Source organism: Cervus canadensis, chromosome 2 (genome assembly GCF_019320065.1).
Source record: "Cervus canadensis isolate Bull #8, Minnesota chromosome 2, ASM1932006v1, whole genome shotgun sequence".
NCBI classification, from domain to species: domain Eukaryota; kingdom Metazoa; phylum Chordata; class Mammalia; order Artiodactyla; family Cervidae; genus Cervus; species Cervus canadensis.
The window spans coordinates 27,452,689-27,595,002 of NC_057387.1; the positions used below are offsets into that span (position 1 = coordinate 27,452,689).

General features: G+C 37.2%; 5 protein-coding genes and 1 pseudogene across 13 annotated transcripts in view; 4 read left to right on the forward strand and 2 right to left on the reverse strand.

Annotated features, from left to right (window-relative positions):
• Window positions 1-1,176: 1,176 nt before the first annotated feature.
• On the reverse strand, window positions 1,177-7,166 carry LOC122428620 (annotated as a pseudogene).
• A 20,163-nt stretch (window positions 7,167-27,329) lies between these two features.
• Window positions 27,330-29,590, reverse strand: LOC122428626 (centromere protein U-like). Its single transcript, XM_043448653.1, is given in 2 exon segments — window positions 27,330-29,293; window positions 29,296-29,590. Coding segments are annotated over 2 exon segments (1,173 nt in total). The 3' UTR covers window positions 27,330-28,415.
• Window positions 29,591-52,047: 22,457 nt separating this feature from the next.
• Window positions 52,048-59,272, forward strand: SIKE1 (suppressor of IKBKE 1). Of its 2 annotated transcripts, none has more exons than XM_043459983.1 (5): window positions 52,048-52,316; window positions 52,539-52,644; window positions 53,608-53,750; window positions 55,100-55,213; window positions 56,794-59,272. In XM_043459983.1, the coding sequence occupies exons 1-5, from the start codon at window positions 52,146-52,148 to the stop codon at window positions 56,893-56,895; spliced, it is 636 nt and encodes a 211-aa protein (XP_043315918.1). In that variant the 5' UTR covers window positions 52,048-52,145; the 3' UTR covers window positions 56,896-59,272. The 2 variants fall into 2 exon arrangements, with proteins under 2 accessions (XP_043315918.1, XP_043315926.1); XM_043459991.1 differs by having other exon boundaries at window positions 52,051-52,304.
• Window positions 59,273-74,194: 14,922 nt separating this feature from the next.
• CSDE1 (cold shock domain containing E1) lies at window positions 74,195-109,544 on the forward strand. 4 transcript variants are annotated; one of them, XM_043459998.1, is made up of 21 exons: window positions 74,195-74,331; window positions 81,481-81,878; window positions 88,881-89,027; window positions 90,690-90,888; window positions 92,446-92,555; window positions 92,953-93,045; window positions 93,671-93,768; window positions 96,094-96,175; window positions 96,454-96,582; window positions 96,688-96,813; window positions 97,431-97,643; window positions 99,591-99,731; window positions 99,817-99,981; window positions 101,028-101,135; window positions 101,725-101,900; window positions 102,517-102,629; window positions 103,630-103,749; window positions 106,203-106,381; window positions 107,192-107,355; window positions 108,060-108,192; window positions 108,620-109,544. In XM_043459998.1, the coding sequence occupies exons 3-21, from the start codon at window positions 88,890-88,892 to the stop codon at window positions 108,665-108,667; spliced, it is 2,535 nt and encodes an 844-aa protein (XP_043315933.1). In that variant the 5' UTR covers window positions 74,195-74,331; window positions 81,481-81,878; window positions 88,881-88,889; the 3' UTR covers window positions 108,668-109,544. The 4 variants fall into 4 exon arrangements, with proteins under 4 accessions (XP_043315933.1, XP_043315941.1, XP_043315949.1 ...); XM_043460006.1 differs by lacking the exon at window positions 92,953-93,045; XM_043460014.1 differs by lacking the exon at window positions 88,881-89,027.
• Window positions 109,545-110,025: 481 nt separating this feature from the next.
• Window positions 110,026-119,936, forward strand: NRAS (NRAS proto-oncogene, GTPase). Its single transcript, XM_043460031.1, has 7 exons — window positions 110,026-110,171; window positions 110,662-110,789; window positions 112,833-113,011; window positions 115,010-115,169; window positions 115,866-115,989; window positions 116,307-116,348; window positions 116,456-119,936. Exons 2-5 carry the CDS (start codon window positions 110,679-110,681, stop codon window positions 115,983-115,985), a joined length of 570 nt encoding a protein of 189 aa, XP_043315966.1. The 5' UTR covers window positions 110,026-110,171; window positions 110,662-110,678; the 3' UTR covers window positions 115,986-115,989; window positions 116,307-116,348; window positions 116,456-119,936.
• An 11,806-nt stretch (window positions 119,937-131,742) lies between these two features.
• Window positions 131,743-142,314, forward strand: part of AMPD1 (adenosine monophosphate deaminase 1) — a 22,649-nt gene continuing 12,077 nt past the window's right edge. The window contains exons 1-6 of one of the 5 annotated variants that reach the window (XM_043460048.1): window positions 131,802-131,902; window positions 133,216-133,227; window positions 136,137-136,328; window positions 136,848-137,028; window positions 138,849-139,014; window positions 142,113-142,278. In XM_043460048.1, the coding sequence (XP_043315983.1) occupies window positions 136,298-136,328; window positions 136,848-137,028; window positions 138,849-139,014; window positions 142,113-142,278 (544 nt within the window). In that variant the 5' untranslated portion in view covers window positions 131,802-131,902; window positions 133,216-133,227; window positions 136,137-136,297. Of the gene's footprint in view, window positions 131,903-133,215; window positions 133,228-135,551; window positions 135,634-136,136; window positions 136,329-136,847; window positions 137,029-138,848; window positions 139,015-141,608; window positions 141,744-142,112; window positions 142,279-142,314 lie in introns of those variants that run through there. The other 4 variants (XM_043460058.1, XM_043460042.1, XM_043460049.1 and 1 more) reach the window with 4 other exon arrangements.

Here is a 142,314-nt window from a genome sequence, read left to right on the forward strand (position 1 = left end):
GTCTTTAATTTTGATTAAAATTGGCACATTTGGAATCAATGAATAATATAATAACCACAAACTTCATGATTTCATTGCCAAATTTAATCCAAACTTTATCACCAAATGTGTTATTACCTGAAAAAAGCACTGTTGTGGCTACAAGTAGAATTTCAGTAGTAGTAATATTAAGCTCACTCATTCTTCTATAGAAGCATTATAGTGTGATAATAAATTCTTCAACAATACCTAAAAAGATTAATATCAAATGTATTTTCGTCAAAACATAGTGCTGACTCATATTGCCATTATCACATATTCTCAAAGCTTTATAAGAAGAAAATGAAATCAACCTTCTGACCAATTTTTTGGTCTGACCAATTTTTTTCCATCCAAAACAATATTTTGTATTACATGTAATATTACCAGTCAGCATAATAGAAGAACAGTCTTCATTGCAAAATGTTTCCATAGGATAAATAGCACTTCTATTACCGCACTGATTGTGACAATTCAGTGAATGATCTAAATGATACAATAGCTTCATAGTACCTAAGTTAGTCCCTCAGTCGTGCCCGACTCTTTGTACCTAAGGAAGTAAGTAAGTGTTGGTCGCTCAGTCATGCCCAACTCTTTGCGACCCCATAGACTGCAGCCCATCAGGCTCCTGTGTCCATGAGATTTTTCCAGGCACGGATACTGGAGTGGGTTGCCATCTCCTTCTCCAGGGGATCTTCCCAACCCAGGGTTCGAACCCGGGTCTCCTGAACTGCAGGCAGATTCTTTACCGACTGAGCTGTAAGGGAAGCCCCTCATAGTACATAGTTAAGGGGAAAATATAAAGTCTGCTTTTTTTTAATATTTATGGATATAGTAATTGCAATAATTCTAGTATCTGTTATACAGGAAACATTCCCAACAAATAATAGCTTTACAATTTTTATTACTGAAACATGAATCTAGAATAATAGTTCACACTTTATATTAAAAACTATATAGAATACCCTTCAAAATGTGTTTTCTGTGATGCTATATAAAAAAATGACTTTCTTTTAAAAAAACAAAAGCTAAAACGAAGAATTGGTAACTACAAACAGCTATTATTGACATACTTGTTTGTATATTAACTAGTAAAATAAAAATATAAGAAAAATAGTTCAATGTTATATAATTTGTTGCTAAATTTAATAATAACTATTAAGATTGAGTTAGTTGGTCCTTTTTATTTTTAGAAGTTGATGAAAAACATTCTTTTTGACTGTAAATTTGGGCCACATGAAGGAATATCACTCCAGTTTTTGATCTCTTCTATAATGCAGTCTGATCCTCATTGGTCAGATTTTCAAATCCTCTATGAAAAGATCACATAATTGTTTGAAATAGATAAGGAAAAGGTAATTTTCAAGTATAGAATTTAACATTTTTATATTATTTATGAGATGGATCCTAACTGTCCCCTTAGACTAATCGTGATTCCACATTTAATATTTTAGTGCACTTTCGTCAGAACCAGATAAAAGTTCCTATGGCAAACGCAAATTAAACATAGTTGGTTTAGCCTTGAAGAATTTATTTTCAGAGAGAGTTATCTGTGTATGTAAATAAATAGCTACGTTTTGGCCAACAGTGGCTTGATTTTTTTTTTTTTTTTTGGTATGGTACAAGGAATTTTGTTTGTTTTATCTAAAAACCAAAACAATTTATTTCCAAAAATAAAATAAAACATACAACCATAGTTTGTCTTAACCCTAAGTCTTTGAAGTCACTTGAATAATATTTTTAAATATTTATATTTTCATCCACCTGATTGATTAAACCAAACAAAGTCAATATGTTTTTTAATTTAGAGGCAGTTTTGGTAGAAAACTAGAGGGTTTTGTCTTCTTAAAATGCGACCTTCCTTTAAAACAAGGAACTTTTTAAAAATTACATATTAAATTACTTTAATTTTTTCCAAAGGCAGTGTGATACCTGGAAGTCCCTTGGTGAAATCCACTAACCTTTTTTTATGTAAGACTATCCCTGAGAGTTGCAGAAAGATCAGTTCAGGATTTGCATATCCCTGCAGCTAACCAACAAAAAAATACAACTTATAATTTCTTTCTTTCAAATAACTTTAAATTTTAAACTTTTATGATTATGCTGTTATTTTCTAACATAGTTAATTACAAATTATTTCTTGTCATTAATGAACACATACAAATTTTTCTGTCACTTCTAAAGGAATTGTATATTTTTGATGAGTGGCCACAATGTTGTCAATGAGCTGATGTTCCTCTTGAGTTCGTTCCATGTGCTTCTGAATCTGTAAGAAAATATGGGGGAAAACTATAACGCATACTTATCAAACAAGATATCATCATCAAGACATTTTATGAGTCTTGCCACTTTTCCAGATATAGTGGTGGATGATACAATCTTGTTGTTTACCCCTTGGTCTTCCATTCTGATGTTAGAGCCAAAGCTATTCTGCATAAAGTTCTTTTGAAGCCTCTTTGATTTGCACTGAATTTCTGTAAGCAAACCTGTGATATTACAAAATTCACATGAAATGTTTTGGGTACATCAAATACCATTATAAGATTGATGAAAATTGTCTTACATGTACACATATGTGATCACAACCTAGTCTTTTCAAAAGAACCTTTATATTTTGGTAAGCATGTGTAACAGCAGTTAAACTTAGTGTTTAGATTACTTACTTCTTTTCTTTCCACAACAACTTGTCTGCTTAAAACTACAATCATCCTAGACATAAATTAAAATTAATTTTGTATCTCAAAATTATAAATTTAGACCTTTTTATGTTAGAGAAATTTCCTCATGATATCTTGGAAGCAACAGAATGTCAATTGGTACATTGAAGAGAAACTACTAATTTAAAATTCTGCTTTTTCTAGATCAATTATATAACTTTAGGTTAACTAAAATAAAAATTCAAGGATTTCCAATTAGGAAGAAAATATGATTACTACCAAAGTCAGATAAATACAGTATAGAACAGAGTTTATATAAATAATTACCAAGATTGATAATGGTTATTCTAATTTAGCAGTTGCTAGAGAAATAGCTTGAAAGTGAAAGTGAAAATTGCTCAGTCATGTTGGACTCTTTACAACCCCATGGACTGTAGTCCATGGAATTCTCGAGGCCAAAGTACTGGAGTAGGTAGCCTTTCCCTTCTCCAGGAGATCTTCCCAACCCAGGGATCCCCTGCTTAAATCTAGACAAATATATTATGTTCAAATATGTTTAAAATAACTTGAAGAATATAAGTTCCCAGTAGGTAATAAAAACTAAAACCCTTCTCAAAAAAAAAAAAAAGTGCACAATGGTACATACATTCTCCCTACATTCTTACTGCCTTATACTTTTTCAGTCTGCACTCTTGACATTTTGTCTCCATGTACATGTCCACTTCACAATGACCACCATTCTTGCAATTGTATACTGCATTCCTACGTCGAAAAAACCCTAGTAACAAAACAAGAGTTTTTAAAATTTTACTATAAGCTATTTTTTAGTTACTTGTTTTTAATCTTTATCATAAAGCAATTAAGCTAACTAAATTGTTTCAATAAAATGTTTTTCCCCTCAATAAAAAAGTTTGATTTAATATACATTTATCAGGATAATTGTTTTAATCATCTCCTGTTTGATATATTTTATTCCATGTTTATTCCTGAAAATAATCTATCTGGAAATTAAGCTAAATAACCCAAACACATTAAACCAACTCTCTATTTTTTATGGTTATATCATCTAAAAGAATTTCAAAAACTGTATCTTAGAGAATATCATGCTTCTGTGGCACATCACTCAAGGTTGCCTAGAAGGAATGTGTGCTCACGTAAAATAAAACTATAAGAAAAGCCTCTCTTTTTCTCTCCTCACATTGCTACCTCAACTCATAAAGGAAGAGATACTCTTCCAAACTTACCCCTCTTTACTTTTTTAGCACTTCTCCAGATGAGATAATGCTAACTTATCTAGTCCAAGATGTTGAATGAGCAGTTTTGTGTGTGTGTGTGTGTGTGTGTGTGTGTGTGTGTGCGCGCGTGCGCACGCATGCATGTGTGTCAAGGAGTGGGTGGAGATTCTACATTTTCCTAAATCATTGCATAGCAATCTCTTTCCATTCCCTCCTTTATTTCCCATTCCTATGTAATAATCCCTGCTATCTTCCTCTTATTCCATTCCAAGCAGTGAAGCTGATGAGACTAGTCAATATCCCTCGTAGTAGCCTGCCATATTCTTTCTGTAGACACACTTGAGAATAGGAGTTTCATGACTTAGATTCAGCAAAGGGACTAGAAAGCCCAGCTTAGGTTTTCAGAACTGTGCCTCATTCTTCAATTTAGTTTTAACAGCTGTTGTTGTTCAATCTTCATGGATTGTAGTCCACCACACTCCTCTGTCTTTGGGGTTTTCCAGGCAAGAACGCTGAAGTAGGTTGCCATTTCTTTCTCCAGGGGTCTTCCCTACCGAAGAGAACCTACATCTCTGCATTAGTAGGCAGATTCTTTACCACTGAGCCACCAGAGAAGCCTAGTTTTAACAGCAAGGCCCTGCATTTTAAGATGAAGGAAATACTGGCCCAGCTATTCTTCCATTCATAAAGCTGGTACCTCCTTTCCCTTCGTCTTTGACTATTCTTTGTAGGAAGTGAATGTAAGATTCCAACAATAAGACTTTACCTTGAACTAAGATGTTTACTAGTGCAGTATTGATCTAATCATTTCTAGGTTCTGCCCTAATATTGCATTTGTGAATAAAAAATATAGAAGTGCTTCAAAACTTCATCAAAGACTATCTTACTCTTTGAAAATGCCATCGTCAGTGATTATCTTCACTTGCCGATCTCCTATTTGTTTTCAAGAAAAGCATTCCTAGAAAATAGACTTGGATAGAATCTTAAAAGTCACTTAATTGAAATTTCCTCCTAATTCAAGAATTATACCAGCCACATGAGAAAACATAATAGTTAACATTCAGATCTTTTTAGAAGACATTTTTGCATTCTAACCTCAGATTCACTTAGGAACACGGAAACTTAATATTTTGAATTTTATATTTAATTATAAAAGCCTTCACAAAATTTTTTAAAAAATCAAAACTTTGTTAAATCCATTTTCATGTCTTTGATCCCACGGATCGATCACTTTAAATATATCAATGGTTCTCCTTGGTTTTATTTTTCACAATTTAAAAAGTATTCCTACATGCTTAAAATTTCATAACTCTTCAGTGAACGCTAGGATTAAAGTTTTAACTTGATCCTTACCTTTGCAACCTTCACAAGTAAGTGCATTGTAATGATATCCTGATGTTTTATCACCACAAATTACACAGTGTTCTTCTTCCTGGCCCTTAATACAAATGGAAGAATAAGTTATTCTGGACCTTTGCATTCCAGGGTAACCATCTTCAGCATCATGGACAACGACATAAGTGGATTTATTTAAGTCACATGAAAAAAGCGCATACTCTCCACCACTGAACTGTGGATTTAAGCTATAAGTGTTGAAATGACTTTGCAAAGATTGCGACTGTAGAGTTGGAGGAAACTGTGCAGCAGAATAGCAGTAAAGTGATTCTTGAAAATCAATGTTATGCTGCTAATAATTGATTTGTTCTGGCAGAAGATCTAGTTGTTGTTGTTGTTGTTTTTTAATGCGCACAGATACACAAAAAGGAGGAAAATGGTGAAAATCAAGTTCATAATTACTTCCAATTTCAAAGTTTTACACTCAAAGAACAGTTAGTTCATCATATTCACTACATCCCATTGCTATTTAGCATGAGAGCACACAGTAAACTGAATGTCTGTGCATGAAAAATGCTCCCAGCTTTTGAGTATTTTGTGTAGTGAATAAAAATTTTTCAGTGCAACCAGATCAATAAAGAGATGAATTAATAAATTATTTTGTCCTCCAAAAAAAACAAAATACAATTATACCAGCTATATGGTGTTTCAAACAAAAAAGAAATTTGTTTAAACTCACTTAATATACATTAACACTCTTCTCCATCACTTGTAGACCTGATTTAAAGTGCTACTTTCTTTTCTGTTTTGTTGTCTAGTAATTCAATCATCTGGGGATAAATTCACCTACCTCACAGGGTGACTGTAAGAATGAAATAAAATGTGGCATGCAAAAGCACATATAAAATACAAAATTACACCCAATGAATATCTTTACTATTATTATCAGAAGCTCCCAAACACCAACTTACTTTCTGTTTTCAGGAGGATTACTGAAAAAAAAAAAATCCAGAAAATTGACTCCAAAAATACCTAGGAACATTATTTGCTCTATGTATCTATCTAGTAATATTAGTACTTTTCCTTGTGCAAAATCACAAGGTGATTAGAATTACTCTTAACCTCAAAATTCTACCATCAAAATTGGTAAACAGTATAATTTCCATTAATTCACATAAATTATTTCCAATCTCATAGCAACCAACCCAATGTAAAGTGTTGAATAAATACCAATGACATCCTGATATAAGAAGAAAACTTATCAGTAGAAAGAATGTAACTTTTTTTTTAGAAAAAGAAGAGGGTCCTTCTTGACTGAGTATCAAAAGACTACACAATACTGGCTGATGTTCCATTGGCATGGAAATCAGAGTTCAAAGTATAATATAAAATTGAATTTTAAAGTTAATTAATATTATAATCTTGGTCTTTTGGGAGAAAAATCGTATTGTCTCTTGCACTCTGTTTTCTATTTCTTTCCCTTTGATAAAAATCTTATATTAAGATTAAAGTTTCAAGTACATTGAATAGCTCTGAAATACATTTCTCTGAACTACATTTTCTGAATTGCATGTGAACTAGTTTCTTTTAATCCCTAAAAATAACGTAATTTGTATGTTAGTTCTGTTTTTAAAAATTAAATACAATTTTAGACTACTGTGTTTTTTCTTCTTTACATTTGATTCTGGCTTACAACATTTTGTTATTTCTGATTTTTTAAATTAATTATATTCTCTAGGAGGGAGTAATTGAAAGTCTTTGGTTCATTTACCAATTTCTTTATAAAAACTCTGAATAACCATAATTCCCACAAAAAATGTTTTATTAACTATCATACTGTAGTTTTTCGTCACATACCATAGTGCTACACTGGTTCAGCCAAAGAATATCCATTAGATGCAACGACATAAGTACTGGCCATTCTCTGGTCAATTTTCATTTTTTCACTAGTAGATGCTAAAATAGTAAAGGGAACAAAAATTTTGTGGATTTTTTGAAAGTATGATTATCAAATCTGTATGATTTTATAGAAGTATAATACTGTTCTTAAAAATTAAAGAATTTAGCACACATTATACATAAGACATTTATATTTACACTTTAACTGGAAGAATATTGATTTTTCATATCTCCAAGTATCAAATTATTTAATTCTTACAATTTCTTATTGCTCAGCTCTTTAAAATAATTTAAATCTTGGTAATAATCATTATAGCTCTTGAAAAGGTACCAAGCTTTAGAGTTAGACTTCATACACTGACCCATACATACGGTTCATTTTTACACCTCTCTGAACCTTAATTTCCTCACTGAGAAATATTGAAATATACCTAGCAAAGTTTTTGGAGAGTTTAATTAATGTGTTTAAAATCTAGCACAGTTCTTGACTTAGTAACTAAGTCCTATTATTATTCTAATAGTTTCAATAGATCTCAGTATGTTAAATTTAGATGACTGACTTAGGAAGAAAAAGTACATTTTTTCATGAAGGAAATTAAAGAGTAGGAAAAGAATGGCTTTCATAGCACTTTATTTAATCTTCTAAGTCCTTTGTAAATATTTTTCATAGTATTATGATATGCTAAACATTAAAATATTAATTTTGGTTCTATTTGACTAATGAAAATAAGTTTTTACTATTGAAAAGAGAAGTGTTTTATTTTTAATAGTAAAGACTAAAAATCATAAGCTGTTATGAGAAAAAAATATTCAAAATTTAAGACCATCCCTTATGGAAAAAGCTATTTTTGTTATTTCCTAGGAAGGAACTCCAAAAACAATGCATCTTTGAATAGACTTACACAGGAAATCACAGTTAAAGAAACTGGAAATTACTGAAAAAAAATAAAGGTCACTCTAGAGTCCATGATATTTTATAGCTTTATCCTATCTATTAGAAGGTAAACACTGTTTTCACCTTTTAAAAGAACCAAAAAAGAAGAAAATGGGTTTTAAATCATACCAAAATACATACATGACAAACTTCTGAGATAGCTTCTGAGATTATGTTGAAATCTGTTTTACTTAGATTAAGTTCTTATGTGATGGTGTCATTGCTAAGGTTTCTACTTCCATGAAAATGCTTAAAATAGTAATATCTCTAAAATGTGTCCTCTGCATTATTTAATAGGCTCTAGGTTCCTTTAAAAGTAATTGAATCTCCCACTCTGATAGCATAGTAGCAGTCCCCTGGAGGAGGAAATGACATCCCACTCCAATATTCTTACCTGGAGAATTCCATGGACAGAGGAGCCTGGCAGGCTACAGTCCATGACTGAGTGACTGAGCACAGAAGAGGAAGTACTGAATGGGACAGGTAAAGCAAAAGTGATGTCCCCAAATAATTGCACTTTCTTTTTTTATTTTATTTATTTATTTGTTTATTTTATATATTTTGGCTGTGCTGGGTCTTCATTGCTGCATGGGCTTTTTTCTAGTTGCAGCAAGAGAGGGCTACTCTCTAGTTGCAGTGTGCAGGCTTCTCATTGGGCTTCCCTCATAGCTCAGTTGGTAAAGAATTCACCTAAAATGCAGGAGACCCCAGTTCGATTCCTAGGTCAGGAAGATCCCCTGGAGAGGGGATAGGATACCCACTCCAGTTTTCTTGGCCTTCCCTTGTGGCTCAGCTAGTAAAGAATCCACCTGCAATGTGGGATACCTGGGTTTGATCCCTGGGTTGGGAAGACCCCCTGGAGAAAGGAAAGGCTACCCACTCCAGTATTCTGGCCTGGAGAATTCCATGGACTGTATAGTCCATGGGGTCGCAAAGAGTCAGACACGACTGAGCTACTTTCACCACCATCTCTTGTTGCAGAACACAGACTCTAAGGCACACAGGCTTGAACAGTGGCAGCACATGGACTCAGGAGTTGTGGTTACCAGGCTCTATAGCACAGGCTCAATAGTTGTGGCACATGAGCCTAGTCTCTCCTCGGCATGTGGATCTTCCAAGATCAGGGATCGAACCCGTGTATCCTGCATTGGCAAACAGATTCTCTACCACTGAGCCACCAAGGAAGCCCAAGTGCACTTTCAATATGAAGTTTTCCTTGAAAAGTAAGAACTAAAATCAGTAAGATCAGTCAGTATTACAACAGGTTTATTGGCTCTCCGTATAAAAAGGATTCTAAATACCATCAGTTTAATTTGTGTCATAGTTTTCAGCAATAATCCTGTTTAGGTCTTTCCAAACTTCTCTTTGAGTCTTAATTCCATTTTAGAAAATTCCAAATGAATATGAAAACTTAAAGTTGTTAGCCTTCTTTTAAAATTATTGCTTTTAGCATTAGGCTTCAGATAATATTAAATATCTGAAAATTAAAAAGCATTTTGTACTCCTTTTCTAGCTGAGCAAAATTTCATTTAAGAAATGATACAGAACAAATCAGATAGAGCACATTAAAACAGACTGGTAATATCCTGGCAAATTCACACATGGGTATCTTACAGCAATGCCACTGTCAGATTTCAAATCACAAATAGCAATGTTCTCAAACTAAGTCCTTCCAATACTGATAAATAAATGCCCTCAAACATTTTCTAAAGCAGAAATGTTTTTATCAGTTTATGGAATACAGGTGTACCTCAGCAATATTGCAGGACTGATTCCAGACCCTTGAAATTAAGCAAATAGCACAATAACGCAAGTCACATACATTTTTTAATTTCCTAGTGCATACTAAAAGTTACTTTATCCTGCAGCCTACTAAGAATGAGGTAGCATTTTGTCTTTAAAAATACCTTATTAAAAACACTTTACTGTTAAAAAAAAAAAAAGTAATCATCTGAGCCTTTAGAGAGTCATAATCTTTTTGCTGGTGAAGAGTCTTGCCTCAGTGTTATTCGCTGCTGACTGGTCAGGGTGGAGGTTGCTGAAGATTGGAGTGAAGACTGGCAAGATCTTAAAATAAGATAACTATGAAGTTACCCACATTGATTGACTCTTCCTCTCAAGAGCAATTTCTCTGTATTATGCCCTGCTATTTCATAGCAGTTTATGCACAAACTTCTTTCAAAATTGGAATCAACCTTTCAAGCTTTGCCAGTGCTTTATCAACTAGGTTTACTTAATATTCTAAATCTTTTGTTGTCATTTCAACAACCTTCATAGCATCTTCACCAGGGGTGGCTTCCATCTCAAGAAACCATTTTCTTTGCTCTTCCATAAGAGGCAACTCCTCATCCATTCATGTTTTATCATGAAATTGCAGCAATTCAGTCATCTTCATGCTTGACTTCTAATTCTAGTTCTCTTGCTATTTCCACAACAATAGCAGTTTCTTCCTCTATTGAAGTTTTGAACCTCTTAAAGTCACCCATAGGGTGGGGATCAACTTCCTCCAAACTCCTGTTAATGTTGATATTTTGACCCATAACTCATGAATGTTCTCAATGGCACCTGAAAAGGTGAATCCCCATAAGAAGATTTTCAAGTTGCTTGGCTCAGATCCATCAGAGTAATCACCATCTGTGGCAGCTATAGACTTATAAAATGTATTTCTTAAATAAAAAGACTTGAAAGTCAAAGCCATGGGTTGCAGAATGGATGCTGTGTTAGCAGGCATAAAAAGAACATTAAACTGATTGTACATCTCCATTAGAACTCTTGAGCAACCAGGTACATTGTCAACAACCAAAAATGTTTTGATTCTTTAATTCTGAACAGTAAATTTCAATAATACATTTAAAATATACAGCAAATCATGTTGTAAACCATGTGGAAAATTCTTAAAGAGCTAGGAATACCAGACCACTTTAACTGTCTCCTGAGAAAACAATATGCAGGTCATGAAGCAACAGTTAGAACCAGACATGGAACAACAAGACTGCTTCCAAATTGGGAAAAGAGTACAACAAGGCTGTATATTGTCAGGCTGCTTATTTAACCTATATGCAGAGTACATCATGCAAAATGCAGAGCTGGATGAATCACAAGCTGGAATCAAGATTGCCAGGAGAGGCTGCTCTGGTGATCCAGTGGTTAAGAAGCCACCTGCCAGTGCAGGGACATGAGTTTGATCCCTGCTCCGGGAAGATTCCACTTGCCGCAGAGCAACTAACCCATGGGCCACAACTGCTGAGCTTGTGCTCTAGAGCCCAGGAGCCCCAACTACTGAGCCCATGTCCCGTGACTGCTGAAGCCCGTGCTCCACGAGAGAAGCCACCACAATGAGAAGCCATGCATGCAACCAGGGAGTAGCCCTTCCCTGCCACAATTAGAGAAAAGCCAGTGCATCAATGAAGCCCAAGCACAGCCATAAATACATAATAAAATATCTATTAAAAAATTAGGATATTTAAAAAAAAAAAGATTGCCGGGAGAAATATCAACAACCTCAGATAAGCAGATGATACCACAATAATGGCAGAAAGTGAAGAGGAACTAAAGAGCCTTTTGATGAAACTGAAAGAGGAGAGTGGAAAAGCTGGCTTAAAACTCTACATTCAAAAACTAAGATCATGGCATCCAGTCTCATCATTTCATGGCAAATAGAAGGTGAAAAAGTGGAAACAGTGACAGATTTTATTTTCTTGGGCTCCAAAATCACTGCAGACAGTGACTGCAGCCATGAAATTAAAAGACGCTTGCTCCTTGGAAGGAACGCTATGGCAAACCTGACAGTGTATTAAAAAGCAGACTTTAAGTCTGTGTCAGCATCACTTTGCTGACAGAGGTTCGTATAGTCAAAACTATGATCTTTGCAGTAGTCATGTTGTGAGAGTTGGACCATAAACAAGGCTGAGCGCCAAAGAATTGAGGCTTTCAAACTGGGGTGCCGGAGAAGATTCTTGAGAGTCCCTCGGACAGCAAGGAGTTCAAACCTTACTCAATCCTAAAGGAAATCAACCTTGAATATTCATTGGAAGGACTGATGCTGAAGCTGAAACTCCAATACTTTGGCCACCTGATGCAAAGAACTGAGTCATTGGAAAACATCCTGATGCTGGGAAAGATTGAGGACAAAAGGAGAAGGGGACGAAAGAGAATGAGATGGTTGGATAGCATCACTGACTCTATCATGAGTTTGAGCAAACTCTGGGAGATAGTGACGGACAGGGAAGCCTGGCATGCTGCAATCCATGGGGTCTCAAAGAATCGGACACATCTTAGTAACTAAAAAACAACAATGACGTAAACTGATGCGTTGTCATCCAGACTTTGTTTTTCCGTGTATAGAGCACAGACAGAGTAGATTTAGTTTTAATTCTTAAGGGCTATAGGATTTTTAGAATGGTAAATCAGCATTGACTTCAAGTCACAAGCAGTATTAGCCCCTAACAAGACAGTCAGTCTGTCTTTGAAGTTCTAAAGCCAGGTATTCTCCTCTCTAGCTATCAAAGTCCTAAATGGCATTTTCTTCCAATAAAGTTATTTCATCTACATTTGTCGTTTAGTGTAAACCACCTTCATTTATTATTTGGGTACAACTTCTGGATAACTTGCTACAGTGTCTTCATCAGCACTTGCTGCTTCACCTTGCACTTTTTTGTTATAGAGATGGCTTCATTCCTTAAACATCATGAGACTACCTCTGCTAGCTTCGAACTTTTCTTCTGCAGCTTCCTCATCACTCTCAGCCTCTGTAGAATTGAAGCGAGTTAAGACCTTGCTGTGAATTAGGCTTTGACTTAAAAGAATGTTGTGGCTGGTTTAATCTTCCATCCAGATCACTAAAACTTTCTCTATATCAGCAATACCACTTTGTCATTTGTGTGTTGACTAGAGAACCACCTCTAATTTCCTACAAGAACTTTTCTTTTGAATTCACAACCCTTATGTTTGGCACATGAGGCCTAGTTTTTGACTTATCTCAGCTTCCAGCATACCTTCTTCCTCACTATGTTTAATCATTTCTAACTTTTGATTTAAAGTGAGAGTCATGAGACTCTTCCTTTTACTTGAGCACTTAGAAGTCATCATAGGGTTACTCAGTGACCTAATTTCAATATAGTTGTCTGAAAGAATAGGGAGGCCCAAGGAGAGGCAGAGAGATGGGAACCAGCCAGTCAGTGGAACAGTCGGAACACATACAATATTGTGTTCACATTTTATATGAGTGTGGGTTCGTGGTACCCCAAAACAATTACAATAATAACATCAGAAATCAATGATCACAGGTCACTATAACAAATACAATAACAATGAAAAAGTTTGAAATATTACTAGAATATTACAGAGACACAAACTGAGCTAACTGCTGTTGGGAAAAAATGGTGCCAATAGATTTGCTTAATGTAGGGTTGCCACAAAACTTCAATTTGTAAAAAACTTAGTATCTACAAAGTGTAACAAAGCAAAGTGCAATGAAATGAGGTATGCTTGTAGTTATATTTCAGAGTATACATGGGACATAAATAAACCATTGATTAAAATATGCCTTTTAAAAATATGAAATATTTATCTCTTTTTTATGTTCATAGTAATAGTTGCATTATTTTCTACATAAAATGTTCACTAATTAAATTTTTATTCAGATTTTTAATGTTTAACAGAAATATTTTATTTTTTAAATTTATTTATTTTTAATAGGAGATAATTGCTTTACAATACTGTGTTGGTTTCTGCCGTACATCAACATAACTCAGTCATGTGTATACATATGTTCCCTCCCTCTTTAACTAACAGACGTATTAATATAACAATATGTATTCATGGAAAAGCAAAATTTTCAAAACAATATGTTTATAAAATTAGTTTAAAAACACTTAGGTAAATCATTAACAACACAGAGAGAGGTATGTAATTAAAAACTTCCTATCCTATTGAAACAGAAAAGTTACAATGGGCTTGGAATGATTCTGAGTGTTTCATTAGCTTTCCTAGTAAATATTTATTTTAAAAGAAAATAGTTAAGAGAGGAGATTTTATCAAGAGGATCAATTTGCCCTGGGCAAAGTCTGTTTTTTAGTTTAACAAATACAACTTTATAAAAAACTGTATTTTTCACAGATTGTGATAGCTATTTTACTAAAAACCTTAATTGAAAAAAATGAATTTGCATCAAACTAGTACAGCCGCTATGGAGAACAGTGTGGAGATTTCTTAACAAACTGGAAATAGAACTGCCATATGACCCAGCAATACCACTTCTGGGCATACACACTGAGGAAACCAGATCTGAAAGAGACGCGTGCACCCCAATGTTCATCGCAGCACTGTTTATAATAGCCAGGACATGGAAGCAACCTAGATGCCCATCAGCAGATGAATGGATAAGGAAGCTGTGGTACATATACACCATGGAATATTACTCAGCCATTAAAAAGAATTCATTTGAACCAGTTCTAATGAGATGGATGAAACTGGAGCCCATTATACAGAGTGAAGTAAGCCAGAAAGATAAGAACATACAGCATACTAACACATATATATGGAATTTAGAAAGATGGTAACGACAACCCTATATGCAAAACAGAAAAAGAGACACAGATGTACAGAACAGACTTTTGGACTCTGTGGGAGAAGGTGAGGGTGGGATGTTTCGAAAGAACAGCATGTATATTATCTACGGTGAAACGGATCACCAGCCCAGGTGGGATGCATGAAACAGTGCTCAGGCCTGGTGCACTGGGAAGACCCAGAGGAATCGGGTGGAGAGGGAGGTGGGAGGGGGGATCGGGACGGGGAATACGTGTAACTCTATGGCTGATTCATATCAATGTATGACAAAACCCACTGAAATGTTGTGAAGTAATTAGCCTCCAACTAATAAAAATAAATAAATAAAATGAATTTGCATTTTCTCTGCTTTAGCCATAAACTGTTCTTAGTAAATCTTCAAATGTCTAAAATCTTAACAGGAAGAACATTGATTCCTAAGAACTACATCTATATGTTAAAGAAGTTTTAAGTTTTCACATTTTTACATTTATAATATATGTAATTTGAATCATGAATAATGCACTGCTTAAAACTGACTTAATTGAAAAATAATAGATTGCTTCACAAGAAAAACCTTTTAGTTTTCATAATAGTATCTACTAAAAAATGAGCAATAGCCCTAGGTGATACATAATTATAAAAAGATTTTTTATGGTAGTGCTTCTTTGAGCCAAAATTCTCTGAGCTTATTGGAACCAGGAAAAATGAAAAGAATATACTTGAATAATAACACAAACTAAGGCTTCTTGATTCTTTCATAAGAATTTATCCTTTAACTTTTGAATACAGGGAGGATTTAACACTGTGAAGTCTACTCATGGATTTATATAGCTTTATCAATATGTGATTTACATATGTAGTTTAACAAATTGCATATGTAATTTACATAACATCATATTCATTCTTTTAAATCACTGTATACTTCAGTGGATTTTAAAATATTCAGAGTATGTAGCGAGTACCATCACTTAATCCCAGAGCATTTTTGTCACCCCAAAATGATCACCCCATACTTGTAAGCATAACACCTAATTCCCTCCTCCCCATCCCTGACAGCTACTAAGCAACTTCCTGTTTCTATGGATACGCCTATTCTAGACATTTCATATAAATCTAATCAGATAATCCATACAGTTTTAAGTGAAAAAAGTAATTAATACCATGTTAGGTATTTTTCACAACATAAGATAGAAAGAGAAAATAAATTAAATATTTAGAAAATTCATAAATATGAAAGTAATATTTTATATACTCTATATATATATTCTATAGAGATATAGAAATATTTTTGTGTCTATGTCCATAATCTGACATAATTTTCATAATTATAGTATTATATATATATTATATATATTATTATAGAGTTTTCAACAAAAGTATAATTCCCTGAATATATCTTTATTAGAATTTATTTCAAGTGGCCTGAATTTACATACAATCTATTGCTTCAAAAAATAAAATAGCTTATCAATAAGTTCTTTAGTTTAAAAAAGTTTAATTTTTAAAATATAACAGTAAATATCACTGTGAAATGACTTATCACATCAAATATCAAGTCCAACTACAGTTTAAAATTACTTTGTCATTCTTTAGGAATCAAATTACTGTGTAATCTACTTAATTAAATTTTTACTTTCAAGGGGAAAATGTTTTCTACAGTTTGACTCTCATAGTAATAACAATTGTCTTATTCACCTTGCAAAATTAATTTACTGTTACTGAAATCTAAGGATCTCAAAAAAGAATATCTTATTATTATTTTTAATATCTAAAACTGATATTATTTAATAGTTTGATAATAAAGTTACCAACAAAATTAACATTCATATTTAATTTAGACAGCATAAAATACATTTTTCTTATTTTACAGAGAACAAAATCACAGTTCAATGATACTACTAGAGATTGTTCTTTTCCTAACAGAATGAATACAGACAGATTTAGCAATGACTTTAACTTTCTAACTGCGGCAACTGAGCCGATTCCCTATTTATCAAGGAGTGGAAAGAGGGGGCACTCTGCATAAACAGGCTATAGACGCTCTGCAGAGCAATGCTTCATCTCTATCTTAGAGACAAACTTCCCACGCAGCCCTCGCCAGTCAAAACAAGGGCAGTTGCAAGCTCACATAAATCAAATAGTGCCCAGATCAAGGACAGAAGCCTTTGAGACCTTCCAGGTCACATTCTGCCAGAGTTTCATATTGTTTACTTAATAAAGACTTTGCTTTCTTAATTGAATTTGACATTCTATTTTGATTTCAAAACATTGAGTCTGTACAAACAACTGAGAGATACATAAAGCAAAGGGAAAAAAACCATTAAATTCAAACTCCACTAATACAGGTGCTGTAACAATTCAACTTGAAGTTTCATTACCAATTTTTAAACCAATTAGTAGTGTGTAATAATAATTTATAGACTGCTGAAATGTTCAGTTCAGTTCAGTTGCTCAGTTGTGTCCGACTCTTTGAGACCCCATGAATCGCAGCACGCCAGGCCTCCCTGTCCATCACCAACTCCCGGAGTTTACTCAAACTCATGCCCATCGAGTCGGTGATGCCATTCAACCATCTCATCCTCTGTCGTCCCCTTCTCCTCCTGCCTCCAATCCCTCCCAGCATCAGGGTCTTTTCCAATGAGTCAACTCTTCACATGAGGTGGCTAAAGTACTGGAGTTTCAGCTTCCGCATCAGTCCTTCCGATGTTAGATGTGTACAAATCATCTAATTCAACTCTCTCATGTTTATGGCTAAGAGAAATTGCAACATAAACAGATACTATTCCTTGTTCAAGTTCTCATGATAGTTAGTAGCAGAGATGAAACTCAGTGAAAATCCAAGCAGTTGAATAGGATTTATAAATAATTTCATTATGATTTCTTTAATGTCTCTTACACATATAAAGTCTGTTGGACACCAGACTCAGAGTCTCAGTCTTTTAAGACATTTGTACAGAAGCAAGTTTACAAATGTGTTCTACCACTGAACTCCATTCTCCTGGTCACACCATCTCTCATCTGATGACTCACTGTATTTTTATCTGACTCTACACGCTTGTCTCAGTCCTGCCCAGGTCTACTTTCACATAAACATGGCTCAGCTTCAGTATACATTCTCTATTTTTCCTGGCAAAAAAACTGATCTTGTCCATCTCCAGTCTGACTTCAGACTCTTAATATTGATGATGAATTCTTCAAAAGTTTTCATCTACTATGGAGTAGAATTCCTGATAAAAAATCTCCAAGTCATCTCACATAGAGTTTTGTTTACCTTTTAAAATAATAGGCCTGTATCTAAGAATTTTAATTAGCAAACCAAAAAATAAGTCATTGCATTATAATTCATTTGTGTTGATTCTAAGATATTCCAAAAATAGGCTCCAAATTACGTCTTAAAAGAAGTGATACTCTACTAGCAACCTTACATTGAAAAATAGCAAAACAACTACATGAAGCTGGAAATGATGGAGTTCCAGGTCAATTTTTACTACTTCACCCTAATATGTAAAATATTTTCCTCAAGAAATGATAGGATAAGTATAAAAAAAGGAAAGGGAAATATCAAAACAAACATATAAGTACTTGATATTTTTTAAAAGCATTGCTTAACTTCTAAGTTCTAGAACATTTGTTTCTTAAGACAACACATTCTTTTTAAAGAACTTCAATTCTTTCACTATTAACATACAACTATCAGGGATAATTTATAAAATATTTTTGCTTAGATAATTCCCAATTTTAACCTCTGCTTATAAGCAGAGTTATAAGTTTCTGTATTAAAAAAATACAATTTCAAATGCTCAGTGATTCAAACTTTTTACTTATTCATATCATCCTGACCACTCATACCCTCAATTCTACCCTGATTATATCTGAGACATTACAACTCATTGACAATCAGCTTCCTTGTTTAGTTTTACAAAAAAAAAAGATTTGGTAATTTCCTCGTGGTTCAGTGTTAGAACTCAGCACTTTCACAGTGATGGACAGGGTTTAATCCCTGGCGGAGAAAGAACTAAGATGCTGCAAGCAGTATGGCTGCAGCCAATAAAAAAAAGATTCATCTAGAACTTTACAGCTACGAAATTTTTATATGTACTTCCCTGGTTTATAATAATAATTTAGACTTACTATGACATTAGCATAATGCTCATTCCAAGGTAGTTAAAGATATATTGATATTTTTAAAATAAGGAAAGTAGAATATATTTTTCAAATTTTGCACAGGCTTCTGTCAACAGAGCATTCTATTCATGCTCATATGTTTCATTGATATCACTTAATAAGCACAAATGAGGAAATTTTTTGAAATTTACTCTTTTTATTGTGTCACTCAATGCACAGCTGGCCTCTATTTATAGATACATGCCATTTAAAAAATATTAATATTGTCATATTATCAGTTTTCAAAAAATCTAAAAAGTTACAAATCTAACCCACTTGTTTGCTGTGTAACTAGGGACATCATTAGGGAAGGTTTTTTGGGAAAGTGACATCCAAAGTAAGACCTAAAGGATGAGGAAAAGCTAGCCATAGGAAAAGCTGAGGGATGAGCGTTTTAGTGGGAACAACACACAGTTAGTAGCGTGTTGGTTAGTGCAACATCAAAAGAAGGCCAGTGTGGTGAATGGTGACAGAAGACATGAACAGAATGAAATGAGACTGCAGAGAAATTAAAACCAGATTATAACAGCCTTAAGAGGGAAGTCTGAATTTTATTCTGGGCATAATAGGAAATCACTGAAGAATTTTAGGCAGAAAATACACCATCTGAAGTATATTTTTTGTTTTCTTTTGATATTTTGTTTTTAATGGACATTTTCATTGAGATCCTTGTAGATTGACTTGCAGTTTTAAGAAATAATACAGAGAGAGCATGTGCTTAATTTAGTTTCCCCCAGTGATAACAATTTGTAAAACTGTAGTACAATGTAGCTACCAGTATATGGGCATTGACAAAAAACAGCTTATTCAGAGTTCCCCAATTTTATCTATACTTATTTACACATATGAATTAAATTCTGTACAATTTTATCACTTGTAGGTTCATGAACCCATCACACAGTCAAGATTCTGAATAGTTCCAATATTAAAATCCCTCAAGTCACCCTGTTTTAACCACACCCACCTCCCTCTTCCATCGCCCCATTCTCAACTTCTGGCAACCACTAATTTGTCCCCCATTTCTAAAAATTTGTCTTTTTAAAATGTTATATAATTGATCATACATTGTGTAACCTTTTTTATTAATTTATTTTATTTTTGGTTGTGGTGGACCTTTGTTGTTGCTCGCTCTGGCTTTCTTTAGTTGCAGTGAACGGGAGCTACTTTCTGGTTGCAGGGCATGCGCTTCTCATTGCGGTGGCTTCTCCTGTCATGGAGCTCAGGCTCTAGGTGTGAGGGCTTCAGTAGTTGCAGCTCATGGGCTCTAGAGCGCAGGCTCAGCAGTGGCACACAGGCTTCGTTGCTCTGCAGCAATGTGGGATCCTCCCAGACCAGGGATCAAACCAGGGCACCTTGCATCACAAGGCAATTCTCAACCACTGGACCACCAGGGAAGCCCTTGTGTAACCTTTTATGACTGGCTTTTTTCCTTCAACATTAGTTCCCTGGAGGTTGATCCAAGTTGTTGTGTATATTAATAGCTCGCTCGTTTTCATGGCTGAGTAGTAGTCTGTGGTTTTGGGCATGAAGAAGTAAATGTGTTTGTCCCTCAGTCATGTCCAACTCTTTGCAACCCCATGAACTGTAGCCCTCCAGGCTTCTCTGGCCATGGAGTTATCCAGGCAAGAACTGGAGTGGGTAGCCATTCCTTTCTCCAGGGGATCTTCCCAACCTAGGGATCAAACTGAGTCTCCTGCGTTGCAGGCTAATTCTTTACCATTTGAGTCACCACGGAAGCCCAGTTACGGGCATGCCACAGTATAAATATTTATCCTTGGAAGGGTATATGGGTTAATTCCATTTTCTGCTACTGCAAATAAAGTTGCTATGAACACTCATGTACAGATTTACATAAGAACATAAGTTTTCATTTCTCTGAGGTAAAAGCCCAAACATATAACTTCTAGTTTTGTGATAATTGTATATTGCATTTTATAAAAAACTATCAAACTTTTCCAGAATAACTGTATAATTTTACATTTCTACTAGCAATATAGAAATGATCCAATTTCTCTGCATTTTTGCCAGAATTTGATATTATCACTATTTTTAATTTTAGCGTTTCTGATAGATGTATAGTGGTAGCTTGCACTTTCCATTTGCATTTCTCTCATGGCTAATCATACTGAATGTCATTTCATGTGTTTTTTGCCATCTGTTTATCCTCTTTGGGGAAATGTCTGTTGATGCCTTTTCCCTATTTTCTAATTGAAGTGTTTATCTTTTAACTATTGAGTTTTCAGGGTTGTTTATATATTTTAGATAGTACTCTTGTTGCAAATGTGGTTTTGCAAATATTTTTCCTAATCTGTAGTGTGCCTTTGCATTATCTTTACAGAATCTTTTGCAGAGCAAAAGTTTTTAATTTGATGAAGCATGATTTATCAATTCATCCTTTTATGGATTATACTAATAGTATTAAGTCTAAGAACTCTTTCCTTAGCTCTAGATTCCCAAATTTTCTTCTATATATTTTTCTAAAAGTTTCATATTTTAAGTTTTACATTCAAGTCTAGAATTCATTTTTAGTTACTATTTTTATAAGATATGAAGTTTAAGGTTTTGTTTTGATTGTCTGTGTTCAGTTCCTCAGTGCAACTCTTTGTGACCCCATGGACTGTAGCCCGCCAGCTTCTCTTTCCATAGGACTTCCAGGCAAGAATACTGAGTGGGTGGTCATTTCCTGATCTACAGATGATTAGTTGCTTGAGCACTGTTTATGAAAAAGTGATCCTTCCTTTGTTGAATTGTTTTTGCACCTTGTCAAAATTCAGTTGGGCATACAAGTGTGAGTATATTTTGGGTTTCACTATTCTGTCAATTAATTTATCTATCTCTCCACCACTACTATACCCCACGTTTTTGCAGTAGCTAACTAGAAAAATGTGATTTTTAGTGGAGGGATCTTCCCACTTTACCCTTCTTTTTCAAGATTGCCTTAGTTATTCTGGGACATGCGCTGGGACAATTTTTCATATAAATTTCAAAACGTATGCTAAGTTGCCTCAGTCACGGCTGACTCTTTGCGACCCCATGGACTGTAGCCTTCCAGGCTCCACTGTCCATGGGATTCTCCAGGCAAGAATACTGTCCCAGATGGGTTGCCATGCCCTCCTCCAGGGGATCTTCCTGACCCAAGGATTGAACCCACAGCTCTTACCTCTCCTGCATTGGCAGGTGGGTTCTTTACCAGCTGAGCCCTGCATATTTCTACCAAAAAAAAAAAATTGCTAGGATTTTTATAAGAATTGTACTAAACCTACTGATCAGTTTGAGGAGAATTGACATATTTACTATTTTGAGGCTTTCAACCCATAAGTATGGTATACCTCTTCATTTAATTGGGTGGTCTTTGATTTCTTTCATCACAAATTTCAGCACACAAATCCTGTACATGTTTTGCTAAGTAAATATGTAAGTACTTCATTTTCTTTGGAATGACTGTAAATAGTATTGTTTTTAATTGTAGTTACTTCATTGTTGATTTATAGAAATATGATTGCATTTTTCTGTTGTTCTTGTATCTTACAACCTTGCTGAATTTATTAGCTCTAAAGAGATTTTTCTATTCCTTGGAATAGTCTATGTAGACAATCATATCATCTGCAAGGAGAAATAGTTTGTTTTTTTTTTTTTGAGAAATAGTTTTATATCTTCTTTTCCCACCTGTATGCCTTTTATTTCTTTTTCTTGACTTATTAAAATGGCTAGAATTTCCAGTACTGTGTTCAATAAGAGTGGTGAGAGTGGACATGCTTACCTTTCTTCCAAAATTAGGAAGAAAGCATTGTTTTTCACCGTTAAGTGTGATGTCAGCTAAGATTTTTACACACTCTCTTTGTTAAGCTGAAGTAATTCTCCTCTATTCTTAACTAAGTACTGAATGAGTGAATTTCATTCTCACATAATTCTGATGCAATATATAGGGAGGAGAGCAAAAAAAGTGAGGTAACCAGTAAGATGACTATCACAGTACTCCAGGTGAGAGATGATGGTAACCTAGACTAAGATGATGGTGGTGATATGGACTAGGAGATAAGAGGGCAGATTCAAGATATACTTTGTTGTATAACCCATAGGACTTGCTGATGGGTTGGGTGGTTAGAGTCAGAAATTGCATTTGGCTACAAATAACAGAAAACTCTGGGCTTCTGAGGTGGCTCAGTGGTAAAAGAATCTTCTTGCAATGCAAGAGAAGCAGGAAACGTGGGTTTGATCCCTGGGACAAGAATATCCCCTAGAGAAGGAAATGGCAACCCACTCCAGGATTCTTGCCTGGGAGATCCCATGGGCAGATAAGGGTGACAGGCTATAGTCCATGGGGTCACAAAAGAGTTGGACATGACTTAGCAACTAAACAACAACAAAGAGAAAACTCTACTACAATGACTTAAGTAGAGGCTTCCCCCTCGCCCCCACCCTGCACAAAAAGAAGTCTGAGAGTAAGCAGTTCTATCAATCTCATCTGTGTCTCAGATCGTTTTATTCTTTGCTGTTTCATAATAACATATGACTTTGAACCATACAGTCACAAGATGGATGTGGTACTTCTAGGTACCACAGATAAGTTCCAGTAAGAAAGATAGAGTTGCATAATTTCTCTTTTAGTGAGACTTTATTCAGAAAGTTAAGCACTTCCAGAAACATCCATCTATATCTCCTTAATCAAAACTATGTCACCGAAAAAAAAAAAAAATGTCACTGACCACTCAACTGCAAGGGAAGCTAGGAAATTAATATTTTACTTTACAGTCTCTAAATTAGAGAAAAACAAGGAATAGCTTATTGCAATGGACACTAAGTGAGCCAATCCATAGTACCTACCACACTAAGGATGATGGAAATACAGAAAAATGGATTACTGCCATATTTCTGATTGACAGATTACATTACTGTTTACTAGGATGTATAAGAGTGGAAGAGACATGGATTTTTAAGAGAAAGCAATAGTTCAACGTTGGACATGTTGAGATTAAAACGTTTATGAAGCATCTAGAATGTCAAGAAAAGAATTACATACATGAGGCTGAAATTTAGAAATGTCAGTACTGAAGGTAATAATCTTGAAGTTACCAGGACACTGATGGTATTTAAAGCTGTTGAACTATATAAGATTACCTGGGAAGAAAAAAAGTAGTTGTACACAGCTTTGAGGAACTCCAATATTTAAGTATTGCTTTGGGAAAAGTGAACTCACAAAATAGACTGAGTAGCTAAAAAGCGAATAGAGGAACCAAGAAAGAGGCATTAAAGGCATAAATGGAAATATGTGTTTCATGGAGAAGGTATTCTATAGAGTAGAATGCTACTGAGAGAAGATAAATAAGATAAAGAGAGAAACTTCCATTGAATTTAGCAGCATGAAAGTAGTTGATGATTGAATTAATTAAAACCGATTTCAGAGTCAAGAAACAAAAAATCCACTTAAACCCCAAATAGGAGTCTGTTATTTTTCCCACACAACAGAAAGTCTGGATGTAAGCAGCTAAAGGTATTAGGGAGCCAATCATCAGAGCCTGCTGCTTTGTGATTCCCTTGGACTTTCTCTCATGACTGGAAAGTGGTGTCATTGCTCTGGACTCATGTACAAAACAGCAGAAGAAAAGGAAAGGGTTGGTGCTAGCACCATAAGCCCTTTACCAAGAGTAGAAAAACTTCCCCTTCCCTCAGAATTATTTTGCATCTCATTAGTCAGATCTATGTAACACAGTCATCCTGAACTTCAGAGGAAACTCCGGGAAGGTGAGAATTTATTTAATAAGTGGTCTAGCCTCTACAGTGAAAATGGACAAAACAAAGAACAGTTGAGAATGGATGCTTTAAGCAATCAAAAGTGCCTGCCATGATGACCTTGGCAACAACAGCTTTAATGGTATGGGATAGTGAGACTGAAACCAGATTACAGGGGATTGAAGAGTGAATGGGAGGTGGTGAGGTAGCAAAATGCAATGGACAGAAACATGTTCCATTCATTTGGCCAGAAATTTACTTGTGAAGGGTTTCCCTGGTGGCTCAGACGGTAAACAATCTGCCTGCAATGCGGGAGACCTGGGTTTGATCCCTGGGTTGGGAAGATCCTTGGGTTGGAGAAGGGACCAGCTACCCACTCCAACATTCTAGCCTGGAGAATTCCATGGACTGTATAGTCCAAGGAGTCACAGTCAGACGCAACTTTCACTTTCACTTTAGTTGTGAAGAGGAGCAGAGAAGTAGGATGGTATCTAGATTGAGTTGTAAGGTCCAGGGATGCTTTTTACTTTGTATTATTGTTGTTTTTGCTGTTAACATGAAGTAATAAATTATGTTTGTAAAATGATGAGAATGATCATTGTGAGGAGGAGAGAGACAATTGATACATAAGGAAAGACAGTGAAAAGAAAGACTCCAAAACATTCATGCTGGTAGGTTCTAGCCTGCTTATGATGTTCCCTTCCTGATAACCTGCCGATGGACTTTGGACTTGCTTAGTCACCTTCACAATTGGATCAACTTATTCCCTATAATAGATCACTTAACATTCCTGGTTCTGCTTCTAGGACGAAATCCTGACTGATGCAGAATTTGATGCTCAAAAAGTCCTCGAAGAGGCAATAAAATTATGTACTAGCTTCTATGTAAGAAGACAGGAGGTGCATGGCCTGGGGAAGTGAGTGAAGATTTCTGGAGTGAGATTTCACTTAAATTGAGTTTAAAGAGTTGTTAAAAATTGGTAAGACGAGGCAGGAGTGGAAGCAATGATGAACTAGTGAACCAGCTCACTCGAGAAGAAAAAACAAGCTTGATTTGTAACATTTGATAATTTCCTTGGTGTATATATTCCTGCTGCTGCTGCTGCAGTTTAGTCACTCAGTCATGTCCCACTCTTTGCAACCCCATGGACTGTAGCCTGCCAGGCTCCTCTGTCCATGGGATTTCCCAGGCAAGAATACTGAAGTGGGTAGCCATTTCCTTTTCCAAGGGATCTTCCTGACCCAGGGATTGAACCCTGGGTCCTGCACTGCAGGCAGATTCTTTAATACTGAGCCACCTAGGAAGCATGACCAATTTTAAGCTATCGACATGATGTCACATGAACACAGAGTTAGAAAGAGATGCACACAATTGGCTTTCATAAGTTAGTATGAGTACACAACACTAAGTAGAAGGTGTTGGGGGGACAGCATGTGCAATCAAAAAATAAATACCAAATTTCTTTCTTGTACAAGACATTTTATCGTGGAGAAAAGATCCAGTGGACCCCCTCCCCCACTAGTTGCCATTGCGGTTAAAGAACAATGCTCAGAAACAATAACTGCATTTTTTTGGCAGCATACCAATGACGAGCACCACAATGATTAATTCAACTAAGGAACTTCTAGACCTTCTCCTGTAAAAGCAGATAATATTATTTGTCTGAGATCAATGACAAGTAAATGCAGAGGTGTGACTCAATCCCTACTTAGCCTAAAGAGGATGCTTTATCTGCTACAGAAATCTTTACTACCACATCCTGTTATGATACTTGGAAATCCTCACACCCCCATTAGTCTGGAATCAAATTTTTCAGAATCGTTTTTGTGAGATGGAAAAGTCCACTTGGTTTTGAAGGAATTTAAAAGCGAGTCTTTAGCCCATACACTGATGATTTTGACAGAGTGCCAATACCATTCAATGGTGACAGAATAGTTTCTTCAACATATAGTGCTGGGACATCTCAACATCCACTTGCAAAAGTATGAAGTTGGACCCCTACTTCACACCATATCAAAAAATCAACTCAAAATGGGTGATGATGGATAATAACCTAAACATCAAGATCCAAACTGTAAATCTCTTATAAGAAAATATAGCTATGTTTTCTGTCCATTCGTCTTCTTAAGACAACCACCAACATCACCTCTTTTCTGAAGATCTCACCCTTTACCCTCCCTTGCTCCAAAAGGAGAGTTCCGTGCTCATTTATCCTCCCTGAGTTTCATCCTTGCCTCTGTGTTTGCATCTGTCACATGGTAGCACAACTGCTGACTGACACGATCTTCTCCCTGTTGAAACAAGCCATCTTTGAAGGCTGAGGCCAAGTTGCCTTTGCTTCTCCCTTCTCCATACTAAGCACAGCATTTCATGTGTAACAGGTGTACTGTGAATATGCTCTGTTAAAACGCTTCTTTTTTTTAGGTATAATTGACTTTAATGATATGACAATATTAGTGTTAGGAGTACGATGTGATTCATATTTGTATATATTGTGAAATGATCACCATAATAATTATAATAACAAAAAAGTTTGTTTTTCTTTTAATGAGGAATTTTAAGCTCTTTTTTTTTTTTCATGTTGATACAATACTGTTTAATACTCAAAATCCAGTCATACTTTGACAGTTATCTCAAAACTTTTCAATCCATGTTAATTTTAAAACTATCGAGAAATTAGTGTGTTAAGATAGCAGATACCAGTTTGCCTTCAGGTAGACTATAGACTATCCACTTTTAAAGAGTATCAGTCTGCCTTTGCTGTAGCCCCATCAGTGTACTCTGGAAAGAACGTACCACAGGAGCTGCAGGCATTTCCAGTCTGGAGCTCTGTGAGCGCGCCACAGAGGCGGCAGTGATGAGCCCATGGCGGCTGCATTGGAGACAGTACCGTCCAGTGTTCATTTTAGTATCTGTTGAACTGAATCCCTTAATTCAGTATAGATCAACTATCTGGTGAAATTATCACACATTCTGTCTGATTAATTTTCTTCCTACTCTGTGCTCCCTCCTCTCTGGAACCAGGAAGAGGAGTCTGCAACAGATACAACAGCAAACGCTGAAACCAAGGGTCCTCATGAACCATCAGCTAGCGTGTCGTCAAAAGGTGCATGTCCCGATGCTGACTGGGATAACGGCCTTGATGATACTTACATTTTGGAGGCTACAGAAGATGCTGAATTAGCAGAAGCTGCAGAGAACAGTCTTCTTGCTTACAATGGGATGGATGAAATTCCTGATGAACTACTAATAGAAGTATTACAAGAGTAGCTAATTATGGACACTGATATAACTAGGCTATAATCTGCATGAAGGCAGATTTAGTACCATTAAATTATAGTAACTTATTAAATAAGCCTGTTATACCAACTGTTTTATTTATCACTTTACTTCCAAATCTTATTTACTGAAATAAACCAGTTTTACTGAAAATCAGCTCCAGTGTGCTTATTAAATTCAGTAGAATTCTCCTTATGTGATTAACTATGTTCACATCAGCTTAATTTTGGATGTTTATTTTTAGGGTAAAGCTTCTGTATGTTTAAGGGCTGATGAGGTGTCAACGTTCTAAAACATTTTAAAACTTTGTACTTGGTGTTAACTAGAAAAGTTAATTATGGCCTCTAAAACTATTATACCTAGCCATTTAATTTTAATGACAAAGCAATATTAAATTCTGGGGACAAGATCATACAGTCTGAACAGTAAGACAGTTTCCTGCTTTTAAACTTATCTGAGAATGTTGTTATAACAATAAAAAACATTCAATTCAAATTAATAGTAATAAAGTTCAGGTTTTCTTCCCATCTTTGTGCAAAAATATATACTGCCTGTTACCTTCTAAAACTGTATCACGAGACTAATCTTAAATGTGCACATCTTAGTAGACTGGTCTCATTTCTGGTCAAGGAGCTTCTCTAATTGACAGTTGATATTTTGCAGATGATTTTCAGCTCCTAAAAGGGGTCTTGCTTTGAACAGCAAAGCTGGAAGGCTGGATGAATCATATGTTTCCTTTGCACTTGGTTCTTCCTCTTGAACAGCTGCGTAATCCTGATGAAGCTGTTTGAGATTAGACAGGAAATATGCTGCCTTCCTAAGGGAAGCTTTTCTCTCCTGAAGTTCCTCATACTTTATGTGTAGTTGTTTCAGCTCAGGTTCTACCCGAAGCAATTCATCCTGGGCTTCAATCAAATGCTGCCTTTTCTTTTCGATATCAGAGATCATCTTAGCATTCTTCCTTTTCAGAGTCTTCAACATCTGGACTTCTTGAAGCATTTTGATGAGTTCTTCTTTCAAATCAGAATGAAATTTGTTGATGGCTGCCTTACAAACTCGAGAGTCTATTTTTTGTTCATACTCTAGAAGAATGTTCTCGAATGCAGACAAAAACACATCTAATTCCATGATGTCACTGGCTTTCTTTTCTTTTAAACACCAAATAGGTGCACAGTCGGAAGTATCTGAGTCTGTGGCACCACTTCTTGGCTTCTTCCTTTTGCCAGGAAGCATCTTATTCTTCTGAGTTTTCAGCTGACCTTCTGTGGCTAGTGTCGCTTTCTCAGCAGAGGACTCAGCACTCTGGGGTCCTGTCTTCTGAGGAGTGACCGCTTCAGCTGGTTTCTCCGAAAGTTCTGGAAGTACTGTAGCTGAAACAGCTTCATGCCGTGTATTTATGTTCTCTGTGGGTTTAACTTTTCTCCTTACATCACTTTCTTCAGGGCTTTCAGATTCGTCACTGATGGGCTTGAGTTTTCTTCTTGGCTTCTCTCTGCTTCTTTTTCTTGAGGAATTGAGGGGAGATGTGACCCGCAGTGCTTGGAGAATTCTTCCTCATCAGCATATATAGCCGTGCTGTGTAGAGGAGGGTCAAAGCTTTCATAGGATTCTTCATCTTTCTCATTTTCGCCCAGCCTGCTGAGGCTTGAGAACTGAGAATCATCAGGAAACTCGAACACATCCAGAGGCTTGTGCATCTGGCCAGCTTTATCTTTCACGGAATGTGTTCTTCCTGCATGGTTCTTCGAAAATCTCGCATGCGACAGCCGCGCAGGCCGCGGCCGATCCATTCCAGCCCGCCGCGCTGCTAATGAGGAATTTTAAGCTCTTTTAGCCACTTTCAAATATGCAATACAGTACTATTAACTGTAGGACTGTATTTCAAATATGCAGTACAGTACTATCGGGCTTCCCTGGTGACTCATATGGTAAAGAATCTGCTTGCAGTGCAGGAGACCTGGGTTTGATCCCTGGTTCTGGAGGATCCCTGGGTTGGGAATATCCCTGGGTTGGGAGGATCCCTTGGAGAAGGAGGTGGCAACCCACTCCGGTATTCTTGCCTGGAGAATCTCATGGAATAGGGATCCTGGTGGGCTATAGTCCATAGTGTTGCAAAGAGTCAGACACTACTGAAGTGACTTAGCGCACACACACTATTAACTGTAGTCACTGGGCTGTAGGTCACATTCCTAAGGCATTTTCATCTTGTAACTGGAATTTTGTACACGTTGGGTGAAATATGCTTTTAAAAGAATTTATTATTTTAAAATTTATTTTAAATAAAATAAATCAAAATAAAATAAAAATAAACTAAAATAAATAAAAAATTAAAATAAAAAAAAGAAAATATAGGAATAAATTGCCATGATCCTGGATTTAAAATTTGTTTCTTAAATATGACACCAAAAATATGAGTAACAAAAGAAAATATAGGTAAATTGAACTTCATCAAAATTAAAGACTTTTTTTTTTTAATTAAAGACTTTTGTACATTGAAGAACATTACCAGTAAGGTGAAAAGAAAATCTATTGAATGGTAGAAACATTTGCAATCATACATTGATAATGCTCTAGTATCCATAATATATAAAGAACTCATAAATCAACAACAAAAAGAAAAAACTCAATTTAAAAGTGGGCAAAGGACTTGATTAGTTACCACGGAAATGCAAACTAAAAGCACATCACCGTCCCTAGGGTAGCTAGTGATCAGGTACCTCATCACCACCCCTAGGGTAGCTATAATAATTAAAAAACAAACAGAAAATAAATGTTGACAAGCCTGCAGAGAAACTAGAACCTTCCTACATCGCTTATGGGAACATAAAATGATTCAGCATTTTCATGATTCCTCAAAATAGTTAAACATGGCATTGCTACCTGACCAAACAATTCTACTCCTAAGTACACACCCAGAAGAATTAAAAATAAGAACTTAAATAAATACATGTTCATAGCATCACTATTCATTTTAGCCAAAAATGTAAACAATATGAATGTCCATCAATAATTGAATGGATAAATAAATTGTGGTATGAGGACTTCCCTGATGGTCTGGTGGTTAAGACTCTGCACTTCCACTGCAGGGGGCATGGGTTTGATCCCTGGTTGGGGGAGTTCTGCGTGCTGTGTGGCGTACAAAAACAAATGAAATAAAGTAAACATGCAATGAAATATTAAGCCATAAAAATAAATTAAATACTGATATATGCTATAACATAAATGAAATATTAAGCCATAAAAATAAATTAAATACTGATATATGCTATAACATAAATGAATCTCAAAAATATTATTAAATGAATTAAAGTAAACACAAAAGTTCACATATTGTATGTTTCCATTTATATGAAATATCCAGAATAGGTAAATCCACAGAAACAGAACATACATTTGTAGCTGCCAGCAGCTGGGGGTGGGGTGAATAGGAAGTAATAGTTTAGTGGGTATGGGCTTTCCTTTTGGGGTGATGAAAATGCTTTGGAACTAGAGGTGCTAGTTGCACAACACTAAATGTATTAAATACAACTGGAATGTTCACTGGAAAATGGTTAATATTTTGTGACATGAATCTTACCTCAGTTTAAAAACAAGAAAGTCCTTAATCTATAATTGAGGTTCATGTTAAGCAAAGAAAAAGATTGTCTCAAAGATGCACTGATTTTTATTTTCTGTTGAGATCAAATGAATTTCATTTTGTGTTTTGGAATTGTTTTATTGGGTTTGAAAACTATACTACATGTGGCTTTCAAACCTAAACAAAACAGTAAGAAAGTTACAAGACTGGTGGTTTTGGGTTTTTTTCTCAAGTGTTTTAAAACATTTTTGAGATTTTTAATAGTAAAAGGAAATCATATTTAGTACAGCTGGATCATTTCTACATAATTGGCTTTTCATCCTTGATCTGGGCTTGAACTGTTTACCCCCACTTTACTATTTAACCATTATCAGCTTCATTAATTAAACTGAAACAGCCTCCTCTAATCATTTATAAAATGCATGTCAAACAAAATTTAAACCAAGAATAGGATCTGGGCAAAATAACATCTCTTTAAAAGCTATTGCAACTAATCATAGGAGTTTCCAAGTTATTTTGTTGTTTTCCATTTATTATGAAAGAATATCGAAGACCTGCAGCATTTCTCTTGGTGTAGTTATCTGAATTCTTTTAAACAAGAGTAATTCTTTTAACAATAATTTCCACTGATATGAAAAATAGAATTTTCAGCAGCTTATTTATGTCTATAAGCTATAAAAGTCAGATTCCTATTTAATCAAGCCTTTAGATACATCTATTTGAATAGAATACTTTCTATTCTATTTAACTTTTAGTTGATCGAGTAAAAAATAGCATGGGAGGCAGTTTATGATATGCTTAAGAGAGTGTACAAGCAAAATTATGTTTGTGTATCCATAAACAAAATTAGATTTAAATATTCAATTCCAAAGATTGTTCTACTGGATTTCAATGAGACTGCCACGAAGTTGTAAGTGATTTATAGGAAAATATGCTCCAATCTTGTGATTTTTTTCCCCCAAGGCTTCGTATTTTATAGAGTTGAGATTGTTAGAAAAATAAAGCAAAAAACTAGATGTTAGTTCAAAATATAAGGGATAATGATGAGATGCAAACTTTACATTTATATATAAATGATGCTAGTGGCTGGACATCAGTTGAACCTGTGCTTTGAGTTTCTTCTCTAGTTCACCATTGCACTTAACTGATTAAGGCGTCAGTCTGTAGCTATAGAGAAGGAAGGCTTCTTAGGGTGATTCGGTTAATGATCTTTTTCTGTTACTATCCCATTGGACTCTTGGTCTGTGGCTATCTTCTTCACTATTGCATTCCTATTGCCCATTACAGGGCCTAACTCACAGTAAATGCTCAATAAATATTTCTTGATTTGAATAAACAAACAAATTAAGAATGAATGGCAGCTGTGCTAAACAGCTGAGTTAACTATATAGGGAGTGAAAGTAAAGATGTAATAAAGTAATGCCTCTGGCATTTTTTTTAAAAGAAAGTCAAAATACCCAATTAAGGACTTCATTATTTTACACCTCCTGTTTTGAATTCAAGATTCATTTATTCTCATTTTGTGGGAGGAAAACTGAGCACTGGGAGTTGACAGTTTGTTTATGTATCTATTAGTGCTTTTTCTCCCTGGGCTATACTTGGTTTTACTCATATTTATATAATGAATTAATCATATATATCTTTTTTTTTTCTTGCTTGTTTTATTTTTTTTTTCATTTATTTTTATTAGTTGGAAGCTAACTACTTTACAATATTGTAGTGGTTTTTGCCATACATTGACATTAATCAGCCATGGATTTACATTTGTTCCCCATCCTGAACCCCCCTCCCACCTCCCTCCACATCCCATCCCTCTGGGTCATCCCAGTGCACCAGCCCTGAGCGCTTGTCTCATGCATCCAACCTGGACTGGCGATCTGTTTCACACTTGATAATATACATGTTTCGATGCTATTCTCTCAGATCATCCCACCCTCGCCTTCTCCCACAGAATCCCAAAGTCTGTTCTGTACATCTGTGTCTCTTTTTCTGTCTTGCATATAGGGTTGTCGTTACCATCTTTCTAAATTCCATATATATGTGTTAGTATATTGTATTGGTCTATTTCTTTCTGGCTTACTTCCCTCTGTATAATGGGCTCCACTTTCATCCATCTCATTAGAACTGAATCAAATGAATTCTTTTTAATGGCTGAGTAATATTCCATTGTGTATATGTACCACAGCTTTCTTATCCATTTGCCTGCTGATGGGCATCTAGGTTGCTTCCATGTCCTGGCTATTATAAACAGTGCTGCGATGAACATTGGGGTGCATGTGTCTCTTTCAGTTCTGGTTTCCTCGGTGTGTATGCCCAGGAGTGGGATTGCTGAGTCATATGGCAGTTCTATTTCCAGTTTGTTAAGAAATCTCCACACTGTTCTCCATAGTGGGCTGTACTAGTTTGCATTCCCACCAACAGTGTAAGAGGGTTCCCTTTTCTCCACACCCTCTCCAGCATTTATTGCTTGTAGACTTTTGGATAGCAGCCATTCTGACTGGCGTGTAATGGTACCTCATTTTGGTTTTGATTTGCATTTCTCTGATAATGAGTGATGTTGAGCATATTTTCATGTGTTTGTTAGCCATCTATATGTCTTCTTTGGAGAAATGTCTGTTTAGATCTTTGGCCCATTTTTTGATTGGGTCATTTATTTTTCTGGAATTGAACTGCAGGAGTTGCTTGTATATTTTGAGATTAATCCTTTGTCTGTTTCTTCATTTGCTATTATTTTCTCCCAATCTGAGGGCTGTCTTTTCACCTCGCTTATAGTTTCCTTTGTTTTGCAAAAGCTTTTAAGTTTAATTAGGCCCCATTTGTTTATTTTTGCTTTTATTTCCAATATTCTGGGAGGTGGGTCATAGAGGACCTTGCTGTGATTTATGTCAGAGAGTGTTTTGCCTATGTTCTCCTCTAGGAGTTTTATAGTTTCTGGTCTTACATTTAGATCTTTAATCCATTTTGAGTTTATTTTTGTGTATGGTGTTAGTGGTCTAGCTTCATTCTTTTACAAGTGGTTGACCAGTTTTCCCAGCACCACTTGTTAAAGAGGTTGTCTTTTTTCCATTGTATATCCTTGCCTCCTTTGTCAAAGATAAGGTGTCCATAGGTTCGTGGATTTATCTCTGGGCTTTCTATTCTGTTCCATTGATCTATATTTCTGTCTTTGTGCCAGAACCATACTGTCTTGATGACTGTGACTTTGTAGTAGAGTCTGAAGTCAGGCAGGTTGATTCCTCCAGTTCCATTCTTCTTTCTCAAGATTGCTTTGGCTATTCGAGGTTTTTTGTATTTCCATACAAATTGTGAAATTGTTTGTTCTAGTTCTGTGAAAAATACCGTTGGTAACTTGATAGGGATTGCATTGAATCTATAGATTACTTTGGGTAGTATAGCCATTTTGACAATATTGATTCTTCCAATCCATGAACACAGTATTTTTCTCCATCTATTTGTGTCCTCTTTGATTTCTTTCATCGGTGTTTTATAGTTTTCTATGTATAGAAAACTATACATAGTTTGTTTCTTTAGGTAGATATACTCCTAAGTATTTTATTCTTTTTGTTGCAATGGTGAATGGTATTGTTTCCTTCATTTCTCTTTCTGTTTTCTCACTGTTAGTGTATAGGAATGCAAGGGATTTCTGTGTGTTAATTTTATATCCTGCAAATTTGCTATATTCATTGATTAGCTCTAGTAATTTTCTGGTAGAGTCTTTAGGGTTTTCTATGTAGAGGATAATGTATGTCATCTGCAAACAGTGAGAGTTTTACTTCTTTTTTTCCTATCTGGATTCCTTTTATTTCTTTTTCTGCTCTGATTGCTGTGGCCAAAACTATGTTGAATAGTAGTGGTGAGAGTGAGCACCCTTGTCTTATTCCTGATTTTAGGGGAAATGCTTTCAATTTTTCACCATTGAGGATGTTTCCTGTGGGTTTGTCATATATAGCTTTTATAATCATATATATCTTACAAGCAGAGACCATGCTTATTTTTATTTCCCTGGTGCTTAATACAGTCACTTGCACATTAGACATAATCAATAAATACCTGTTGAACCCAAAGTTGATACTTTTCTAAAATATTTTCCTTTTCATTTTTATTTTGTTTCTAGTATATTAATGTATCAATAGTACAGCCCTTTCAGAATACAGAAATTGTAGATAATAGCAGGGACATTTCCATGTATTTATAACTTATACTTAATACATTAAAAAAATCTTATTGATTAGCACTGGTTTATGAAGAAACAGCTCCAAAAATGTATGGCTTATAATTAACACTAAATAATATTTCATGATATTTCTTCACTCAGCTTTTGCAGAATATTATACATTTTTAAAGATCTTATTAATAAAATAATCAATGAAAAATTAATTATTGTAACAATCTCAATTTCAAAGGTGGGAAATTTTTCCTATCTAGAGAATTTTTAAAATAATACTGCCCAGTATTTTCTCATAATACTAGTGAAAATCTTCAGAGAAAAAAGTATTATTTTTCCTCCAAAGTGGCAATGGTATAGGGCAACTTGTTAAGCGTTCTCATTTTGAGGGGGAAAAAAAATCACCTGGTTAAATCTCCTTTGTGTGAATTAAAGAGCTGGATTATATCAGAGAAAATTTGAAAGTCACTGTTTATAATACTCACAGTCTTTAACTGGAAATTTCACCTTTGGTTTTAGACTGTCAGATATTTTGTATAAATGCACTTTAAAATATAGAATTAAGTCTTATAAGACTTCTTTTCATTATACTTTCCCTTTTACTTAAACAATATCCTATTTGGCATAATGTTATAGAAATGCACATGGTTTATGCAGACCATTTAGTTTTGTTTTAGCTTTATCACCCTATTTTATTTAATGGGGTATTAATAGATCAGCTCAGGCTCTAATTGTAAGGATAAAATATTATTCACATTTTTAATGTAGTGTTTATAAAATTTTATGTAATGCTTATAAATTTTTGTGTAGTGCTTACAAATACTTGGCATTTCCTTTTTTATTAGTACCAGAGTTAGAATGGGTATATTGAAAATTATCTATGAAGGAGGATAGTTGTTCTTTCTTGTTTTTTAACTAAATCAAGTAATTCTTTGTTAGCAGCTCTTCTGAGTCCTGCCAGAATGGATTTTTATTATTTTGAAAAAATGCAGAAGTGGCACTAATAGTTATTAAAAAGCATCAAAACATTAACCTTTAGCAACCTCATTTCTCACTTGGTACCTTCGTTTAAATATTTTATCAAACTGAAGTTAAACACTAAAAATTAAAGTGGACAACTAATCTATTCTCTTCAGCCTAAAAAGAATAAATGTGACAGAAAGTAAAAGCATTAGAAGGAAGAAACAGTATAAACTGTTGTTTCAGTGTTAACTAATATAGTTCTAATTTTTTATGACTAGTGAAACTAAAGTGTCAGAGAGGGAATTGTTCAAGAAACACTTTATCATTTAATCTTCAGAATTTCAAGATTATAGATTTGATAGTATCAGGAATTGGTTTATTAAACATTTCATGAGCACTCTAGATTAAAGGATTTTCAGGGAATTCCTTGGTTGTCCAGTCATTAGGAGTCCTTGTTCTCACTGTCAAGGACGTGAGTTCATTCCCCAATCAGGGAACTAAGATCCTGCAAGCCATGAGGCCAAAATAACAATAACAAAATAAATTTCAGATCAGAATATTTTAGCCCTCTAATCACAAATTTAATTGAGTTCAATTACAGTACACTTGAATAGGGAGCTCTTAACAAATATTAACAACTGCCCTAAATTTGTTGCCACTTGACTATAAACTAAGCACTTCTCTGACTACTAAAACAGAGGATAAATAAAATATAAATCATTTCAAGGTAGGCAGTAGGACATGTATGTAGGTAACTACTATACAGGGTAGAACATAGTAAATGCTAAGCAGACCAAGAATTATGAGGACACAGCAGAGGAAGAAATAAATAACTAACATAGCCCACAATAAGCATTTCCATGGACTATACAGTCCATGGAATTCTCCAGATCAGAATGCTGGAGTGGGTAGCCTTTCCTTTCACCAGTGAATCTTCCCAACCCAGGGATTGAACCAGTCTCCCGCGTTGCAGGCAAATCCTTTACCAGCTGAGCCACAAGGGAAGCCCAAACATTTGTAGATGACATTTATCATTCTTTCTAGTCACCTGGTACCTGAAACTTTTCACCATGTTTGGAAAAGTTCCTCTCCTTCTGATTCTTCATAGGGTGGAGCCCAGATTTCACTATGTAAACTAAAAATATGGCCTTCCTTGCAGCTAGAACATGGGCCCATGACTTAGTCCCAACTGACCAGATATTTTCCCCACTGTCACTCTTCCCAATAGCAAAGATTGCACAGAACTCTCCTTGGTAGTGGCTGAAACTGCAAATAATGTTACAGGAGCAACTACAGTAGACATATTTAAAAACTCTCTGCAGAACAAACTGAAGCACCTAGTAATAAAGATGGTGGTTGTAATATTCTCACTAGACAAGTCCTGCAACATGATTTGGAGCATTGTTTCTGGTTGCACAACTATGAAGTTAATTTTCCAGTCTTCCTAGTGGATCTTTCAGCAAACCAGTATCCTTAAAACAAATGATTCTCCGTTCAAATCAACAAGAATTTTATTCTTTAGCTAGCATCTAAGAGGGCTTCCCTGTTGGCTCAGCTGGTTAAGGACCGGCCTGTGAATGCAGGAGATGCAAGAGACACTGGTTCAATCCCTAGGTCAGGAAGATCCCCTGGAGAAGGAAATGGCAACCAGAGGAGCTTGGCAGGCTACAATCCATGGGGTCGCAAAAAGTCAGACATGACCGAGTGTGTGCACACACCCACTCAACATCTAAGAATGTTGGTGGACACAGCACTTGATAAATGGTAGCATGCTTTTCTTGTGTCATATTTTCATCTGCTACCCCAGGATGTTAAAGAGGACTTTCTAGTGTATGTAATGCAATGGTCCCCCAGTTCAGCTAACCATCAGAATCAAACTGAGGAGCTTTTAAATTCAAGCTAATGGAATTTGATCAAGAGGGCCTGATGGCATCAGTCATTCATTCCACAATGTTTATTGAACACTTACTATTTTTCAGCCACTCTGAAGGTGCCAGGAATCAATGACAGCAAAAATAAACACTATCTCAGATCTAGTGGAGATTACTGTCTTATGGGGAAACAAAGTAATCTCATAATCATATTGATGAAACATCACTATAAATAAAATAAATGTGTGAAAAAGCATAGTATACCACATGTAATAAAAGAAACTAACCAAAACTGAGAGATTTAAGAAAACTTCCCAGATGAAAGATTGAGTTGAGATCTGAAGAAGTAAAGGCATTTGATTTAGGCCTTAAAGGATCTCAGGAAAATATGCAAGAGTGAAAGTGTCAGAACAGTGATCAGATCAGATAACATGTTTCATGAAACTACGAGAGAGCTAGAGACCAAGAGAGAGCAGCCACCTCTTTATTTTTTTTAATGATTCTTTTTCGTTGTTATTATTGAGATATATTGACATAAAACACTTTCAGTTTTAGGTGTACAACATAACAATTTGATACATATATGTATTTTGAAGTGATCATCAAACTAAGTCCAGTCAACACCTATTACCACACATAATTACATTTTCCCCTTGTGATAAGACCCCTCAAGAGCTACGCTCCTAGAAACCTTCAAATATACAATATAGTCCTATTAACTACAGTTACCAGACTGCAAGACTTATTTATTTTATAACTGGAAGTTTGTAATCTTTTTCCACACTTACCAATTTCATTCATATGCCATGCCCACCTCTAACAGCCACAAATCTGTTCTCTGTATCTGTGAATTTGGGGATTTTGTTTGCCCACTTGTTTGTTTGTTCATTTTTAGGTTCCACACATAAATGAGATCTTTTTTCTGCTTGACATTTCATTTGGCATAAGGCCTCAAGATCCATTCATGTTGTTGCTAAAAGCAAAATTTTACTGTTTTTATGACAAAATAATATTCATTCCATTGTATACATATACCACATTTTTTTTATCCATTCATCTGACTATGAAGATTAACACAAAGAGGAACACACCAAGACACATTGTAATCAAAGTGACAAAAATTAAAGATAGGGACTTCCCTGGTGGTCCAGTGGTTAAGAATCCACCTTGCAATGTAGGAGATATGGGTTCAATTCCTGGTCAGGGAGCTAAGATTCTGCAGGTCATGGAGCAACTAAAACCTAATGTAGCCAACTACATAAATATTTTTTAAAAATTAAAGGTAGGGAATACTAAAAGCATCAAAGGAAAAGCAATGAATCATATACAAGGGAACTCTCATAAGATTATCAGCTAATTTTTTCAGCAGAAACTCTATAGGACAAAAGGGAGTGGCACAACATATTTAAAGAGATGAAAGGGGAAAACCTACGACCAAAAATACCCAGCAAGGTTCTCATTCAGACTGGATGAAGAAATCATCTGCCAGTGAACTAAAGTCAATTCCATATCTTGGCTACTGTATGTATTGTAAATATTACAGTGAACATGGGGGTGCAGATAGTGTTTTTATTTTCTTCACATAACTACCCAGAAGTGGAATTGGTGGATCATATTATAATTCTATTTTTAATTTTTTGAGGAACCTCCATACTATTTTTCATAATTACTGTGAGTCACCTCTTAAGAGGGTTCAAGAGATTAATATTATCAAGGAAAAGTCAAACTTCTGAAAAGGAAAGGAGGTAGGAAATATGTTTGAAGAATTCAGGCAACTGAAAACTTTATTCACAAAAGAAAGGATGTTTCTGAGGATACATCATTAAATCATCAGTCTCTAAACCAGGATACTGGTACCCCTGGAAATGCATAAAACATCTTTGTATCACTGAAGGATGTTTTTGAGAAGTCAATTTCAAGAACGTCAAGAAGTCTCTTTTACAATTGATCTGTGTGAGAATGAGCCTATGTTCATAATAATAATTATCCTAGTTTTAAAAAAGGAGTATATAGTCCTCCTCCAATCCAAATGTTACCATGATACTTTCCCCTGGGTCATATTTCCAAAGCATCAAACAAAAGCATAAATGAAAATACCAGTTTGGGAGAAATATCTTTTAATAATAAAACAAAGCACACTAACCCATCAGACTGCCTATCTTTCTTAATAAGACTTAGCATTAGATATTGGATATTTTGGCCCACATAGGGATAATCTGAATTCATAATGATGAATAAGTATAAATTACTGAGAATTTTTCTTTTAAATATAAATGTAGTACTTATTTATATACATTATATATTTATGTATAATATACAGAGCTGACTGTGGCTCAAATCATGAACTCCTTATTACCAAATTCAGACTTGAATTGAAGAAACTAGGGGAAACCACTAGGCCATTCAGGTATGACCTAAATCAAATCCTTTATGATTATACAGTGGACGTGACAAATAGATTCAAAGGATTAGATTTGATAGACAGAGTGCCTGAAAAACTATGGACGGAGGTTCCTAACATTGTACAAGAGGCTGTGATCAAAACCATGCCCAAGAAAAAGAAATGCAAAAAGGCAAATGGTTTTCTGAGGAGGCTTTACAAATAGCTGAAGAAAGAAGAGAAGCTAAAGGCAAAGGAGAAAAGGAGAGATATACCCATCTGAATGCAGAGTTCCACAGAATAGCAAGGAGAGAAAAGAAAGCTTTCCTCAGTGATCAATGCAAAGAAATAGAGGAAAACAATAGAATGGTAAAGACTAGAGATTTCTTCAAGAAAATTAGATATACCAAGGGAACATTTCACACAAAGATGGGCACAATTAAGGACAAAAATGATATGGACATAACAGAAACAGAAGGTATTAAGAAGAGGTGGCAAGAATACACAGAAGAACTATACCAAAAAGATCTTCATGACCCAGATAATCACAATGATATGATCACTCACCTAGAGCCAGACATCCTGGAATGCAAAGTAAGTGGGCCGTACGAAGCATCACTACAATAAAGCTAGTGGAGGTGATAGAATTCCAGTTGAGCTATTTCATATCCTAAAAGATGATGCTGTGAAAGTGCTGCACTCAATATGCCAGTAAATTTGGAAAACTCAGCAGTGGCCACAGGACTGGAAAAAGTCAGTTTTCATTCCAATTCCAAAGAAAGTTAATGCCAAAGAATGTTCAAACTACCGCACAATTGCACTCATCTCACACGTTAGCAAAGTAATGCTCAAAATTCTCCAAGCTAGGCTTCAACAGTACGTGAACCGTGAACTTCCAGATGTTCAAGCTGGATTTAGATAAGGCAGAGGAACCAGAGATGAAATTGCCAACATCTGTTGGATCATTGAAAAAGCAAGAGAGTTCCAGAAAAACATCTGCTTCATTGACTATACCAAAGCTTTTGACTGTGTGGATCACAACAAACTGTGGAAAATTCTTCAAAAGATGGAAATACCAGACCACCTTACCTGCCTCCTGAGAAATCTGTATGCAGGTCAAGAAGCAACAGTTAGAACTGGACATAGAACAACAGACTGGTTCCAAATAGGGAAAGGAGTACATCAAGGCTGTACATTGTCACCCTGCTAATTTAACTTCTATGCAGAGTACATCATGCAAAATGCCAGGCTGGATGAAGCACAAGCTGGAATCAAGATTGCTGGGAGAAAAATTAATAACCTCACATACACAAATGACACCACCGTTATGGCAGAAAGTGAAGAAGAACTAAAGAGCCTCCTGATGAACGTGAAAGAGGAGAGTGAAAAAGTTGGCTTAAAACTCAACATTCAGAAAACTAAGATCATGGCATCTGGTCCCATCACTTCATGGCAAATAGATGGGGAAACAATGGAAACAGTGGCTGACTTTATTTTCTGGGGCTCCAAAATCACTGCAGACAGTGACTGCTGCCATGAGATTAAAAGATGCTTGAGCCTTGGAAGAAAAACTATAACAAAACTAGACAGCAATATTAAAAAGCAGAGACATTACTTTGCCAACAAAGGTCCATCTAGTCAAAGCTATGGTTTTTCCAGTAGTCATGTATGGATGTGAGAGTTGGACTATAAAGAAAGCTGAGGCCAAAGAACTGATGCTTTTGAACTGTGGTGTTAGAAAAGACTCTTGAGAGTCCCTTGGGCTGCAAGGAGATCAAACCAGTCCATCCTAAAGGAAATTAGTCCTGAATATTCATTGGAAGGACTGATGTTGAAGCTGATTCCAATACTTTGGCCACCTGATGCGAAGAACTGACTCATTGGAAAAGACCCTGATGCTGGGAAAGATTGAAGGCAGGAAAAGAGGACAACAGAGGATGAGATGGTTGGACGGCATCACTGACTCGATGGCCATAAGTTTGAGTAAGTTCCGGGAGTTGGTGATGGATAGGGAAACCTGGCGTGCTACAGTCCATGGTGCCGCAGAGTCAGACACTATTGAGCGACTGAACTGAACTGAACTGATAATATATATAAATAGAATATTTGGGAGACTCCCAAATATTTTGAAATACATTGACGAAAATCCACAGGTAAATGATGTGCTTTATTCAATTAATTATTCAAACAAAATATATCAAATCATATAATTAAATATTCCATTTAGCTAATTATCATCTTATAAATATTTACTATTTTTTATCAAATTTTATTTTAAAAATGTATTCGGATATAAAGAACAAACTAGTGGTTACCAGTAGGGGAGGTGCAAAGTAGGTAGGGGCAAGGAAATGGGTATCAGATATGCTACAAGGATGTATTGTCCCACACAGGGAAAATTGCCAATAGTTTGTAATAACTGAAAATGGAGTATAACTTTTATAAATTTTATGAAAAATTAAAAATTTTAAAAGTCACAAGAAAGTATATTTATATTTACGATGAGAAATCACAGATAACTTAAAAATAAGAAGTAGGTCAGTATTTCTTCAGAATTCTTGTAGAGAATATACAAATGTATAAGGAAAGGGTTGTCCTCATCTTTGAGTGAGCATGCATGGTGACCACAGTTGTTTTTGCCAAGCAGTATATTTAAAAAATTTTTAATCTTTAGGTAGGGTTGTCGTGGGGAGGCATACTCTCTGGAATTCTTCACCACAGAGCCTTCTACTTCCTATTATTAGCTCTTAGCTCCATTAACTAATTTGCTATTCCTGGCACGACCCCTCTTAGGCTAGAAATAGTATGTATTTTGAATACCAGGAGGTAGTTGTTGAGAGGCAGTTCTCCAAGTGTCTCTCACATTTATGCACATCTTGCAACTGATGCATTTACTTCTCTTTATTCATACTATCTTTTCAAAGGTGTTTGACTAGAAAACAACCTTTAAGTATAAGATAGCATCTCCCTCCAGACCAGAAGGAAGGCATGCTTACTACCCTTTATAAGATATTCAAGTTCTCTAAACTCCAGATTTTCCTATAGAAACCCACCACATGTGCCAGTGTCATCCTGAACCCTTTACATCACTTTGTGGGGAAGCATTCAAGTGCCGATGCTCTGGCTCTTGTTATTGCAGAGAGTAATAAACTATCCTTCATCTCTGACCCAGGAATTTCCAGCATTGTTCCCTCTAATCTTTTATATGGTTCTCTCTCCAGCCTCAGGCAGTTTCCTAATATTCTTATGTTAATCAGTTTTTGGCTAAAGAATTTAGGTGGACTCTTCCTGAAGATCCAGGGCTGGGACTAGGGTGATGCAAGAGAGGTGTCCAGGGCAAAAAAATTAAGTAGGTCTTCGCTTTGGGGCTCAAGCAAGAACCTAAGAATAAGTACCTACTTGAACTCTATGACCTGGACATCTCTCTTGTCTCACCCTAGTCCCAGCCATGTCCACATCTCCAGAGCACTCTTTCATTCTCCCCCTCCCTCTTCCTCTCTCAGGCTTTTTTCTTGCTAGTATTCTACCCCAAGAAGAGTGGGATGTTGTGAAAAATAAATGTACTAATATCTGTAAATGTTTGTGTGTGCACGTGTGTGTGTGAGTGTGTCTGTATGCTAAGTCGCTTCAGGTGAGTGCAACTCTGTGCGACCTGATGGACTGTAGCCCACCAGGCTGCTTTTTCCATGGGAGTCTCCAGGCAACAATACAGGAATGGGATGCCATGCCCTCCTCCAGTGGATCTTCCCAACTCAGTGATTTAGCCTACATCTCCTGCATTGCAGGCGGGTTTTTTTTACCACTGAGCCCCTGGGGAAGCCCCTGTAAATGTTTATTGCATGCTTAAAACATAGAAAGTGCTCAAAAAATGTTTATTTTTTTGTGATTATTATTATAGATATTTTGTGTTTTTTGATGGATATATTTGGGTTAAGTTTTGTTGCTATTTTGTTTTCCTAACAAAGATGTTCCATTAAATCAAATTCACCTAAGAATTTCGATAGCACTTTTTAAAGGAAAAAGATGACACCTAATGATATCTGGAAAATGCTCACATTGTTTAGAAATTGAACATTACAATTCTAAACCTTTATTAAAACCATATACAACCTTATAAATGGAAAAGCTGAAACTTTGACATCAGTCCAGAGAAGGAAATCAACTACATAATCATTAGTGCCCCATTTGAGAGTAACAAAGCTAAAGTTATAACCCTGCCAGTACTCCCCACACATACACACATCATTCGCAAGTGGGAAGATAAGAAAAGAAAAAGAAAACAAGCATGCTTACTTCATCCAACTTTCCAATATATCAAAAATTAAAGCCACTATCTTCTTGGAAATTGTGGTTTATATTGTGTGTGAAATTTAAAAACCTAATGTATCACCAGCTTTGCCTCCACTTGCTCTTACAGGCCCCTGTCTTCTAGCAAAATTCACATTTATATTTATGGATGTCCACTCCCTGGGCTCAGCTTCCCTTGTAGCTCAGTCGGTAAAGAATCTGCCCGCAGTGCAGGAGACTGGGGTTCGATCCCTGGGTTGGGAAGATCCTCTGGAGAAGGAAATGGCAACTCACTCCAGTATCCTTGCCTGGAAAATCGAATGGACAGAGGAGCCTGGTGGGCTGCAGTCCATGGGGTCGCAAAGAGTCAGGCACAACTGAGCAACTAACACTTACTTACTCCCTGGGCTCAGTGGTAAAGAATCTGCCTGCCAATGCAGGAGATCCAGGTTTGATCCCTGGATCAGGAAGATGCCCTGGGGAAGGAAATGGCAACCCATTCTATTATTCTTTCATGGGAATTCCACGGACAGAGGAGCCTGGTGGGCTATGGTCCATGGAGTTGCAAAGAGTCGTACACAACTTAGCAATTAAACAACAACAAAGAATGTGTTACATCTGATAACAGACAGGACCAAAGACTCTGATGCACATTGTCTGCCCCCATCCCAGGAAAAGCCATAGTCTCTGCTGGGTAATTTCTACCGGATGGTTCTGCTTTTATCAAGCACCGCTCCCACTTCAGTTACATATAAGTCCATCCACGAGATACCATCCCCCAGACCCACTGCCTTCTTCTTCAGCTGGACCTCATCACTGATTCCCAAAGACCTCACTCTCAATTTGTCTCTAGGAAGTTGAACCATACTACAGAAAATTGTAAAATCATGGAGATTATGCCACCACACAAGTATAATTTCTAATTTTAATCAGACCTCTAACACCTCTCATTTATCTTTAACCATTGGAACCTCTCCTTCTATGAGAGATTGTAAATCTTCTATGGTAGATTGAAAAATGGACTCCATCTTTTCCCTCCCAGAAAGAAGTGGGGTGTATTTCTCCACCCCGTGAATGTGGGCTGGCCACATGATTTGCTTTGGCCAGTGAGACACTGTAGAATACATGAGTAAGCAGAGGTGAGAAAACAGTTGCACATTTGGTCTTGTATTGATCTTGTTAGTCCATAGCCATGTGAACAAGCTATGGCTAGCCTACTAAAGGATGAGAGATCAATGACCAGTCACCACCATCACTCCAGTTGACAGCAGGCCTACCCATCAGACATGTGAGTATACCCAGGACCAGCGAGCCCTCTGCCAACCAACCAATCACAAACTAGAATCAGCCAAATCTGACCCATATGAGAAAGACAACTCAGAAGACTAGTGAGCAAAATAAGTGATTACTGTTTTAAGCCACTAAGCTGTGGGTTGGTTTCTTATGTCAGTCAGTCAGTTCAGTCTCTCAGTCATGTCTGACTCTTTGTGACCCCATGAATCGCAGCATGCCAGGCCTCCCTGTCCATCACCAACTCCCGGAGTCTACCCAGACTCATGTCCATCAAGTGAGTGGGTGATGCCATCCAGCCATCTCTTCCTCTGTCGTCCCCTTCTCCTCCTGCCCCCAATCCCTCCCAGCATCACAGTCTTTTCCAATGAGTCAACTCTTCACATGAGGTGGCCAAATTATTGGAGTTTCAGCTTCAGCATCAGTCCTTCCAATGAACACCCAGGACTGATCTCCTTTAGGATGGACTGGTTGGATCTCCTTGCAGTCCAAGTGACTCTCAAAAGTCTTCTCCAACACCACAGTTCAAAAGCATCAATTCTTTGGCACTCAGCTTTCTTCACAGTCCAACTCTCACCTCCATACATGACCACTGGAAAAACCATAGCCTTGACTAGATGGACCTTTGTTGGCAAAGTAATGTCTCTGCTTTTTAATATGCTAGCAGTAAATAAACGATATATACCCTCTGATTTCCTTCAGTAATTGCTTTATTCCGAACCCTTGCATCACTTAATAACCACCCCCCCACCACTGTCAGCACCTGATTTTACCTCCTTTTTTAATGAGAAATACACTTAACTCCTCACCCTACCCTGATACCCCACTACAGTGTAGTGGTAGAGAGTGTTGATTCTGAAGCCAGACTCCTAACTCTTATCTTGGCTCTAAAACGTATAAACGGTAAGACAAAATTACACATTCCTTCTCTGTTAAAGTAGAGATAATGATAATACCTACCATATATAATTGTTGTGAGAGTTATTTATGAAGAAGACTTTAGATAATTTCATTGCACATAGTGAATGTTCTAAAAATATAAGCTACTGTTATTTTATTGTGCACTAACCAGTGATCCAGAACTTGATCTTTTAACAGCTTTATTCACATGTTTATTTATAAATAACCCATAAAATTCATGCAGGTAAAGCATACATTTCAGTGATTTTTAGTATATTCAGTGTAGCGCAAACATCATCACAATCTAACTTTAGAGCAGACACTAACGCTTTGCCCCAAATACAGACTTAGGCACCTACCTGAAACCCTTAAGTACAGCTAACTTGAAACTTCAGTATTTATAAATTTAACTACTGACTCAAAGATAAAAGGGACTGTAACACTGGAAAAGATGATCATGGAAAACAAAATTTTAGTTATCATTGCCCTAGAATCTACTGGTAATACTTTATCCCAGAGTGTTTCCTACCTGTGATCTCTCTCCTTTATCCCTCTGTTGGCCACAGAGGTGTAGAATGGCAGCTATCCTCTCAAAATCAGGGGTCACTTTAGCAACATCTTTTCCTTTCCAAGCTATGAGCTCTCACTCTTTCTCAGACCCAGCCAGAGAAAAGGTTGACCTCTACCTAGGGGCCACATTTTCTCCTTAAGGATGATTGAGAGTGGGAACAAGGATTGAATTCAGGAAAGATCTTCTATTTCCCGCCATGCAAAGTATGATATGGACCCCGGCTCCAGAAAGTCAATCCATAATAGTTGACAGTATAGCTTCCAAAGTCTGACTCATTCAGTCTTAACTAGGATCATGTGTGGTTCACTGACTGTTCTACTCAAACACTGCTATGTCAGATGCAGTCCAGTTTCTTTTTACACACCTTTCCTCCAGGTAATAGTGAAAAGAATTTCAGACCTTCATGCTCCTGTTGTGGACTGTCCTCTGAAGTTCTTATAAGGAAACACTTATACCAAAAACATGCACACTCCTAAAGAAAAATAATAATTATATTATGTCATAGAGAAGCATAAGACTGGAAATAGCAAGAAAACTTTTAACTGTAGTCAGTTTTATTAAAAATGCAATATATGTGCAAAAGATACACATAATTCATTCAAACCCTAGTGTTAAGTGATACACAGTATATGGATCTTAATACCTTTCTAAAGTATTAAATTTTCTGAATCTCAGTACACATCATGTCCCAAGGTTTTGAATAAGGAATTATGAACTTGTATAATCAAAAGCAGATTTAGGGAAAGTGGTCAAATCTGAAAAGAAAAGTTTGTGCTTGCTAGATAATACTAAAGCTCTCTGATGCATACGGCATTGTTTAAAGGAAAATCTAGGCTTCCTCGGTGACTCAGAAGGTAAAAGAATCTGCCTGCAATTCAGGAGACCCAGGTTCAATCCCTGAGTCAGGAAGATCCCCTGGAGAAAGATCTTCTATCCACCCCAGTATTCTTGAGTGGAGAATTCCTTGGACAGAGTAGACTGGCAGGCTATATAGTTCATGGGGTCACAAAGAGTCAGACACAACAGAGCAACTAATACTTTCACACTTTCACAGAGGAAATCTAACACATGGTAATTGTGAGGATTATATAACTGAATCACTATAAAGTCCTTAGAATACTGAGAGGTGCAGAGTAAGCACTTAATAAACATCAGTGTTACTGTCAATACTGATAGCAATTATGATATAGTTCTTTCTACAGACCAGGTGTTAGAGATGGTTATGATGCTATGCTGTGTTGCTAAGTCACTTCAGTAATCTCCGACTCTGTGGGACCCCATGTTCCACCAAGCTCCTCTATCCACGGGATTCTCCAGGCAAGAATACTGCAATGGGTTGCCATGCCCTCCTCCAGGGCATCTTCCCGATCCAGGGATCCATACTGTGTCTCTAAAGTCTCCTGCATTGGCAGGCAGGCTCTTTACCACTAGCGCCACCTGGGAAGACCTATAGAAGCATAAAGCAAGTATATCTTCTAAACTTTGGTTTTCCAGGTCAGGAAAAAGTGGGGAAGGACAAGATCTAGGCAGAGCAGAGAACGGTAATAGGAAAAACCTTCCACGGATAGCATAATAAGAGGTAGAATTCAAAAGTGTTGATTAAGTACTTTTGTGGCTTTTGAATAGACCTAACAAGTCTTCTTCCAGATTTCACTAGGAACAGGTTGTATGAGTGTAGCAAAAAGAGAATTAGATGTGAGGCGAGCAGAAGTAACGCAGCTTAGATTAGGAGTAGACCTTCCTACTTGGTACCACTGTTTGCCAATTAGGACCAATTAGCTTTCACTTAATACTGACCGCTGTTTGCCAATTAGGAAATTAGGAACGGGGCGGAAACCCCCAGGAAAGTCCCGTGCGCGTGAAAGTATTGACCAATGAAATTGCTTTGCAAACGTGTAACCAATCCGCTTCTCACCCTATAAATTTGTGTAACAGCTTGGGATCGGGGCTCTCTGACCCGCACCACTGCGTTGGTTGCGGGCGGAGAGTCCTGGCTCGAGTCAGTAATAAACTTCCCTTCCTGCGAGTTGCATTGTCTTGGAAGCCTTCTCTCTTCCCACTCGGGGATTCGGACATCGGGCATAACATAGAGAATTCCCCTAAATTGTCTCTCCTATGGGCCCCTGACTGTTGTGTATAATTAGCACCTCACCTTTCATAAGGTAAATGTCCCGTAAGGCTGTGTTCAGATGGTGAGGGAAAGTGTAGGAGAGCACTAATTGCATGGAATTGTGGTTTTAGTAAAGGAATATATTAAAATATTGTTTGCAAATTCTGCAATGGTGGGGTAAGTGGGCCAGCCATATCTATAGGAGGTGTGGTAGGCAGATTTTCCTCCAGAATATACTGAGAATAAAAGGTAAAAAGTCAATTCTCCTCCCCAACACCCTTCTCTGACCTCTCACTACTGCCATGGCACTCTTGCCCCTTTCACTGGGTTCCTAATTCTGTTACTACCTCCAACTATATATAAGAGTTTGAACTCTTTCTCCCATTAGAATATAAACTCCCTAAGGGTCAAGACCTTGTGTCATTCTCTGCTTTATTTCCAGACACTAAACAGTGCTTGAAACTGAAGACTTTTCAAAAAATATTTACAGTAATAAAGTAATCAATGAAAAAGAACAAAGCTTGACACACAAGCTTGACAAGGTAAACATAAATCGATATAATAGCACAAGTCATTGCTGTTCTGGTTAAATTTATTTTCAATGAATAATTGAGCTAAAATAGAAAAAAATAGGTAAGCAGACAATGACTCTACCTCACACCCATTAAAATGGCTATTGAAGAAAAGAGAAAATAACATGTGTATGCAAAGATGTGAAGAAATTGAAACCCTTATGTACTGTTGGTAAAAATGTAAAATGATGCAGCCACTGTGGAAAACAATTTGGTCATTCCTCAAAAATTTAAAAATAGAATTACCACATGTCCCAGTGATTCCACTTCTGGATATACACTCAAAAGAATTTAAAGGAGGGATGCAAACAGATATTTATACATGTGTTCATAACAGCATTATTTACAACAGCAAAAAGATGAAGGCTACCCAAGGGTCCATCAGTAGTTGTCATTGTTGAGTCATGTCCAACTCTTTGTGACCCCACAGGTTGTAGCCCACCAGGCTCCTCTGTCCATGGGCTTCTCCAGGCAAGAACAGTGGAGTGGGTTGCCAGTTCCTCCTCCATGGGGTCTTCCTGACCCAGGGATAGAACATGAAGTCTCCTGCACTGGCAGGCAGATTCTTTACCACTGAGCATACATATGCACACACATATATACGAATATTAGTCAGTCTTAACAAGAAAGGAATTTCTGCTTGCATGGATGAACCTTGAGGACATTATGCCAAGTGAAATAAGCCATTCACTAAAATGACAATTATGACTTTATGATTCCACTTGTATGAGGTATCTAATGTAGCTAAATTCATAGAGACAGAAAGTAGAGGAGTGGTTGCCAAGGGCTGGGAGGAAGGCAGAATAAGGAGTTAAAGTCTAATGCTGTTGTATTTACTCGCTAAGTAGCTTTCCACTCTTTGCAGCCCCATGGACTGCAACACACCAGGCTTTCCAGTTCTTCACCATCTCCCAGAGTTTGCTCAAATTCATGTTCATTGAATCAGTGAAGCTATCCAACCATCTTATCCTGTCACCCCTTTCTCCTCCCGCCCTCAACCTTTCTGAGCATCAGAGTCTTTTTCAGTGAATCAGTTCTTAGCATCAGGTGGCCAAATTACTTGAGCTTGAGCTTCATCATCAGTCCTTCCAACTAATAGTCAGGGCTGATTTCCTTTAGGATTGACTGATTTGATCTCCTTGCACTCCAAGAGACTCTCAAGAGTCTTCAGTTCTGCAAAATTAAAAGAATTCTGCAGATGAATGGTAGTGATGACTGCACAACAACTTGAATGTACTTAATACTCTTGGTTAAGATGATAAATTTAAAGCGTATTTACCACATTAAAAGAAAAAAATTTTAAACGGTGATAAGAACAATCCACATCAATCAAAACCAGTAGGAACAGGAGAAACTCAAGACTAGCCCAGCCTTAACACAACTTGACCACCAGGCAGTGGAAACAGGAAACCAAAGGCGTGGCAAGGGCAGGCCTCCGGGGCTCTGCACAGGGCGAGGATGTGGGGAAGCCACAGGTTTAAGACGGTCACCAGCCACCCACTGGTCAGGCTGCCACTGCGCAAGCGCATATCGCGGCTCCCGCCGAGGCTCCTTTTAAACGTACCCGGAAGTGACGTCTGTAAAGCTGAGACTCGCTCAGGGACGCACTGAGTCCTTGGCACAGGTGAGCGTTGTTCTGACTGCGGTCCAGGGGCTGCTATGAGCTGCACCATCGAGAAGATTCTGACAGACGCTAAGACTCTATTGGAGAGGCTGAGGGAGCACGATGCGGCCGCCGAGTCACTAGTGGATCAGTCGGCGGCTCTGCACCGGCGGGTAGCCGCTATGCGGGAGGCGGGAACAGCGCTTCCGGACCAGGTCAGGCAGAGGGTACGGGCCCGTGCCCTCGGGTTCTGGGCACTTAACGGGTGGAGGATGAGGTAAAGTGGAAACTCGGCTTGGAGTTTTTTCCTGGTCCCAGAGGGTGGCGGTGAGACCTTTCTGCGGGATCGGGGCTGCCAGTGCTGCCCTGGAGTTCTGCCTCCTACCTCTTCAGTTGCATTTGCGGCTGTTATGTTTACGGCGCGATTAGTTTGTCTCTTGTTTGTCCAGTATCAAGAGGATGCATCCGATATAAAGGACATGTCCAAATACAAACCTCACATTCTGCTGTCCCAAGAGAATACACAGATTAGAGACTTGCAGCAGGAAAACAGAGGTTAGTCAGGCCTTTTTGTGTGTAATGATTTTCTCATATCCAGTAATATTTCAAAAGTTCTTGCAAAAATGAAAAGTCACAAAAATGCACATGCTGTGGTGGTGGTTTAGTCACCAAGTCGTGTCCGACTCTTGGGACCCCATAGACTGTAGCCTGCCAGGCTTCTCTATCCATGGGATTCTCCAGATAAGAATACTGGAGTGGGTTGCCATAGCCTCTGCTGACCCAATAGCAGTAAAGTTTGTTACATTACTCTTTTCAAGGTCATCTGACTGATTTTGTATTTAAACGCAGCTTACCCAAGAGGTACTTGGTAGAGTTGAATTATTATTGCATGGCTTGTTAGGCATCTGGAGACGGAGGTTTGCATAACGGAAGAGTTAATATCCTCAAGGGCTTAAGATTTAATGTTTAAATATTAATTGAGATAAACATTAAAGCTAAGATTGAAGGGATTTTTATGTTCTTATGCAAGGTGGAAGAGCTAAATTTAATCCTCAGGTGTATATTCTTGGGCTTGGTGAATATATTGTAATGATAGTAGTATGAATAGTTATTTATATATTTACAGAGGGCTTTCACATATATCATGCAATACATATATGTATTGTCATATGTTCATTTTGAAGTAGACAAGCCAGGTTTTTATTATTACAAGGCAGATAAGAAATAGGCTCAGAGAGGTTACATGATTTAAGAGTAGTAATCTAGTAATTCACAGAATTGTACTTAAACTCATGTCTTCTGATGCCACATCCCATGTTGTTTCTACCAGATTTTGTTGCTTCTGCCTGGAAAGATATTTTTCACATAGACCATGACTGTTGAGTTTTGTGGACTTAAACACCAATTTACATCTTTGGGTTCATAATATTTCATGGCATGTCATAAAATCCAGCTGTTTGAGTTTGGCTTTAGGAGGTATCTCAGACATCACTGCCAAGTTATTTTGTTTTTTGATAGAGCTATGGGTTTCCTTGGAGGAACACCAGGATGCTTTGGAACTCATCATGAGCAAATACCGGAAACAGATGTTACAATTAATGGTTGCTAAAAAAGCAGCGGATGCTGAGCCAGTGCTGAAAGCTCACCAGTCTCACTCTGCAGTAAGAAACTTTGATGGATAAATTCTAAATGAATTGAAATCTTGACATTGTTTTAGCTCATGTGCTTGCTTTTGAAGTAAGCTTGTTTTCCTTTCATGTTTACCACATTTGCTGTAGGTTTTAGTATAACTTTGTAAAGATATGAGTAGAAAAAAGGGGGTAAGGGGCCTTTTATCTGAGTAAGACTCAAGTTTGTCCCTCCACCAAGATCTCTCTTCAAAATGTTAATGAATACTTAGTTTTTCCACTGAACAATGTCAATTAGTGTTAAAGTGAAAATGAAAGTCGCTCAGTCATGTCTGACTCTTTGGGACCCCATGGACTATACAGTCCATGGAATTCTCCAGGCCAGAATACTGGAGTGGGTAATCTTTCCCTTTTCCAAGGGATCTTCCCAATCTAGGGATTGAACCCAGGTCTCCTGCATTGCAGGCAGATTCTTTACCAGCTGAGCCACAAGGGAAGCCTGTTAGTGTTAACGGTATTCAGTAAATACTTGAGTTGTTATTATGGTACATTTCACTAAACTGTAAGCTCCTTGCTTGTAAGGAGCATGAATTTATCTTTTATCCCTAACATAGTGCTTGGCACGTAGCAGGGGGTCGGTAAACATAGCATCATACTATGTTGTTAGGAGAGAGAAGTATGGTTTAAAAAAAAAAAAAATACGGCCTAGTTTCTATACTTGCATTGCTTATGGTTTAATTTGGGAGGTGCAGTAATTGTTCTTAAGTTTGTAGAGTGCTTTAGAGTTGTCTTTGTAGGTTTGCATGTACTATATCATTTAATCCTAAATTAATAGATTGATACCTCACTATTTGCTGCAGCGGAATTTATGGAAGATAAGTTTCATCTTAGATTCTATTGAAAGCATTTTAATGAGTTTAACTAAGGTCATAGGGAACAAGGATCTTTTAAATATGTGAATGGCTTTCATCTTTGGTCCAAAGGAGAAAAACCTGATCCTTGAAGAAGACAGAATTTAGCTTATATGAAAAGCTTGCTAAGAGATATGTCCAAAGATAGAATAAGGTACCTTGGAATGTGGCAAGCTTCCTGCCAATAAAAGTATTTAAATTTAAGTTAAACAGCCATTTAGAGATAGTGTCCAACATCTAATGGATGATTAGACTAGAATCAATCTTCTGAAAATGACTTATCTGTGAATATTACAAGATAAGTTTGTAATGGCTTTACCTCTGAGGACTTAGATTGTAGTGAAATTCCTGTAGCCTCTGTACCACAGATTAAATGAATTTTTAACATCATAATACATGTGTTCTCATGAACTTCATATCTGCTAAAAAAAAAATGACTTTTTCACTTTTTTAATCTGAATATCTTCACAGGAAATTGAGAATCAGATTGACAGAATCTGTGAAATGGGAGAAGTGATGAGGAAAGCAGTTCAAATGGATGATGACCAGTTTTGTAAGATTCAGGAAAAACTAGCGCAATTAGAGGTAAGATTATTGCTATTTTAGGTTCACAATATCTTAGGGAGTTTTCAGAGTCTGAAAGGTATGCCATCATTGTATATCACTGCAGTGTATTGATGTTTCCTTTGTGGTCTGATTTAAAATTAAAACATCCTCCATACGCTTTTGAAGAAAGGAAAGGTAATCAGAAGCAAACAATGAAAATGCTTATTGGCTAGAAATTGATATATCATATTGAGAGGGTAAAGGGAGTGGAAGGGACATGTGAGCTAAAGTCCCTCATTTGCTGTAAAAAGAACTCAGATAGATACTGTTTAAACTTGATGATCAGGAAATAGCAGTACAAGACATGTTATTTAGAATTATGGAAGTAAACACCAAAAGAAATAAACAAAAATATTAAAAGTGGTTGCCTTTGGGAAACAAAGCCAAGGGACTTCAGACTATTTTACAGGTCTTTGTAGTCTTGATTTTTTTTTAATCAATTTTTATTTTATAGTCTTGATTTTTTTTAAAGCTGTTTTCATGTAATGTTTTAATTAAATTGGGAATAATTTACAAAGAAAGGCCTGGAGTGTTAGTGTGCCCATACAGTTATTAAAGAGAAACATTACAATAGGTGTTTTGAATGTTCCTTATTACAAATTCTGCCATGGGCCCTTTGAAAATTACCAGAGAGAAAAAGACAGAATCCCTCCTTGGAGTCTAATGATAGCAATAAGAGTAGTAACTTTTTTTGGTATGAAAATGTATGTAAATGCTAGGAGATACAGGGTATGTCTTGGTGAAACCTGAAAATGCTATGGTTTACCAGAATTTCCAGCAGAGAGAATAAGGATGAAGAGTGCAAACTGCCATATCTGGAAATCAAGGGGAGTGGCAAAGACCCAATTAGGATAGGAGTTAGTTAAAATGATAGAATGACCTTATGTATGCCATCCCTAATTTACTTCAGTTATGGAAACAGCCCTAAGGAAATGTGAGACAAGTCTTTCTTAATACTTTTAAGCGGAAAAAATGTGGGCATCGGGTGGAGACCAGCAGTACCACATCCCAGTTATCTGAGTATGTGCAGGCTTTTGGACTTTTGGGAGCCAGTGTCCTCATCTCAAAGAGAACATGGATGTAGGCAATGGTCCCTACCCTACATGTTGTATGAGATAATATATGTAAGACACCCATGTGATACCTGGCTATGTGCCCAGTAATTCTTTTCCCCCTTTCCTTCCTTTCTCCAAAACTATAGGACATCTAGGAGAGAAGGTTAAGCAGAGTGGAAATATTATTAGGAATTTGAAAGACAGAAGAAACAATAGTAAAACTTGTGGGAACCATAAAGATTTTGACAAGCAGTGAATTCCTCTAGTGGAGCAGGACTCTGTTTTTTTCATGTGTAGTCTTAACACGTGACATGTGGAAATTACTCAGTAAATGTTTTTTAACTGAATAGATAAGTAGAATTTTAGGAAATTCTCAGTTCTTCTGTTTCTTTAAAACTTTAAAAAGTAAAATAATATACTTTCTGTTTCAAGCCGCAAACAGTGGGTTCTGATACAGTTTGACAGAATACCTGAAATGAACATACACTTTTTTTTATTTTCCAGCTTGAAAATAAGGAACTTCGAGAATTATTGTCCATCAGCAGTGAGTCTCTTCAGGTCAGGAAGGAAAGCTCAGTGGACACTGCTTCCCAAGCCATCAAATAATTCAACTTCTGAATAATGCCTGGAGATTGTTTATCAAGGAAGGAAGTTAATAACTCTATTCGAGTATTGTCCGTTCAGTGTCTTGCCTCAGGCTTGATTTAATGTTGATTAAATGTATCAAGTGGCAATTTAGAATTTGCAGTCAAAAGTGGCTGTCCACAAAATAGTTTTAAGGTGTGTTAGTAAAAATACACACTGAGTTTCACTATTCCTTTCTGTAAGAGACTAACTTTCATTTTTGGGAACTTGATTTATATAAACTGTGTTTTCAGTTCATTTTTGTTCTTTCATATCTCTGAAACTTGTAGCATTTTGTTATAAGCCAGCAGTTTTATTTTATATCAGATTATAATTTGCAATTCTAAAAAATTTTAAAAACAGATTATCTTTGTAGGTCTGTTTGGCATAAACCTGGATTTTTTTCCACTTGAGAAAAATAAGACAATTCCACAGAAGTTGATTGGCCGATTCTCTAATTTGTAACATCATTCACCTTTTATGAAGTTTTAAGTCTCTCTGGTGCTAAGAGTTGGCACGTTATGGCCTGGTGTCTTTACTCTTGAGAGAACCTATTGCTAGTCCCCACAAAATATACTTGAAAGTAAGTCAACTTTTTTTCCAGTGGTAGTATAATCATAGTATTGTTCAAAGAATGTTGAAAATTTTGTCCTGTGTATGTGTATGCACATACATGTGCTTAGTTCAGATGCTGAGTAAATTTTATTTATTCTGTTAGATATTATTAGTCAATTCTTCAGTTTTGTCCTACTTGGAAATCTTCAACTTGGGTAGTTTATCCAGTGTGAAGAATATATAATAGGTTTATTCACATCATAGTTATAGGTACTACATTCTACAGTTTAATTTATATATAACTTCCATTTGTAATTAAGAACCATCACTTGTTTGGATGTCTTTCATCACTAGTACTAGTAGTTTGCTTTTTTTTTAGATCCACTTTTGACAAGGAAGCAAAGTTTTATCACTTAATGAGAGTTTATTTCATTTCTGGAAGCTGTGTTGAGAGTCAAATGCTAAGTGATCAGCTAGGCTCACTCGTCATTTGATTCCCTCATCTCAGTTTATCTTATTTCAAATTTATAAATTACTCATGTAATACTGTCAATTTAGTTTTGCCCCCAAATAATTGAAATAATGAATGCTAAATCTGTCAATATTTCCCAATTACCCTAAGCATTGTACTGCATGGGATAGGCACATCACTAGAAAGATTTTTGTTAGTGCTTTGAGTGGTGTAAACTTTCTTTTGTACTGCCATAAAGAATTAACACCAATTAAAACAACAGAATTTATCCAAGATATCCTAAAAGCATCTGATCCCAGTAATACTAACAGACTTTGCCTATAGTGGTAGGCTGTAATGAATTGGTATATGTCATTTTTTAATTTGTCAGATTTCTATTCAGAGTCTTGTAAGCAATTTGAAAAACATTTCCACCCAAAGTGTGGGTCTTCTTATCTCATTTCCTGAGTATGTAAACTTTTAGTCTGATCATTTGCCTTGAAGTGCATGCCCTAAGTGCCACCATTTCCCACAGTTCCATTCAGGAGGCAGAAAAATGCCTTTTGTTAGCTGCCATGGCCAATTTTGGGTGAAAATGGTAAAAAAATCAAAAGACCCATTAAAATATAACATAGTGTCCCTTTATCTGCTCTATGTCCCTTTAGAGATGTTTGTAGAGTTGTTTATATCTCAGATGTCAGGATAAATATAAATACTAACTTTTCCCTGGCAAATCAAAAACTTGAAGCTTGAGTCTCAACAACTCTCAAGACCCTGTATAATATAGAGCCTAGCTGGTTTTAATACTATGAAAATAGTGTGTAGTTAAAGAGGAGAAAGAATGTTCTTGACTTGGTTTGAGTATGAAAGTTTACTTTGCAGTCGATGAAGGAACTTGACTGGTTTCCAAATTTTAGTACAAACTTACCTTTTTGAATAAAAATCTCATTTTGAGAATAACAGCTAATATAACTCAAAATGAGTCAAATTATTAGAAAGTGCAAAGGTTTATATTTCACTTATATACCAGCCTGTCAATTAGGGCATTTCATAAATACTTCCTAATTATCAGATTATAGTTAGTATAACCAAAAATAGTTATTTCTGAAATGGTTTTAGAGATGTACTTATAGTTAGAAATCATAAGTTACATGATTACAAGTCAAAATGTAAAATTAAAACAGTTTGGAAGTGTCTTGAAAATTAAGTATTATTGAAATCTACCTTTATTGTGATTATTATTAGTCATTAGTTATGTCTGACTCTTTGTGACTCCATTGACTGTAGCCCGCCAAGTTCTCTGTCCATGAACTTTTATTAGTATCATGCATAATTTGATTCAAACACTGAAAGTCTATTTCAGTGTTCCTCAAAATGTGGTTCGCTGACCTAAAATAGAAGTTTGGGGATGGAATCTAGGAATTTGTATTTTAATAATCATCCCAGATAACTTCTAAGGACATTAGTTTGAGAATGTCAAACTAATTGACAAAAAAATTCAGTGTTTTCAAAGAAAAATCTGGTAGAGAGGCAAATGTGATAAATAAAAGGATGTATTGAGTATAGAGGAGGAACTATCTACAACTTGAGAATCCTATAGAGACAAAATAAGGCTGAATGCTGAAGAATCTGAAGTTGAATGGTTCTGTGAAGACCTACAAGATCTTCTAGAACTAACACCCAAAAAAATGTCCTTTTCATTTTAGGAGACTGGAATGCAAAAGTAGGAAGTCAAGAAATACCTGGAGTAACAGGCAAATTTGGTCTTGGAGTACAGAATGAAGCAAAGCAAAGGCTAATGGAGTTTTGCCAAGAGAACGCACTGGTCATAGCAAATGCCCTCTTCCAATAACACAAAACAAGACTCTATACATGGACATCACCAGATGGTCAATACCGAAATTAGATTGATTATATTTGCACCAAAGACGGAGAAGCTCTATACAGTCAGCAAAAATAAGACTGGGAGCCAAATGTGGCTCAGACCATGAACTCCTTATTGCCAAATTCAGACTTAAATTGAAGAAAATAGGGAAAACCACTAGACCATTCAGGTATGACCTAAATCAAATCCCTTACGATTATACAGTGAAAGTGAGAAATAGATTCAAGGGATTAGATCTGATAGAGTGCCTGAAGATATATGGATGGAGGTTCATGATATTGTATAGAAGGCAGGGATCAAGACCATCCCCAAGAAAAAGAAAGGCAAAATAGTTGTCTGAGGAGGCCTTACAAATAGCTGTGAAAAGAAGAGAAGCAAAAGGCAAAGGAGAGAAGGAAAGATATACCCATTTGAATGCAGAGTTCCAAAGAATAGCAAGGAGAGATAAGAAAGCCTTTCTCAGTGATCTGTGCAAAGAAATAGAGGAAAACAATAGAATGGGAAAGACTAGAGATTTCTTCAAGAAAATTAGAGATACCAAGGGAACATTTCATGCAAAATGGGCACAATAAAGGACAGAAATGGTATGGACCTAACAGAGGCAGAAGAGATTAAGAAGAGGTGGCAAGAATACACAGAAGAACTGTACAACTCATGACCCAGATAATCACAATGATATGATCACTCACCTAGAGCCAGACATCCTGGAATGCAAAGTCAAGTGGGCCTTACGAAGCATCATTACGATAAAGCTAGTGGAGGTGATAGAATTCCAGTTGAGCTATTTCAAATCCTAAAAGATGATGCTGTGAAAGTGCTGCAGTCAACATGTCAGCAAATTTGGAAAACTCAACAGTGACCACAGGACTGGAAAAGGTCAGTTTTCATTCCAATCCCAAAGAAAAGCAATGCCTAAGAAGGTTCAAACTACTGCACAATTGCACTCATCTCACACGCTAGCAAAGTAATGCTCAAAATTCTCCAAACCAGGCTTCAACAGTACAAGAACTGTGAACTTCCAGATTTTCAAGCTAGATTTAGAAAAGGCAGAGGAACCAGAGATGAAATTGCCAACATCCGCTAGATCATGGAAACAGCAAGACAGTTCCAGAAAAACATGTACTTTGGCTTTATTGACTATCCCAAAGCTTTTGACTGTGGATCACAACAAACTGTGGAAAATTCTTCAAAAGATGGAAATACCAGACCACCTTACCTGCCTCCTGAGAAATCTGTATGCAGGTCAAGAAGCAACAGTTAGAACTGGACATGGAACAACAGACTGGTTCCAAATAGGGAAAGGATTATGTCAAGGCTGTACATTGTCACTCTGCTAATTTAACTTCTATGCAGAGTACATCATGCAAAATGCCAGGCTGGAGGAAGCACCAGCTGGAATCAAGATTGCCGGGAGAAATATCAATAATCTCACATACGCAGATGACACCACCCTTATGGCAGAAAGCGAAGAAGCACTAAAGAGCCTCTTGATGAAAGTGAAAGAGGAGAGTGAAAAAGTTGGCTTAAAACTCAACATTCAGAAAACTAAGATCATGGCATCTGGTCCCATCACTTCATGGCAAATAGATGGGGAAACAGTGTCAGACTATATTTTTGGGGGCTCCAAAATCACTGCAGATGGTGACTGCAGCCATGAAATTAAAAGACACTTGCTCCTTGGAAGGAAAGTTATGACCAACTTAGACAGCATACTAAAAAGCAGACATTACTTTGCCAACAAAGGTCCATCTAGTCAAAGCTGTGGCTTTCCCAGTAGTCATGTATGGATGTGAGAGATGGACTATAAAGAAAGCTGAGCACTGAAGAATTGATGCTTTTGACCTGTGGTGTTGGAGAAGACTCTTGAGAGTCCCTTGGACTGCACGGAGATCCAACCAGTCCATCCTGAAGGAGATCAGTCCTGGGTGTTCATTGGAAGGACTGATGCTGAAGCTGAAACTCCAATACTTTGGCCACCTAATGTGAACTGACTCATTGGAAAAGACCCTGATGCTGGGAAAGACTGAAGGTGGGAGAAGGGGACGACAGAGGATGTGATAGATGGTTGGATGGCATCACCAACTCAATGGACATGAGTTTGAGTAATAAACTCCAGGAGTTGGTGATGGACAGGGAGGCCTGGCCTGCTGCAGTCCATGGGGTCACAAAGAGTCTGATGCAACTGAGTGACTGAACTGAACTGAGAGACAAAAATAAGTAGGAGAACTAGAAGGCTGGGTCCTTTCTAGTTATTGTAAAATCTCCATTTCCAGTTGTACTTCATTTTACAGATACTCAGGTACAAGGAGGTTATTCAAACAGAAACCAAGATTCCAATGCAGACTTGAAACATATTCTTAACTATTAAGATTCCTTTAAATGCCAAATAATGTTCAGTATTCAAGTGGTTCTTGATAAGCAAAATCTACTTTTATTAATAGTGGAAAAGAAACACCACAGCCTACATATTACAAAATATCATGAATTTAATAATTGAAGCCTGGAGAAGGAAATGGCAACCCACTCCAGGACCCTTGCCTGGAAAATTCCATGGATGGGGTAGCCTGGTGGGCTATAGTCCATGGGGTTGCAAAAAGTCAGACACGACTGAGCAACGTCACTTTCACTTTCACTTTAAGTGATGAGACCTAATTGTCATCTGTTTTCCAGTGTGTGCATGCAACCGAAAGGAACAGTGTTTAATCAGTGCTTAGCAGTACTAACTACATACAGGAAAGGATGTGGTTCTGTCTTTCAAATCTGCCTCATTAGCATATTTTTCATCTTTCATGCTATATTCTTGTTGCAGGAAGGTTGGTGCTGTGCCAGAAGTCATGTCCATGTTAGAAAGCAGGAAGAAAATAGAGGGGGGAAATAGCCTATGCCAGCTCTACCTGTTCTCTTTTATGAGGAAAAGCAAAGCTTTCCCAGAAATCCAGACAGTTTCCTTTGTCTTATTTGCCTGACCTGTTAAATTGTGAACTTCTAACAGCAGAGGAGGCTGGGTACATAGCTGCCCCAGATAAAATCAGTATTCTGTTAGGAAAGAGCATTAAGAAAGCAGCTAACAACAGTCTTTACACTGAATAGTTTTTAACCATTGTGTTGATGTTGAATGGCCAAGGAGTGGGCTGCAGGAGATACCTGTCATCTCTCTTCTTGGCTGCCCATTATCCTAACTCATACTATAGTCAGGGAACCTATCACCTAATGAGGCAGCACCTTACTCCCTCCTGACAAATTTGAAAGTGTCAGATACTTGTTTTCCCAGCCTCTTTGCAGCCAGGGAAGACACCTCTGCCTTAAAAGTGTGTGATAGAAAGATGGAGGGCTATGCAGAATTCTTTGAGTAAAGGCAGTGATATACAACACCGGCTTCTACATCCACAGAAAGCAACAAAAAAATGGCGGCACTGACAACACTCAGTGTCCAGTGTCAGCAAAGTCCACGGTGTAAGCTGCAGTGTCTGCCCAACAGTGGAGACGGTGGGGTCTTCACTGAGGCTATTATCTGAAGTGATTATAGAGGTTGTACAGCCTCTAAATCTGGTCTTCAGGGTATCCAGAGATCCTGAGGACTACTTATTAGCTTTTACTAATGTCACTTTTTGTTAAAATTAACCTGAATTGACTATAATTAAGAATGGAACCCTGACTGATAAAATAAGCATAGTTTAAAAAGCAACCTTTTGAATATAAATCTTGTCCACACTTTATGCATAATTTTACACTTAATGTTTTAATGTAATTTTTGACTTACAAAAGGATGTGACATGCATATAAATTATCAAGCATAATAATTCATCTCTTAATTTAAGAAATAGAACATTACCCATTTGTTTCATTTATTTATTTGAGCTCCTCTCCTGTCTCTATCCCTCTGCTCCCTCTTTTTAATAGTTTTGTCACATGTAAAAAGACCTGAAATATGTATCTCACCCTGAAATGACATTTTTAGTTTTGTTTCTTTTTGAGCTTTATGAAAGTGGTATCAGACTGTATAGGAGCCTATGGGGATTTTATTTTTTTCACTCTTTGTTATATTTCTAAGATTCATTATGTTATATATAGTTGTCATTCATTTTCATTGATGTATAAGATTTAATCATGTGACTACAGTATATTTTGAAGGGATACATAAATATAAAATAATAAAATCGTACTTTTTAAAAAAAATCCTTGATACTTTCTGACTCCTACTTTATAATTCTCCCTCCATATACCTTATTGGTATTATATACATTTCACTATAAGCAAGTGTATTTCATATTCTGTAGTTATTTCACTTGCAGTCGTCTCATGTCGACTTTTAAGGTGAATTAAGGAGGAATATTCACTAATATGCATAGTGGAAAGCAAATGATGCTTTTTTTCTGTCACTCTTCAAGAATGCTAGAGGAGGTGGAACCTTCAGAGCTTCGATGAACTACATTTTGTTCACATTTTGTCTAGCCTCCTAGAAATGGATTTCTTTATGTTATTGATCCTAAGATTTATTTTTATTTCATACTTTAATGTCTCTGAAATTGGGATGTGTCTTATACATGTTGGGGTTGTGGTGTAGTTGATTCTAAGCATAAGGAAAATTGATTTGAATTTCTGGTGGCATGACTGGACAAAGGCAAGCTCTTGACAGTTCAGTCAACAAACTAAGAACTATTTGAAAACGGAATGGGGGGTTAGCTGTTTTCTGTGAACTTTCCATTAACATTTTATTTGTAAAATCAAGAGTGCATAAGAACTTGGGAGTATGGCTGTCTTATTTTTCTATTGCTATATAACAAATCACCACAAATTTAGCAGCTTAAAGCAACAGTTATTTATTATCCTATAGTTCTATAAGTCAGAAGTCCATGCAGGGCTCAACTGGGTTTTCTCAGGATCTCACCAGACTGAAGTCAAGGTGTCATCTGAGCCTAACATCTCATCCAAGGCTCTGGTCCCTCTCCCATACTTACATGGTTGTTGGCAAAATTCATTTCCTTGCAGGTGTAGAACTCAGAGGCCTTCAAGGCCAACAGAAGATCATCTCTGACTTTCATTGTCTTCCACTTCTAGACTCCCTTATAAGAGCTCACATTATTAGGCCCACATAGAATAAGCTCCCTCTTGATTAACTCAACTGATGAGATACCTTAATTACATCTACAATGATCCCTTTTGCCGTTAAGGAGATATAAGTGGTATCCTCTAACATCTACAAACTCAGACCATGCTCAAGAGGAAGAAATTATAGAAGGCAAATGTACCATATGATGGGAATCTTGGTGGCCATCTTAAAATTCTGCCTACCACAGTGGCTTTTGGAAGTTTGGAATAAAATCGTGAAGACAACCGGTGGCTCAGCAGTAAAGAACCCACCTGCCAATGCAGGAGACCTGGATTCAATCCCTGTGTTGGGAAGATCCCATGGAGGAGGAAATGGCAACCCACTCCAGTATTCTTGGCAGGAAAATCCCGTGGACAGGGGAGCCTGGCAGGCTATGGTCCATAGGGCTGCAAAGAGTCGGACAGGACTGAGCACACATTACATACTCAGCATTACGACAGCAATGAAATGCTGCATTACCCGTACTTTTTGTGGCCCCAGAATACTTCTGTGTAGAAAAACCTGCACATCTATGAGACCAAAAAAAAAGAAGAAAAAGATTTATTAGTAAAATCCACCAATGCATGCTAAAATGAGTGAACCAAAGTTCAGTCAGAAAAAGTCTCCTTATCAGTTTCCCAGAGTTGCCATAAGAAATGACCACAAACTAGATGGCCTCAAACAACAGAAATCTATTCTCTCGCAGTTCTGGAGGCTGCAAGTCTGAAATCAAGGTGTTGGCAGGTCAGTTCCTTCTGGGAGATCTGAGGAAGAATGTGTCCGATGCCCCTTTTCTAACTTCTGGTAACTCCTGGCATTCCTTGACTTCCAGATGCATCTTTGCAATCTCTGCCTCCTTAGTCTTCACATTATGTTGTACTTATATGTCTCTGTGTCCAAATTTCTTTCTTCTTCTAAGGATGCTAGTTATTGGATTAGGGTTTACCCTAGCCCTGATTTCATTTTAACTTGACTATTTGCAAAGATACTATTCCAAATAAGGCTACATTCTGAATTCTGGGTACACATGTAGGTTAAGAGTACACTATTCAATCAAGCATGGTCTCAGAGTATCTCCCCCACAATATTTTATTATTATAAAGGGAAAAACAGTAATTTTACCATGAAAAATGCAGGCAGACAACACTGACCAATTGGTTAGGTAAACATCACTAATAATACTTTCAACATCATATAAGCCCGGTGTAGGATGCAATGAGAAGCATACATGACCTCTCTGTAACATTCTTTCAAGTAATGCATAGTATCAATCTAAGCAAAGGAAACATCAGACAAAACCAAATTAGGGAAGTTTACAAAATAACTCACCAATATTGTTTTATAACATCTAGGTCATGAAAGAAGGAAAAACTGAGGAAATGCCACAGAATGGAGGTAACTAAGGAGACAGGGGAAACTGGAAACAGTGTCAGACTTTATTTTGGGGGGCTCCAAAATCACTGCAGATGGTGATCGCAGCCATGAAATTAAAACACTCCTTGGAAGGAAAGTTATGACCAACCTAGACAGCATATTAAAAAGCAGAGACATTACTTTGTCAACAAAGGTCCGTCTAGTCAAAGCTATGGTTTTTCCAGTGGTCATGTTTGGATGTGAGAGTTGGACTGTGAAGAAAGCTGAGCACCGAAGAATTGATGCTTTGGAACTGTGGTGGAGAAGACTCTTGAGAGTCTCTTGGACTGCAAGTCCATCCTAAAGGAGATCAGTCCTGGGTGTTCATTGGAAGGACTGATGCTGAAGCTGAAACTCCAATACTTTGGCCACCTGATGTGAAGAACTGACTCATTGGAAAGGACCCTGATGCTGGGAAAGACTGAAGGCAGGAGGAGAAGGGGGACGACAGAGGGTAAGATGGTTGGATGGCATTACCGACTCGATGGACATGAGTTTGAGTAAACTCCGGGAGTTGGTGATGGACAGGGAGGCCTGGCGAGCTGCGATTCATGGGGTTGCAAAGGGTCGGACACAACTGAGCCCGACTGAACTGAACTGAAGGAGACATAGTATTAAGTGTAGGGTGGGATCCTGCATTTGATTCTGGGAGAGAAAATGGATGTAAGAGAAACACTGGTGAAACCCAAATTAATTTTGTAGTTAATATTATTGTGTCAAGGTTCATTTCTTACTTTTCTAGAAAGCTTATTATGTCAGTGACTGAAAAAAATTTTGAATGAGGCTTGAAACTTCTCATCCAATTCTGTGAATATAAAGAATTATGTTGTTTAAAAAAACAGGAAATTAACATGTGATACAGTATTAAATTACAGATTATATTCAAACCTCATAAAATTTTATGCTAGTATCTGTTTTCATACCTTATTCAAGACTCCACATTGTATTTAATTGCATTGAGCAGCTTCAGCTGCATGCAACAAATTCTGGTAAATTCTCTTTTCACTTTTATTCTATTACAAATACTTTCCTAATTTTCCTTGTTATGGCTTCTTAGCTATACCCCTCATTTAAATGCAGGCATTATTTTCCAAATATAAGGGATTTTTTAAAAGTATCTTTGATATTAATTTCTCATTTAAATGCTTTGTTCTCTGCAATCACCCTCCATTTTTTCAGTCTTCTAACGTTCAGTGAGGCTTTCAATGGCTAAATCAAAGATCTCTCTTGGTGAATGTCTCACTGCACTTGAAAATATGTAGGTTATTTTCAAATATCTTTTGATACTAATCTCTAACATAATTCCACAGTAATAAGAGAACAGACTCTGTATGATTTCAATACCTTTAGACCAGGAAATTTCTGGATATATTCCAGTGTCTCCTAGTTTATAGTCTATAAACTAGGGAACTTAAATAGAATTTTAATCCTACTGTTGTGTGAAAATTGTATAGATCTTAATTATTTCTAATTGGTTCTTAATGCTTCTCAGGTCTACTATATTCTTGTGCTTCTCTGTACATTCATTTAATTAATTTCTGAGAGTTTGATATGGAAACTCCAACAAAAAATCTTCATATATCTACTTAAAACAAACAGCTATAATATATAGCGGAACTATGTGTAACTTTGTTCTGTATTTTCCAAGTCTCCTGTAAATGTTACCATATTTTCATAATTTAAAAAATAAAAAAGAGATAATTTCTTACTTTTGAAAACTGCGATGGTAAGGTAAGATTAACATGATAGAAAACTGGGTGAAAGGTTTATGGGAAATTTCTGTGCTGTGCTTCTAATTATTTTGTGAGCCCCACATTATCTCAGAACAAATATGCATTCCCCTAATTACTAATGAGGCTGAGCATAATTTCAAGTGTTTATTTGCCTATACAGGGATTTAAAAAATAGAGACATTTGAGTTTTTCCTCCATTTTCTTTTGCTTTTTTCTTATCATTTGATATGAATTAATTTACTATATATTCATGATAACATTGTCAGTCTTATATGTTCCAAATATATTTTTTCCTAGTCTGTTGGTTTTTTATTTTTTTATGTTTCCTCAATGTATGGCATTAAAAAAATATGTTAAAATTTATTACTAAAAAGAAAGAGATTCAGAAGAGCTGGACTCTGTAAAGAAGTTTTAGGAATGCCTTAATTAATTTACTTTGCTTACTTTTTTTTACTTTATATACACACAAGTGTGACACATGATTTAAAAAAAAAACTAGGTCTAAATAACTTTATTTTTTGTAAATTAATTTATTTTAATTGGAGGCTAATTACTTTACATCTAAATAACTTTAAAAGAGATATTTTAATAAGTACAAAATTCTCAGTAATAAAACTATTATGTCGGACTTCCCTGGTGGCCCAGTGGTTGAGAATCTGCCTTGCAATGCAGAGGATGTGGGTTCAATCCCTGGTTGGGGAAGTAAGATCCTACATGCCCCAGAGCAAGGAAGTCCATGTACTATGAGGAGCAACAAAAGAGCCCATGTGCTGCAAGCAAGACCCTACACAGCCAAATAAATAAATTTAAAAAAAAAAAAAAAAACTATTATGTCATGGTGAACTGCCTTTTTTTTTCCGGCTGTGCTAGCACAGCTTGTGGGATCATAGTTGCCTAACCAGAGATGGAATCCATGCCCCTTGCAGTGGATGCACAGAGTCCTAAACACTGGTCTGCCAGGGAAGTCTCTGTGTCATAGTGAACATAGCAACACCTTTTCTTGCTGGTACATAAATAATGACGTATCACAAAATCAATACTGTCTTTTCTTCAGTTGCTAAGTTTTGTCCCAACTCTTTGCAACCCAATGAACTGCAGCACGCCAGGCTTCCATCCTTCACTATCTCCCCAAGTTTGCTCAAACTCACGTCCACTGAGTCAGTGATGCCATCCAACCATCTCATCTTCTGTCACCCCCTTCTCCTTTTGCCCTCAATCCTTCGCAGCAACAGGGTCTTATCCAAGAGTCGGTTCTTTACATCAGGTGGCCAAAGTATCAGAGCTTCAACTTCAGCATTAGTCCTTTCAATGAATAGTCAGGGTTGATTTTCTTTAGGGTTGGCTGGTTTGATCTCCTTGCAATCCAAGGGATTTTCAAAAGTCTTCTTAGAGTTAGTTAAATAAGTATAATTCATTCATTCAATGAATATTTATTATTTACTGTTATCTCAGTCACAATTCTAGGTTTAGAGGATACAACAAAGAAACAAACACAGAACTAAAGCTTACACTGTTGTTCAAGAAGTAGGGCAGTAAAACTTAAATTCACAAATGTGTTAATTTTGGAAAGAAATACATTTATAAACAAGAGAGTTTCAGAAAAGCATCTACTTTTGCTTTATTGACTATGCCAAAGCCTTTGACTGTGCGGATCACAACAAACTGTGGAAAATTCTTCAAGAGATGGGAATACCAGACCACCTGATCTGCCTCTTGAGAAATCTGTATGCAGGTCAGGAAGCAACAGTTAGAACTGGACATGGAACAAAAGACTGGTTCCAAATAGGAAAAGGAGTACATCAAGGCTGTATATTGTCACCCTGTTTATTTAACTTCTATGCAGAGTACATCATGCAAAAATTCCGGGCTGGATGAAGCACCAGCTGGAATCAAGATTTCCGGGAGAAAAATCAATAACCTCACATACGCGGATGACACCACCCTTATGGAAGAAAGTGAAGAACTAAAGAGCCTCTTGATGAACGTGAAAGAGAAAAGTGAAAAAGTTGACTTAAAACTCAACATTCAGAAAACTAAGATCATGGCATCTGGTCCCATCACTTCATGGCAAATAGATGGGGAAACAGTGGAAACAATGACAGATGTTATTTTGGGGGGCTCCAAAATCACTGCAGACGGTGATCACAGGCATGAAATTAAAAGACGCTTACTCCTTGGAAGGAGAGTTATGACCAACCTAGATAGCATATTAAAAAGCAGAGACATTACTTTGCCAACAAAGGTCTGTCTAGTCAAAGCTATGGTTTTTCCAGTAGTCACGTATGGATGTGAGAGATGGACTATAAAGAAAGCTGAGCACCGAAGAATTGATGCTTTGGAACTGTGGTGGAGAAGACTCTTGAGAGTCTCTTGGACTGCAAGGAGATCCAACCAGTCCATCCTAAAGGAGATCAGTCCTGGGTGTTCATTGGAAGGAATGATGTTGAAGCTGCAACTCCAATACTTTGGCCACCTGATGCGAAGAACTGACTCACTGGAAAGGACCCTGATGCTGGGAAAGACTGAAGGCGGGAGGAGAAGGGGACGACAGAGGATGAGATAGATGGTTGGATGGCATCACCAACTCAATGGACATGAGTTTGAGTAAACTCCAGGAGTTGGTGATGGACAGGGAGGCCTGGCCTGCTGCAGTCCATGGGGTTGCAAAGAGTCAGACATGACTGAGTGACTGAACTAAACTGAACTGAAAGACAATAAAATAAGCTAATATTATGAAGAGTAATGGTAATAGTGGTAATATGGAGAGTAATAGTAATAGTGGGTACTTTTACTTTAGAAAAGATTTGTGAGGTGGTAACATTTGGGCTTGAATGATGAGAAAGTGTCAAATATCTAATGATTTGGGGAAACAGCATTCCAGGCAGAGGCAAGAGAAAAGGTAAGAATTCTGAAGTCTGAACAAATTTGCAATGCAGTGGCAGTGGATTAAAACATAGTGAATCAGGAGTTAGAAACTTAGCAGGGACTAGTTCATTTATGGCCTTGCAGATCATGGTAAAAGAGTATGGATTTTATTCTAAATGCAATTGGTTTTATTTTTAATTAAATTTGAAATAGGCTTTGCTCCATGCTTTTCTCTGGCTAATTGACAGAGCTAAAATGTTATGGTTATTACTTTTAGTGTGGAGTTTAGCCTGTCCACATAATTCTTCTGTTAAGTGCAATGTTGACATTTTAAAGAGAAGCATTATATTAAGCTTTTGCCTTACTTTTATTTAAATTCTAATAATTGCTATTCTTATATGTTATCCTCAAAAAATCACTTTAACTGTTTGGGGGCTTGCTGATGAATAAAAAAGTTTTGGATTGTGGTGTTCTTAAGTCTTATTTGGGGAACTTCCCTGGTGGCTCAGACGGTAAAGCATCTAACTGCAATATGGGAGACCTGGGTTCAATCCCTGGGTCAGGAAGATCCCCTAGAGAAGGAAATGGCAACCCACTCCAGTACTCTTGCCTGGAAAATCCCATGAATGGAGGAGCCTCGGAGGCTACAGTCCATGGGGTCGTGAAGAGTCAGACACAACTGAGCGACTTCACTTTTTCACTTTTTAAGTCTTATTTGCATTCCTATAGAAGTAATATTCTTTATGAAAGTTTTTGCTCTAACTTGTGTTTTCCTGTTCTGAAATTTTGAATGTGGATCCACTTGCCATTCACTATTACCATAATTTTATAAAGGAAATTCCCATTACCTTCTCTAGCTAGGAAAGACATAATATGAGAATAAAAACAGTCTTAAATCTTGAATCAATTAAAATTTATTCAAATTAAATAAAAATTTAAAAGAAATCTCTACATTGATCTAATCTTTCTCATTTCACAGAAAACTGACAAAAATCTCTCCATCACAGCTCCAAGAAAATATTATAAATGTGTAGAGGATACTTACTTTTGATTCTCAAATAGACTCTGGAAAAATATGCTTATTGGTAATTGTAAGGAAAAAAAACAACTATAATCAATTTCATTGTCTAAGTTTCTCAGAAATAAAAATTAGTATGATAAATAAACAAAAAAATACACAATTTTAAAATTCTGATTATTATTTCTTAATGGACTAAATATCTTCCCCAAGTCTGTGATTATCCTTTTGTATAGGAAATGATTTCCAAGTGACTTCACAAGCTTGTGATTTAATTAACTTCACGTAAAAAAAATAAACATGAAAACATTTTGGATTTTTTTACTTGGCTTCAAAGTTAATTTGAATAAATATTGTCCCCTTAAAATGTGATCTAAAAATGAAACCTATCTCTACCTAAAAATGAAACCTATGAGTACTTGTAGAAAAACTAAATCATTGAAACCAGTGATTTAAATCAAATTACTCCATCTCTTACTTTTTTTAAAGCTTGGAAGCTAAAATATATGCTTCTGGGTTTATACATATTTGCATTTTGTCTTAAATATAATTTGATATGAATTATGGATCAAGGGGGAATATAAAGGCAACTGAGCTGTATCAGAATAAAGATGATGAAATGGTTTAAGGTCTTACATGGTTTAAGGTCTTTAGAAGTTAAGAGTGATGGTAGAAATTGAGACCTTATTCTCATTAATAGGATTTGTACTTATAGAATTTAGTGAGACTATTATTTTTTACATTTCCCATTGCTGTGATATGAGACCTAATTCTACTTTTAGCCCAGCTTCACATGACCTTATTTCTAGTGCAAGAGCCCAGGGCAGTTCCTCCATAACATTAGATTAGAATATCAAACGGATCTATTGCTGGGGAGGAGAAATCTCAATTTAAGTTTTGGACAGAGGAAACAAAACAGCTAGTCTGATGTATTTACATTCCATACTTCCCAACAGAACACTCCACTTTCTAACAACTTCTTACATTGTTGTTCTGTGCTATTCATTCAACAAACTTTTGAAGGTTGTCTATGTCAGGCATTGTCAGGATAGAGCGACGCAAAGATGAATGTCACAGGCCCTGTTCTAAAGTATCACTAGCTAGTATAAATTAGCAAAAACAGAGTGAACTATGAAAGCATTAACAGTGAAGCCTGGGAAAGCTGTGGTGGAGCAGGTAAGCATCAAAGAGAAGGGGCATCTTGTGGGATTAGACCAATAGCAGAAGAGTTGGAAAAAACATCTTTGAACTTCGGAAGTCAGATACTACCTCCTCTTATAATCCAAGGTTACATACTCTCATAACACTGTGCACCTTTCCTTCATTGCAGTTATTTCAATGTGTATGTTCAGACTTTGGTTTTGTGATTAAATGATGCTAGACTGAAAGTTCCTTGAGGACAGCACCATGTCCATTTGTTGTTACTATTATACATCCCAGCAATGACACATATGAGATGCAGGACAAATAAGTGTTGAGAGGGAAAATAAAGTGGGTGGGCAAGTTCTCAGAAGCATGACTGGTCATTTTTTATCCAGTGTTCTCAAGTGAGAGAGCCACAGAATGTGAAAAGCATTCCTCTCACCAAAGGGGACTGCCTGATCTTTGGCAAGGTGTAATTCATTGAACTTTTCTGTGGTCAGAATTAACATTTCCCTCCTACCCTCTCTCCTTGTGAGATAAATCATCCATTTATCCTTATTTCAACCTTTTGGTTACTGATTCAGTCCCGTGGATCACACTATGAACACCTTCCAGTAACTAGAAAGGTCAGTTGAAGGAGTTTAATGGCCATGATACCTCGCTCACTCACTGTCTGTGGCAAGCAACACAGTTTATGGGAGATAAAGTTCTCACTTAAGGCGTTCAAAGTACCTTGCTAAAAATCTAACTCTATACTAAATAAAATTCCAGTCTAATGTAGCAGACAAGAAAGCCTCCAATGTGAGAAAAATGAAACTGCGGTTTGGGAACTTCTGGATTATTGCTGAGGAAGGAGAATCCTTTATATGACACTTCTGATACGTCCTCCAAATTGTTCTCCCTGGAGGTTCACCCTGGTCTCACAGCCTAAAGCATATTCAAGTTTGCAAAGATCAGAGACACTGAAAGTCACCCGACACCCCACCCCTTGCGTCCCAGTGGAGTCAGTAAACACAGATTGATTTCCGCAACTCAAGGGGGAGGGGATCTAGGGGAATTTAGACACCACCTCCGTTGTGGTTAAGCACAGCGCACTGCTGGCGTCATTCAGCCCTCGTGCGCAGGCGTACTAAGGATACACTCCCCCTCCCCTTCCTGTGCACGCGCTCGGAGCCTGCAACTCTCGCGAGAGAAGCGAGATTTATTCCTACGTACCGGGCCGTGCTGCTTATGGCGGCGCTGGAGAGGGGGCGCTGAGCTGTTGGGGTGAGTACGACCTCAGGGTCCAATTGCGGGTAGCAGGAAGCCAAGTCAAGGGCGGATGAAAAAATCAAGACAAACGGGAGAGACCTCTGAGTCAGGGTGGGCACTTCTAGAGCCTCGTGTAGATTACATTTCGCCCTGAGTCCCCACCCCGGGCTTTTCCACCCGTCCCCCGTTCAACTGTCTAGGCCTCAAATCAGGCAGCAGAGCCGAAGTGAAGATTGGAGGCCAGGCGGCAGCGCGTGGTGGTGCTGGTGACTAAAGTGGGGGGAGGGAGCGAAAATGGAGGCTCCGACCGCAGCCAAGATGGAGGCAGGGGTGCGGGGCTCGGGCGCGGAGGCTGCTGGGAGTTGTAGTCTGGCTGTTCCCCCCTCAGCCGCTTGGTGGGGGAAACGAGAACTACAAGTCCCGGCGGGCGGGGCGAGGGGGTGGTGGCGCGGTCCTTTGTGTGAGACTGGAAGAGCCGGAGGCAGAGGAGAGCGGCCTACTCTGACTCTGGACACTATAGTTTCTTAGCCATCACCTGCTTGCGGCTCTGCCTACCAGTAGCAGAGCGCAGTGCGGCAGTGGCCCTTCCTTTGTGTATGAACTGAGACCCCGCTCTATCTAAGTTGCTTAGAGACACCTCCATTCTTCGGCCACTTCTGGCACGGTAGCCCAGCCGAAGTGTCATCTTTATTGCCATTCACCCAGAGCTGTTTATCCTGGGTCTTAACCCTAGCTTCCCCGTCTAACCCTCTCCTTTAGCTTCTTGAGAAAGAGAACCGGCCTCTGAACTTAGGCACAGGGCTCTCACCCCTCTAATTCTAGGGTTAAAACAGACTCTTTTGAGAGCTCAGTGGCGTTCTTCTTACCACCTTCTCTGGTTCTTATGGTGTAAGAGCCTGGCCCATATTGTGCAATGAAAGACTTGACGTCGTCATTCTGTGTAGTTTTTTTAGAGCTCTGGTCGCAGACACTTCGAGGTTCTTACCATTCTATCCTGAGGAGGAGATCTTAGTACCACGGTTCTTTTTTGCCTTAAGGTTTTGCTTTGGAAACACTCGGATAGCTCCTCCGTTGCTTAACTTACAAGTAAGGCAGGGAACACTCTAAAATAGCCTTCATTCCGCAAATATAAAAGGCTGAACGTTGTTGTCCGAGGTAATTTCCTTGTTTTGCACCTAAAATGAGCGAAAGAATGTGGTCCTCTTAAACAGTTGGTAGGCAGGATAAAGCAGGAGGGAGGACGCCCAGAGATACTATGATAGTTAAATCTTGAAATATTTCCTGTCAGAGATTAAGCTTTTTATCAGGATGGTGTTAACTGGCAGCTTTTGACTAGAGCTATTAATCTGTAAAATGTAGTTATCAAATTATTGGCGCAAATATAAGTTACTCTGTTTCAAAACGCTGAGTAATTTTCTTGAGTTTCTAGAAGGCGAGCATTTTCAATACTACATTGAGGGCCAGTAAAATGCCTTGGTGTCATTTTGGTACTAACCATTATTGGGTATTCATGGTGTGGGTCAGGAGGGGGTTTATATACTTGAACAGGCATAGACTTGAGTCATAAAATCTTGAAAAATGTTCAACTTTGTGTTTTTTTTTTTCCTTTTAGCCATAGGCCCGAAATAAAAGAGATGGTAGTGGTTTGAGTGATTTTGCAGCTGCTCTGGATGCTTACCATCGAGATGAGTATTTATAGCAGCTGAGTTGAAAAGTAAAGTATTTGAGGCGCAGAAGATAGGTTTTCCTTTTTTGTAAATAAGTTCTGACTTAACAGGTATGACCTTTAGAGTTTGTTTGAAAATTCTGGTAAATTCCTACCAAATAAAAAATGAGAATGTGAAAACTGACTTGTCCTGCTTTATCCTACTCCTGTTTTCCCTCCTCTCCACTTAAAGATGTAGGGCCAACATTTTAAGATTATTTTTTTCTTTCAAATTGTAAGATACACATAATGGAATTTACCATTTTAACCTTTTTTTCAAGTGTACAGTTCATTAGCATTAAGTTCATTCACATTGTTGTGAGGACCATACTTTTAACAAGGTAGTTTAAAAATGGAAATGCTGTGTGGGCAGATTTTTAAGGAGTTGAATTTGAGGGCTGTATTACAAAATAAAAATCTTGATCTTGTTAAATAAATACAAGGCATTGATTTATCATCTTCTTAAAAAACAAAGTGGGAACTACTTCGAGACCTTTAACCCAGACTGTCTTGTGGAAAGCTCTAACTTGTAGGATTTTTCATAATAGAGAATTACAGCTAGAAGAATTAGAACTATTTTTTAAGACTTAATAGCTGGAATGTCCTCAGTGGTGATGTTGCTGTGTTGGGAGTAACTTGTTTTCTTGAATTCCATCATTTCTTGCTGTTAAATACTTTCTGCCAAATTACAGTTTTTAAAAATTTCTTTGTCTTGTATTGGAGTGTTTTCTGCTTGCATGTATGAGTGTCTAGTTAGAAAACTGAATAATTCAAAACTTTTTTTCCATTTAATTATGTTTTTCCTGTGCTACATTGTGTTCGAGAAACATAGATGTTTCTCTTGTGCTACATTTTTTATTAGAGGTATTAAACTGAGTATGGTGCATTGAAAGATTATTTGGGGAGCATTATATGTGCTTTTATACTGAGGTAAAACATTAATGTATAGTTGAAAATAAATTGATCAGCAATTTATTCACATTGAACCTATGGACTATCCATTGGTTTACAGTTGCGGCTGGTATATAACCAGTTAGTTGTTTGGACTTCTGCTTCTTGGATGTATTGATAGTAAGTGTAAACTGCCCATTGCAAACTCTTTCTATGGGCAAGTTTGCTAGGTACTGCTGCTTTTTATCAGCGAAGGTCTTTGCCCAATGGCCTTACATTTGCTCTTGTTTTACTGGGCATGCCAATGCCTTTTCCTGGTAATTAGTCTATACCTTCTCTGGCCAATGTGGTAGCCACTAGCTTTGTGTGGCCTTTGGGCCCTTGAACTGGGCACAGTTCTGAGAGTTGAAATGTGCTGAAATATAAACATTCAATTTCAAGGGATCTTAAAAGCATGTCGATTGTCTGTGGGAAGTGATGACATTTGGATTTGGCTAAATAAGATACTTAATTAAAATGAATTTTACTGGTTTCTTTCAGCATTAATATGATTACTAGGATATTTTTAAGTTGCATATGTCACTTGCACAATATTTCTGTTGGACAATGCTAGTCTGCACTGTTCTGATTTTTGTGTCTGGAGCATTTCTTCAGCTTCTTTCCACACTACCGTTTGTCCTATTTCAAAGTATTAGTGTATCATAAAAGAAGTTAAGTGATGGGAGGGTATAATTTTAAGTGTCTGGTAATAAGCACAATTGTTTTTACTACAGTGAACCTATACAAAAAGATAGTTGCAGCAATTTGATATTATTTCCACTCAAAATGGTGATGACTTAAGTTGTTTTGAGGTGGTTAATTAAATTTATTACTTTCCTTAGATCCCAAAGTGAAACTGAAAACTTATTATAAATAAAATTAAACTTGTCTTGAGTTACGGCATCAAGAAATATGAACTGAGGGGAAAAAAAGAATTATGAACTTCGGAGTTAAGGCAGGAATGAGTATTGGTCATATAAATCAACAGAGAACCTTTTCAGTTCCATGCTATTTGGGTCTTTGCTGTTGTTTTCAATGAAAGTAATTTGAACAGAGTGGATTAGGTAGAGAGACTGAAAGACTGGTTCATCATTTCTTTAGCATTCTTCCCAAGTGAATGCTGTACAGACTTGTGAGTATAATTTGTCAAAATGATAAACTAGGTTATATGGTAACATTTTAGATGAAGTAATGCTGTAAAAATGTACTGGTTCAACATATGTATTACTTTAGTACCTACTATGTGCCTGGCTTCGGCTAGCTCTTTGAGATAAAGCAGCCAACTGGAGGAGACAGTAAATAAGACAGGTCATGATAATTTTAAGGAAGGTGAAATAGGGCATGACTGTTTGGATATTCAGTTCAAGTAAAGGAATTGGCATTAATTGCTGAAACAGCAAGTCATAGTAGTTGATAATTAATGGTGATAGTGTTCCTATACAGAGCAAAGAGAAAGAAGTTCCTTATCTAGAGGTCAGGAAGACTCTCAGATCCACATTTAAATTGCTCCTTAGTTTTTGTGGGTTTTTGGCCACACTGCAGTATGTGGGATCTTAGTTCCCCGACCAGGAATCAAACCCATGCCCGCTGCAGTGGAAGCACAGAGTCTTAACCACTGGACCAACCACCAGGGAAGTCCCCTAGTGTTTTAAGTTAGCGTTCTGTATATAAGTGTCTGGGGCAGGGGGGACGGGGGGTGCTGTAGGGGGTACACTGAGGATTAAAGCAAAATGATTTGTCAGTACCACCCATGAATCTAATAATCTTGGCATGAGTGAATAGCCAGTTTATTTCAATTCCAGGTGGGTGTCTTTTTTTCAAAGAAGAGGTTACTTCTTGGTTGGATAATTAAGTCTATCCAGTTCAGTAAAAAAAAAATTTTTAAAGTTGGTAGAACTGTATACCAACTTGAATTGTCTTTTGCTTATTATCTATCATTGTCTTTTTGCTGTATTAGTTTCTGCTGTGGTAAGTTTAGCAGTACCTAGTAAGGTGCTAAAGGACGCTGTGATAAAGAAAGAAACTTGAGTTTGTCTCTCAGAAATTTGAAGCATATTAAAGGAACAAGATACATAAACCTGTAAACCAAGTGCAGAAATGATTTGGTACCAGAAAGAATGATGCCAGCAGTGGGAGTTAATGCCTCCTTTAGTGGGAATTAGGTAATCTGTGCTAGAATGGTCAAGAAAGGATTTTTTTTTTTTTTTTGTAACATTTAAGATGACAAAATATGTACTTTGTGGCGAGACCCATATGCACAGAGAGTAGAATTCAGAAATCTCCCAAGAGTTAAGTTTTAAGAATTAGGGAGGGAAATGTACCAACCTAGAAGACTTGGAGCTCAGAGGAAAGCTGTAAGTAGAACAGAACACACCTTGAATGTCGGTGGTTAAATGCTGGCTGGGAGTCAGACACCTTGGGGAGATGGGTGGAGGGGAAATACCCCAGTGCCCAGGGCCTAACCCGTTAAATTCCAACCTCGTGTTGGGAGCCAGGCTTTGATTCCCCACGCCACGCCCCCCAAGTTGTCCGAGTAGGTTGGATTTGCAGTCAGGATTAAGAAATTCCCATTTAGAGTGCTGGGAAAATCACTGAGGATTTTGGACAAGGAGATGAATGAGATGAAATTGGAATTTTAGGTAAGTCAGTCTGGTAGTGTTACATGACAGAATGTGGAAAGAGTTGATACTGAAGTTAGCAAATGTGTTGGCTGACTGGACACATAGGTCATTTAGAACAAAAAAATATAAAAGAAGTGTAAATCTATGGCTGATTCATATCAATGTATGACAAAACCCACTGAAATGTTGTGAAGTAATTAGCCTCCAACTAATAAAAAAATTAAAAAAAATATATATATATATATAAGATACCTTGAAATATTGGCAAGACTTGCACCTTTGGGTGTGTAGATGGAGAGGGAGGACTCAAGGATCATTACAGAAGTGGCCCTAAGTCAGGCCAGGCAAATTACTGTTTGAGTGGGGACTGGACATAGGCTTCCCAGTGATTTGAGAACCATTGCTCAAAGAAGTGTCTAGTCTGGGTAATAGGTGAATGATCCAAATAAAACTGAAAGATTGAACAAATGTAACATTTGATATTTGAAATTACAGTATGAAGTCATGGAATGTTTACCCAATGGCGGTAGATCAGCTGTTACTGAGTTTTCATTTTGCATTGTAGAAACTGAAATTCAGGGAGATTAAATAACTTTTTGTTTGTAGCATTTACTGGTGATTAGTACTGAGCTCTCCTCCTCTAAACTGTTTCACAGCTCTGACCTCACTTTGTAGTCATTCTGATTTCTGATGTTCTTCAAATATACTGTCCCATTTCTCAGCATATCTAAAACCAAATCCTCCTTTACTTTTCCCTGTATGTCATTTTGGTTAACAGCACCATTTTAGCCAACATTTGAGGCACTGCAAAATAATCATTTTTTTACAGCTAATAAAAGCACAATTTTGTGGTTTTATTTATATGTCTATTTCATTTCTCTTTTGTTTTCTTAATTGTTTCTCTTCTCAAGACATTTCTTACCTGCTTATGGCAACAACTCAAATGAGATGTCTGTTTCCTTCATGAAGTCATCTCATAGGATTTCAGGACTTCATACCATTTCATCAAGAACTAAGGCTCTCAAAAAAAAGAACTAAGGCTGTCTGTTTCTTGTTATATATCAAGTTGAAATGCTTCATAATCTGGCTCTGGTACATCTGTCACACCATATATCTCATTTCACTTTAACCCAGCACTCTGTTCTAGCCAGACTAGCCTATTGATTACTCTGAAACAGCAAACCACACTTGTTGTAACAGTCATTCACAAATAAAGCTCCCTTGATGTCAGGTATAGAAAATCATATACATGGTCTCTGCTCTCAAGGAACTTATGATTTAATTGCATATTCTGGTTTGGTTTATGTTATAGTTTATGCCTAGGATACTCAACTATTTTCTTTTTCTCAAAAATCTGCCTATTTCTCCTAATTAAGCTGAAATAATGCCACCTGTTTAAAAGCCTCTGACCATGTAGCTTTAATGTCCATATAGTGATGAATAAACCATAAGTAGTATTTCTCAAATAGTATGTCAATAGTAGATGTCCATGTATTAGTTGAACAAATTAATTTTTGACATTTTGTCCTATAATCTAATTTTTTCTCATGTATAACTCTGTTTTTCAACAGGAGTATAAATTCTCTGATGACAGGAGATTCTTTCGTATTTTCCACAGTTCATAACACAGTGCTAGGTAGTTATAAAACACTACACTAAGTAGAACATTTATATAACTGAATTTGTTTGTGGGGAGGGCATATCAATAAGGAATGCGAAATAATTTCAGGGTTTGAGTACAATACCACAAAAGGTATCCATTAACACTTGAGAGATTGCTTAAGTGATGAATGTGTGTGCATCCAAGTTTTCTGCATTGCTTGATTTGAAGTTAATGAGATGAGCTTTTCCCTCTACCTACCTTCTATCCCTGATTATTTACGTAATGTCTTAATTTCTTATCTCTAGTATGAAGTGTAACAGAACAGACTTTACCACCTGAAACTGCTGCTTCAAGTTCAGATCAGGCAAGGAACAAACCTCGAAACAACCAACAAGACCAAAGAAGAGTACACTTAAGTTGAAGACACAACACTTGATCTGAAACAAGAAGTTTGTGCCTACTCAACAGCTTTGAAAGAGCACTTCCCAACGCTGCTAGTAGTCTTTGTTTTCTTCAGTGCTGTACTGTGAGATTGCCCGGTGCAGCAGCAGTTGTATTCTTTATTAGCTTGATAGATCGTTTTCTCTCGCTCTTTTTTTTTTTTTTTTTTAAATACTAGCAACTTTCATTCTTTGAAACGTCTGCTGAAAAAGAAGAATCAGCAAATACTACTGAAAGTGCAATATTTGATTATCACTGCGAGGTAGGTTTATCGTTTCCTATTGGCAAGAGTTAGTTTATAATTCTGGATTTCCTAATTATTTGGTTAAGTATAAAATCTTAATCTACTCGCTTCTAAAAGTATTCTGAAAACAGTTTATATTTTTCAACTCTTGTCTGAAAATATCAACACTAGTTTATTTTATTTAACTTAATTGTCTTTTCTTAGATGAGGACAATATTTATGGCCAGAACTGGGATTTTTTTCACCCAAGATATTTATTCGTATATACAGATCTCTTGATTTATTGGTCTCATAGAAAGAGAACTCCATTGGTACTATTTAGAAATTAGGGCTTCAGAAAGGAAAGCCCTTTGCGGTCTTGTTTGAGGTAATCTTGGGTAAAGAAAATCTGCAGGAAAAGGGATGTTTGAAGGTGAGTAGTACTTTGTTAAGAGAGAGAAGGGTCTTTGGTAGAGATATAGAGATAACTGAATGAACCGGTTTGGGGAGATCTGAAAGCCCATGATGTATATTGAGTAGTCCATTATGAACAGAGTAGAGAATAGAGTTTTATGGGGCAGAGAGAGTAACTGGAAAGGGATGCTGGCTGGAGGGGTCTAAAGGGCCCACTATATTTGACTTTATTCTTCAGGAAAGATGTCAGCTGTTTATAAACGAGGACTAAATAGATTTTGTAGTTCAAACCTGAAATAGTTTATTAATTCAGATTTTAAAATTATATATTCACAAGTGTATCTTTAAAAGACAAATGGTACTGCTTTTAAGGGATAGGTTGACATTGGGGAGATGTGTTACAAACAGTGGACAGAGTGTAGGGAAGATAAAAGCTAGGGTAAAAGCTGAGAAAAAGGTATAGACACTGCATGTTTTAATGGTAGAAGTAATAGCGCTAGTGACCAGTTGAATGTGAAAATGAGGCTGGAGGGAATTAATTTAGTCTATCCAGTTGTCCAAGTTAGAAACCTTTGTTCATAGAAATAGAGAAGTTCAAGTGGGAACCTGTGGAAATCTATTTTGTATGTAAGATAATAATCTAAAGTTGAGAAAATATTGTAGTATGGAATGCTGAACAGTGGTTGTTGGGGGGAAGTAGGATTGTGAAGGGCAGTTCCTTTTAAATCTTTCATTTCTAGATTTTCTGAAATCAGAAATAAAGACTTGGGATTCAGAATGGAGTCATCACTTTATAGGTAATTCAGGAAGAAATGCCAAAGAGAAGAATGTTTAAAGAAATAGAGCTAGTCAGGAAGGAGTGCCAAGGAAGATAATTTCAGGGAGAACTTGGTAGTAATTCTTTTGTAAAATGCATGCTTCTCTGGTGGCTCAGCGGCAGACAATCTGCCAGCAATGCGGGAGGCGAGGGTTTGGTTTCTGGGTCCGGAAGATCACCTACAGGAGGAAATGGCTACCCATTCCAGTATTCTTGCCTGGGAAATCCCATGGATAGAGGAGCCTGGTGGGATACAGTCCATCGGTCACAAAGAGTGAACACGACTGAGTGACTGAGTGTGCATGCATTGATCAAATAAGATGGGGAGTGAAAACTGATCATTCTTAAGATGATTGTTTTACAAAAGCTTCATTACTGTTCCAAAAAGCACTTGGACCCATATCTACAATTTATTTAAAGGTTGAAAGCTTAATTGTGGTAATCACCTTACTATGGACCAGAATTATTTCTTAATTTAGAACTACCAGTAATACCAATTTATTTAAATTACCCATAAACAGACATTTAGTTACTTAGTTCTAAGGTTATTTTACCACTTGATTTTTCTCTTTGTTTCTTCTTCCCTCCTCCTCTGACTTTTTAAAAATAATTTTAGACTGCTGCCAATTGTGCTGAGCTAGATAAAATAATGGAGATTGAAATTGCACAGCTTTTATCTTTATTCAGAAGGGTAAAAGACAAGATGGTAGAGCTTTGACTGCCTTGACATGAATTGTAGAAATGGATTTTAAAGTAGAAGTGCTTTATGTTTAACCTAATCTTTGTATTCTTTTTACTCTGGTAAGCAGTTTAGTTTACGATACATAGGCTAAATACTAATATAGTAAATATTTACAAACAGATAAATGAGTGGGGGTATTGACATTAAAACATGTTCTCATTGTACAGTTGTGAATTCCAGTTAACAGGAGTGCAGCTAACGAAACAGATTTGGTAATGCAATAGACTACAGATTTTTTTTAATTTAATTTTTGTTGAAGTATAGTTGGTTTACAGTGTTACCTTAGTTTCTTGCTATACAGCAAAGTGAATCAGGCATGTGTATACATATATCCACTCTTTGATACAGATTGGCTCCCCATTAAATCACCACAGAGCACTGAGTAGAGTTCCCTGTGCTCTACAGTGGGTTCTCATTAGTTATCCATTTTATATTCAATAAATAGTAGTGTATATATGTCAATCCCCATCTCCCAATTCATCTCACCTTCCCTACTCTCTTGGTATCCATAAGGTTACTCTCTACATATGAGAACCACATTTAAGAGATGTTTGTTTTTTGTTTTTTTGTTTCTTTTTTCCTAAAAACAGTTTAAAGTAGTACAAAATTAGGAATGAATAAATATTGAAGAGTAGGATTGACCCTAAAAAGTACCAAGAAAGAATAAGGTTTTTAAGAAGTTTGATTGGCATGTTAAAGATATACATGGATTGTTTCGGTGAGTATTTTGATCAAGACGGATGACAGAAGGAAAGCAAAGCTAGGAACATTAAAAGAAAACTAACGCCCCAGTCAATAAGATGACAGGGTAACTTGCTGGAGTGTGCTAGTAGTTAATGGAGATCCATGACCAGGAACTTTACACGTCTTGATTAATTTTCACAGTCAGGTGTGCAAACTTTTGAGCTTGCTCTTCATCCCTATCAAAAGTCCAGGAGCCCAAAATAAAAAATTTTCAGTAAGATTTGACAGAGTATGTCATGATAGCATAGTGATCAGTATGCAGAAATATAGATTGCATAATAAACATTAAAAGACTTTGAATAATGGACTGATTTTCAAAGGGGTCTCCACATATATGCTGCCAGATTCTATCTTCCTTCCTTTTCAAGATTTAGCATAAGTAGTTATGTGAATATTTATGTATAAGCATCATTCCAGGCTTTTTGTATGAAGTAACTAACCCTAACTATTAGGTTAGTTTTTTTCTTTAGTAATAAATGATCAGTTATAAGAAATAGGAGAAGGAGAAACCTGATTTTACTGATTTATTAAGTAATATAGAAGATTTTTTTTTCCTAGTTATATGAAGTTACGGAAACTTCTTAGTCTACAGAATCAAGAAACATAATCACTCAGCGCTGTCTGTATTATAATATTGGTCACGGTACAATAAGAGAAGTAGTGACATGTACCTCAGTGGATGATTATTTAGAACATATCCAGAACACAGCAATTAGTCTGAAAAACGGTTGCATTCGGAAAACTGAAAGGAGCAGAGGAAGGAAGTTAAGGGAAGGTATGTTTAGATTAAGAAGACAGTCATTTTCTAAAACTGTTGTACAGTGAAATAGATTGGGGGTTTTTTGGTAAGAGTTTATTTGAACATTTATTGATTTCAGTCGGGCAGTGGCAAACTGAAAGTGGTAAGGTGTGCTCCTACGATGGGAGCAGGGGAGAAGACTTACAGAGAAGTGGAAGCAAGGACGTTATAATGGTCTGTAGCTTAAAGCCCAGTTGTCTGTGATTAGTTGACCTTGGTTCATTTTTGTTTGTTTTTTAATTTTTATTGGAGTATAATTGCTTTACAATGTTTAGATTTGTTATATCATCAAGTGAATCAGCTATATATTTAGAAATATCCCCTTTTGGATTTCCTTACTATTTAGGTCACCACAGAACATTGAGTAGAGTTCTCTGTGCCAGTAGGTTCTCATTAGTTATCTATTTTATACATAATATCAATAGTGTAAATATGTCAGTTGCATTCTCCAATTCATCTGACTCCTTTCCCCCTTGGTATCCATAGACTACCTTTTCTAAACTAATTCCTTTTCAGTGAGAGCCAAGCAGACTAGGTTAGGAAAAACGGAGAAACAACTCAAGAGATGTTGGAAGAAGAAAAAGTCTAAACTTGGACTTGGTAATATTCGTTTGTTGTGTTCACTACTATACAAGTAGAACCTCGAACAGCACTGCTGCATTGTAGGCACTCAGCATGGTTTAGTGCATGAAGCAGTGGTTAGGGATGTGAAGGTGGAGTGAGGAGTGAGTACTAGATTCTGTTCCCACTTACCAATTTTACCTCTGTGCCCTTCAAACACCATCTAAGTATTTTCTTGTCTGTGAGTATTAAAGTAGATTTTCATGGTCTTTTCCTTTTTAAAATACCAGTTGAAATCATATAAATATTTTTTGCCATTATATAAATTACTGTGACTTATTGACCCATTGTTAAACTTTAGATTGTTTCTAGAAATTTGTTATTAAAACATTTTAGTGAACACATTTGTGCATAAAGCCTTGTCCACATTTCACATTTCCTCAGGATAATTTTCCTGCAGTAGAATTATTAAGGAAAATACCACCATGTTTTGGTACATGTGATTAAATTTATTTCAGAAAGATTGCACCAGTTTACTACCATGAAAAAATATTAGCGTGTTCTTAACCTACTTTCTCAGTATTTTTTAAATCTTTTCTTTGGTAGTTTGATAAATGAATAATTTGCTTTTATCTGAATATTTGCTTGCCACAATTGAAGCTTATATATTTTGTCTTTAATGAATAATCTTTTAAGACTTAATTTATTTGTCTTCCACAGTTCAGCAAATAAGTGCTTACTATGTACTAAACTCTGTGCAACACTGGAGATTTAGCTTTGAACAAAAAGTACCTGTTCTCATGAAGCTTATGTTCTGGTAGTTTAATTCTTAACTGATTTGCTTAAATTCTTTAATGATACACTTATATATTTACATGTGCTTTTCTTCTCTTTAGGTTTGAGTATAAAAGTTTATACTTTTTACATAATCGAATATCGATCCTTTGCCTTACACCGTTTTCTTTTGACTTTAAATCTAGAAAGTCACCTTTCCAAAATCTTTATAAATACATGCATTTTTATTTAATATGTTAAGACATTTAACACAGTTTATCTGAAATATACTTTCTGTATGCTATGAGTTGAGCAACTATAGATTTTTCCGCCTATTTTTTAAAAAAGCCAAATAACATTTATATACTGGTTCATTCCTCCTACCACCACCTCCTTTTTTGTTGTTGTCTTTAATTTTTTATAAACAAGCATCTGTTGTTGAGCTACTTGCTTTTTCCATTGAATTTCTTTTTTTATGTAATTGTTTGGTTTTATATGTTTTTTCTTCTTTAAATAACCTACCATTTTGTCTAATGGTGTTTTCTTTAAAGTTTTGTTGGTGCTTGTTTAAAAAAGAATTTAAGTGTACTATTAAGAATTTTATTAAGGGTTAATGTACTGTCTTCTCTAAAGTTGCTTGAATAATACATGGTTTTCCATTTTTGAAAAGTAGTTCTCAAATTGGATAAAGGGTAGAGAAAGAAACTTAAGATACTAGGAGAAAGGAGAGGTTCTGTTTCAATTCTGTTTTGATGTGCACATCTAAAAGTGCAATGAGATTCAAGCAATACAGCCTAAATTCCAATACCCTCCCTGGGGAACAGTTTAGTCTTAGAAGGAAATGACAGCTGTAATCCCTTTGATTCTGGTTCATTTTCCCTTAGGGTGAGAAAAATGAGTTACTACCTCCTACCACTGCTAGGACTGGAGATGTGGTTTTTGCAGCTTGCTGGCCTATGTATTATAGATCAGCATTCTTACTTGAATGGTTAGAACTAGTCTAAACATGAAAAAAGCGGAAATTGAAAGTCATGATCTAAGTCAGTGATGGTGGAATAGTGGCTTTCAAATTAATTTGAAAATGTACATGTGTATATTTTATAAATTGTGTGATTTTACTTTACTTGCATTACAAAGCAGTGGTACAAATAGGACAAAGATAAAATAAGCAGTATTTTAAAAGTAGTTTACCTGTTAACAGAAACTTTCCAGCCTCACTCAAAATACATATCTGGATGCTTAGTTTGTAAGTGTTTAATTTAAAAACCTTATACTACCATGAATTAACATCTAAGGCACAGCATGGATTTTGTGTTTTATCACTACTATTGGTGGCGAAGTATCACAGTCTTGATCTTAGTTTTTTGTGAGACTTGTCAGATCTCATTAATGGTTATTTATTTCATAATGTGGAAGTATAAGAACTAATGCCCGGATTAGAAGTATTGGCTCCCAGTACTCTGCCTTTGCTTGCTTTATTAGCATTATCTTCTATCTAAGATTATTCTCTAGGAATCTTTCTCAACACTTTCTGTTTGTGAGGGCAGTTTAATTAAACTAGATAGCTAAATTTGTATGTGCACTTAGTTGGGGAAATGTAAACTTAATATGCTGAAAGTAAATGAGGGCTTCACTGTCAATCTCTTGTGAGGCTCTCCACTCTTAACCTCAGAATACTTTATGTTTGACCTGTGATATGATCTGACAAAGCAATTCAGCAAAGCCTTTTCTATAAATACATATTAACTATTTAAAAAGCTAATTGTTATCTCTGGACAAAATACATTTATTCTAGTTAAGATTCTTTCTTCCTACACACCATTGAATTATCCTGTGTATAACCTTCTTTAGGGAGGCAAGTGATTGATAATATTGGATTCTGTGTGAAGTTGTGAGACATTTTGAAGACTTTGGGCTCAATTGTCTCACTGTAGCAACCACCAGAGTCCTTAGAGCATTTTTAAAACTGTAAATATTGTGGATTTGGGATTAAGTAAGTGCTTTAAAAAATTTCAGTTTGACCTTTTAATGTTAATGCTGTAATTTATTTTGTTGGTAGAAATCTGATTAAATGATTCCTATTTTGCTAAAGTAACCTAATGGTAAAGGTAAAGATACACAGGTTGACTAACAAATGTGCGTTAAATTGTTACTGATGATAGTTATAAACATTGTGCTATGTTATCACAGCTGTTTGAGATGGAGAACGTTTTTACTGTGCCATCCGATCCTCATCCCCCTCCTGCAGCCCCTCCTTCACTTTCTTTACCTTTATCTTCATCTTCTACCTCATCTGGGACTAAAAAACAAAAGAGGACCCCCACGTATCAGAGATCTGTAAGTCAGGGAAGCAGTCATCCTAGCTTTTTTCTTTGTGTTCAGAGCATGACTAAGAGGCATCACTCAGTTTGATTGAAATACCCTGCAAACTCACTTTCTAACTTCCCTAAGCATTTCCTTCACCTTGAATCTCGAAAGGTAAGTTTAGTAGTGTAGGGCTTGCTACTCAGAGGGTGTCCAGGAATCAAAAGCATTGGTATCCCCTTGGGAACTTGTTAGAAGTAGAGAATCTCAAACCCCTGTCAGTGAGTCAGATTTTGTATTTTAACCAGATCACTGGGTAACTTCACTTTGACATGCCCTAGTTTAGAGTCTGTTGTGCATATGTGCACATTGTGCATATGGTTTTGAATCCTCTGTCATTTGACTTTTGCAAGTCATTTAATCTCAGTGTCTGTTTCATCATTAGTGAAATAGGGACAGTATTACATCCTCCTGGGCTTTTGTAAAAATTAAATGAGTTACTACACATCCAGCACAAAACAGTGTCTACCATGAAAGAACTGGAATTAACCACCTACAGATGTGATGGCTTTTGCACATCACATGTTTTGCATGATTTGGCTATCCCACACAGTGTTTAACTACTTGAAACTTGGGTTTATCTTTCTATAATTTCAGTGGTCTTTTTTTTCCTAATGAAAAATATTCTTATTAAGCCCAACATCAAACAAGTGAAAATGCTTGAGTCAAATTTTCAATGAAAAAGTCTAAAACTAGTTGTAAAGATGTGGATATGTTGCTATAGTAGATCAGTTATAGACCTAACCTAACCTTCCCTGGGGATTTTGTCCTGTGTCATGCTTCACTTAAATAAAATGAAATACCCACTGTGATAGACAGTATCTGATGATTAAATAGGTGCATTGCATTTAAATAGCCCCTCTTTTACTAAAGAATGTTTTTATTTTGCTTTATCTAATCACAGAAACAAATGACAGTATTTGGAGATTTCATCAGTGTCTGCAACAAATGAAAAGACTTCTTTTAATTGTGCCTATGAAGTGATTGATTATTTTTAGGATTGAAGAGTTTTTGTTGTCTTGGAGTTCTTAGAAAACTCTTGTCTAACTCACTGTTTCCAGTCATCTTCCATTAAAAGACTTGAGTGTGCATGCATTTTCTGGTTTGAAATAAGTATTGCATAGAAGGTTTCTTTTATTCTTTTTACTAACTTAAGTAATTGCCTTCAAGATGCATGGCTTACCAAATAGCATCAAGGTTTCTATTTATCTTTCAAAATAAGTATTAATAAATTCCTTAATGATATGTCCTGGTAGTTTGGTTTTCCATTTCTTGAATATTAGTTGCCTTTGTCCTGATCTTCTTGTTTTAGTAATTTAATTAAAGGCAGCTTTTACTTACGTGGTTGCTTTGTCTTAATATTTAAACTCCAGAAATGTGATTTGTGGGATGTGAAAATCCTACCATAAATTGGGACTGTTCCCCAAAATAATTTGAATTACTTCCTCTGAAATGTTTTATTGGCTAAATTAACATTTCCATAATAAAAACACATAATCTTCCCTTTACTTGTATTACCTTTATTTTCTTTGCCTTTTCATATTAAAAGTTCAGTGATTTGTTAATCAGACTTAGTATGCTACAGAGAGAATGTACAGATCTGTATGTATTGAGTTCTTTCTCTTTTTAAAACAGATGAGCTTTGATCCAAACCTTCTCCACAACAATGGACATAATGGGTACCCCAATGGTACTTCAGCAGCACTGCGTGAAACTGGGGTTATTGAAAAACTGCTAACCTCTTATGGATTTATTCAGTGTTCAGAACGTCAAGCTAGACTTTTCTTCCACTGTTCACAGTATAATGGCAACCTGCAGGACTTAAAAGTAGGAGGTAATTTGTCGGTTCTCCTTTTTATAAAACTGATCCCAAATTTTTCTTGCATATCAACGTATTCTTGACAGTGCTATGGTTTTGGCCTTTTCATTGTACCAATTAACTGAAATTTGTCTATATAAATCAGCAGAATCCTGATTTCGCTTGTGGTGGTGATCTTTTTGAGGGATGAAAGAGTAATTGAGTAAAAGATACCTTTGAATATTTTTTAAGTAAATACTTGGTAGATTTGTTACTCCCCCTAATAATGATTGTTTGGCTATTAGGTTTTAAGCCAGTAAAATATTAAACTTTTATAATGTTAGTTTTAATTGTTTTGCCAGGTCCTAGCTTGGGTAGTAGCTGAAAAAAAATAACTCGTACGATGTCACCATTGGACTAGATGGAAATTCATTTTGGCTGACACCATAGAAATTACTTTCATGTGTAGAAAAAGTGTGGCTTATTAAAGGACTGAAGTTACAAGGTCTCTGTGTGTTTTAAAATATCTTTGAGAAAAAAGTTAGAGCAATAGTTAACTCGTTATTGACTGAGGGATTTTTGCAGAAACCAGTGTCTGATATTTTTATCTTGGCTGGCCAGAAATTAATTCTGTTATTTCACTAACACTTTGTGGGTTATTATGTTGAATAGTTAACACCTGACACACCTGTAAAGGCTTCTGCAGCACCATGAGTTTCATTTTCACTTTCTGTATCAGAATCAGTCACTAAGGATTTTTGTGTTTTTGTTGGTCTAATAGTCACATCATCTGAACTATATTTTGAAGAACTGTCATCTTCTGAGCCACTAGTATATATGTCTCTCAGTTAGTGAGAGAAAGAATCTGTGTAAAATTCACCAAAAAATTTTTCACTCAAAATTTTGCAGTATCATTTAAAAAATTTTTACGGTGATAAACTTGCATTTATAATATACACAGGGTTGGCACAAAAAAAGAGCAAAATGAATGATAAGGACAGTCGTAACTTGTGTAATGAACCTGTGATAAGTTTTAAGATCTAATGACTTTGAACAGTGACGTTGATTATCTTTCTCTAAAAATGTATTGATACGTCTCTGGTCAATAATGTGTTAACGTGAATATTTGGCATTCCAAATATTGTACAAGAGTGTTATATTGGTTAATCCTCATTTTACAGATGAAGTAACTGAGGGTATAGAGGGATTTTAATGGGGGGGGGGAAGCTTGCCAAATCACATCATCATCACGTTGCACCATTTGTAGTATGTGTAAGTGCCATGAAAACTAAGACTGAGATATGACTTAGTCTAAAGCAGTGGTTCTGAAACATTAGTTTGTATCAAAGTTACCTACAAGGCTTATTAAAACATAGATAGCTGTACCTGATGCCCAGAGTCTGTTTTTGAGTAAGTCTGGAGTGGGCCCTGAGAATTTACGTGTCTTCTGTGCTTCAAGTGATGCTGCTGCTGCTGCCATTGGTCCAGGGACTACACTTAGAGAAAAACTCAAATGCAGCATTAAGTTTAACTTTAAAGTGAGATACCATTTTCCCAAAATTAGTTCAACAAATATAACACTCTTTATTTTAGATGATGTTGAATTTGAAGTATCATCTGACCGGCGGACTGGGAAACCCATTGCTGTTAAACTGGTGAAGATAAAACAAGAAATCCTCCCTGAAGAACGAATTAATGGACAAGTTAGTGACTTTGATGCTTTATATTTTCTTAGGGCCCTGAATTTGCATATCTTTCACATTAGAAAAGGAAGATTCACCCCATCTCCTCAGTTTGCACGCAAGAGAGCTATAGTATATAAGTTACTATTTTAAAATTATATCAGAAGCACTGGCATTTCTTGACCTGAAATAAAAATCAGGTCAAGAGTCATTTGGGTTTTTACATATAACCCTAAGTCTATACTTACAGTCCGTTTCTGTACTGTAAGTTTGAAACTTGGCAGCATGACATCCTCTGTGGATCATATTAAAATGCATCCCTGTGTATAGTATAGAGGATATTAAAATTCAGTTTATATTGCACAGTGCTGCTCCTGAAATGATTAGCAATGGAAATTTTTTTTTTTTTGACTGGTAGGTTGTGTGCGCTGTTCCTCACAACTTAGAGAGTAAATCTCCAGCTGCCCCGGGTCAGAGTCCAACAGGGAGTGTATGCTACGAACGTAATGGGGTAAACTTGTGTATTTTTCTTAAACCTTTGCCTGATCCACCATGTGATCTATAAGCGTACTTTAAAATTCAAAATAGAAAACGTAAGCTGCAGTTGATTAAAAATCAGTTTTAAATTTGGTTTCAAAGAGGCTTTGAGTGCAGCATAATCAAAAACTTTAAAAAGAAAAAAAAAATCCATAGGACTTCCAAGTGTCTTAGCTTGCCCACGTGTGACCTTAGTTAGAACATTAAGGTAAAATGCTTCTTTTACTTACTTTTTGTGGGGGTTGTGGGAAGGGATCTTTTTTCTGGTTCCTTTTAAGCACTAACTCCAGCTTTTTTTGTTTGGAATGCCTTATATAAAAATTGTTTTTTTGAAATGTAACTATAGCCTCTGGGCAAACACTTCCACGTGTTTAAGCTTTTTGAAGTTGGATTGCTGCTCAGCTGTGGACTCGCAGAAGTCATCAGCACCTTGGAGGGAAAGTGTGTTTATATGAATAAGTTAATGTACTTGTCAAAAAGTCATTTAATTAAGAGATTCGGTTTTAAATGCCAGTTTAAGAAGTATTTAACAAAGTAAATCAGATTATACAGTGAACATGCATCCTGCAATATAGTAATAATAACTTGTTAATTCACAGGAAGTGTTTTATCTGACTTACACCCCTGAAGATGTTGAAGGGAATGTTCAGCTGGAAACTGGAGATAAAATAAACTTTGTAATTGATAACAATAAACAGTAAGTTCTTTTCTCCCATTTAAGTGGATTTTTTCTTTTTGCAGTAAGAAGTTTGAAGTGAGTCAAAAACCTGACTTGTAAATCTGGATAATTTTCATGATCTTTTACATTTTTATTCATCAGCTAAACATTTGAGCATCAGTTCTTTGATAAACACTATGCAAGGTGTCAGAAATAGGAGGATAATTAAAACATGATCAGAACTTTCACAGGTCTCTACTGGAGATCCGTGAAAGTTTTGCCAAACAGCAGTGCTTGAGGCACACTTTGAGATGAGGAGTCACTAGGGAAATGAGAAAAACATTCTGGGTAAAGGAAGTAGCATTTGGGTGAAATGGCCAAAAGTTTGAGTTGATTGAATTGACTGGATCATAGAAAGATGAAGTTTGAACTTTATTCATTAGTAACAGGAATCTTTGAAGGATTTTAATTGGGGAAGTATGGTTTCAATTGTTGGAAGTGGTGGGGATGGTAGGCTTTTGGAGAGTAGGGATGCTCTAGACAAGAGGCAGAGATGTGAGAATTAATATGAAAGATAAAGGTCTAATATGGATAGGCCAGTGGTAGTAGGGTATAGGACTCAAGTCACATAAGAGAAAAAAAGTCACCAACTTTAATAACTTGATAGAGGTGTTTATTAGATCTAGGGGAAGAGGAGTCCCAAATGCCATTTTTCTTGCTTGGGCTACTGGACAGCTAATGATACCAGTAACTGGACTTAGGAGGTACAGCAGAGATTAAGAGTGGGAGAAGAATTATGCTTATTTTGGCATTTTGAATTTGAGGTGTCTGTGGGTAAAGATATTAAATATGTAGTTGTATGTATAGATCTAAACAAGCTAGTGACAGGCAGGAAATAGAGCTGTTGAATTCTTTGGCATAAGCAGTTAAGGAAAGTGTAGTTAAGAAAGCCCATGGATGGTTATTTTTAGTTTAGACTGGAAAAGATAGATACAAGCACAAAGGGAACTTAAAAATAGGAAAAGTTGCTGGGAATGGACTTTCAGTGGCAGTACAGAATAAAGTTCCAGGTGTGTGCAGAATTTTTAGCCTTGAGCGTTACCTCTTGTGAGACTAGAAGAAATCAGATTGAGTTACAGGTATGGATAGTCTGAGGCCTCAAATTAATCTTAAGTAGGAAATAGGGCTTGAGGTGGATGGGGAGCCAACGAAAGGGCTTTAAATAAAGTCTTGAATGTGCTAAGCTCTTGTACTAAATATTTATGTACAGTTGTTAATCCTCAGAACAGCCTTACCTGATAAGTCTTCCATGTGTAAAGTGAGGTATGTTCTCATAAAGTAACTTGCCTAAAGTCACACAGCTTTTAAATTGACATTTCAATCCCAAGTCTGGCTCTACATAAGACCTTTCACTGTAGTGAGTTGCGAAAGCACGTAGGATTTTTCCAGCATCTTCTGTTAATCTGTTAAGTTTCTGAAATAAAAAGCACAATTGGGCTACACTCTGTCCATGAAGAATTAAGGGAAGTAATAAGACCAATAGCTTGGCCTGAAGATCTTAAAAACAACACCAACAAATACTCTTCCATCTTAGACAATTTGTGCCATCTTTAAGGGCTTCCTGGTAGCTCAGACAGTAAAGAAATCTGCCTGTAATGCAAGAGACCTGGCTTCAATCCCTGGGTTGGAAAGATCTCCTGGAGAAGGGAATGGCTACCCATTCCAATATTTTTGCCTGGAGAATTCCACGGACAGAGGAGCCTGGTGGGCTACAGTCAGTGGGGTCACTATCAGATTTACATGCTGCTGCTCAAAGATGGGGCCAGTTTAGCAACATATGACGTCTTTCTTTTCAGTGGAGGTGAATGTCACTTTTTTAAAGCATAGCAAATATCTCCTATAATCACTGCATTACACGTTTCTTTGCTGTAGGATTGATGGGATAGCTACTACAGTATTCATTGCAAACAGGACCATCTTTTATTTATCTCTGTTTCCTCATATGTTTGTTTGCAATACATAATTCCTACTCCATGTTTGTTCAAGTAATAGCCTCTCTAAAACCTTAGCATTCCCCATCTGATGGCAACCAATTTGTGGACTTATTTTCAACAGCCCAAAAGAAAAACGGTTACATATAAATGTGCCCAGTTTAAAAAGCTAGGAAGTTTGGGCAAAAGTCCTTTGCATGTGAAGCTATATGAAAAGGATTGTGTATTAGAAAATCTTATATTAGTGATGATGCAGAAGTCTTGAGGGCTTAGAAAATTATTGTTTCTCTAAAGTCATCATATCTAACCAAATCAATGCATTTTCCACCCCTCTTTGTTCCCCACCATCTCCACCTGATTCTTTTTTTTCCAGTACTGGTGCTGTAAGTGCTCGTAATATTATGCTGTTGAAAAAGAAACAAGCTCGCTATCAGGGAGTAGTTTGTGCCATGAAAGTAAGTGTCATCAAATTTGACAAACTTGAGTTTTTTTCTTTGGCTGTGTTAAGTCTTTAAAACCCAAGGCTTTGTTTTTCCTTTAAAAAATATAAACTTCAAAAGCAATCTGGTTACTAATTATGTTCTTTAAAATGGCCATTTAATTAGTATTAATATTAGACTTTACCAAATAATAATGTTGCCACTGAAAAGACTTCTTAATTGTAATCATAAATATATATGCTGAATAGTGCATAATATTCCTGCTGTTTTTTTTCATATTTGTTTGCCTCTAGGAGGCGTTTGGCTTTATTGAAAGAGGCGATATTGTAAAGGAGATATTCTTTCACTATAGTGAATTTAAGGGTGACTTAGAATCCTTACAGCCTGGAGATGACGTGGAATTCACAATCAAGGACCGAAATGTAAGATAGTTAAATAACTTGACTTTGACCTTTTAAGATAAGTAGTTAAAATTTATGAAACACTTAAAATGACATGTGTGCCCCCCTTGCTCCCTTCTGATTTAGGGTAAAGAAGTTGCAACAGATGTCAGACTTTTGCCTCAAGGAACAGTCATTTTTGAAGATATCAGCATTGAACATTTTGAAGGAACTGTAACCAAAGTTATCCCCAAAGTACCCAGTAAAAACCAGGTAAATAGTCTTTTTCAGGAGAGTCATCTTTTGCCTCATCAGAAATAGAGTAATGTGGTGTGGTATACAGAAGTTTTATTATATTCAATTAATGTAATTTTGTGATAAGTATTAAGTATTTAATGTGTAGAAATAAAACTAAATAGGAAACCATTGGTACATTCATGAATATGTTTGTTTGTTTGTTTTAACTGAGTGATATGGAGAAAGGGACCCAAAAAAAAAAATGCTTGTTAGATGGGGGGGAAACAATTCATGTGTGCGTGCTTGGGCCCCAGTTGGGCTTTTTTGTATGTATGGGGTCTGGGTGGAGTGAAGAGATGAGACCAGTGGTATCATTGTTAAGGAAATGTAAAACATAAGAGATTGAATTTTTTTCCCTTAAATAAAATCTCTCAGAGTGCAGGATCTTAACTGCAGTATCATGAGTTCATGGTTGTGTCATGTGACCACAGAACACAAAAGCTTTCAAACTGAACATAGGTTTTCAACACCTTTTTTTCCTTTAGGGAATTATCTATTATAAATAACATGGGTTTACTGTGTGTTCTTCTGTTTGACTTAGAACTAGGAAGGATGAGAAATCTCCAGCTAAAATAGTTTTTCCTTCTCATCAGAATGACCCATTGCCAGGACGCATCAAAGTTGATTTTGTGATTCCTAAAGAACTTCCCTTTGGAGACAAAGATACAAAATCCAAGGTGACCCTGTTGGAAGGTGACCACGTTAGGTTTAATATTTCAACAGACCGTCGTGACAAATTAGAACGAGCAACCAACATAGAAGTTCTATCAAATACATTTCAGTTCACTAATGAAGCCAGAGAGATGGTAAGTATCAGACATTATTAGATTCATATCCAAAGTGGAAGGTAGGTGGGATGATGTTATATATAAGTTTGTGATATGGTATTGAAAATTCTTTGAGACATGACAATATTGGGTAGTTACCTTATTAAGGTGATTAAGAATATAGACATTGAATCAATCTTGGTTTGACACCCTACTCTCCCCATTACCTTGAAATAGATGTGAGAAGGTTTTAGAATGGAAATCTGGAGAGGATGATTTCTAAGGTCTTTTGAGAGCCAGTGCTTCTCTGGCCCTTAAATATGAAGACTGAGTTGATTTAAGTTCATCTTTGTAGAAAGTAGATTTTTCCAGATTGTTCCATAAAATCCTCCACAAAGTAGGTTTTGTTTTTACAGTAGGACTTGCAGTTTTTTATTAGTGAATATATGTCTGTAAATGATGTATGCCAGTGTTGCCCAAACATTTTAAAAGTTCAGCTTTCATGAATTGGTTTTATCAAATGTAATATACATTTGGTGCTGTTTAGTTAATAGCTACAGCAGGGCGGTGGACTGGTCCTTAGCCTGTTAGGAAACCAGGCTGCGCAGCAGGCAAGCTCTCGAAGCTTCATCTGCTGCTCCCCATTGCTCATGTTACATCCTGAACCCCCTCCCTACCCCTCACCTCTAGGTCCTTGGAAGAGTTGTATTCCATGAAATGGATCCCTGGTGCCAAAAAAGTTGGGGACTGCTGATCTGTAATATTTCACAGTGTTGTCAGTTGGACTGGATATGTTCAATGAAAATTGAAGTTTCTTGAGACTTTTGTTAACCATTAGGAGAGCTGATCTTCTTTGACATTTGCAGTGTTTTAAAAAAAAAAGTTTCCTAGATCTGTTTTGCTTTACAGTATGGAGAACATCATCAGGATTTAGCAAGGATTAAATGTCAGAATGTAGCTTAGGCTATATTCAAAACTGATTATAGAGTAATCATCTCTGTAATATGTAAATATGTAACATGTAAGTCATTGGTGTGTTGATTATAGTTGTGTTTCAGTAACTATTCATGTACCTGTCATGTCCAGTTATTCTGGATATAAGGCCCTTACAGAGCTGATAATTTAATATGAAGGAAAAAAAACATGAGGATGGAATGGAACTTTATATAGTTTATTTCAAACCTAAATTTAAGTCCACCTGTGCCTAAAGTCAAAAGATTTTTGAAACTGAGGTTATGAAGTTGCCTTTAGTTGACTTTTGAGGTATTTGAAGTATTGTTCCGTTGATTTTTCATTTCTGGAAGTTACAGTGTCATAAAGCTTGGGCATTATTTGGAATCCATTATTTGCCACTTAGTAGCTATGTGCTTTGGGCAAATTACTTAACCTCTTTCGACCTCAGTTTCCTCATCTTGTAAAACAGAATATTTTTGACAATTGAAAATTAAATGGATGAGGGTGGGATGTTCAGAGAGAATAGCATTGAAACAAGTACACTATCAAGGGTGAAACAGATCACCAGCCCAGGTTGGATGCATGAGACAAGTGCTCAGGGCTGGTGCACTGGGAAGACCCACGGGGATGGGATGGGGAGGGAGGCGGGAGGAGGGATCGGGATGGGGAACACATGTAAATCCATGGCTGATGCGTGTCAATATATGGCAAAAACCACTACAATATTGTAAAGTACTTAGCCTCCAACTAGTAAAAATAAATGGGAAAAAAAAAAGAAAGTTAAATGGAATATGCTACATACATTTACTTCAGAAATAATTTTTCTACTGTTTATTGGCCAAGGAGTAGCATCTGGGGAGTCTCAGTTGCTTAGAGATTATTTTATTGAAATCAGTGAATTTGTATTTAAATGGAAATTTTTAAATGTGGATATAAGATTTGGATATTTAATTCCTAACAAATTTAATGTGATACTTCCAAACTTGAATGTGGTTTTGACAGTCTTCACAGCCAGTATTACTTTGGTTTCAGGGTGTAATTGCTGCCATGAGAGATGGTTTTGGTTTCATCAAGTGTGTGGATCGTGATGCTCGTATGTTCTTCCACTTCAGTGAAATTCTGGATGGGAACCAGCTTCATATTGCAGATGAAGTAGAGTTTACTGTGGTTCCTGTGAGTAGTTTCTGTGAAAAGTATGAGAGGTTTTCTTGGTCTTTCCTTTTTCAGTTTTAAGTTACTTTTTTTTTATCATTTGTAGGATATGCTCTCTGCCCAAAGAAATCATGCTATTAGGATTAAAAAACTTCCCAAGGGCACGGTTTCGTTCCACTCCCATTCAGATCATCGTTTTCTGGGCACTGTAGAAAAAGAGGCCACTTTTTCGAATCCTAAAACCACTAGCCCAAATAAAGGCAAAGAAAAGGTAAGTTTTAATCAAAATGATTTTTGCAGTTTGTCTCTTCTCTTTAAAGGAAACCACTGTGCACACAGTAATGGAGTGTTAGTCTTTCAGAATCCCCTATAATATGAACAGTGAATCAATATAAAGCAAAGATTTTAATCTCAGCAATATTAACATCTTGAGCTGGATAATTCTTTGGGTAGGAGGAGGTGGGTAGCTGTTCTTTGCATTTGGGGATGTTTAGCAGCATCCCTCTCTGGCTTTTACTCATTAGAGGCCAGTATCTTTTCTCCCCCTGTGTGACATGTCTCCAGAATCTGCCAAATGTCTCCTGATCACTCCCAATTTAGAATCACTCATCTGAAATGATAGTGTTTGTCATCCAAGAAATTTAAAACTTTGAAATTTTGGTAGACTGAATTCACACGTTGGAACTCCCCATTTTTTAAAAAACCCACTGAATCTAAATATGAAGCTATCCATAAGATTATTTTTGCTCTTAAAGTAACAGATTAAGAATTGTATAGAAACAGGTTAATCCAAACAATGTTAATGCTACTGTAAAAGGTCAGTAAGGGATCTTTGTCAAAAGTTAATTTTTAAACTGGCAGCATCTGGGACAGTTTCACTAAGGACATTGACATTTAACAGGTGGAGATAAATGAGGAAAGGATATTCCTCACGGAATAGAGGTACAGATGAGAAAGTCTCAAGGTTTCTTTATAAAGCACTAGTTAGTTTAACAGGAAGATAGGGCTTTTTCTTTGGGCGAGGTGATTTCTGATTGGCTGTGAAAACTAGCATAGACATATTGTCAGTAAGTTCTCCATCATCAATGTTAAAATTAGGGTAAGATTTTAAGACCAAATTACAGCAGATTGAGTTGGCCTTGAGTTAAGGTAAGACTGTATTTTTATTCATACGAAAAACATGTATTTTGGAGAACCCTAGATAAGAAACCCCTGCCAGTTCTCTGGTCAGGATTCTGTAACAGCTGCAATGGTGCTGATAGTGTTTGTTCAGTTGTTCTTGATTCTTTGCATTGTTTTCTGTCTCTGTCTCTCTAGGAAGCTGAGGATGGCGTTATTGCTTATGATGATTGTGGAGTGAAATTGACTATTGCTTTTCAAGCCAAGGATGTGGAAGGATCTACTTCTCCTCAAATAGGAGACAAGGCAAGATAATTCTTCTTACCAGAGAAAGGAGAGGGAGGGAGAGTTAAAGTTTATCATCTTAATCTTAAATTCTGAAAAATGGTTTCTTTAAATTTTATCAAGTTTTGCTACAATTCTTTTGTGCTTACAAGTTTAATACATGAACATCTTCCTATTTAAAAGCAGTTTATTCAATTAGAATAGGGTCTAGCAAACTTTTGTTAAAAGATTTTTGAGGAGTTAGATAAGCATTAGATATGTCAAAAGAATTACCTTATTTAAAATAAATAATATTGGTAAGAAAGTTAAAACAGTCACTGAAACATCAAAGTAAAATCATACCAAAGGTTTTTACATTGCAGTTAATTTTTTGTTGTACTTGGTTAGAATGTCTGGTTTTCTAATTGACCTCCTTTAGAGAAATTGATATCTATAAGGAATACACACTGGAGAACAACTTGATCTTCATAGAAAATGGAATGAGAAGTAGAAGTAGTTCTGTTCCACCAAATTATTTATACAGAATATTTAAGTGGGAAGCAAGGTCTGGGGGAGTTGTCATTTCCACTTAGTGTGGAAATGTCATAGTAAGCATCCTTATTTTTCACAGGTTGAATTTAGTATTAGTGACAAACAGAGGCCTGGACAGCAGATTGCAACTTGTGTGCGACTCTTAGGTCGTAATTCGAACTCCAAGAGGCTCTTGGGTTATGTGGCAACTTTGAAGGATAATTTTGGATTTATTGAAACAGCCAATCATGATAAGGAAATCTTTTTCCATTACAGGTAAGGATTGCCTTTTAGGAACTTGGAGCTTCCATTCTTTGGTTTTGGAGTCAAAAATATTAATATTGGGTGGCTACATAGTTTTTAATCTCAGATTTCATATTGGTAAAATTTTGGTAGTATATAAAGTTAATTGTTTACCTCTATATAGAAAACATGTGGTCAAAAGATACGGGAAGACCTGTATCTGCTTTGAACATTGTATAGGACCCTGTCTACTTCAGTAAAAGAATTCTGTTTTATATGTTGCTATCAGAGAATTGTGTATTTGATTTGGTATTATAGCATAGTGGTTAGCCATAGCCCATAGCATGGGCTCCTAGAACCATACGGTTTCAGTTTGAATCCAGGCTCTGCCTCTTAATAGCTATGTAACTTTTACTATCTTTTTATTGAACGAAAATAACCTCCGAGCATCTCAGTTTTATTATCTTGAATCTGGGGGTAAAGGTACCTCTTCATAGCATATTCTTGAAGATCATATGAGTCAGTGCTTAAAACTGTATCCAATTTGTAAGCACATCATGAATATTATAATAAAAGAAATAAAGGCTGCTTGCTTCTGTTGATGTTTGTGGTAAATATTCTAATGTCATCTCCTTCCCCTCCCCTGCAGTGAGTTCTCTGGTGATGTTGATAGCCTGGAACTGGGGGACATGGTCGAGTACAGCTTGTCCAAAGGAAAAGGCAACAAAGTCAGTGCAGAAAAAGTGAACAAAACACACTCAGGTAATGAATTGTAACTTCTGATGACTCTGCCTGTTTAGGAAAAAGGGTGAAGGGTAAGGGGGGAGAGGGAGCAAAAGCCCTAATGTTCTAAGCCATTGTTCTCCAGGTGTGATCCCTAGATAACAGCATCATCACCTAGCCACTTGTTAGAAATACATGTTTGTCAAAAAGAAAAAGAAAGAAATACATGTTCTTTGACCCCAGCCCTACTGAAACTTTGGAGATGGGTACCCTGTTTTAACAAATCCTTCAAGTGATTCTGATGAACACTGAAGTTTGAAAACCACTGTTCTGGATTATTTACGTCATTTGCTTTGAGTTTATTGTCAGTTCAATATCTCTTTTTGAAAAATAACCCCAAGATAATTTCCATGGGATTAGGGAGGGGAGGCATTCCTCTAGAAGACAAGAATGAGTTTAAATGTGAAAAATAATGGGAACTTCAGAAAATCGTTGCTATTTAGAATCTTTGATTTCTTACAACTTCCTTTTTGGGTTTTAAGTAATACAATTCCCCAAATAACACTTTCTCTTGATGTTTTTCTAGAGAAGTGGGAGTTAAGAATGTTCATTCAGTTTAACAAATACCTAGATGTATGCTGTGTTTTAGATACTGGGGGTACAGCAATGAAGAAATAAGACAAAACTGGCCAACAAGATGAGTGAAATATGTAGCATGTTCAGAAAGATATTAAGATAAAATAAGTTGGAGAAGTATATAAGTATTGGGTTTGCCACTACTTCTAGAGACCAGGGAATACCTAACAAGGTGACATCTGGTCACCTGGAAAAGGAGAGTGAGACATGTTTAAATATGAATACTTCTTAATTCTTTGAACATCTTTAATAATAGTTTAAAAGTATTTTAAGACTAGCAGACAGCCAGCTAGCCCTCTATTAACATTTGTCCTGATGATTTTTGCTTTTTGATTTTTAATCCTGTGGAATAGCATTTCAATGTAATTGTTGACAGAGAGGTATACATGCTTTTCTTTTGTAGTGAATGGCATTACTGAGGAAGCTGATCCCACCATCTACTCTGGTAAAGTCATTCGCCCCTTGAGGAGTGTTGATCCAACACAGACCGAGTACCAAGGAATGATTGAGATCGTGGACGAAGGTAAGAACATCTCTATCATGTTTTGAAATTTGCCTTACCTTCAGATGAGCCTGTCAAAGATTTAAAAATGTGGTGTTGCATTTGTCCTTAAAAACTGAATTAAGAAGTGATTTATTTTCCTACCCATGCTTGGCTTTTATTTTTTTTATTTCTTGGAAATGAGGTCAGCCTGGATTTATGTGAATAAATGACTGATATGTGAGCTACTGACTGAGTTATAATAGACTAAGAACAAAATCTCACACTGAAAATATGCATTTAATGGTTGATAATCAGACATTCACAATTGGCTGGGTTTAATACAATTTTGTTTCTCCTCTATTATTCACTGGTTATTTACATCAGTATTGACAAAATGTCCTAGTAACTATTCAATTCTATAAACATTTTTGCTTCCTGTAAAATTTTACTATGTCTGTTACTTACAGGATACCGTGAGGATCCTACTACTTGTCTCTAGGTCACGGCTCCCTATTTTTCATTTTTCTGCCTTTTTTTCCCAGTCTTTGACAACTCCCTGAGAACTGCTGTAATGCCTTGCTCCAAACAATACCAGAAAGACCAACAGATTTGCAATAGAAATACAGTAGGGAACACTGGATGATTAATACAGCGGAATTACCATAGGGATGAGGTTGATAAGAGGGTTTGAAATGCCAACCAAAGATGATAGCTTGATTTAAAAAGAGAATAAATCTTGTGCCATCTGGGAGTCATAGAAGAACATAAAGTGGAAAGAGCAGGTCATTTGAGAGAAGGACATTAGACTTGATGAACCTGTTCTTTTATCACATGAGGTTCTTAAGAATTTCTTTTTTCTGTTAAACCAGTATCCTCATACATGCACATCTCCAAATATGAATTAACTTTATAGCAAGTCATTATTGAACTATGATGCCATGATGATTATCAAACCATTAAAAGGGCCATGTGGGTGTGGGCAACTAACTTTAACTCATGAGATAACATCGAAATATCCTTTTTCCTCTCTTTGATTATCCCTTTTACTTACTTTTTTTTTTTGCATTCCCAACCCCTAATCCACTTACTCTTCAACATTTGCAATATAGTCTAAAAGCAAGGTTTTGTAGAAAAGGAAATTTTCCTGAAATCTCCAAGCCTAGAGTTTTCTGGAACTATACAGATCACATTTTCCCCACTTGGTGGTGAGAACAGCTCTTTTAGGAAGACAGCTAACCTAATATAAGACCAGGGGTTTCAGTGCTGGACAGACCTAGATCTGCACATGAGCTCTTCCACTTGCTAGCTGTACAACCTTAGACAAATCTTTCCTTACTCAGTTTCTTCATTTTTAAAATGAAGATATCTTCAACCTCAAAAGGTTCTATAAAGATTAAGTATGAATCAGTATAGTAAGTGTTTAATAAATGGTAGTTACTACCAATATCACTTAGTCAGGTTGTCTCTAATACTTCTGTATGACTTGCTCAATTGGCAGTATCTCCTCAAAGTTTTAAAGTTTCTCTCAGTTTGAAAAGAAAATCTTCACTTACCTCTATAATCATCAAGAGAATGGTTAAATGCATTCCCAATTTTGAAGCTACTACTTCCATCTGATATTTTTACCTTCATTTCTACTTTTGTTGATTCAGTGAATTCACTATCCAGGTGAACTGATAGGTAGCTGAACCCTTTGGCCTGGTTTTTGTCTGTAGCCTGCCTTGACTTCAGCCAACTTTTTATTCTAGGGCAAAGCTCAGCAAATAAGACGACTTGTTTTTATTAATAACGTTTTCTTGAAACACAACCACAGCTGTTCATTTACATGCTCTCTTTGCTTTCTTACTGCCAACAGCAAAATTGAGTACTTGTGACAGAGACAGGATTCTGTAAGATTAAAATATTTACTATCTGACATTAAGAAAAAGTGTGACAGGCCATCTAGGAGAACAGTGTCTTAGGTTTGATAGAGCCACAATCAGAACAAAGAAAGGAGGTGGAATGCCAAAAAATTTATCTACATTGTGTTTTTGCTTGGCATGTTTAATGTCCAGTTGCATGTTTTTGCTTGTGCTTGGCATGTTTAATGTCCAGTTGCATATGGATCAGAAATGTTTTTGACTCATTCATATTGTGCACTTGGAAAGAAGATAATCCAGTAGATCATGTGAGCAATCCATAGTGCTTTAAAACTAAGTAATGAGATGGTAAGTGATAGTGTTGTTGGAGTTTTTCATTTTCCCTATAAATGTGGTTTATAGCCGTTCATTAGCTAGTACAGTGACAATGAGCTACAAGTTTTCCTTTATTTTCATGGTAGTGTTTAACATTCAGGATTTTATTGAAGCTTTAAAGTAGAATTTCTCAGGTATTAAAAATCTTAGTGAATATAATATTTTTAGCAAATTATTTATAAATTTATTAGGACCATCAACAGAGAGGGCTGTTGTGAAATATTAGCTTTTAGACTTTGTACCTGTTTCTCCTTACAGGGGATATGAAAGGTGAGGTCTATCCATTTGGCATAGTTGGGATGGCCAACAAAGGGGACTGCCTACAGAAAGGGGAGAGCGTCAAGTTCCAGTTGTGTGTTCTGGGCCAAAATGCACAGACTATGGCCTACAACATCACACCCCTGCGTAGGGCTACAGTGGAGTGTGTGAAAGATCAGGTAAGTGGTAATACCTCTGGGTCCAGTTGGATCCTTTTATGAGTTGGTAACCAAACCCTTGAAAATTTTTCAGCCAAGCAGGAACCATCAACATTCATTTTGTTTTTATTTCCACTTTATCTTCCTTTTCAATGATTTGAAGAGCTTATTAAAAACTGAAAAACTACATGGAAAGAAAAAAAATGGCAATAGTAGCAAAAGGAAAGTAAAAGTAGTACTAATAACTAACATAACGGGGAGAATAAGTTCAGAGTGAGACTTCCAGAATAGAAAGACATATTAACAGTTGTTCATACTTGAGCTCAGAGCTGCTTCTGCAGACCACACAAAGAAACCATGTATATAGAAGTTTTCATAAAATAAACTTTGGGCGAACAAAACTATTCCTGGTACTTAAGATCTCAAGGGAATCTGTGAGTCCTCAGAAGACTTTTTTAAAAATTTCAGTACAGTGAATATAACATTTTGTATGGCTGTTTCTAGTAGTACCATAACCCAGCTTGATTTTGGAAGGAAACAGAACAAGCTTGTGTTCAAGTAACAACTTTTCTGATTTTGCTTAATTCAGTAGCTTAGTTCATGCATATGTGTAGGCACAAGATAACCTTTGTTACTCTGGCTGTGGTAGAGTGGATGGCAATGATTTCAAAGATATATTTCTTCCCTAAGTTTTGCAGAACCCAGGCATCAGCATTGACACCATGTTTTATAAATCCCCTTCTAATTAGGGTCAAGCATTGTGTTTCATTGAAAGTGAGTTTTTCCCTCCTATGGTGTGTCTTTTTTACACTACTGTCTTTAAATTTTCAGTTTGGCTTCATTAACTATGAAGTAGGAGATAGCAAGAAGCTCTTTTTCCATGTGAAAGAAGTTCAGGATGGCATTGAGCTGCAGGCAGGAGATGAGGTGGAATTCTCAGTGATTCTTAATCAGCGCACTGGCAAGTGCAGTGCTTGTAATGTTTGGCGAGTCTGGTGAGTTTTTTGTTGTTCATTAGTAACCTCCTTTGACTGTCTTTTAACTCTTGTGATCTCTGCTTTATCATGTTTCTTCACTTTCCATCACTGTTTTTTGTAATTCACTTCTGCCACTTTCTGGTTATTTCTTCATTGTCTAAATTTTATAGTTTAGCATTTCTGGCACTATGTTTTTGTTTTAATAACACCGTTAGCATGAGAGGAGCTAAGAATCTCTGGAAATATTTCTTCATATTTTTCCTTTTCTATGTTTTGGTTTTTTTTTTCATACCCAGTACCTTGTTTTATGTGTCTGCGGAACTGGTCTTTCTGATTGCGGACCTAGGGGTGAGGGTCTAGGGATGACCTCACCCAAATGATTCTTTCAGCTCCTACACAGTAATAAACCTTGCTGCTAAGGCGCTTCAGTCGTGTCCAACTCTGTGCGACCCCATAGACGGCAGCCCACCAGGCTCCTCCATCCCTGGGATTCTCCAGGCAAGAGCACTGGAGTGGGTTGCCATTTCCTTCTCCTTGAGTTGGGAATAAAAAGATAAACCAACTTGTCTCTCCTGTCTTGCTAGCCAGTTGGCTAGGTGAGGCAAGAGTCCCCCCTCATTAACACTGAGTCATTTGGGTAGTTAGGTAGTAGACACATTCTGCATGTACTTACTTTCTTCCCACCAAGAGTTGCTTATTCTCATCTCTTGACTTTGTTACAGCGAGGGCCCCAAGGCTGTTGCAGCTCCACGACCTGATAGGTTGGTCAATCGCTTGAAGAATATCACCCTGGATGATGCCAGTGCTCCTCGCCTAATGGTTCTTCGTCAGCCAAGGGGACCAGATAACTCAATGGTATGAGGGCATACAAGTTTTAAGGGGGAAATGGGGGCAAATGATAAACCAACATACTATTTGAGGTCCTCCTATTTTAGCATGGCTCAAAGGGCTTAATTTTCAAAAGTGCTTCAAGTATCATTATCATAATCAGTTAGGATCCCTGCACATCGGGTCAGCCCCTAACATAATGGTTGCTTACAATAAGAGGAACATTTCTTGATGTTCTGATACTTTGAACATAGTTTAGGTAATAGATCAGGAGAGCTTACTATAGATTTCCTCCTCTGCAAAAGAATTGGTGGTGATAGAGAGTAATACTTCGGTATTATATGTTAATAACACATACATATATGTGATATATATATCATGTTACATTTTGGGATTGTGAAATTAGCCATTGTCATGCACCTGGGTCATTAACTGCGATTTTATTTCTTCACAGGGATTTGGTGCAGAAAGAAAGATCCGTCAAGCTGGTGTCATTGACTAACCACATCCACAAAGCACATCATTAATCCACTATGATCAAGTTGGGGGGATTCTGGTGAAGGGTTCTGAATATCTCCCTCTTCATCCCTCCCAAAATCTGGGATACTTATTCTATTGAGCTATTACACCAGTTTTAACACCTTCCTCGTGTTATGTTTAAAAAAATAAATAAATTTAAGAAAACCATTTTAAAATTATGCACAGTTGCAGCCTGGAAAACTTAAGGTGGCGCCTTATAGTATCAATTTTAGGAGCTTTATTTGGTGCATTTAACGCAACTGGTAATTGCAAAATCCACTTCGCCTGTGTAAGAGAAAAATATAGACTGTTAACTTGTTGGCCCTATGAAATTCTGCACTTGATATTTAGTATATACTCTACCTTCATTACTTCTGGCAAAATTTCTGCCTTAGCACTCAGTTGCATTCTTTTTCCTTTTCTGTTTATTATGCTTTAATTCTGAGGACCATATGAGGGTAGAATATATTAAAAATTACCAAAATTTGTATAGGCAAACCATTTCCTTAAGTTGATGGCCAAATGTTAAAATGTTATTTTTCATATCATTTATAATCTTGTCACAGTCCACTTAACGAAGTTTGGTTAGATTTCAGTGAAAATTATCTTCCAGAGTAGTTTTTTTTTTTTTTTTCCTGGCATGGGGGGGTAACTTTACTACAATTAGTATGTATGGTGCAGAATTTCATGCAAATGAGGTGTGCCAGCAGTGTGATAATTTAAACGTATTTAAACAAAAACAAAAAGACGAATGCACAGACTTGCTGCTGCTTAGATCACTGCAGCTTATAGGACCCAGTTTCTTTTACTGATTTCAAAACAAAACAAAAGAAAAAATAATAAAAAAGTTGTGCCTGAAATGAATCTTGTTTTTTTTATAAGTAGCCGCCTGGTTCCTGTGTCCTGTAAAAATACAGGCACTTGACCCTTGGTGTAGCTTCTGTTCGACTTTTTATCACGGGAACGGATTGGTCTGATTTCTTGGCCCTCATCTTGAATTGGCCATATACAAGGTCCCTGGCCAGTGGACTGAAGGCTTTGTCTAAGATGACATGGGTCAGCTCAGGGGATGTGGGGGAGGGTGCTTTTATCTTCCCCGTTGTCGTTTGAGGTTTTGATCTTCTCTGGGTAAAGAGGCCATTTATCTTTGTAAACACATAACATTTTGCTTTCTCCAGTTTTCTGTTAATGGCGAAAGAATGGAAGCGAATAAAGTTTTACTGATTTTTGAGACACTAGCACCTAGCGCTTTCATTATTAAAACGTCCTGTATGGGAGGGGCGGGTCTGGGTGCGGCCTGCCGCGTGACTCCTGGGTCAGAGGCCCACGTGGCTGGGGCGGGGACTTGGGCGCAGACTGATTACGTATCGGGCGGGGCCGGAAGTGCCGCTCCCTAGTGGGGGCTGTTCATGGCGGTTCCGGGGTCTCCCAACAATTTTCCCGGTTGTGGTCGTAATCTATCCGAAGTGGAGGCAGTGGAGCTAAAGGTAAGGCTCTGGCGTGTGTAGCGTTCAGCTTTCGAGCATAGTGATAATTCCTTGTTGCCAGAAATCGAGCGGAATCTACGAACTGAAGACAAAGGCCCTGGGCGGGGGTGTCCTTCGATTTGAGCCCTACGGAGTTCTCTGGAGAAAGGGGGGGTGGGGACTAAGAAAGGGAGACAGCCTGGCGGCCGACCCCCAAACCTGAAAAGATTTACAGGAGGAGTAGGAAGGGGGGTTTCCTTTCCCTTAGGCTGAGGGCGGGGCCCAAAGTCTTGAAACCGAGGGTGAGGGTAGCTGGAAGATTAATCCAGAATTCTGAGATCCACAGTAAACTGCAAGTGTTTTTGCACTCGTGAATCACTTTGAGAACCAAGTGGAGATGAACGTGTACGGAACCAATCCATTTCAGATTCTGGTTTTAGTTACTATTGATTACAGAAAGCTTTGAAGTTCTGTGGTTCGCCAGATAACCCTAATTGCTGCTTTCCCATAGGTTCTTGCTGGTGTGAAATGACTGAGTACAAACTGGTGGTGGTTGGAGCAGGTGGTGTCGGGAAAAGTGCACTGACAATCCAGCTAATCCAGAACCACTTTGTAGATGAATATGATCCCACCATAGAGGTGAGGCCCAGTGGTGGTCCGCTGACCGTACCTCTCTCTTTCCATTTAGTCTTACCCCGTACCCTTCAGCTGTTCTTTAGCTAAAGGAATAATCAGAAGAGAAAAAGTTATTTGCGGCTCTGTGTTTAGTAATAGAATAAATTAAGCTTTTTTACATGTTTGTGGGAAAGAGTTCATTTTTATTAGCTGCTGAAGATTTTATAAGAAGTTTACAATTTTTAACCGTTTTGTAAACTGTTGCAGACTCATTGTTGAACTCGTTTAGTTTCTTCACATATGACAGCTCTGTTAAAAAGAACACAGGTCATAGCATAAATACCTGAATAATAGCAGGATGGAGAAAAAGGATTGAGAGATCTAGGTGTTTCTTAGCTAGTTGAAGCAACTGAGACTGGGTTGAGGTAGAAAGAGCATGAGATTTTGAGTCACTGTGCGTTGAGTACCGTCCTGTTTTCAGTTTATTAGTTATGTGACAGTGAGCAGTCACTCTCTTCATCTAGTAGAGTACCATAAATTTGTCTTGCCTGACACACCAGCAGTGTGAAAAATCAAGTGTGTTAAATTTTTATGGATGCTGATGCAGTGTAATTATTACTTATTTAAGGATTCTGTTGTTTTTGTAGGCGTTCATGTTACAGATTGATTTCAGTAAGTGGCATCTAAAACCCTTTACATAAATAGTTTGTAATCTTATTCTATTTAGAAATGTCAAACTCTAGAGATTATTTTAGTCCACACCCTGGTCTTTGTACTACCCAACCACTAAGTGTTTAATGCAAGGTATCTCCAATATAGCCATTCTTAAAAATTAGTCCTTGGCAAAATTTTATTTTAGGCTTACCAGCTTTAGTATTAATGGTTATAATGTTTTGATGTTTTTCAGAGTTTTATTTGTTAAAAGGTAGTTTACATAAAGTAAGTCTTATATCTACAGCTCAGTGGCTTTAAATTTGTGTACACCATGTAAGCATCACATATAGATATAGTTTTATCTATAGATAAAACTATAGACTGTTTCCAATGCTCAGGAGAGTTCTCTCATGCCCCTTTCTAGTCAGTAAACCCCCTTGTCCTGCCGGGAAATAGCCACTTCTCTGACTTCTATTATTATATTTTAGTTTGACTAAAACCTATCTTTATAATTTTAATTTTGCCTATTTCCCCAGAACACTCATACACTTGACCATATTTTATGCTTCAGTGAAATTTTGGCAATGTGAATTCTCTGTTAATTTGAAAGTATATTACAGTCGTGAAATGCAGTAAGTTACTGAGAAGCTGTTGAATAGGCTGGCAAGCTGTGTTACACACTGTTTCTGAAGCCAGATCTTTAGTGTGTGATGAGGTTATTTTCTTTGGGCTCCCAGAACATAAATATTTTTTTTTTTAAAGTAAAAATTTTGTGTTAGAGCCAAATTGAATTTTTTTTTTTAAATATGATCTGTGCACCTCTCTTCCCAGGAATTAATGTAACTTAACCTTGTTTGGAACTTTTAGGAATTCATGGGGATGAATATTCCCAAATATTCATGATGACAGTCTGTCATGATGAGAAAAATAGTTTGGTATTATAACCTTTTCTGAAATAAATGATACTTGTGTATATAATCATGAACACAAAAGACACTGTATCCTAGGCCAAGTTATAATTGGTGGAGATATGTTTAGAATAGTAAATAGACAGTGGACAAATGAGAGAAGTGCAGTTCATACCTCAATGAAATACACTGTGACCCTAATCTCTAGTCTTATCTGCAATAGAACTATCTTTTGAATTACCATGTTTTCTTCATCTTTTCCGGTAACAGAGTGACCACATTTTCTTTTCTGCAGGCATATAGCATTTGGGACTTTTTCCTAGGGTGACATTAAGTACTTTCTATGTGATTATATATATATTAGCAGTTTGAGGGACAAACCAAAGAGACAGAGTTGGACTTGGTTAGAGTTTATTTAACCTTGGCCGTAGCATTGCATTCCCTATGATTTTTAATAAAAATGGAATCTCCCTCTCTCCCTACCCTCCTACCCTCCACACCCCAGGATTCGTACCGAAAACAGGTGGTTATAGATGGTGAGACCTGTCTGTTGGACATACTGGATACAGCTGGACAAGAGGAGTACAGTGCCATGAGAGACCAGTACATGAGGACAGGCGAAGGCTTCCTTTGTGTGTTTGCCATCAATAATAGCAAATCATTTGCAGACATTAACCTCTACAGGTACTAGGAGCATTGTTTCTTCTGAAAGGATGATCTTTAAGTGTGTTCTGAAGTTTTGGGGTAGGGATAAGGATACCACACTAGGGAAGATACAGATTTTTAATTATGAAAAGAATTTCTTTTAGGTTGTAGTATTGGGAATCTGGGGTTATTACTGAAAGTTAATACTGGGATTTATTTTACATAATCTACTGTGGCTAGAATGTGTGGTAATACATACATGAGGCTTGCTAATGGTAGTGATTTAGAACTAGAGGTGTTGTTACGAGAGATCACAAAGGAATCTCAAGAGCAGAAGACACCCGTGAAAAACATTCTTCAGTAACAGACGATAACAGGAAGAAACAAATGGGGAGAGCGTAGATAAACATGAAAGCAGGACAAAGGAACTTAAAGATGGCCTTTCTCCACAGAACCTTTAACTTCCAAAGCTCAATTGGACCATAAAAATTCTAGTAAGACATTCTTAATTTACAGAAGCAAAGTTCAGAAGGAGGTTTGTTAGGTTTTCATAGTCATGATTGTTATTAATAGGAGACCCAAAACCAAAAACCCAGGGCAGAAAAAAAAAAAAAAAAAAGAAAAAAAAAAAAACCCAGGCTTCTTTTTCTTAGACCTATGTTTTTTAAGCAGAATAATATAGTGGTTAGGAATATAAACTCTGCCTGGGTTGCAGCTTGGCTCCATCATCTCTTAGTCATGGAAGTTTGGGGCAAACTACTAAATCTCTGAGCCTCCTTATCTAACAATATGAAGACAGTGGTACTTACTGAGAGTTGCTGTGAAAATTAAATTAGTTAATAAATATGGGAATCCTTCAGAACACTGTTTGCCACAGAGGAAACGCTACGCAAGTGTTCTGCCTGTAACCTTGAGTCCTGGTGTACACTCCAACCATATGAAGATGTCGACTCTCAGAAACTAGTCCAAAACTGGTTTTCTTCCCCTCAACCTGTTCTACTTCCCATTTCCTCTCTGGAATTAATAGAGCACTGAATAAAATGCTCAGCACTTGGCAAGCACCTAATAAATATTTGCTAAATTTCTACAAATCATTTTCCTCTTCAGCTCTCTTGTATTATCCCTTCACATAGGGTACTGCCATCACACCGAACAAAGCTCAGTTCTGTAGATAGCCAGTGAAATGCATTTCAAGTTCATGACTGTGTGTGTAATTCAAAGGGAGAGTCTAGAGCAGTGCTGTGTAGTATGGTAGACACAAGCCATTTGTGGTTACTCAGATTCAGTAGAATTAACAATTCAAAAGTCAGTTCCTTGGTCCCACATTAGCAACTGACTTTAGGTGTTCAGTAGCTTCATGTGACTAGTAGACATAGTTGGACAGGGCGGCTGGAGAATGTTTCCATCATCATGAGAATACCCGTTGGACAGGGTTGGTCCAGAGAATCTGGAGCAATAGTTAACCACACTGCTGTGTCGTATGTCTTGTCATTGAAGAGAGCACTATCAGTTGGGAGTTCCAGGTCTTTTAATCTGCTTTAATAAGAGCAGTTATAGTGTGTCCTAATTTATATCTTGGACTTCCAACTGTAATTTTGTTTGAAGAAAATGAACACCACCCATCCATAGAAGTGGATAGACTGTCTTTTCATTAAATACTGTCATACTCCAGGGATCTTCAAAAAGTTATTTGGAGGCAGTAAGCTTTACTTTTTATACTTCAGACCTTAATCTAGAGTGTGATTTTGAGTTGCCAGTTAAATCCAGAGCCCAGCTCTTCAGAGAATCAAGAAACCTAAAAGGGGCATGTGTCAAGATAGAAAGTGAACTTGTACTTGGCTTCCCTGTAGCTGTTGCATCCAGTCTAAACCAGTCTTCTTAGTATGCAAGTAGTTAAAAAAAAAGAAACAGGGAAACGCAATACTAGAAGCCAATAGGGCTAGCTGAAGTTTGTTAGATTTTATTTTTTACTTTAGACTGTTTATTCCTTCCTAAAAGTTTATTCTTATGTTACCATAACACATTCCCTTTTTTTAGGGAACAGATTAAGCGCGTAAAGGACTCGGATGATGTACCTATGGTGCTAGTAGGAAACAAGTGTGATTTGCCAACAAGGACAGTTGACACAAAACAAGCCCATGAACTGGCCAAAAGTTATGGGATTCCATTCATTGAAACCTCAGCCAAGACCAGACAGGTATAGTACAGCTTTCAGCATCTGGCAAGGGTTTGTTTAAGGCAGAAAAAGTTTGATTGATGGACTCTTTGCCAGAGATGTGATCTGCATTCTTTGTTGTTTGGGTTGTTTTTTTTTTTTTTATGAATTTGACTGCATCGAGTCTTAGTTGCTGCATGTGGGACCTAGTTCCCTGATGAGGACTCAAACCCTAGCCACCTGCATTGGGACCATGGAGTCTTAACCACTGGACCACCAGGAAAGTCCCTGGTTTGGATTTTTTAATAGAGTTCTAGTTTTTTTAATCAGTATAAACCCAAAATAATTTTATTAATATTCTGATCTGGTTTCTCTTTTACGCCTGCTTTAACATGCACAAGTATTTCTAAATGAAGACCCTTGATTAAAGATACTTAAAACATTAGTCCTCTCTCCATCAACACCAGCTACTGTTTAAGGTATAAGCCCTCCCGAATGAAATCTTTAGATTTGATGGTTCTATATGTCTCCTGTTACCCATTTTCTTTTGCTTGAATGTTATTTTTGCAAAAAGTGCTGTTTTTATATCAGCCTGCTAATGTGATACAGTAGGAACACTCAGCCTATTTTTCAGCTAGTAATTGAATAATTGCAATTTTAAAATCCACATAAGGAACTACAAATTAGAGCTTACAACTTGGGTTTTGTAAGCTGTCTTTATCATTTTCTCTTTTATAGGGTGTTGAAGATGCCTTTTACACACTGGTAAGAGAAATACGTCAGTACCGAATGAAAAAACTGAACAGCAGTGATGATGGCACTCAAGGTTGTATGGGGCTGCCGTGTGTGGTAATGTAACAAGGTGAGCATGTAGTCTCTTGATGTAGGTATAAGTATTATTTAGGCAATTTGGAGGTGTATTGCTGTAATCTTTTCTGTGTTGCTATTTAACTGAAGAGTTTCACCTCACTTAAAAGTCTAAAATTAACTGCTTTACTTTTGGCACCCTTTCTGAGAGTCCTGCAGCCTAAACTGTTTTTAAAACATGTAATTATTTTACAGACAGTGTTACATTTTCAATAGTATTAGAAATTAGAAGACTTTGTTTATGAAATATATTACCAGAAATGTGAAGGATCACTATTTGATGATGACATGGTGCATATTCTTTTCTCATAGACACTTTTAAAGTTATCACATCAGAAAAGAGCCACTGTCAAGGTAGGACAAGTTTGGAAACGAATGTTACATCATATATGTTGGTTTCGTAACCTTGTTTTTCCAATAGTTTCTATGTGCCATTTATACAGATTCCATCTTTATTTCAGCTGCACTGACACCCTGGTCCTGACTTCCCTGGAGGAGAAGTATTCCTGTTGCTATCTTCAGTCTCAAAAAGAAGCTCCTGCGATTTCCCCAGCTCTCAGTAGATCAATATAATATTCTCTATTTGAGAAGTTCTCAGAATAACTACCTCCTCACTTGGTTGTCTGACCAGAGAAATGAACCTCTTGTTACTCCCAGTATTTTTCCACCCTGGGCTCTCCCCCAGCACACACAAACACACCTCTGCCACCCAGGTTTTTCATCTGAAAAGCAATTAATACTCTGAAACAGAGAACCAAACTGTAGAAACATGAAATTCTGTAGAAAACAATGTCTTGAGCTCTAAAGTAGCAACTGCTGGTGACTTTTTTTTTTCCTTTTTATTGTTGAACTTGGAACTGTGTTGGTTTTTGGAGAAATGTCATAAATTACTGTTTTGCTGAGAATATAGTTAATGTTGCTGTTTGGTTTGTTTGTAATGTTATCAGCTATATTCTATAAACTGGCATCTACTCTGTATTTAGAAATACAAAAATGAATACTGACCTTTTGAGTCTACCCTCATCTTCTCGACTTTATTGTAATTAAATGTAACTTTCACGATGAAGTGCCTTTTTCCTGGAAGTGACTTGTAGACTTCCTCTACAATACTTCAGTGGAATAGATGTCTCAGAAACTGTTATACATGAGAATGAATGTCTGAGATATGTCTATGACCCATCTAGCTTTGAGGGAAAGATAACACCAATATGATAGCAGATGCCATTTCTTACATCTATAAAGTTGATTTTCTGGAGACCTATTTTGGGGCTCTCTCCGAGAGACTATAAATGATTAGGAATAATTTCACTTAATTTTTACCTAACCTCCACTTTTTTTGGTAGTCTACTACCTGCAAAACATATAATTTGTTTCCTTTTAGCTTACAGATAGTCTAATGTTCAATGAACTTCCATTCATATTTTAATTTGGATCATATCAGGAAGTCTACATTTGCAGGTGTTCAAAAATTGTAAAAGTTTGATGCAGTTTTATTTAATAGCTGTGATCAATGATTTTCAAGCCTCAAATATGTTAATAGACACATTTTCACTGTATATCATGGTATTAATAATTATTGATGTATATAATCGTCCTTGGTCCCCTTCTCACCCCACTGTTCGTCACCTCATGGCAGTGGCTTGATTAATTATTTCAGCCGAGTAAAGCATGGTGCTAATAGACCAGGGTCACAGTGTCAAAACTTCAGTGAGCCAGTTAGCATCATAGAGAAAGAAATTCTTTCACATTTGCTCACTGTTAACTCCAGCTAATAGTTTTGCCAGATGTGTGTGGTTAGTCCTGCAAGGAAAGGAGAAGTCAGTTAATACAAATTCTTAACCAGGACTGGAAAAACTTGTTTTCCTGAGAAGGGTCAGCTTAGAAGTCTTTATCTGGACTCTGTTTTTAGCCACATGGAAACCAAGTTAAGCTGATCTTCTTTCTCAAGTTTTTGAGAGTGAGGATGCCTCAGATCAACATTTTAAAAATATTCTTTATTCTTACGTTCTTTTAAGGGTTTAAAACAACGTTGAGTAATTAGTCTGGGCATACCAGGTAACAAGCTGGTAAGTTTGTGCTGAATAAGAAGTAGCCTTTGGATTGAAATTGCTGTTTTGAGAAGGGATAGAAAATAATAATTATGAGAATTTGGAGACTTGACTTTTCTATTTGCAGATAATATCCTGATAATTCTAATGAAAATAGACTTGGATAACTTTTGATAAAAGAATCGTTCCAAAATGGCCACTTTCTGTTCTCGTCTTCTAACGTGTAAATATTTACTGAGGTCCTCTTCTAATATGAGTTGTCATTTATTAAGCAAATTCCACATTGCCTTGAAATAAATTCGGAAGAGAAAAAAAAATCATACTGTACCCAGAGAATGAAAAATCCAGAGACCTGTGCTCCTTAGTGTTAATTCTGAAAGCTTTCGTAGTCCACATCCATACACAGAAACTCTCTGCCACTTTGCTTCTGCTCCTCTTGGAGCATTGCGCTGTCATTTCCTTGAGGATAGATTGAGGCTTCTCACCTCAGTTGTATTGTCTTCCTCCTCTTCCGCTTGTCTGTGTGACTGACAATGTGACTGTTCGTGATGTCAGATTCGGGGATGCGGGGAGGTGGGGGGGAGTAGCTCATCTTAGGCTCTTGCACCCATTACCGTTGTATGTTTGTATCTTTTAGTTTTCTCAAGTATGTTCTAAGCACAGAAGTATCTAAATGGGGCCAAAATTCAGACTTGAAAATATTCTTTTAATAGCTTCTTAAAAAGTTACACTTTGGTGTGAATTTTGGCACGATAGAGTGACAAACTTTTAAACGCTGAATAACTTCAGTTAGTGTGTTATAGTTTTTAGAATATGTTTGTGATTGCTGAAAACAATTATAGTTTACCTCAAAATCTGAAAGTCTCTTTCCCCAAGTTAAGTGCCTGGCCAGCTGTCATAAATTACATATTACTTTATGTTTGTTTGTTTTTAAAGGTTGCACATTTAAGATTGTGAAAATAAGGTGTTCTGTCCGAAAGCTACCATGCCTGTCTGTAAATGAATCCATTGAGTGCTGTACTTGTTTCAACAGCTTACTACAGAATGCTACTTGGTAATATCATACTTGTTATAGTTTTCACTTCAGGAGTGTAATAGGTAAAATGAACCTAGGTATGTATTGTAGTGGGCCCCATGTTTAGTCTTTCATCATCCTTTAAACTGCTGTGAATTTTTTGTCTTGACTTGAAAGCAAGGATAGAGAAACACTTTAAAGAGATACTTTGGTTCTTTTTCCATTCCAGAATTGGTGAGCATAGTTATATTTTGCTTTACATTTACAGTCATGAACTCTTAAGCTGGCAGCTACAACCAAGAACCAAAAAAGGGTGCATTCTTCTTCTTGTAATTCATCTCTGCTAATAAATTATAAGAAGCAAGGATAATTAATTAGAGAAACTATTTTATTTGGGTGGTTTCTATAAACAAGGGACTATAATTCTTAAACATTATTTTTCATTTTTGCTGTTTCTTTAAGAAACCTAATGTGCCACAACATTATTTTAAGGTGTTTCTTAAAAGAATTGTTTTTAAAAGTGTTCTCATTATCAGAGTAATTGTAGATATATTTCAAAATATAACTGATAATTTTTAAAGGCCTGAGTACTGACCTAAGAAGCAATTGTATGAATTCTCTGGGGGGAAGGGAGGAGCTCAATGAAAGTTGTATGACTTTTATATTTCTGTGCCATCAAATAAAGGTAAAAATGTCTATTGTGCAGTTCTGCTGTTCGAACAGAAACTATTGGCCTCCTTGGCCCTAAATGAAAGGGCTGGTATTTTAAGTTGACTATTTTATTGTAAATTAATCCATCCTAATTTTTTTTAATTTGGTTGAGTGTTTCTTGTTAAATGTTTAAAAAATAAAAACTGGAAGTTCTTTGCTTAGTCATAATTGTGTTTTCCACTGATGTGCCTTTATCGAAAGTTAATATTAAATTCAGACTTTTGAATGTGATGTTTGGGCTGTATTGGAAGGTCTGAATTCCTCATTTTGTCAGTATAAGTCAGAGCCTGCTTTAGTATGTCAAGTATGATTCATAGCTATATGTCAGATTCTCACACATTAACATGAAATGCTAGAAACTATCTATTTTTGTGCTACTGCACAGTCTACCAATCTTGGTAGTTTTTTTAAAAAATTAATTTTTACTGGAATATAGTTGCTTTACAGTGTGTTAGTTTCTGCTGGGTAGCAAAATGAATCAGCTGTACATATACATGTATCCCCGCCCTTTGGATTCCTTTCCCATAAGATGTGAACCATTTTTGATGGTTGTGTAAGATTCCACTATGTGAATGAACTATAATTGATTCACCTAGTTGTCTGCTGATGGATTGTTCAGTCATTTCTGGTTTTTTGAGGGCAGGGTGTTGGGGAGGCTATTGTAAATAGTGCTGAGATAAGCATCACTGCACACTTACCCTTGGGCACATCTTCCAGTTTTTCCTTAGGATAAATTCCAAGAAATTGAATTGCAGGTTCTGAGGTTTCAGGCTTGAATCTTGGTATAGTTTAGAGAGCCAGAGAACATGGGTTCCAACTATAATTTTGCTACTCTAGCCAACAGTTTCCTCATTTTGCAAAATAGGGAAGTTGAATAAGGATATCACAGATTTCCCAATCCTAATTTAGGAGATATAAAAGAATGATTTTAAACCTAGACTTTCTCAGTCAATACCAGAATACTGTGATTATGAGGACCTTGGTTCATTCTACCAAAGACATCAAATTTTTTTTGTTTTTTTTTTAAAGGCCGAGATGTGGATCATTAGTATTTGACTGAATTAATCTTAAGAACACCAAATTTAAGCAACAAAATAATGTTTCTAGCTACTGGGATGAGTATAAATACTTAAGATTGTAAAATGTATATGCCAAACAGAGTCATTGACTTGGTATATCTAAAATAGATTTCCTCCTGAGTCAGTTACCTATGCCTCACATCAGATGTTTTGTTCTAATATTTGACCCCCAAATAACTGAGAAAGAGGAAAGAATATTGTCTTACTGATGAGAGCTGCTGTTTGCTTAGCAAAATGAAACTATAGAAAAGACACGATGAAAAAGCTAAGGAAGCTTGTTTATTTGGAATATAAGGGGACCTCCCATATATCTCTGTGCTTTTAAGGTTTCTATTCTTAGAAGGAGCAATTCTCAAGGTCATTAAAAGGCCAACAGTTGCACGAGTTATTTGATAGCCATAAATACATGTAAGGGGGCCAGGAGGTCATGCTAGTTATCATTTTGCAAAACCACTTAGGACACATTTCAGATTATGTCCAGCCCCATGACTTGAGAGCACAGAGACAGTCAGTGTCTAGTATCCAAATGGAAGGGTATGCTTTTGTAATGCTCCCACTGTACTCTGGGCAATGAAATGTGGTCCTATACCTTAGTAAAGGAAAACTGGAACTCCAGGAGCATCCTAGAACATCCAAAATACAGATAAATACCCGTTGCAGTGCCAAAGGGAATATCAATGGTTCAGATTCGGGAACTGGAAGTAGACCTAGTGCATTAATCATTCTTACCTGGAGACGTTGTGTTCATGATTTACTTGGCATTTGCACGGAAATAGTTTACTTATTAACCTATATCGGGGAGAGGGGAGATGTTGTTTTCAGCTTAATGTTTAATCTCTTCTTAAAACTAGTATAAATACAGATTGCCATCAGTTTGTAGGCATCATATAAAAAAGGGATAGTGCCTGCAGTATTGGGGGTTAAGGTGATAATAAATGTTTCTAAAGATAGAGGCAGCTACATGCCTAACCAGGGAGGATGTGGTTGGAACTGAGCAGTTGCCTGCTAGAGCCTGCAGAGGCAGAATGCTGAAATACTATCCTGGTTAGGAAAAGCAGTCTTCTAAGAATAGCTCCTGTGGATGTGATAAAATTGGCACTACTGACACTTTCTATAGGAGCTCGAGATGTGTGAGTTCTGTATGATCCTTGTTTGAAGGAAAACTTTTAACGTTGTTAAAAGTCCAAAATGAAACTCTAGCACAGCCTATGAACTGAAGTTACCAAGGCCTATGTCCCTATTGCTGCCTGGTTCTATAGCTTATTCTCTGACATTTCCTCTCAGAAAACCAAGTGCAGATTCCACTGTGAGACAGCCACGTGATGTTTTTGTTTCACTGGCTTGGTAAGTTTTCCTTCCTAATCTACTTAGCAGGTTTTTATTGAACCTACTACATGCCTGGATGCTGAGCTACTCTGGGTGTACAGCAGTGAACCAGACAGTCTCCTCATTGACTTTGTATTGAGAAGAGAGCTCAAAAACAAACATTTCTTAGTTGCAATTTGGTGATTATTTCAAAGGAGAAGGACATTTTTCCCTGAGACACAACTTGTCTAGCCTCGCTGATCCAGCTGCCACCCTCATGACACTGCCCAAGGTCACCTCCTTCCTGATTTTTCTGAGAATAATCAAGGCTACCCAAGAGCCACTAGAACCTGTCTCAAGCTTCATTGCTTCCTGCGTCTCTTCTTTTCAAGTCAAGGCTCTCAAAAAAGGACATTGTATATTGTTTCACAGTTTCAAAGTGTTCTTACATGCATCTTGTTAAACCTTCCATAAAAGCCATGTGAAAGAGGAATGGTCTTTTTATACTGATGTAAATCACATAAAAATAGATGGATTTATTCCAGATTTAACCCAGGTCTTTTGACCTTAGATTCTGTGCTCATTTTGGTTCAGCTAGTGCAAATGACTCTTGAACAACACACATTGAACGGGGCAGTTTCCCTTATATGCAGATTTTTTTCAATAGTAAGTACCACTGTACTGCACAGTCCAAGGTTGGTTGAGTCAAGAATACAGAGGAACCACGCATACTGAGGGCTGACTGTAGGTTATAGGTGGGTTGTCAACTTCTTGCAGAGTGGGCACCCCTATGTCCTACGTTGTTCAAGGGTTGGCTGTAGTTTTCGAACCATGCTGCTCAAAGCCCTTGGAGTATCATAAAGGAGATGTCTGAGAAAGCCTGAGTGGACAGGGTCTTCTCTTCCTCCCTTGTCCTTCAACTCAGGCTCCATTTTCATCAGTTTTGGGATTTGGGGGTTTTGGGGGTTTTTTTGCATATTAGTGACATTTTATTTTTATAGTCTTAAATATCAAGAATGACAATTTTTAATTTACTTGAAATTTGGTATGAAATGACTTTATCTTTCAAGTAGTGTTACTAATTTTATAATAGTAATAGAAGCTGCCTTAAAAAATTGAAAAGAATTGGAAACCACATGTAGAATTGCAGTTAACCTTTACGCAAAGTTAATCACTTTAAAGTTTTGTTACTGTTGTTATGTCATCTTTAGTGATGATTATTATGCACAGAGTCATAATTCATGTGCACACAGTCATCTCTGTGTGTGAAAATTTTGTAATTTTTCACAAATCAAGCCATCTAGTTCTGTACCTTATTCATTTCACTTAATAGCATACATTCCACACCTTTTCTATGTCAGCATATTTATAGCAATATCTTTCATTTGAAAAGTATGTAGTGTTATCATTTATATAACCTCTCTACTGACAAATACATAGGCTGTTTATTTGATGATTTTCTTTTATCAGATCTCATTATATTCAACATATATTTGCCAGTATATGCATAGAGCAAATTCCCACAAAATAGTTGTTTGTACTTGATGCGTTTTTTTTATTTTAATACGTATAATTTTACTTTTCCTCCAAATAATTCTTTTAATTATTTAGTTTTTGTCTGTGCAGGGTCTTTGTTGTTGAGTGCAGGCTCTCTAGTTTCAGTGAGTAGGGGCTACTCTCCAGTTGCGGTGCATGGGCTTCTCATTGCAGTGGCTTCTCTTGTTGCGGAGCACAGGCTTTTGTGCATCCCAGCTCAATGGTTGTGGTACATGGGCTTAGTTGCTCCTCAGCATGTCAGATCTTCTCAGACCAGAGATCAAACCCATGTCCCCTACATTGGCAGGTAGATTCCCAATCACTGAACTTCCAGGGAAGTTCCAAATAATGTTTTATGAATAGATTCCTTCCAACAGTATATGAAAGAATGTTTTATCCCAGACCTTGGCAACTCTGGGATGTATCAAAGTTTCAAACTCTTACCAGATTAATAAGTCAACTGTGATATTTTGTCTACTGTCCAATTTGCATTTCTTTATAAGCATTTTCATCTTTTCGTTTTAGTCTTTCATTCAAGATTTACTTTGAACATTTCATAAGTAAACTTTTAAACACCCTTCGACTTCACTGGTCTCCTCATACAACCATCTGTCAAGCTGGGATCACTAGTCACATCCTCATGTCTAGGTTCAAAACCAAATACTCTGGGCACAGTCATGGTCATTGCACAACTAAGCAAGAGCAAGGCCGTATATAACACCATGGTCAAGAGCCCTGACTCAGGAGCCAGAAATCCTGAGCTTAAATCCCACCTCTACCACTTAATAACTGTGAGACCTTGGACAAGTCAGTCTTTGTACCTAAATTTCTTCAACTGTAAAATGGAAGTAATGATACTTCCTCAAAAGATTACTGTGAAAATTAAATGCATTAATACATGTTAAAAAAAACAAAAAAACCTCAGAACAATGCTAAGCATTGCTGCTACTGCACAGACCCCAGGGCATGCTTCCTGTTCTCTCCTAACAGAACACAGTATACTGTTGATGTTTTGATTGCTTTGTTAAAAGCAAATTGCTGAATTTTAGTTCCATTCAAGAGGCAGAAAACAAAGTCAGTTTGTCTCATGGAAAAGGATGAGTATTACAAATTTGACTTCTTCATTTTTAGGCACATGTGGGAAATTATGACTGACAGAGAAATGAGGCTGAATCCAGTAAAATACCATAAAATTTCATAATTTGATTGTGTTCCAAACTAAAACTCATCCCTTAGGTTTAAGTTAACTTTTACACACCTTTAAAAGGTGACCAAAAAAGTCCACAGTTAAGAAGGTTACTATATTCCAAACTGGAGTTGTGAGGAACTCAGAAGTGCTGCCACTGAAGCAATGTTACAAAGGATTAAGCTTGTCCTGAACATTTACTATGGTACCCTGAGCCCTACAGAACACTTTGGCACCTGACCCGTGAGTGACTGTGAGGGCATTGAAGACGGTGAGGTGAAGAGCGGGTTGGAAAGGCTGGGAACTCCCCGCAGGTCTTGCAGCAGGGAGGGAAACCAGCTGTAGAATAGAAGGGATTTCTGGACAGAGGAAGCCAGGCAGCAGTAATCTGTGCACACAGCTCGTTCCTGTTAAGTGTCTGATACCTCCTCCCTGTAAAGCCTTAAGTTACAGGTGTCTCTAACTCGATAAAATACAAAAAATCTCCGCTTTAAAAAATAGTCTGTAAATTTGTTACTTGGTACTCTGAATGCTTTCCATTGGAATAATGTTCTAAATGATGGGACGTGTGAGTTCCAACCAATGTAGCCATAATTTGGCTGAAATATTTCACATTAACAATTTCTAAAAGACATAGAAAATAGTTTTCTTTTGCTAAAAGACTAAAACAAAAATAAAATTAAATAAAAAAATAAAAATTAAATGAGACATTTATATACTGATACTTGAAGAAAAAACAAGTTTAATTACAGAAAAAGAGCAGAGAGATTTGTCTCATTTAAAAGGACTTCTGGACACTTTTCTTTAAGGGCTATACATGATGATAGGACCAGATTATGTTTTGTTTTGTTTTAAATTCGGTTTGTTTGCTTTTTATGATAAAAATACTTGTTCACGGTAGAAAATGCAAATAAGACAAAAAACAATCGCCATCATTCCACTGCCCAGACAGAACACTTGTATAAGTTGTCCAGGGTGTTTTCAATGTCTATACTGATACATAAATTAAATGTCTTTCTGGGACTTCCCTGGCAGCCTGATGGTTAAGACTGCGCTTCCGCTGCAGGGGGCGTGGGTTCCATCTCTAGTCGGGGAACTAAGATCTCTCATGCTGCATTGCACGGCAGATAAATACAGAGGTGGCAGAAGAGGCCCTGGTGAACAGCTTCCGGTTTCCACACCTTTTCACGTGCAACCTTGAAGCCATGCTCAGCACCCAGCCATCCTGAAGTCAATGATCAGGCGTGGTGAGGGAGTAGAGTTGGACCAGTTCTGCTCAATCCTGAATGCCTACAATGAGCAGTCTTTGTGGGAGCTCCCCATTTGCCTGGCTAAGATTTTTTCAGACTTCAGTCTGAGGCTCATCAGTCCCAACCATACTGAACTAATTACAGTTCCTCAGGTGGGTCATGAATTCTTGGAAAGAGTACATCCATGGGACTTCTCTGGTAGCGCAGTGGATAAGAATCTGCCTCCAATGCACGGGACACGAATTCGATCCCTGGTCCACCCTGGTCCAGGAAAATTCCACAGGACACAGAGCAGCTAAGCGCTTGGGCCACAACTACCGAACCAGCAGTCTAGAGCCTGTGAGCTACAACTACTGAGCCAGCATGCTGCAACTACTGAAGCCTGCGTGCTTAAAGCTCACGAACCCCAACAAGAGAAGCCACCACAATGAGAAGCCTCGCACTGCAACACAGAGTAGCCCCCGCTCACCACAACTAGAGAAAAGCCACACAAAGCAACGAAGACCTAGTGCAACCAAATAATAAAATTTTTTAAAAAGTGCATTCTTTGAACAAGGGACTGGATTGTAAATTAGGTGGGTTTATAATAAATATCTGAGGAAGCCCCAATGGAATAAGACCATGAAATAGCAAAGAGGATCCCATAGGTTCAAGGAACTTTGTTTTCTCTCTAGCACTCCGTAGTCGTGGGGAAATCTACTTCAAGTTCTGCCATTCATTTGGATAGAGTCTTTGATGATAAAAGTAGAGAAGTGCTGCTGCTGCTGCTGCTGCTAAGTCGCTTCAGTCGTGTCCTACTCTGTGCGACCCCATAGACGGCAGCCCACCAGGCTCCCCCGTCCCTGGGATTCTCCAGGCAAGACCACTGGAGTGGGTTGCCATTACCTTCTCCAATGTGTGAAAGTGAAGTCGCTCAGCCGTGTCCGACTCTTAGCGACCTCACGGACTGCAGCCCACCAGGCTCCTCTGTCCATGGGATTTTCCAGGCGAGAGTACTGGAGTGGGGTGCCATTGCCTTCTCCGAGAGAAGTGTTGGAGGTATCTAAAAATCCATACTACCAATCTGAATAGTTCTGAGAAATGATCTACTCGTGTCCTCCATTACTGATAGAATTGACTGAAAACCTTCTCTCATTAGAAATCACCTCATTTTGTTTCACAACACCCATTACTACATGAAGTATTATCTTATTGTGCCTGTGTGCCAGAATATAAGCAGAGGGCTTGTCTTTCTTGTTCACTAAATGCCAGTGCTCAGCACAGCGTCTAGTTAGGTTCAAAAGTTGAGGCCACGCTACTGGTAAGAGGAAGAGACGGAATTGGAACTGAAGTCTTGTCTACCTTAACCACTTAAACTTGGTCTTCTTAAGTGCCCAAGAAATTTGTTGAAACAATGAATGAAGTTAGCGAATGTTTTTGAACTGAAAATATAATGATCAAAATTGTGTTTCATCAAGGTTTAGTCTGGCAGTATTTTTGCTGGGTTGAAGATGGGAAAAACAATTAGAATCTATTGCAGTCCTCCGAATTTGAAGTCATTCATGTTACTCAGAATTACATTGATTGCTAGTAGCTAAAAAAAGAAATAAACCCTGACTAATCAGTGGGCAAAACAAATTTATTTTTCTCATATGTTAAGAAGTCTGGAGGTGGGCAGTCCAGGTCTAGTTTTGTGGCCTCAGGATACCCTGTTCCTTTCTTTCTGCTCAAGCATTCTTCACATGTGGTTTTTGTCCTGCTTGTAATTTGTGTTACAACAATGGTTGATTTGCGCTTACCCTACCCTAATATTTTTTTATTATAGGCAGGAAGAAGAAGAGCAAAAGGCAAAACATATGCCAACTGAATTAGCCTCTTTTATTTACTTGTTTTTTAAATATTTATTTTTATTGGAGAATAATTGCTTTATCATGTTGTGTTACTTTCTGTTGTACAACAAAGTGTATCAGCCGATATGTGTACATATATCCTCTCCCTCTTGAACCTCCTTTCCACCCACCCTCCCCCATCCCACCCCTCTAGGTTATCACAGAGCATCAAGGTGAGTTCCCTGTCCCGTATACAGCCTACCCACTAGCTATTTTACACATAGTGGTGTACACACATCAATGTTACTCTCTCAGTTCGTCCTACCATCCCCTTCCCCCACTACCCTGTGTGAGTTGGCATTTTTTAAAATAGCTTTTCCAGGCATCTGACCCAGCAATTCCGCTATTCTATTGGTCAGACTGTGTCACATGGCCACTCTCACTGCAAAGAAGTCTAGCAATATAGTTTTTTGGCTGAGTGCATTGATAACACTTGTCAACATTAGTTAACTTTTGTTAATAAGAAAAAATAGAAATGATTTTTGAATAGACAACTAGGGTATCTGTCACACATAAAATGGGAAAATTGGAGGGTAACAAATAAAGGGAAGAGTCATTTGAAGGGGAAGCAGATTTGAGAAGGAGAATGTTTGGTTTGGATATATCAATTTGTCAGTACCGTTGGGAAATCCAGGTGGAAATGTCACACACACACACACAAGAGTTCAAAAGGAACAAAAATATTTTGGTTCAGTAACAACTTTGTAATGTGTGCTAACATTGTTGATTGAAAGGAGAGGATGGCCAAAAAGCCAAGCTACAAAATGGTCTCTTTTTTGCAGACAAAGAGGCTTATTCCAATTTTCAGTAGGAAAGCAAAGTTAAAAGATTATTCAGTTCAGGACCACCAATTCTGTTCCAGATCCAAAGTTCCACACTGATATTACTGTCTTTAATATACACTGTTACAATTTCATAAATTCTGCTGAGTCTACCAAAGGACTTTATTTACCTAACAGTAATTATTGCAGACAAGTGTACCTCAGAGTTATTGCAGGTTTGGTTCCAGAATACCACAAGAAAGTGAGTATCACATAAAGCAAGTCACACAACCTTTCTGGCTTCCCAGTGCATATATAAGTTAGGTTTACAGTATCCTATAATCTTAAGTATGCATTAGCATTATGTCTAAAAAACAGTGTACATATCTTAAGCTTAAAATACTTATTGCTGAAAAAAAAAAAAAGAAAAAAAAATACTTATTGCTAAAAAATGCTAACCATCATCTGAGCCTTCAGTGAGTCTTAATCTTTTTGTTGTTGTAGGGTTTGCCTCGATGTTGGTACAGCTGCTGACTGATCAGAGTGGTGGTTGCTGAAGACTGGAGTGGCTGTGGAAATTAAATAAAACACTAATGAAGTTTGCTGCATCAACTGACTCCTCCTTTCAGGAACGATTTCTCTGTAGCATATGATGTTATTTGATAGCATTTTACCTACACTAGAGGTAGGAGGTTATTTCATCTACATCTATTGTTTAGTGTAGCCACCTTCATTAATTACTTAGGTATATCTTCTGGATAACTTGCTGCAGCTTCTTCATCAGTATTTACTGCTTTACCTTGCACTTTTATGTTATGGAGACAGCTATTTTCCCTTAACCCTCATGAACCAATCTCTGCTACCTTCAAACTTTTCTTCTGCAGCTTCCTAATAAATTTCAGCCTTTGTAGAATTGAAAAGAGGGCCTTACTCCAGATTAGGCTTTGGTTTAAAGAAATATTGGGCTGGTTGGATCTTCCATCCAGACTAAAACTTTCTACATATCAGCAATGAAGCTGATTTTCTTTCTTACCATTCGTGTGTTCACTGGAGAAACACCTTTAACTGGCTTCAAGAACTTTTCCTTTGCATTCACAACTGGACTAACTGTTTGGCACACAAGGCCTGGCTTTTGACCTGTCTCAGCTTTCAGCTTTCCTCACTATGTTTAATCATTTCTAGCTTTTGATTTAAAGTAAGAGACATGGGACTCTTCCATTTACTTGAACACTTAGAAGTCATTAGGGTTATTCAGTGGCCTAATTTCAATTTAGTTGTGTCTCAGAGAATAGCAAGGCCCAAGGAGAGGGGGAGAGATGGGAACCAGCCACTCAGTGGAGCAATCAGAACACATACAAGATTTATCTATTAAGTTCATATTTTATATGAGTGTGGGTAAATGGTGCCCCAAAACAATTACAATGGTAACATCATAAATCAATGATCACCAAACACTATAGCAAATAATAATAATAAAATTTGAAATATTATCATAACCAAGCTATGATACAGCGACATAAAGTGAGCAAATGCTATTGGAAAAATGGTGCCAGTAGACATGCTCCATGCAGAATTGCCACAAAACTTCAATTTGTAAAGCAAAGCACTATAAAATGAGGTCTTTCTGTATTTAGGTGTAACCCGGACTTCGTGTTATTGTGAAAGGAGCATGAGGTTTTGGTCCAGAGAGCCTTAGCTTTGCATTAACAATTGGAATGCTTTGGGCAAGATACATCTCTCCTCAGAGCCTAAATTTCTCATTTGCAAAATAAAGGTAAGGTACTCCTTGCCTTACAGGATTTTAAGAAGGATCAAATAAATAATACTTGATAAATGCTTTGCATACTATAAAATGTTATACATAAGAAAGATATTCTCTTTGTAACAATATATTGAGTAAAGGTACCTGAGCACTCTAGGCTGCGGTTGTGTTTCCGTAAGATTTGAAGTAGGACTTCCCTGGTGGTAAAGCGGATAAGAATCCACCAGCCAACACACAGGGGCTGGAGTCGCTGAGTCATATCCGACACTTTGTGACCTCATGGACTGCAGCACGCCAGGCTTCCCTGTCCTTTACCATCTCCCGGAATTTGTTCAAACTCATGTCCATTGAGTCAGTGATGCCATCCTTGTTGTCCCCTTCTCCTCCTGCTGCCTTCAATCTTTCCCAGCATCAGGCTCTTTTCCAATGAGCCGGCTCTTTGCACCAGGTGGCCAAATTGTTAGAGCTTCAGCATCACTCCTTCCAGTGAGTATTCTGGGTTGATTTCACAGGTTCAGTCCCTGATCTGGGAAGGTCCCACATGCTGTGGCGCAACTAAAGCCTGTGCTCCACAACTACTGAGCCTGAGCTCTAGGGCCCACGAGCTGCAACTGCTGAAGCCTGTGCACCCAGAGCTGGTGCTCCGCAACAAGGGAAGCCAGCACAATGAGAAATCTGTACGCTGCAATGAAGAGTAGGCCCTGCCCGCAGCAACTAAAGAAAGTCTGGGCACAGCAGGGAAGACCCAGTGCAACCAAAAATAAGCAAATAATTTTTTTTTAAAGATTTGACATAAATTTACCACTTAACTTATTAAGTAAATTCTGTCAGGTGAATTTCTGCTAAGTCAGGGATATATCTTACGAAAGTGTGTTTGTGTGTGTGTGTGTGTGTGTGTGTGGAGAGCTTGATGAATGTATCAGCATATTCACCATGGCTGTTCTCCGGACTGAAATCCTGAGAACTTTGACTTTCCAGAGCCTGCAAGACTTCATTGTGTTCCACTAGGGTGGAAAATAGTCAGCAGTGGTCCAGTCAGAGAAGAACACTATGCATTAAGAGAACCCAATCCGCAGGAAGATTTAGAGAGTATTGAAATGCAGTTCTTGGCCTACCACAGATATCTTGTCTAAAATCCCAGGGTAAACACTGAAGGCTTCACCTGTTATTCACTGTCAATGCCTAAAGTTATAAATAGGTCTATAGCTCATCTGTCTCCTTTTAGAAGAGAAGGGTCAAATTACAGGGGGAAAGCAAAATAATAAAATGAATGTCAGCGTGTTTCATAGTGTCAGTCAGTCATCCCTCCTGTGTGGTGTCTCTTCGTTTCTGCTGTGCTACCCTAGAACACAGGATCCCAGCACAATGCCTCTGTTGAAACTTCCAGGTAGGTGTGCAAAAGTGTTTGGAGAGTTCAATTCTTTTGATATGCAATCATTCCTTTAACTACCATTTCAGGTCTGGGAATCCTTTATTTGGGGTTCATAGTATTTTTAATTAATAATACACTTCAGGAAGAGACGAGACAAGGTTTTCAAAGGATTTCTGGTTTTTAGTTTTAGGAGGGAGGTAATCTTCTAAAACTGTATCACGTAGTAGCATCCTTGATGATCCTGGTAGAAAACTATGTAAGATATTCATTATCTACTCTGTTAGTCTAAACAAAACCTGTGCTGCCACACTTCTGAGAAGAGTCATAAATAATGTCTTTAGCAATAGTATTAGCTGAAAATCATGAGAATAACAGTAGTTTTAACCCAATCTGTATATTCTGATGGTTCATAATCCAGGTTTATACACAGAATAATTTTCAAAATAATAATAAAAGTCTTTTTCATTATAAAAGTAATACACGATTCATGTGAAATAAAAGAAATTTCACTGAAAAATAGAAGTAATAAACACTCATTTAGAGAATTTGGGAAATTTAGAAAAGGAGTAATTTTTTAAAAAACCCACATCCCCATCATCTAAAGATAACACTTTTAACATGTTAGTGTTTTTCTTTCAAACTATATTCTTTGCAAGTGTAAAGAATTAAAAAACACATTCAGAGTTGAGACTATATTATACAGGTGACTTTGTATCCTGTCCTTCTTTTGGCTTCACGTGATAACTTAATCATTTATCATGGTACTCTAAACTCTTCCTAAACATCATTTTAAATGGTTGTATAATATTTCCAATTTTCTCAACCAATCCCTTAGGTTCTTTATGACTTTTTTAAGTATTAGTATGCTCTGACAATAATATTTGTACCTAAGTTTTTTCCACACTAAGGATTATCTCAGTAGAATAGATTCTCAGAAATAGCTGCTTGGTAGGTGTTACTTAATTGTTTACCAAATTATCTATTTTCATTTACTTGCTATCTGCATTGTATAAGATTTTCCATCCCTCTTGATCATGTTTTTAAAAATCACATTTTACAAAGAGTACTTCTTTAAAATTATAAACCTAAATTTAAGAGAGGTTAGAAAGGAAAAGAAAATGAAGAAGTATATGATGACTACATCCCCAGGGTTTTCTAATGGCAGCAAGTTGTAGAAAAATGGAAGAATGAGCTCTAATAACACATCCCACTCCCCCCCCCCCTTCCTTGTACCAACCTACCTATTTCTATTCCAAAGCACTGATTAGTAGCCATGATTTCTGAAAGTTGTTCACATATTGTATCTTGTTCTATTTTACTTCATACAGCTGAAGAAAAACGTGAGTATTTGGGGCTATTTTTCCTGCCATTTGCCAAAGTATCAATATTGTAAGGATACTATTCTTTAATTCAGAAATATGGGTGTTTTTCAGCAGTGTTTATTAATGATACCATTGAAAGCCATCAAAGGTTTATAATGACCATAGATCTTCCAAAGCATAGCAAATGAACTCATGGAAATCCTGACTCAAAAAAAAAAAAAACCAAAAAAACTACATTTTTGAAAAAGACGCTTAGACATTAGCTAAGGGGATCTATTGAGTTCTGCCTTAGTAAACCCTCTCATGGTGCATTTTTATTATCAGATAACATAAAATCCCATTTTTTAAATAAAATTGTAACTTTTTATGTATGCTACCTTCCATCTCAAATCAGACTTGTCCTTTGACTGACTAATAGTACTCATGATGCCTCTGAGTTCCTCTGAGATGTGATGTGGCAGATGAGAGGCCTACGACCCATCTTTCCTACATATTAATAAAGCACTGCTGAGAAATAAGCATGTTTTTCTGGACCTGTTGGGTGAAAAAGCAAGCATGATATTCCTTTTCTCAAGAGTCTTGCACTTTCCATGTTAATAATAATAATCCCCAACTTCTGGATAGTACTATGTAGTTTCTTGTTTAATCTTTATTAAACAAGTCTCTGAAGTTGACATTATTATTATTAACATTCCTCTTTTATGATGATGAACATTGAGGTTCCTAGTGATTATATGATTTATCCAAGTCCACACAGCTGTCACAGACACTTTTCCTCACTTGTAGCCCAGGGTTTTTTCTGCTTCACCACTCTTCTTGTTTCTGTCCTCTTACCTATTCTCTATCTAAATGTGGATGTCTTAACCTCAAGACATTACCACTCAGATGTTCCATTATCTCAAACATGCTCAAAACAGAACTCGGCGATTATCTATACAAACCCAAGGGACCCCATAAATTAGCTTGTCACCCAATCTTATCTACTCACCTTTTGAAATATCAGTTTCATTTTTTCTTTCTCTAATCACCACCACTCCCTGAAGTATTTTTGGAAGGCAGAGCTCTTGAATTAGGAATCAGATTTCAGCTGTGTTACATGAAGGTAAAACAATTGGTTGATTTAGTGGAAGGAACTATCAATCGTATAATTTTTGGTGTTAATGTAAGCTACTTCTTGAGAGTAGAGTTTCTACTTTTCGACTGTCTATAGTGACTTAGGGAGATACAACCTTAGTAAAAAACAGTGTTTAAAGACATGAAACAAATAGATGTGTGCAGTCCCAAATAATGGATGCTTATTTTGGAAGAGCCAAATTTCAAGCAAATAGGATTAGGCCTCCAACAGCTCTGCCACTGACCCATCATGACAAAGCAGCTGCACACTCGTCTTCATCCTCCTCTTCATCATCATCATAGCCAACCGACCTATTTCCATTTGCTCTCCATGGTGCATGAAACCTCTTCTGACTTCTGCTTGTCATTCATCCTTGAGGTGCATGTGCTTGCCTATGACGCTGAGGGAGGAATGATACTATTTCTGGGGAACAGTTGGCTGTGGGATGGGGAGGCATTCTCAGGCCATCAAATGTATCTACTTAGTGTTTTGTCTGTTCCTTCATGGATCATGGTGCTTGCCAAAACACTAGGCATAGCATCCAACTGTGCTTTTCAGTTTCAGGAAGTGCTTGAGTTTAATGAGACAAATAGATGCATGAAGTTCAGCCAACGTAGTGGGCTTCTCTGTTACTCTGCTGTGACGAGCCAGGTTTGAAAACTGGCTGACCTGACCGTTAGAGTTGGTGAAGTTATGAGTCAATTACTATCATTTCCAGTGTATGATTCCGCCTATACTAAGCCATTCCATTTATCACTTTCTTAATAACCCAAAGCTAATTCCAAATACCAAATATTTGTCTGATCAATGCTACCAAATCATATCATTCAGTTTAATCTGATGTTTTATTTTCCTTTAAAATATGCTTTAAAAAAGCATTTTCACATACATTATCTCACCTGATGTCCCAAGAGCCTTGTAAGGTTTGTAGGTAAAGGTATTGCCACTTTATTGATAAGGAAACTGAAGCAGAAGAAGGTGTAGGAGTTGGTAAGTACAGAACAGTACTTGAATACATTACACTTACCTAAGTTATAATTGAAAATGTGTCATTTTGGAGACTTGTATAGATGTCAATGGGGCAAGAGTTGGGGGCGGATTTATCTTTATGTCTGCAGTTTGCTTTGTTATTACATAAAGAATGTTTTTGTCTGCTACTGTTGCTCCAAATATCTAACTGTATGCCATTCTCATTATTTGCTCCCTGCTCTTTTCTGGAAATGCCAAGAGATTTTTACAAGTATTGGATTGACTAGAAAGTTCACTAAGGTTTTTCCCTGAGATCTTACTGGGCCAGTCCAATATCAGAGGTAATGACTACTCAGATGGAAACAGTTGGGTATCTGGAAAATACAATGGAACTTAACAGAAAAGCAGACACTTGATGGCCATCACCACCCTATACAATAAAACTGGTTCTCTTTTCTCCTGAAAGTCTTGGGGTTGTTCATTGCCAAGCTAAAAATCATTCTTCCACACATGGTAAGAATGGGAATGTAAAAGTAAAATTGCCATTCCAAAGTTCATTTATTATGGAAGCTACATGTCCACAAGAAATGGGATTCCCAACACTGGGCAGTAAATTTTAGTGACTCCCTCCCCTGACATCACCAAGATGTCAGGATTTGAAAATAATGAGGTTGTGATATGTGACAGCAACACACTTTCTGTCCTAGGAGGAAGAAAGGCTCTAAAGTACACATTTATTCCTCAAAACTATTGATATCACTGGCTCTCTTTAGTAAGAAAACACCAAAGATCAACAACCCTACCACATCTTTATTTTACTTGTTTATTTGTCCATGCCCTGAAGCATGCAGATCTTAGTTGCTCGACGAGGGATCAAACCTGTGCCCCCTGCATTGGGAGCCCAGAGTCTTAGCCACTGGACCACCAAGGAACTCCCTCCACAGCTTCAAAACCATCAGAAAAACTCTACCAACCTAATGGGAAGGACTATGCTGCAAAGTTACTATGAAATCAAACTTAGTCCCACCAGAAACAGGTGATCTTAGCTGCTAATCATATAAGAGCCCGATCACATCTTTAGGACCCTCCTAAAGTGTGCTGCGGGCTTCCATGGTGGCTCAGACAGTAAAGAATCTGCCTGCAATGCAGGAGATCTGGATTTGATCCCTGGGTCGGGAAGATCCCTGGAGTAGGAAATGGCAACCCACTCCAGTATTCTTGCCTGGGAAATCCCATGGACAGAGGAGCCTGGCAGCGTGCAGTCCATGGAGTCACAAAGAGTCAGACATGACTGAGCGACTAACACTTTCACTTTCAAAGTGTGCTGTAAGAATCTGACTTGTGATTCTGAGAGTGAGTTTCCTCGCTACCCACACAGAAACCCACTAAAGAGAAAATAGGCATTAAGCTCCATCAAGTTTCTGGCACAGTTGTCAGAGAGCAGGGCACACATGTATCCAGGGCCGTCCTTAGCACTGTGCCTTACATGTAGCAGAAACCGTTAGGTGAGTTCTGAGAAAGTGCTTGAAGACTAACACGTGAAAACCTCTTCTAGCTATTGATGATGCAACGCGTAGCTTTGCTGAAAAAGTGTTTGCCTCTGAAGTCAAAGATGAGGGAGGCCGTCATGAGATTTCCCCCTTTGATGTGGATGATATCTGTCCAATTTCTCAACATGAGATGTTTGCACACATGATCCATCTGGAGACACAGTCCACCCCTACAGAACGCAGGAGGTAAGCGGTGTAAGGGGAATGCTTTGTACATTGGGACACAAGTAAGGGGAAGTGTCAGGACCAATGGTTCACTCTGAATGATGATTCAACTTGGAGGAAAAACTCTGCCAGAACCAAAAATCCCCCTACCCCCCCAGACACACACACACACACACACACACACACTATACCCTAGGGCAAAGTGACAAAGACTAAAAAAGAAGAAAACAGTGGCCTTCCTACTTTCATCTTCATCTGCCTTTAGTTGAAGCCTCCCTATCCACCCAAGCCCTATCCAGGTGGCTCAGTGGTAAAGAATCTGCCTGCCAATGCAGGAGACATAAGAGACGTGGGTTTGATGCCTGAGTTGGGAAGATCCCCTGGAGGAGGAAATGACAACCCATCCCAGTATTCTTACCTGGAAAATTCCATAGACAAAGGAGCCTGGCGGGCTGCAGTCCATGGGGCCACAAAGAGTTGGACACGACTGATCACACACACATCCACCCAAACAAGAGGAAATTATCTACCATGTGATTATTGTGATTATTCCAAAACAAAGTGGGTGATGGCTACTGTGCACTCATTCAATTTCTACACTATTGGTGTAGAAACTGGAACTCAAGAGCCTCATCTTCAGACTCTGTCCTTAGTCAACCTTATTGCTGTGCTCCCTGACAGGAATCCTTCCCTCTGGCCAGTCTGACCTCCTCGAGGCCTCAGGGATACAGCCCTCTATTTCTGCCCTCATGTCCTGCCCATCCTATGCTTGCGATGCATAGTTACTACCTTCCCTGAACAGATCCCTCTCCACAAACTCTATTTTCCCTTATTTGAATCACTCTAGTACTCACTACCTGTTGCTGTGTGCCACAGTTTAGTCTTCAAACCTATTACTGACCGCTTACTTGGAACTCCCTCCTCATAGCACGCCCCTCACACCCCCACCCCCCGCTTCCAGCCAGTTTCACTGGGAAAAATGGTTCTGCTGTCCTTCCCTTGATTTCATGTCTTTAAAGAAAGAACGGGCTTCCCTGGTGGCCCAGCTGGTAAAGAATCCACCTGCAATGCGGAAGACCTGGGTTCAATCCCAAGGTTGGGAAGATCCCCTGGAGAAGGGAAAGGCTACCCACTCCAGTATTCTGGCCTGGAGAATTCCATGGACTGTATAGTCCATGGGGTTGCAGAAAGTCGGACATGACTGGGAGACTTTCACTGTCACTCTCAAGGAAACAATAGTAATCCACCTCCTTTAGTATCCCCTGTAGGACCTCACACAGGATATGTATCAAAGTAGAAACTTAATGAAGACATGTTGATTTGAGGAAGGAAAATTGATTAAGCAGCTTACAAGTTCCAGGTACTGTGCTAAGCATTTTATAGACATTAAATCTCACAGAATTCCTATATAGTAGACATTAATACACCATTTTTTTAGATAGAGAGACAAGTTCACAGAATTTAAGGGACATGCACAATATGGCAAGGATACTAAGTGACACGGCCTGTGCTTATGCAACACCTAGACTGGCTGTTCTGCTGGGAGGGGGCAATGCCCAGACTGGCTGTTCTGCACTGTGCAGAACAGTGTTGTGCTGAGAATCTTCTAGTATGTTTCCTAAGGCCCACTATTCCCAGGTATATAGGAAAAGAGGGACACTTAGGTGACACCTCCTACCATTTGGTTAGATTCTGTTCCTGACTCCCAGCCCACATTGAATTTTCACTGTTTGTCCTCAAAATAAAATTGTTTCAAAATAATAAAACATCAAGTTTATCACAATGAAACTCCAAATGAAGATAAAGTGAAATCTTAATTTATTTTTCAATTTCAAACTCAGAAAAAAGCGTTTCTTCGGACGGAAGACTATTAGTTTGTCTGTTCCACAAACTGAAACATCTTCCACCAAACTGTCCCTCATCGATGAATACATTTCTTCATCTCCCACCTACCAGACCGTGCCTGATTTTCAGAGAGTGCAGATCACTGGTGATTATGCCTCTGGGGTGAGTTGCTTCCTACCTCTCAGACGTAGCTGCTGGGAGATACTTAACTTGATTGTTTCAGCTTCTTTTCTTCCTCCCCTTCCTTTTGAGGAAAGTGTAAGCTCACTTGCCCTTTGCTATCCTTCATTATCTCATTTCAATAGCAATATGCTATGAATTCGAGAAATATTTTATTTTACTTATTTTTGGATGTGCTGGGTCTTCATTGCTTTGCACAGCTTTTCTCTAGTTGCAGCAAACAGGGGCTACTCTTTGTAGCGGTGAGCGGGCTTCTCCTTGTAGCTTCTCTTGTTGCAGAGCAGTCTCTAGGCACAAGGGCTTCAATAGGTACAGCATATGGGCTCAGTAGTTGCATCTCTTTGGCTTAGATGCTCTGCGGCATGTAGAATCTTCCCATATCAGGGATCAAACCTGTGTCCCCTGCATTGGTAGGTGGATTCTTATCCACTGTGCCATCAGGGAAGTCAGAAAATTTTATTGAAGTATTACTGATTTACAATGTTGTGTTAATTTCTGCTGTATAGCAAAGTGATTCACATATATATATATATGAACATACTTATGAATATATATGAATATATATTTTTTTCCATTATGGTTTATCACAGGTTATTGAATATAGCTCCCTATGCTATACAGTAGGAACTTGTTGTTTGCAACATGCTATGACATATTTCTATTTTGTTTTGATCATCTCACATAATTTCTCTTCCTTTATCTTATTTGCTTGCCCATGAGAATATGCAGTAGAATGTGGCTACATACTGTGTGTTACAGAATGTGTGTTACAGAAAACAGTGGACAAATTTTGGCAAAAGAACCAAAGAGAATAGCTACTGATATAGTCTCACTGAGGTATGATAAAGCAAAACAGGGAGCCTCAGGAAGGCATGGAGGCTCTTGGTAGAAACATGTACTCAGAGCAGGATAGAGAGAAGGGCTGCAGGTAGCATAAACCAATCAAAGAAAACAGAGCAGGAGAAAGAGAGGGAGAAGAGGAAAGAAGCGTGGAGAGACTGAGAAAAGAAGATGAGAGAGAGGTTAGAACTTTCTCATGGGGTTATTGTTTTTCGACCAACTGTCCTCTCCAATTTCATTGCAGATGCTTACACAGTAGATTACTATTTGGAACAGATACTAGTATGCCACAGAGATAGTAAACTCATGTTGCAAACAACTTGATCTGCCTGTTCTGTCCAGAACAGTTGTTCAATTAATAAATCTTTGCCACACGAGCTTGCAGAATCAGCATCATGCTGGTGAAACTTCTGTTTAGCCATCAGTCTATGCTCCAAATATAGTTTTAATGACCAGTCGTAAGCCCTCTTCTCATGTAACTGACCCACTTAGTGTTAGTCCCAAGATATTTAAAAGTGACAGAGCAATCTGTGACAACCTAAAGGGGTGGGGTGGGGTGGGAGGGGATTTTAAGAGGGAGGAGATACATATATACCTATGGCTGATTCATGTTGATGTATGGCAGAAACCAACACAACATTGTAAAACAATTATCCTCCAATTAAAAACAAACCAAAAAAGTGACAGAGCAATAAAATGGACACTGTTTTTCTTTATTTGTTTTCTGTGTGGTAACATGTGTGCTCTACAAGCGGCAGAGATTTTAGATGCTAGATAATTGAAATGAAATGTTTAATAATAGCTTGGAAGAGCCCGTGCTCGCTTCGGCAGCACATATACTAATAGTAGTTTGGAAGAGTCCAAAGTTCCATAAAACCACAAATATTAAGAGTCAAACTCGACCCCTATGTGCTTGGTGGAAATGAAAACAAGAATGAAAAGAAAGAAGATGAGAAAAAGGACAAGGTTCTCAGAAGTCAGGGAGTAGCTTCTCCTCCTATAAAAGCTGGAAGGCACCTAAAACCTTGACTTAGAGTTTTTAAAGAACCAAGTATGTGGCTACACCTGTTGGCTGAAAGTGACTAATGTGTTGAGCTGCATTTCACCTGGTCATGGTCTGTACCTGAACCAGTCTTCACCTTCATAACTGAACAGAGAGGTAAAGGGGGGAATTAGGGTTCCCAAGGCCATTCATCCTAGATAAACAACCGATTCAATGTTATCAGTCCTTACTGAGCACCTCCTCTGTGCCAGGCACTGTGCGCTAAGTGCTGAGGATGCGAGGGTGAATAAGATCCAGCTCTTGTCCTCAAGGAGCTGATAGGTAGCCTGTTAGATGGCAAAGAAACAAGCATGCCCTTGGAAGCAGACCCCTTAGACCTAGTACCCCTGTCAGAATATCTTGGCTAAGGTCAGCAGGTCTTTAAAAGAATTCAACTGTTTAGGATCAATAGCTGGACCTCAAACCATCAGGGGCAAGCTTATGTTGGGGTTGGTCCCAGAAAGTTGTCAGGCCCTGATGATGAGCATGCAATGATTTCAAATTACAACTTCTTGGGCATGCCAGGCCTGGCTGGGAGTCAGGTATGGGGCAAGAGAAATAGACCAGTTTAGGAAATTTGCTGCAGTTCTAAGAAATTTTTACTCTAGAGTCTTTCTATTTGTAATTCCAGATTAAGTTCTCTTTGAAACCATCCCGAAGAATGAGTTCTAACAGGATGATGTTCTGTCTGTCTCTAGCTACAGAAGGCAGTGTGTGCATGGCAGGGTTTGAAGGCCGTGTGACACCTTATTCCTCCCCCAGTATTTCCCACACTGACCAGCAAGTGGTTTGAGTTCTCAAGCTATACCAACTTTGTCTTTCAATTGAGGTACTATTTTCACAAGTGCATACTTAAAATGTTTGTTTGTCACCAGGAAGAAGTATTTTCCATGTTAGAATGGGTTCTTTTCATCATATTTGTTGGATGATTGCTTATATCTAACAAAAACCAAAAACAAACATGGGACTTCAAGGAAAGACTCATAGGACAGATATGTCTTGGTAGAAATAGAAGAGCTAAAAAACTTCTGGACCTGCTCGTGGAGGGAGACCCAGGGTTCAAGTCAAATGGGAAGTAGCCGGGTGGGCAGAGGAGGCTCAGCAGGGCCAGCTCAGCGGGAGAGCTGGGAGATGCCAAAGACAAGCTTTACCCACTTCTGCAATTTTTATAGGTGCTACTCTGAAATTTTCTTGGTAGGTTACAGTTGAAGATTTTGAAATGGTTTGCAAAGGTCTTTATCGGGCATTGTGTATACGGGAGAAGTATATGCAGAAGTCATTTCAGAGATTTCCAAAAACCCCTTCCAAATACCTGAGGAACATTGATGGTGAGGCTTGGGTAGCAAATGAGAACTTCTATCCAGGTAAGTAATTTTCTTATATAATTTCTGGAATATAGT

Excerpts from the sequence above, each read along its gene's own strand:
- NRAS (XM_043460031.1), top strand. The coding sequence starts at position 110,679 with ATGACTGAGTACAAACTGGTGGTGGTTGGAGCAGGTGGTGTCGGGAAA. Across the intron at positions 110,790-112,832 it reads AATATGATCCCACCATAGAG|GATTCGTACCGAAAACAGGT; the intron begins GTGAGGCCCAGT and ends TCCACACCCCAG. Across the intron at positions 115,170-115,865 it reads CCTCAGCCAAGACCAGACAG|GGTGTTGAAGATGCCTTTTA; the intron begins GTATAGTACAGC and ends TCTCTTTTATAG.
- SIKE1 (XM_043459983.1), top strand. The coding sequence starts at position 52,146 with ATGAGCTGCACCATCGAGAAGATTCTGACAGACGCTAAGACTCTATTG. Across the intron at positions 52,317-52,538 it reads CGGACCAGGTCAGGCAGAGG|TATCAAGAGGATGCATCCGA; the intron begins GTACGGGCCCGT and ends TTGTTTGTCCAG. Across the intron at positions 52,645-53,607 it reads CTTGCAGCAGGAAAACAGAG|AGCTATGGGTTTCCTTGGAG; the intron begins GTTAGTCAGGCC and ends GTTTTTTGATAG.
- CSDE1 (XM_043459998.1), top strand. The coding sequence starts at position 88,890 with ATGGAGAACGTTTTTACTGTGCCATCCGATCCTCATCCCCCTCCTGCA. Across the intron at positions 96,583-96,687 it reads TCACAATCAAGGACCGAAAT|GGTAAAGAAGTTGCAACAGA; the intron begins GTAAGATAGTTA and ends CTTCTGATTTAG. Across the intron at positions 103,750-106,202 it reads GATTGAGATCGTGGACGAAG|GGGATATGAAAGGTGAGGTC; the intron begins GTAAGAACATCT and ends TTCTCCTTACAG.